This window comes from Kogia breviceps, chromosome 4, assembly GCF_026419965.1.
Source record: "Kogia breviceps isolate mKogBre1 chromosome 4, mKogBre1 haplotype 1, whole genome shotgun sequence".
Classification (NCBI taxonomy): domain Eukaryota; kingdom Metazoa; phylum Chordata; class Mammalia; order Artiodactyla; family Physeteridae; genus Kogia; species Kogia breviceps.
In genome coordinates, this window is record NC_081313.1 from 181645941 (window position 1) to 181760930 (window position 114990).

General features: G+C 60.3%; 7 protein-coding genes across 23 annotated transcripts; 3 read left to right on the top strand and 4 right to left on the bottom strand.

The window, feature by feature from the left end:
- Positions 1-226: 226 nt before the first annotated feature.
- On the bottom strand, positions 227-6267 carry DIRAS1 (DIRAS family GTPase 1). 2 transcript variants are annotated; one of them, XM_067033222.1, is made up of 2 exons: positions 6168-6267; positions 227-3432 (listed from the first exon to the last, which is right to left on the bottom strand). In XM_067033222.1, exon 2 carries the CDS (start codon positions 3363-3365, stop codon positions 2769-2771), a length of 597 nt encoding a protein of 198 aa, XP_066889323.1. In that variant the 5' UTR covers positions 3366-3432; positions 6168-6267; the 3' UTR covers positions 227-2768. The 2 variants fall into 2 exon arrangements, with proteins under 2 accessions (XP_066889323.1, XP_066889324.1); XM_067033223.1 differs by having other exon boundaries at positions 227-4092; positions 6168-6246.
- Positions 6268-10603: 4336 nt separating this feature from the next.
- On the bottom strand, positions 10604-19682 carry SLC39A3 (solute carrier family 39 member 3). The gene is made up of 4 exons (XM_067033221.1): positions 19560-19682; positions 18825-18940; positions 17524-17862; positions 10604-14591 (listed from the first exon to the last, which is right to left on the bottom strand). The coding sequence occupies exons 3-4, from the start codon at positions 17731-17733 to the stop codon at positions 13857-13859; spliced, it is 945 nt and encodes a 314-aa protein (XP_066889322.1). The 5' UTR covers positions 17734-17862; positions 18825-18940; positions 19560-19682; the 3' UTR covers positions 10604-13856.
- Positions 19683-34598: 14916 nt separating this feature from the next.
- On the bottom strand, positions 34599-49313 carry SGTA (small glutamine rich tetratricopeptide repeat co-chaperone alpha). The gene is made up of 12 exons (XM_059060373.2): positions 49173-49313; positions 41904-42042; positions 41124-41230; positions 40850-40934; positions 39703-39802; positions 39274-39378; positions 38699-38837; positions 37960-38022; positions 36749-36786; positions 36150-36239; positions 35848-35969; positions 34599-35713 (listed from the first exon to the last, which is right to left on the bottom strand). Exons 2-11 carry the CDS (start codon positions 42001-42003, stop codon positions 35855-35857), a joined length of 942 nt encoding a protein of 313 aa, XP_058916356.1. The 5' UTR covers positions 42004-42042; positions 49173-49313; the 3' UTR covers positions 34599-35713; positions 35848-35854.
- Positions 49314-50797: 1484 nt separating this feature from the next.
- Positions 50798-69054, top strand: THOP1 (thimet oligopeptidase 1). 4 transcript variants are annotated; one of them, XM_059060308.2, is made up of 13 exons: positions 50798-50985; positions 53389-53601; positions 55903-56051; positions 57292-57399; positions 60052-60154; positions 63280-63440; positions 64433-64568; positions 64771-65137; positions 65218-65419; positions 67235-67421; positions 67528-67656; positions 68266-68402; positions 68650-69054. In XM_059060308.2, exons 1-13 carry the CDS (start codon positions 50970-50972, stop codon positions 68803-68805), a joined length of 2064 nt encoding a protein of 687 aa, XP_058916291.1. In that variant the 5' UTR covers positions 50798-50969; the 3' UTR covers positions 68806-69054. The 4 variants fall into 4 exon arrangements, with proteins under 4 accessions (XP_058916291.1, XP_066889318.1, XP_058916290.1 ...); XM_067033217.1 differs by having other exon boundaries at positions 50820-50985; positions 68302-68402; XM_059060307.2 differs by having other exon boundaries at positions 50831-50985; positions 68266-69054.
- Positions 69055-75528: 6474 nt separating this feature from the next.
- Positions 75529-83580, top strand: MEX3D (mex-3 RNA binding family member D). Its single transcript, XM_059060325.2, has 2 exons — positions 75529-76169; positions 81958-83580. Exons 1-2 carry the CDS (start codon positions 75566-75568, stop codon positions 83334-83336), a joined length of 1983 nt encoding a protein of 660 aa, XP_058916308.1. The 5' UTR covers positions 75529-75565; the 3' UTR covers positions 83337-83580.
- Positions 83581-87601: 4021 nt separating this feature from the next.
- On the bottom strand, positions 87602-94022 carry PLK5 (polo like kinase 5 (inactive)). The gene is given in 13 exon segments (XM_067033210.1): positions 87602-87790; positions 88672-88782; positions 89891-89932; positions 89935-90047; positions 90583-90660; positions 90911-90995; positions 91134-91213; positions 91398-91524; positions 91637-91835; positions 92478-92573; positions 92939-93026; positions 93142-93271; positions 93954-94022. Coding segments are annotated over 13 exon segments (1356 nt in total). The 5' UTR covers positions 93981-94022; the 3' UTR covers positions 87602-87610.
- ADAMTSL5 (ADAMTS like 5) lies at positions 93294-113195 on the top strand. Of its 13 annotated transcripts, XM_059060320.2 has the most exons (14): positions 105440-105512; positions 106385-106503; positions 106611-106712; positions 107101-107173; positions 107283-107374; positions 107629-107689; positions 107842-107950; positions 109121-109248; positions 109560-109671; positions 110003-110089; positions 110215-110378; positions 110551-110749; positions 110824-110895; positions 111245-113195. In XM_059060320.2, the coding sequence occupies exons 2-14, from the start codon at positions 106427-106429 to the stop codon at positions 111544-111546; spliced, it is 1578 nt and encodes a 525-aa protein (XP_058916303.1). In that variant the 5' UTR covers positions 105440-105512; positions 106385-106426; the 3' UTR covers positions 111547-113195. The 13 variants fall into 13 exon arrangements, with proteins under 13 accessions (XP_066889303.1, XP_066889310.1, XP_058916303.1 ...); XM_067033202.1 differs by lacking the exon at positions 105440-105512 and adding an exon at positions 93294-93316 and having other exon boundaries at positions 106975-107173; positions 110551-110895; positions 111245-111813; XM_067033208.1 differs by lacking the exon at positions 106611-106712.
- The last annotated feature ends 1795 nt before the right edge of the window (positions 113196-114990 follow it).

Here is a 114990-nt window from a genome sequence, read left to right on the forward strand (position 1 = left end):
ACCTCAATGGCTGCAGGAAGTACAGGGTCCAGCAAGGCTGGTGTGATCTCTTGTGGGGGTCACAGTGGAGAAGCACTGAAACGTTCCCATGATGCCCCGGAGTCCTCATCACAAAAGTCCGAACTCTTCCCACAGACCCATCCCTCACCCCCATCTTTCTGGTCTCTCATCCTTTACAGGTGGCGAGCTGACCTCCCCATCCCAAAAAAGGCACTCTGTTGCGGAATGCGGAATCCACTTCTTTATTGCAGGAAGACTATTTGTAGAGCAAATGCTACACAGACCCCACAGCGGGGGGCGGGGGGCACCCACATGCGGGAGGTGAGGGGGCAGGGGCGGGGACAGCAAGCATGGCCTGGCACGGTCCCAGACCCAGCAGTGCCGAGGCAGGACGGGCCAGCAGCTGGGGCAGGCTCTGGCCCCCTCCTGCTGGAGAAACCCCAGGGTCGGGACAGGGCCTGGGGCAGGAGAATCCTGGAGGCAGGCAGAGCCCCGGGGAGATTGTGCTATCAGGGTGTGTCCCTGAGAAAGGGCCGCAGACCCCTGCGCAGCCCCACTTTCTCCGGCACCTTCAAGTGGGAGGGGTCAACACCAGCTGCTGGTGGGCCCTGGACCCGCCACAGGACAGGGGCGTTCCGCTGTGCTCAGACAGGATGCTGCCTTTTCCTCCATGGGCCTGTCCACGTGCCGGGCGGTGACACACACGTGCGCACACACACACACACACACACACACACACTCCCTCCTTCTCACGGCGGGCCCAGTAAATATTTGCGGAGTGAACAGCCATACAAACGCAGAAGGAAAAAAACACACTGCTACCAAGATGGACACAAACAGTCCCTCTTACCCGGGTACAGTCCACGTGGTCATATGACCTCTCTTTTATGGGTGCACACGCGCACGTACGCGCACGTTCACGCACGTGCCGCTTCCTTGCTCCTAATGCCACCGGCGCCGCGAGTGGCCCCAGGGAGAGGCCCGGGAGGCAGGGAGCCGAGGGCAGCTCCGGCCACGGCCAGCAGGCAGCTGAGCCCCTCAGTCCTGAGACCACAGGCAACCGGATGCTGCCCGGGAGCACATGAGCTGGATGTGGATCTGTCCCTGGTCATGTCTTTGGATGAGGCCACAGCCCAGCTGGACTCATGCTGAGGCCACAAATGTGTGCTGTTGCGAGTTGCTGAGTTTGCGTTCATGTGCAGATGCAGATGTTGGGCTGAGAGCCCCCTTAACCACAGAGTGCAGCAGGCGTGGTGCCCCTCGGACAGTCCGGACAAACAGGTCCCCAGATGCTCTCTGCTAAACCCCGTAACCCCCCCCCCAAAACGCAGCTGCACAGTCACACTCTTGCAGGTGCCAAGGCTCACACATCACAGGTGTCTGGTCCTCCCGGCAACCGCATGACCCACCCCTGCGCGCACCCTACGCTGGGATCACCCGACAGACCGTCTCACACACACAGGAGGCCCCCACGCACTCTTAGACGCAAGCCATCCGCCCAGCACACCAAGGGGCCCAATGCGTCATCCCACGGGTGCCCCCCACCCCACCCCAGGCCTACAGGTCACCTTCATACTGTCCGACATGGCCTAACTGGGTCCCGTGAGTGTGGGGTCATCGAGACACTCACGAAAACAGAATCGCACGGTGGTGGTGGGCGCACCCTGACTTCAGGACCCATGCCTTCCTGGGTGCGCCCCCCGCCCCGGGGGGCCCCGTAGGTGGGAGGAATCGGGCTGGGCAGAGCTTTGCGTCCAGCCCCTCAGATCCTGCCAGTGCTGGGTCCACATGCCCGCCTCTGGACAGGGGCCGGCAGCCCCTCACCAGCACCCCAGGTCCCCTGCCCTGGGCTCGGTGGCGACCAACTGTCTGGATCTCTTGTCCTCGATGGTGGGGGTGGAGGTGTCCCGGGACGTGCCCTTGACCAAGCGCGGCACTAGCGAGCTCTTGCCCTCCGTATTCATTCCAGATGGTCCCCTGGAGCTGTGCCACGGCCATCGGCATCGGCCGGTCCCGGGCCTCCCCCGCCTGCACCCCAAGCCCAGGCGGGGCGAGGAGTGAGATTCCGGGCTGGCGGGGCACTGCTGTGAGCCCTGTGGTTATTGCCTGGCAGCCTGAGACCCAGCCCGCAAGGCCCCCCACCGATCCGTAGGGACGGGGGCGAGAGGGGTGGTCTGGGACCTGGGGAGGGGGGCACAGGCCAGAGGTCATGAGGGATGGAAGGGGGAGGGGAGTGTATGTCAAACACCAAGTAGGAGAACAGAAAATCTGAGGTCCATGTGCATTTCAACTCCCTCCTCCCCGGCAAGGTCACAGTGATCTAATGTAGGGGCAGGGTGCAGGTCTGGCTGGGGGCACCCAGGGGGCAGTCAGAGGTGGGAGTCCTGGGAGACACGGAGATGGAGGAAAAACCGGCTTCCTCGGTCCCTATGGGGACAGGCAGGTTCCCCAGTTTTCCCACGTGCAGATCAAGGGGGCCACCTCCAGCGCTTGGCTTTGGCGGGGCCCTTACAGACAGGACGGGGGGGGCGGGGCAAAGAGGGAGGGGTGACGTGACAGAGCTGGGTTGGAGCCCCAGGTCTGCCACAGGCTCCCCCGCCGGAGACGTTGGAGGGAAAGAAGCGGAAGAGATGGTGGGGGGAGGGGAAAGAACGAAGAGGAGGAGAAGGAGAGAGAAGAGGAGGCGGAGAGGGGAGAGCCGGGGGCACAGGACGTGGGGAGAGGCCTGGGGCCAGGACAGTCGGGCGCCGGCGGTGGGCGCTCCGGGCTCACATGAGGACGCATTTGCCCTTGATGCGGTCTGTCCTCTTCTGTTTGCTGGAGCGCTTGCCATCGATGTTCAGGCTCATGTTCCGGCGTGTCTCCAGCGTGAGCAGCTCCTGGAAGAGCTCCTTGACGTTGTAGTTCATCTTGGCCGACGTCTCCATGAAGGCGCACTTCCACTCCCGGGCCACGGCCTGGGCCTCGCGGGTGTCCACCTCCCGCTGGGTCTCGTCGCACTTGTTGCCCACCAGCATGACGGGGATGTCCTCCACGCTGCCCTTGATCTGCACGATGAGCTTGTAGATGGGGCCCAGCTCCTCCAGCGACTGCTTGCTGGTGACCGAGAAGACCAGGATGAAGGCGTGGCCCTTGGAGATGGACAGCCGCTGCATGGCCGGGAACTGGTGGCTGCCCGTGGTGTCGGTGATCTGCAGCGTGCACACGCTCTTGTCGCAGCTGATGACCTGCCGGTAGGTGTCCTCGATGGTGGGGATGTAGGTGTCCCGGAACGTGCCCTTGACGAAGCGCAGCACTAGCGAGCTCTTGCCCACGCCGCCCGCCCCAAACACCACCACCCGGTAGTCATTGCTCTGTTCAGGCATCTTCCACGCGGGGGTGGGGGGCGGGGCCGGGAGGGCTCGCTTCGGCTGCTAGAACCCCAGACCAACCCTGCACAGAGAGGAGTGTCAGACAAGAGCGACCACCCGCTTGGGAGGGGGTGGGAAGGTCGGCTTCTCAGAGGAGCGGCATGTCTCCCGCGTGCCGGTTGATTTGGTTGAATCGGCCACTCTGTCCTGCACACAGGCTCAGAGCCAGACCCTCTGCCTGTCTGCTTCCCCTCAACGAAATCTGGGGCCTAAACTCCTTCCCCGGGGGTGGGGGGTGGCCTCTGGGCTGGAAGAGGCATGGAGATGCCAGCGTGGGCTGCACACCAACTGCTTTCTCCACCTGCGTGCTCCCCCAGCCCCCAGGTGGCACTGGCTTTTCCCCAGCTTTGTGACCTGGGCAAGCTGCCTTGCCACCCTGAGCCTCGGGTTTCTCCTCTGCAAAATAAGTAGAGGGGTGCCTCTCTGCGGCTATCACAGGCTCCCTGCTCTCACCCCAGTGCAGAGGCTCCTCAGCCTCGTGGGAGCTGTGTGGTAGGGCATCTTTAAAATGCAGATTGCAGGGCCTCGGCCCTGGAAACGGTGAATCCTTTGGTTCAGGGCCACAGCCCTGGGAACTTGCATTTTAAAGCTCTCCTCCTCCCCTCATCCCATAACTGTGATCCTGGTGCTGGAGGTCCAAGAATTTGCAAATCATGAAGCGGGTTTCCCACAGCAGCCCAGGCTGTAGATGAGAAAAGTAAAACTTCGCCTAAAGAGAGAAAGCCTCGCTCCCTGAACTCCAAACCCAGACTATGGTCTGGCCTAACCTGGCCTCCCGCTCAGGTCTGATGTGTCCGTAGGAACAGAACTCCCTGCGAGGGGGTCCCCTTCTCCCCTCTCCCCTACCCTGTGCTCACAGAGGTCCAGTGACCTCAGGAGGTCACACTGCAGCGCAATTCCTGAAATGATGGAGGTGGGAGAAGAACCGTGATCTGGGGGTGGGAAGGCAGGAAGCCTGTCTCCAAGCATCTGTGTCCTTAACTTAGAGAAACAGCAGAGACCCCTCCCCTGCCTCCTTCTCAGCCATCTCTGAGGGTCCCTCAACATGGGGCGGGGTCTACAAGGGGATAGAGAAGATATGGCAAGATTGCACCCAGGCCATGCTACTTCCCGCCGGTGTGTGTGTGGTGGGCGGGAGCGGGGGTGGGGGCGGGGAGCAAGACCCAATGGTGTGAAAGACCCTGGCGGTGAAAACCCGGGCAAGTGAATTGATGTGCCGGAGCCTCGAGGTTCTCCTCTGTGAAATGTGAGCAGTCTCGGTGCCCACTCCACGGAGCTGCTGGGAGAAGCAGTGCCATGAGCCGGATAAGGCCCTCGGCCAGGGGCCTGGCACCCAGGGCCCTCGGTAAAGATGGACGGGCATGGTTGTCAATCACAAAGGCCCAGGGTGCAAAGCACTCGGCTGCTCGTGGGCTGGGAAGGCACATTCTCAATGATCGAAAGTACCAGGTTTGTCAGAAAAAGACATACGGAGAAGGTAACAGCCGACACGTACCTCACAAATTACGTGCCAGGCAAACTTGTTGGAGCTTTAGCGGTTCTAACTCGTGGGGGACTGTTTTTAGACATCTTGGTGACATGCATAGCGCTGGAGGGGGGGGTGCTGGCAGGGCTGCCAGCCTGCTCTGCAGTCACTACCCTTTCCTGGGTGGGCACCCCAAGAAGTGAGCTCATCAGCATGCAGCCAGGCACCGCCACAACTGGCCAAGGGACCTGGGGTGGCCGGTGACCGTCCTTTCTGCCACCCCGGACCCAGCCCTTGCCTCGCTCTGGGCGCAGACCCCCTGGCAGTGCTCCAGGCCTGTCAGCAGGGGTGTCCTCCGGGAGGGGCCCACCGGGGCCCGGGATCCCTGACTCAGAGCCCCATTCAATAACCCGCAAACCCAGGCCAGGAACCCACCTGGTGTCATTTGAAAACCACCCGCACCTCCCATGGGCTGGGGTTGGGGGGAGGGGGCTGTGGGCACCAAGGCGCAAAAGGGGGTGGCACGGGCTCAAGGTCACAGCAGAGAGGTGGCAGAGCAGAGCAGGATTTGAACCCGGCCCCGGCTGGCTACACGGCCTGGGGTCCTTCCCCCGTGCAAGGCAGCCCACCCTGAGGCTCCCGGGCCAGGGGAAGCTGCCCGGTCCTGGGTCCCCGGAGCCCACTGCTACTGGGAGGTTGGAGCGACCTCAGGTGCAAGAAAGCAGGCCCCAACCCAGGGGAGGGCCTGGGGGCTCGGGCTGCCTGCCCCGAGGGGGTCTGACATAGGGACTACCTGGCCAGTGAGGGCTTTGAGGAGAGGGCGCTCCCCTGGGCCCGAGGAGGATCTAAGTGGTGGGGGAGGGCCGTCCACCAGAGGAGGGGCTCCTGGATGAGGGCCTCGACTGGGAGAGGGAGCAGGAGGGCTGAACGGGGCGGCGGTGCGGGGAGACGGGCTCGGGGCCCACTCGATCCCTCCAGGAGGGGCCCTGACAGCGGGACCCAGGGGGGCTCCTGTGGGCCGGAGGAGGGGCTGCTGGCTCGGCCGAAAGGCTGCCCGTTCAGTACCGCGGGGGAGGGGCGATGCCGGGAGGGAGCTGTCCAAGGTGGGCGGGGGAGGGCGGCCCGGCCGGGGCCCAGCCGGACCGGGGAGGGGGGTCCGGTGGAGGGCCCGGCCCCGCGGCCGGGAAGGGTGGGGCTCGGACAAAGGAGCGCGCGCGGGGAGAGAACGTGCGGGCCTCGCGGGGGGAACGCAGCGGGCCCCGGCTCCCCGGTTCCCCGCCCCGGCCGCCTACCTGGGCGCTCGTCCCTGCGGCGCCGCCGCGGCTGCTGCTGGTCGTCTCCGTGTCCGCTCGGGCGCCGCCGCCCCCCGCACGCCCGAGCTGCCGCCGCCGCGCCCGCGCCCGTCCCCGCCCGTCCCCGCCCGCCGCCGGGCGCCGCGCTCCGCCCCTCCCCCCGGCCCCGCGCCCCCGGACAAGGTCACCGCCGCGCGCGCAGCCCCGCGCGGGACCCCCATCTGGACCCCCGCCCCGCGACCCCGCCCGACGAACACCGGCTCCTGCCAGGGACGCGGTAGGGGTGGGCTCTGCTTCCCCGGGGAGGAAGCTGGCGGGCGCACCCCACGGCCACCCAGCAGCCGGCCGCTGGGCAAGATGGGGGCAGAGCCGAGGTCACCCAGGAGCAAAGAGAAGGGGCCAGTTGGCAGAACTGCAGACAAGGGGCCTGGGGGAACAGGACGGGACACCCTTGGGCTGGTGGGGGTGAGGGTCCGGGGGTGGGGGCGCATTGATGGAATGTATAATCAATCAATCAATCAATAGATGTATGAGAAGGCAGAGGTGGCCCAAGGGGGCTCGGGGCAATGGGGATGTACCTGGAGACTAGTCTCCATCCTGGGGGACCTGTCCTGGCAGGGTGGGACTTGGTTTGGGTTGGTGCCCCTAAGGGCAGGCCACCAAGGCAGAGATGGCAATTGGGCCCTTGAGCTGGGGGCGGGGGTGGGCTTTTGAAGCTGGGGGTGAACAAAGGGAGCAAAGGAGAATGGACTTGCAGTTTTCTGGTAGGAAAATGTTATCCTCATCAAATAGTTGTCTCTGAGAATAAACGTTTGCCTTTGGGAAGCGTCTGTGCAGTTGACATCTGTGTGTCCACGTGTAAACCAACAGGGTACCATCACCCCTCCCTCCTGAAGACTGGGAGGGTGGAGGCTCATCTCAGAGAAGACTGGGCTTTGGGAAACAGCAACTGAACCAGCCAGGGGTGGCTGTGAGAACGCCCCAGGGCCCAAGCCTGTTAGAAGCAGGCACCCCTCGATGGGTAGGCTGACGCTAAGGGTACCACGAGGAGGGACTTTCTGGGGTCAGAGCAGTCGGAGGGTGAAAGAGGCTCTTTCTAGGGTGGTGAGCTCCCCATCATGAGGTGTGTGAGCAGATGGTCGGCTGGAGCCCAAGGGCTCCTCCGGCTCTCGGCTCCTTGATTTTTGCTGACCCAACTTGTCTGTGGCTCTGGCTGAGCCAGACCCCTTCCTGCTCCCTTGGAGAGGTGGGCATTGCCCCCAAGACCATCTGGTTCCCCCAGAGGCTGGGTCTCTGAGGTTCGTCCTGCTCTGGGGGCTCGAAGGGCCCCATTTCTCCCTGATTCAGCCCCTCCACTGCACCTTCTGGCCTCTAGCACCTGGACCATCCCACCCGCCTCCTTCCTGGCCTCCCAGGACAGCCCTCTCCAGCCCTCCTTCCACCCTGGCCTTCACCGCACAGACTCCCCTGCTCTCATGCCACCGGGCGGCTTCCTTCACTTCCGGGTCAAGGTCCAGTTCTCAGCCTGGCGTTCAAGCTCCTCCCAACCTGACCCAAGCTCCTCTCCAGTTCCCCATCCAACCTCGGCTGCCTGGAACTGTTCCCCGGACACACTCCACTCCTGCCCTGTCCTAGGCCATGTGGGGCACCACAGAAGGTGGCCTGGCCCCAGCCCCACATCTTCACGTGCTCTCAGCGAGCGACAGAGACAGCCCTGCGGATCTCCACGTCCTGGCCAAGTGCTCCTCTGAGCCCCAGTCTCCCCATCTGCGAATGAGGATCACCATTGTCTTTTGCCTCCCAGCGTTGCTGGGAGCGATCGGTGGGACATGACGTCCACCCACCTGGGGCTGCTGGGCACACAGGCGCTCAGAGATGACAGTCCCGCTCCCTCCCGCTCCGACTGCCTGCCTGCTTCCGTCTCTGAGTGACCAGGGGCACTGGGCCGGCCCTCTGCTCCTCCAGGCTGACTCACGCCTAGGAGCATGGGCACGCTCCACTCTGCGGCTGCTATTTATAGCTCCCAGGCCAGGCTCCCGGCCGGATGAGCCAGGAGAGGACAGGCCCCAGAGTCTCCCCCTCGCTCTCCCAGGCACGGGGCTCCACGCCCACCCAAGCACCCCAAACTAGGACGGCAGTCCCCCCTTTCCCGCGGCCGGCCGGGAGAGCCCTGGCCTTCGTGCACCAGTGCAGGAGAGGGTTGTGTTTTACCAGCTCAGAGAACGGGATCGGCTCCCCTGGGGTGGCCCAGCTGGGAAAAGACCAGGCCGGGGCTGGAGCTCAGGTCCATCAGGCTCTGAAGCCACAAGCCAGCCTTTCTGTTGGCCCAGGCTGTCAGGGGGGCCTAGCCCAGGGACGCACATCTGGCCTCTGGCTGTCCTTGATCGGCAGAGGTCCTCTCAAATGTAAAGGGACAGCCACTCACCTGAGAGGTCCCTGCTCCTCGCCTGGCCTTGCAGCCTATGGGCCTCCTGCCAGCTGCTCCAGGTGGGGGCCGCTCTCCAGACCCACAGTGCAGGGAGGAAGGTGGCTGGGTCTCATGCTCTGCTCTTTCTGTGCTCCCGGGATTAATGCAATTATGTGGGCGAAGCTGGGGCTGGGTGCCACGGCCTCTCACCGATGCTGTTTGGCACACAGAGGCTTTTTATTTGTTTTTAACTTTGGTGTCAACATTTAAAAATAAGAAAGTCATTTGTCAAAACACAGTTTGCCTTAAAAAATGAATGGGCTGGTGTCTCGAGCCCAAATTCTACCCACCAGCCCCTGTGGGAGCTGGACCCCAGCCCCTGGTAGAAGGTGCTGGTCCTTCACTGAAGCCACCTGCCTAGCCCCTGGGAGTGGCCTGAGGGGCTCTTCCACATACAGGGCTGTGTTGTCATCAACGCCTCCAAGGAGCTGGGTCACTGGAGCCTAAGCCATCAGCAGGATGAACCCCTGCCACACTTGCATCCTTTAAAAGAGAGCCGGACAGCTTTGATCAGTCAGAGAAAAGGACCACGACATGCAGGGAGACCTCAGGGCCTTTGCACAGGCCACTTCCTCTGCCAGAAAAGCTCTTCACCCATCTTCTGACTCCAGTGAGGCCCTCAGAGATTCCCCCCTGACCACACTGCTAAAATAGTCTTTCTTAAAAAAATAAAATAAAAAAAAATTAAAAAAATAAAATAGTCTTTCTCTCCCTTCGTGGCTCTCCATCCAACTTGCTTATCTTCAGGGCACTTATCACATCTTGTGTCCATCTATCATCTGTCTCCCTTGCTAGAATGTGCGCTGCCTTAGGTTCTAGGACAGTGGGTCTCCCCTGGGGGTGATTCTGCCCCCAGGGGGCCCTGGGCAATGTCTGGGGACATTTGTGGTTGTCATGACGAGGGTGGGCTCTTGACATTGAGTGGGTGGGGGCAGGGAGGCTGCTCCACACCCCAGGGCATCCAGGACGGCCCCCAGAGGATGACCCAGCCCCACATCAGCAGTGCTGGGGGGACCCTGGGGTAGGACAATGGACCTCAAACGTGTCTCCAGACCAGCATCCCCTGGGAGCTTGGTAGAAATGCAAAAGTTGGGAATTCCCTGGCGGCCCAGTGGTTAGGACGCTGGCTTTCACTGCTATGGACCCAGGTTCGATCCCTGGTCGAGGAACTAAGATCCCACAAGCCGTGCAGTGCAGCCAAAAAAAAAAAAAGATAAGAGAAAGAAATGAAAAATCTCTGGCCCTGACCCAGCCAAGACTAGCTCAGCAGGAGGCCCAGCCGGTCCCTCAAAGGAGAGGGCATGTGAACCGTGGCAGCCTTTTCCTTTGCTTTAAACGCAGCACCTCAGCTGTGCCTCCCAGGCATTGAGTGGGGGGGGCTTTAAAGAGCCCACCTGCCCAGCCCGGCTCTCTCCTGCCAGGCTGAGCACACAGCAATCACTTGGACCTTTGGCCAGAACACTGCGGCCTGCCAAGTCAGCTGTTCTTGCCTCAGGAGCTGCAGAGGCCTGGAGGGTGTCAGGGGCGGGGAGGGACGGGGTCTCCCTTCTGCAGCCCAATCTGGCCTCAGCTAACTGACAGCCAGGAGAAGAGTTCTAGGGTCTTCCCAGAACCCCCCCCCCAAGCCCTGCAGCAGCCCCCTTCAGCCCTCAGGAGTCCCAGCCCAGTCCCAGCTTGCAGGAGGCTCTCAAAAGGTCAGGTGGGTCAGTCACTGGCTCGGTATCAAAGCTGACAGACAGCTCAGGGTGGACACGGGCTGGGCCGGGTGGGCCGCATGACCCTCTCTTCCTGGCAAGGCTGAGGGTCCAGAGCTGGTGGTCAGGGCAGGCCTGGAGGCGCCACGTGCAGGGACACAGCATCCCGTCCGATGCCTGTGTTTCGGGACCCAGAAGATGCAGACTGGCTGGGAACCGGCGCGCCCCTCCCCAGCTCCACACTGATAACTTCTCCACCAGAAACGCAAAGGGCAGACAACAGAAGCCGCGACACGCTGTTATTACGCTTGATTCAATCCGCGAGGCCTGGGTGCCGCCTCCTAACTTCCTACTCTTTTGTCTCCAGATCGAGGAGGGGGACCTGGCTGACCACACCCAGCTGTCACGGGCACCGGGAACCCCGGCTCCACTCGGCTCGGGGGCGGCGGGGCCGGTGAGGGTGACGCTGTACCAAGGACCAGAGCTGAGTCCTGGCTCAAGCCTGCTGCTTGCTGAGCCCCCGCGTTGGGTCCCCATAATCGTGCCTGGTCGCAGCCGAGCGGCTAGGGGTGGTCTTGACCCAGCCAGGCACATCCGGATAAAGGTGGTGCCTGGTGTTTTGCGCTGGGAGTTTTGTTTCTTTAAACGGAAAGGCGTCTGTGCTACTTGGGAACGCTCGTGTCCAAGTGAAGGTGGCTGTGCCTGGTTGTCACCAAGCGATACACAGGTCGCCAGCAGGAGTGCGCCCCCCTCTCCTCCATGAGACACGCCCACAGATCTCAAAGCGACACGTCCTCGATGGCGCAAAGTTGCACAGAGATGAGTGAAGGCTTTCGTGGCCGACGTCCAGTTCCATGTCGGGGCTGGTCCAGGGCCCCAGGTGGTGGGTGACCAACCCACAGGCTTCTTCGGCCAAAGCTGTCACCACGCGGCACCTGTCGTGTCAGAGCGGGTGTGGGGGAGATGGAGCCGCTGAGCTGGCCTAGACGAGGAGACCCTGGTCTAGGCTGGACATGGCCGCCATGAGCCGAGGGACCTCAGGAGTGAGGTCGGCCTCTCCGGGGCCCCCATCAGATGGGACGACCATTTTTCTTCTTACCTCGGCTTTCAACTTTGATCCTTGGCCAAAGCAGGGAAAGCTGACCGGAACTGACCAAGTGTCACCATCATCCCTGTGGCCCTGGGAAGCAGACCCCGGGGCTGACCCTGGCCCCTCCAACCACAGCAGACCGGAGGGGTGGCGTTGCGGGTGCTGGCGGGGCAGCTTGTGTCCTCTCCTACGACACACAGCACCCCCCAAACTTCTTGGGGTCCCAGCATCCCTGGGGGGCCTGGAAGCAGTTTTGCTGGGTCTGGCAGGATCCTAGAGAGAGGCCAGAGCCTGGCAGACAGAGGCCGGGCAGGCTGGGGACCCGAGGACGCCGGGGACCGGGGCGGCGGTGTCTGAGGGGCGGGCGGGGTGCCCCGGGGCTTCCCCTCTCACTGGGGTGGCAGAGCCCTTCGTGGTCTGGAAGCTGGCTTAGAGTGAGGGGGGATGATGTGATCCTGAAGGCTCCAGTGCAGGGAAGGTAAGGGGAAATGGAACTGAGGGGTGGAGGGGCGCTTGGTGTCCCCAGGCATCCCTGGAAGCTGACGGCTGGCGGGAGGGCGGGGACCCTGTAGGTAATGGAGGGGAAGGAGTACGGAGCGGGGGAAGCCTGGAGCAGGCTGTTCTGCACCCACGGGGTGGTTTCCTACTGGACTCAGGGGGTCGGGGCCCCCGGGGGCCCCTGCCCAGCCCCGTCCCATGGGCCACAACCTTCGGAAGGCAGGCTCTGGAATCTGGCAACTCCATGACATCCCGCCCACCCGGGGCAAAGGTGGAGTGAAGTAGGGGCAGGGGTCGCCAGCAAGGGTGGGTTTAGGACAAGGTGGAGGTGATGGTCCCACGCCCACAGGGGTCACTTTCCCAGCATGGGGACAGGGTCAGGCCATGCGGGGTTCAGACGTGGGTCCTGGCAAAAGCCAGACAGAAGTTCCTAGAAACGGGCCCAATACTTCCAGCAGCGGTGGGGTGGGCGCCCAATAGAGTGGAAGTGAGGGGCCTTGGACACATGGCCCTGTCCCGAGACCCATATCGACACCGAATGAGGCTGGGGCCGTGGCGGAGGTTGTGTGCTCTCCTGCCCGCGGAGCCGGGCAGGTGGCAGCAGGCCAGCGTCCGGGACGCCCCCTGGACAAGCAAGTAGCTGCTCCTAGAACCCCACCAGGCCGGAGTGGCAGGCTGGAGGCCCCGCCGTGCCCAGGGCCATTGGGCAGAGGGGCCCGTCCTCGCCGGGAAGCTTTGACGGCCCCACTGCCACAGCCCGTCTCCCCAGTGTGGGTCTGGGCAGTGACCGCGAGTGAGAGGAAGGAAATCAGAGGTTCTAGGAAGGAGCCTGGGCCCCATGCCAAGTGGACGAGTGAGAAGACAGGAAGGGTATAAGTAATGGGATGGAGCTGTAGAAGCCGAGGCTGCGCCTCCAGGCTTGGGGGCAGACACAGTTAAGTCCCCCCAGAAGGGCCCTCAGCCCTGGCTCAGCCTGGGAGCAGGAGCCGGTTGCCATGACTACACTAACAGAGCTTGTTGCCACAGAGGGGAGGGTTCGCGCCAGCCCCACGGGGCTGTTAGGCTCCTGCGCTCCCCGAGGGGTGTTCTAGCTTCGTTTGTGTCTGGCCAGGGCGAGCTGAGTCATATGGCCCCTGACCCTGGCCTGAGGGAGTCGTCTGGCTCTGGAGACCCTGTGGCCAAGCCGCCCCAGGCCTGCCCGCACTCTCTGCAGCCCTGGGGCTCTGTTGCCTCAGGGAGCCAAGCAGCTCAGCCTGGCCCGGAACCCCAGCCCCTGGAGAGCAACCTCTCTGGGCAGGGTGGCCGCACAGAAAGCAGGGAAGAACAGGGCAGCTCTGAGATCCCCGGAACCTCTGTCTCCCCAGAAGCACAGCCTCAGGCGGCAGGAATCACAGCCCCATCACCCCCACTAGCCTCGAACGAACAGAGGCTCCTGGCTCGCGGACTCCCTTCAGAAACCCTTCAGGGCATCACGTGACAGCGCCAGGACCCTCTGCTCACCCTGGGGACACGCCGGCCACGTGCTGCAGGGCTCCAGGGAAGGCGTGGGGGGTGGCTCCAGCGTTGGCACTGTAGCCAGGGGTGCGGAGGACAGAGGCTGGCCTCTCCCTCACTCGTCCACAGCCGGCGGTGTTTAGGGGTGGGGAGGGTCTGGGTCTGACCCTACCTGGACGCCCGGGGCCAGCTCCCCTGCGCGTCACCAGACCCCCAGGCCGGCAGATGACAGGGCCACGCAGCTTTGGTGAATACTTTTAAGAGCAGAACCTGTAACAGTAGCAGAGGTGCACCAAGGCTCGGGCTGTAGGGTCTGGGGCTCAGGGCAGTCCCGGGCGGCCCCTCTGTGCGCAGGCGCAGCCCGGGGGGCTGGGCGCGGACCCTCGGGGGAGGCGAGGCGAGGCTCCGGCTGGGTAGGGGCGGGGCAGGCACCCGGCGCGGGAGGGTCACCACTTCAGGAAGACCATGCCCGCCAGGACGGCATAGCCCAGCACCAGGAAGAGGACCTTGAGCAGCCGGTCGCTCTTCTCCTCCAGCTCCTTGGCCAGGATCTCAAAGAAGGTGACGAAGAGGAACGTACCGCCCGCCAGGCCCTGCAGCACCACGGAGGCCACGCTGCTGGGCACGCCCTGGGCACTCTCGATGCCCAGGCCGAGGCTGATGCCCAGAGGGATCATGGCGCTCACGGTGACGGCCAGCTTGGCGGCGTCCGTCAGGGCCATGGCGCTCCTGGCCATGCTGATGCCCAGGGCCACGGCCACCAGCGTCTCGTGAATGGCCACCCCCACGAACAGGCTCAGCACCTTCTCCCCCTCCTCCTGCAGGCCCAGGGCCAGGCCCTCGAAGACCGAGTGGGCCGACAGGGCGAAGACCAGGCTGAGGAGCCGCAACGGGCTGGAGCGCGACAGCTCCTGGACGCTCAGCCCGTGGCTGTGCGTGTGGGGCTCCCCGTAGAGCGCGTGGCCCCGCGAGCCACCCAGGAAGGGGCTCTCGTACTCGGAGTCGCTGCCCACGTCCGAGCTGGCGTTGAACGTCTCCAGGTCGATAAAGGCCGGCCTCTCCTTGCGGAAGGTCAGGACGAGCTGCTCCAGGAAGACGGTCAGGAAGAAGCCCAGCAGCACGGTGGTCTCGGCCAGCGGGTAGTCGGTGCTGATGTGCCCAAGACTCAGGACTTTCTGGAGCTGGAGCAGAGGGCGCGAGAGGGGCAAAGGCGGGGAGGGGTTCGGAGGCGCGAGCGCCGAGACCCCCGCCGCCCCCCACGCAACAGGCTCATCAGACGCCACCTTGCAAGTAGCAGGAATACCCAAATCATACAGGTCTTAAAGAGGGGTGGTGGCTCAGCCTTGATGGATTTGAAAATGAAGGGGCTTCCCTGGTGGCCCAGTGGGTAAGACCGCGCTCCCAATGCAGGGGGCCCGGGTTCAATCCCTGGTCGGGGAACTAGATCCCACATGCGTGCCGCAACTAAGACCCGGCACAGTCAGTAAATAAATAAATATTTAAAAATAAAAACTCTGTTAGAAAGGGACTAGGCCTCACACCATGTCCCCTATGTCAACCAATTTTAAAAGAGTATAGTGGGCTGCATCATGACCCCTAAAAGATATGTCCACCAGGAATCTCAGAATGTGGCCTTATTTGGAAGAAGGGTCTTTGCAGATGTAACTGAGGTGTGACGGGCTGAACTGCGTCTCCCCAACGAAAGGAAATTTCTATGTAAAAGTCTCCCAACCCCTAGTGCCTCAAAACTAACCATATTTGGAGACAGGGTTTTTAAACAGGTGATTCAGTTAAAAGGAGGCTGTGAGGGTGGACTTAATCCACTAGGACTGCTGTCCTTACAGGAAGAGGAAGAGCCATCATGTGAAGAGACAGCAAGAGGTGGCCATCTACAAAGCAAGGAGAGAGGCCTCAGGAGGACCAAACCCTGCCAGCACCTTGGTCTCAGACTTGCGGCCTCCAGCCCTGGGAGAGAATAAGTGTCTGCTGTTTAAGCCCCCCATCTCTGGTCTTCTGTTATGGCCACCCCAGGAAACTCAGTCATAAGATAAGGATCTTGAGATGACATCATCCTGGATAAGGATGATGTCCTTAATCCAATGACAGGTGTCCTTCCGAGACAGAAGAGAGACACACAGGGAGAGGCCATGTGACAACGGAGGCACAGCTGGGGTGATGGAGCCACAAGGTAAGGGACCAAGGACCGCAGACGATCCCCACAAGCTGGGAGGGACACGGGATAGACCCTCTCTCACGGTCGGAGGACCCAGCCCACTGACACCTTGGTCTTGGACTTCTGGCCTCCAGACTGGGATATGAGCCAGGGCTTCTGGCCCTGAGGCCTGTACGGGGCTGGCTTCCACACAACCCAGAGGCTGTTCCCAGAGCTCCCACCATTGCAGCCCCCTGGTGAATGTGCTGAGAAGGAGCATGAGGCTCGCTGGCCCCCCCAGCCATCCTCGTCAGATCCTCGAGTCAGCAATGTCCCATAGAACGTTCCGGATGCTGGAAACGTCCTCTACCTGTGCTGTGTGATGTGGACGCCGCTAGCCTCGCGTGGCCCACGAGGACTTGAAATGTGGCTGGTGCGGCTGAGGACTGGCACGCGGAAGTATGTTTGACTTCAACTGACTGAAACCTGCCCAGCCGGAACGGTGAGCGGCAGCCACACCAGACTGTGAGGCAGACGCTGGCTGAGGCTGGCAGGCGGCCAGGAGAGGCCTGGCTCACTGCGGCGTGGGGAGCCTGGGGCAGGGGCACGGCCCACGAGTGGTTTGGGGAGGACCGTGAGAGGGCCCCGAGCACTGAAGGGGGATGGGGAGGGGCAAGGTCATTGCAGCAGTCCAGGCCGGAGGGGTGGCACTGCGTGGCACTGCGGGAACGTGGGAAACGGCAGGGGGGAGGGGGGAGGTGCAGAGGGTGCCAGAGAGGACTCTGAGCTCCTCCTCACTGACGCCAAGTGCACAAGTTTCCCACGCTGTGTAACAGAGGAACGCAAGCTTAGCAGCATAAAACACCTCCCAGCCCTCAACATCAGGAGTCCAGGCACAGGATGGGGCTCGTGGATAAAGCAAATGGCACAGTGTGGCCAGGGACTGAGGATGGCTCCCAACCAATAGCCAGGGAGACACTGGGTCCTCAGTCTGACAGCCAGGAAGGAACTGAACCTGCCTTACAACCACACTGGCTCAGAGGCCACTCCATCCCCAGCCAAACCTCGAGATGAGACCACAGCCCACCGGATACCTTCATTGCAGCCTCATGAGAGCCAGCAGCAGAGGACCCAGCCAAGTGGTGCCCAGACTGCTGACCCAAAGACACTGTGTAGGAATAAACACGTGTTGTTTTAAGATGCTAAGTTTGTTATACTTTGTTACGCAGCAGTAGCTAACTGATACAGGAGTTGAAGAGAGGCCACAATTGCCAGCCTGAGGACAAAGTGCATGTGTCCGGGGCAGGTGGTCTGGTCAAGTAATGGCTGATGAGCTCACCAGCTGGGAACCCTAGGTCTAGTTCAAACCCCTTGTTTACCAGATAAGACCCAGAGAAGAGACGCAACCAACTCATGGTCACACAGCAAATTCATTTTCTACTTCCCATCACCCTTATAGTGTCAAGGCCTTGACCTTGGTTTCAAGGTTGAAAAGCACCAGAGATGGGGAGGGGCAAGATAAGGGTAGGGGATTAAGAAGTACAAACTATTATGTGCAAAATAAATAAGCTACGATGATATACTGTACAGCACAGGGAATATGGCCAATAGTTTATAATAACTATAAATGGAGTATGACCTTTAAAAATTGTGAATCACTATGTTGCACACCTGTAACTTATACAATATTGTACATCAACTATATCTCAATTAGGGAACTCCTTGGCTGTCCAGTGGTTAGGACTCTGTGCTTTCACTGCTGAGGGCCCGGGTTCAGTCTGCAGTCAGAGAACTAAGATCCTGCAAGTCATGCAGCACAGCCAAAAAAGAAAAAGAAAAAAAACACAACAACTATATCTCAATTACAAAAACAAAATAAAAGGAAAGAAAAAACAAAAGGCACCAGAGACGATTGGCCATAAGGTGCCAAGGGCTGCTGCTACCACCCCAGGGAGCCTTACCTTTTCCCTCACGGCCGGCAGTAAAGCATTGAAGCATGTGGCCAAAAAGACCCCGCCTCCAAAGGTGTTGCAGAGTGAGAGGATCTTTTTCGAACGATGGGCCTTCTCAAAATCTGTCTCGATGATCTTCACGGGGAGCAGGGAGCCCAGCAGCATGAAGAAGAACACGCCCACCATGCAAAGGATTTTGGCTACCAACAACTTCACCATGGCGGCGGCCCGGGCTGCTCCGGTCACCGGTCACTGCAGGGCCAAATCATGTGTGGGCGCACACTCCCCTCCCACGACGCACTACGGGGCCCAGCCACGCAGCCAGGGGCTCATGCCTCAGTCCAGCCGCTGTGAATGTCAGAGGCAACCGCGTCAGCCGTTGGATTGGTTATCTGACCAGCTAGAGCAACCAAGCCCATCACCCCCAGTACTTCACCCCATTCCAGGCCTAGCACACGTCCCTGTCTCCTGCAGAAAATTCTCCACGGCTGCACTGTCCCACACGGCAGTCGCCAGCCGGGTGTGTCTGTGTAAGTTAATTAAAATTAAATAAAATGTAGGCAATTCCCTGGCGGTCCAGTGGTTAGGACTCCGCGCTTCCACTGCGGGGGGGGGGCACGGGTTCGATCCCTGCTTGGGGAACTAAGATCCTGTATGTGGCGCGGCCAAAGAAATTTATTTTAATTTAAAAAAAAATTATAGAAAATGTAGAATTCAGCTCCTCAGTTGCGCTACCCACATTTCAAGTGTTCCATAGCCACTTGAGTCTAGCAGCTGCCGTACTGGACAGCACAGACAGAGAACATTTCCATTGTTGCAGAATGTTCTGGGTCCCACTGTCCTTACATAAAATCCTAAAGGCTTGGGCTTCCCTGGTGGCGCAGTGGTTGAGAGTCCGCCTGCCGATGCAGGGGACACGGGTTCGTGCCCTGGTCCGGGAGGATCCCGCATGCCGCGGAGCGGCTGGGCCCGTGAGCCATGGCCGCTGCGCCTGCGCGTCCGGAGCCTGTGCTCCGCAGCGGGAGAGGCCGCGACAGTGAGAGGCCCGCATACCGCAAAAAAAAAAAAAAAAAAAAAAATCCAAAGGCTTTACCCTAAAGCAAAGGCTCTGCACCATCAGCTCGGGCTCCATCTCCCCTCACTGGCCTCTGTGGTCCCTGACGGTGGCAAGCCCGTTCCCATCTCAGGGCCTTTGCACCGGTTGTTCTCTTGGCCTGGACCACTTCTCTCCCCTGACCTTCCAATGATGCTTGTCTTTCAGGCCCTCAGAAGGGCCTCCCCCTGCCCTCAATGGCATCCCTTGTACCCACCGCAAGGCCTGGTGCAGAACAGATGCTCAGTAACCGCTGGCTGAACAAACGGATGAGCTGAAGCATGTGGATCTCTTTACGGGGACTCAATGAGCCAAAGTAAAGCAGATCTCGCCCTAGATAGACCCGAAAATGTTACCATTAGAATGAGGGACCGCGGCTGCTCCCCCGTCCTTGGGCTTTCTCCCCAACCTCCCAGTTCTCACTGCCCGCGTCCCCATGTCAGCTCAGATGCCACCAGTGGAGAGGGGTTTCCTACCCCGTCCCCTGGCATCATTGGTGCTACAGGGAACTACATAATTTAAAGTCCCTGAACGTCATCACTCGCCCTGGGCTGAGACTTCCACGGGAGCAGGGAGTGTGTCTTTCTCAGCCCAGAGCCAGGTACAGTAGGCGCCCAATAAATACCTGCCGAGTGTAGGGATGCCCCAGTCTGTGGCGTGGGGGTGAGGGTGTCCCGGACGCCCTCAAACCGGGGGCTGATGGGGCTGGGCAGCGGGGACGGGTTCATTCATTCATCCTTTCACTCAGCACTTATTGAGCGCCTTCTGTGTGTCCCGAGCTGCACTGGGCACCCCGCTCGAGAGGGGACAAGTCGCGCTCCGCTGGGGGAGCCAGACTCAAATCACACAGATCGCCAGTAAAGGCGGGGCCTCGGCTAACGGGCAGCAGAGCCCGCCAGGCCCCGGGCCGCCCCGGCCCCCAGCCCCCAGCCCCGCCCCGGCCCACACGTACCTCCGCCAGGTCCTCGCCTGCCGCCGGAGCCGCCCGCCGTTCAACCGCCGCGCCGTGTCGGCCCCACTGCAGCACTCCCGGTCTAGCCCCGGCTCGGCGCGCAACTGCCCACGCCCCGCCCACGCCCCTGTCCATTGGCCGCCCCAAGCGCAGCGGGTCAAGTTCTCCACGCTATTGGCTGTTATGGCTGCCACTCACCCCGCGACTCCACCTTTCCTACCGTCAAGGGAAAGTAGTTTCCTCCCACTGAGCGGCGGGTACAGCCACCGGGCGGCTCCGGCGGGAAACTCGGACCCTAGGGGAAAGGTTCCGTCAGCGTCCGGCTTCCAGAGCTGTCCAGGGGTTCCTGGTGCTGAATCCCGTTCGGATCGAGGTTTGGCCATTGTCAGAAAACGATTTGCTATGGGTGACTGTCTCTCTCGGAGCGTCCTAGCTGCTGATGCCCTTCCCGTCGGTTTAAGATGCAGATTTATCCGTTCAACATCTATGCCTCCTATGTACCAGGACCTTTTCTGGGAGAACATCTGTCAACAAAACAAGGACCTCTCCCCTTTTGGAGCTTACGTTCTAGGAGAAGACAGAAAATAATCAACAAACATAAGTAAGAAGGTGACAAGCGCTCTGGAATAATAGAGCTCAGTAAGGGTTATCAGAGTGCTGGGAGCTGGCTTGGGATGAACACACACACACTACTATACATAAGATAGATAACCAATAAGGACCTACTGTAGAGCACAGGGAACTCTACTCAATATTCTGTGATAACCTATATGAGAAAAGAATCTTAAAAAGGATGAATATATGTATATGTATAACTGAATCACTTCTCTGTACACCTGAAATTAACACAACATTGTAAATCAACTATACTCCAATAAAATTAAAATATATATATATATTTTTAAAACTGCTGAGTGGTGGATTGCTATCTTAGGGTGTTTTTTTTTTTAAGGATGTGTACCTGGGTCAAATGGATTTTTTTTTTTCTGTACGCGGGCCTCTCACTGCTGTGGCCTCTCCCGTTGCGGAGCACAGACTCCGGATGCGCAGGCTCAGCGGCCATGGCTCACGGGCCCAGCCGCTCCGAGTCATGTGGGATCTTCCCGGACCGGGGCACGAATCCGTATCCCCTGCATCGGCAGGCAGACTCTCAACCACTGCGCCAACAGGGAAGTCCCAAGGAGACTTTTTTTTTTTTTTAAATGGCTTGGGGCTTCCCTGGTGGCGCAGTAGTTGAGAATCCTCCTGCCGATGCAGGGGACACGGGTTGGTGCCCCGGTCCGGGAAGATCCCACGTGCCGCGGAGCGGCTGGGCCCGTGAGCCATGGCCGCTGAGCCTGCGCGTCCGGAGCCTGTGCTCCGCAATGGGAGAGGCCACATCGGTGAGAGGCCCGCGTACCGCAAAAAAAAAAAAAAAAAAAAGGTTTAATCCACTGCCCCATAAAAGCAACCAGACTTATGAAAGAGAGGACTGTATTCATTTGTTAACCAAAATCTTATTGTCAGCCTACCATGAGCCAGGCATGGGGAAAGTTGCTAAGAATAAAGTGGTGAATGATACAATGTGGATGAACCTGGAAGACATCAGGCTAAGTGAAATAAGACAGTCACAGAAGGATAAATACTGTGTAATCCCACTTATAGGAGGTCCTAGATTAGTCACATCCATAGAGACAGGACGTAGATGGTGGGGGCCGGGGGCTGGGGGAGGGGCTGGGGAGTCAGTGTTTCCTGGGAACAGAGTTTCGGTTTGGGAAGATGAGAAAGTTCTGGAGATGGATGATGGGGATGGTTGCACAACAATGTGAATATACTTAATGCCACTGAACTGTACACTTAAAAATGGTTCAAATGGTAAATTTAATGTTATGTATATCTCATCACAATTTTTGCAAATTTTAATTAAATGGAGTGAAAAAGCCCATGCCCTCACAGTTCACAGTCTAGTGGGAGAGACAAGTATTAATGAAATAATAGCATATTATTAGGCAGACTTCTCAGATGGTTCCAAATGATCCCAACATCCTAGGATTCATGTCCTCGTATAATCCTCTCTGCTTGAGCCTGGGCTGCACCCAGCGACTTGATTCCAACAAATAGGATATTGTCAAGTGATAGGATGTCATTTCCATGATTAGGTTTCAGAAGACTGACTGCTGTCTTCCCAGACAACTCTCTCTATTATTGCCTTTTTGCTTTCGTGCTTTGGTAAAGCAAGCTGAGAATGCTGAAGATGTCCACATTGCAAGAAAGTGAGGGTGACCTCCAACCAACAGCTGAGACCTTTGGCACAAGAGCCTACAAGGAAGTAAATGCTGCCAGTGACCACGAGTGATCTTGGAGGGGGATCCTGCTCCCATTGGGCATTCAGAGGACGGGTGCCCAGTGGACACTTTGATTGCAGCCTCTGAGGGATCCTGAAGCTGAGGACTCAGCTCAGTGAACCTGGATTCCTGACCCACAGACACTATGAGATAATAAGCATTGTTATCATAAGCCACTAAGTTTGGGGGGAATTTGTTATGCAGCACAAGATAACCAATACAGGGACTTCCTTGCTGGTCCAAGGGTTAAGACTTTGTCTTCCAGTGCATGGGGTACAGGTTCAATCCCTGGTTGGGGAGCTAAGATCCCACATGCCAGAAGCAATATTGTAACAAATTCAATAAAGACTTTAAAAATGGTCCACATTTTTTAAAAGATAACCAATACATATATATAAAGGGAAAACTGTAGGTTGTACTAAATGTCATGAAGAAAAAAAAAGAGAGAGAGAGAGAGAGAGAGACAGTTCTGTGTTAGTCAAATAAAGAGCAGTGAGAAGTAAGGGGTGAAGAGAGGATGTTTGATGCCAAAGTAGAAAGGAGCTTGTGATACTGGAGGAACTGGAAAGCCAGGCTGCCTGAATATTGGTGAGTGACAAGGACAGTCCCAGAGACCATTTTAAGGCATCTGAATTGCCCCATCGATGCCATGGGAGTCAATGATGAAAACTCATTGAAGAGTTTTAAGAAGGTGCAGGTTGTGATTCAACCGATGTTTTAAGGGTTATTCTGAGTCCTGTGTAAAGAAAGGATTGTAAGGGAGAGAGAATGAAGGCAGGAAGTCCAGTTGGGTCATTTGAGCAAGACCTGATGCTAGTTTAGGTGTAGGTGGGAGGTGGAAGGGAGTGGATGAATTTGAAAAATATCTTGGGTGAATTGACAGGACTTGGTCCTGGTTTGTCTGTGGGCCGTAGGAGTAGGAGGTGTCGGGAATGACTTCTAGTTTTCTAGTTTGAGCAACTAGATGGATCCTGGTGTTATTCACTAAAATAGGAAAGACTGGAGGAGGCACAGACATTAGAGGAGTCAAGAGGCTAAGTCTGGCTTTGCAGAGGTTAAGTATGAGATGCCTGTGTGTTCTTAATGTTTAATGTCACTTTCTGCCTGCACAGAGCTTGCTTCATTATAAGCATGCAATATATGGTAGCTATTTTTTAAACTGAAGTATAGTTGATTTACAATGTTGTGTTAGTTTCTGCTGTACAACAAAGTGACTCAGTTATACGTACACATATAACCACTCTTTTTTAGATTCTACTCCCATATAGGTCATTACAGAGTACTGAGTCGAGTTCCCTGTGCTATACAGTAGGTTCTTATTAGTTACAGTGTTGTGTTAATTTCTGCTGTACAGCAAAGTGACGCAGTTATACATATATATACATTCTTCTTCATGTTCTTTTCCATTATGATTTATCACAGGATACTGGATATAGTTCCCTGTGCTATACGGTAGGACATTGTTGTTTATCCACCCTATCTATAATAGTTTGTATCTGCTAATCCCAAACTCCCAGTCCAACACTCCCCTGCCCCTCCCCGTCTTGGCAACCGCAAATCTGTTTTCTACGTCTGTAAGTCTGTTTCTGTTTTGTAGATAAGCTCAATGGAGTCACATGTTAGATTCCACATATAAGTGATATCATATGGTATCTGTCTTTCTCTGTCTGACTTACTTCACTTAGTATGATCATCTCTAGGTCCATCCATGTTGCTGCAAATGGCATTATTTCGTTCCTTTTCACGACTGAGTAATATTCCATTGTATTTTGTGTGGTAGCTGTTTTCATTATTAGACACAAAGTGACTTGACTCTTTCTGTTTTCCGTAATTCACAACAATAACAAAAAAGATCGTTCATAATAACAGCACACCAGGTAAGTGGCCACAGGATGACTCCCTCCTATAGGAGAATTTGTAATGTGCAATATTTATTCATAATTCTTTAGAGCATGAGACTACTCAGAGAAGAAGCTGCAAAGCTTCGGGCTTTTAATCATTCAGACATATTTTTGAAAGCTTCCTAGACACCAGGACCTACATAAGAGCAGTTACTGTCAGAGTACAACTTAAAAAAAAAATACTGACAAATCTGACTACAGATTTGAATACTTCAAAACTCTCCCGTAGTGAAAGACTCTATGAATGGGATTAAAAGACAAGTGATAGGCCAGGAGGAAATGTTGATAATAGATGAGACTGAGCTTTTGATAGCAAGCAAACATCTTAAAATGAAAATAGGAAGGGAGGGACTTCCCTAGTGGCGTGGTGGTTAAGAATCCGCCTGCCAATGCAGGGGACACAGGTTCGATCCCTGGTCCAGGAAGATCCCACATGCTGCAGAGCAACTAAGCCCGTGTGTCACAACTACTGACCCCATGTGCCACAACTACTGAAGCCCGCACGTCTAGAGCCTGTGCTCTGCAACAAGAGAAGCCACCGCAATGAGAAGACCGCGCACCGCGAAGAAGAGAAGCCCCTGCTCGCCGAAACTAGAGGGAGCCCGCGCGCAGCAACGAGGACAGAACGCAGCCAAAAATAAATAAATATATATTTTTTAAATAAATAAAAAATAAAAATGGGAAAGGAAGGGAAGGAACAGACAGTTCTCAGGGGAACAAACACAAGAGGTGAATACATATAGGAAAATATGCTCAAACCATACAGATAATCACAGAAATAGGAAATAAAATCATCTGAACAGGGAGTTCCCTGGCAGTCCAGTGGTTAAGACTCCGCACTTCCACTGCAGGGGGAACGGGTTCCATCCCTAGTCAGGGAACTAAGATCTCGCATGCCGCGTGACTCGGCCAAAACAAAACAAAACACCATCAAAACAGCTTTATTGAGGTGTAACTGACGTACAATAAACTATAGATAGGGCTTCCCTGGTGGCGCAGTGGCTAAGAATCCGCCTGCCAATACAGGGGACACGGGTTCCAGTCCTGGTCCAGCCCTGTTCTGGGAAGATTCCACATGCCGCGGAGCAACTAAGCCCGTGCGCCACAGCTACTGAACCTGCGCTTGAGCCCGCGAGCCACAACTACTGAGCCCACGTGCCACAACTACTGAAGGCTGCGTGCCTAGAGCCTGTGCTCTGCAACAAGAGAAGCCACTGCATTGAAAAGCTCTTGCACCGCAACGAAGAGTAGCGCCCGCTCGCTGCAACTAGAGAAAGCCCGCGCGCAGCAACGGAAGACCCAACGCGGCCAATTAAATAAATAAATAAATAAAATATATTTTTTTAAGTACTAAAAAAAATTTAATGAAAAATAAATAAATAAATAAACTAAAGGTATTCTAAGTATACAACTTGATAAGTGTTGATATATGTACACACCTGTGAAACCATCCTCACAATCAAGACAGTGAACATAAACTACACGCCCTGAAAACAATGTCCTCCTGCCCCTCCCCACCCCCGTCTCCCAAGCAACCGCCATTCTGCTACGATTGCTCAACAGGGTAATTTCCAGTGTCGGCTTTCTGATGGCGCTGCTCCCAACTTTCCTCTGCCTGCTGCCGGGTGGCCATTCATACACGTTCTGTTGGGCACACAACCGCGGGGCGGGGCATCGTACATCCAGGGATTCTAGGGTATCCAAACGCTCAGCTTTAGAACTTCATATACAGCTGGCTTGTCCATTTGGGCGCAGAAAAGAGTTAACATAGCAGGTTTAAGATTTTTGTCTTTGCAAAGACCCTCAGCAGCGTCTGGAACTGGACTCTGGGGGCACCTGCCACCCTCAGACATCGGGGAGGGGGATCCCTGTCCCTATACTGTCTGTGCAAACACGTGGTTTACGCTGAACACCTGCTGTCCTCCTAGAGTCTGGGGCCTCGGCTGTACTGGGCAGAGGTGCCTGAGTGCACAGACCCCCCCCAGAGAGAACCCCGGGCACCAGGTCTCCGTGAACCTCCTTAGGAACCACACCCCACTCATGCTGTCACGTCTCGTTTTGCAGGAATTAAGTGCATCCTGTGGGACTCCATTGGGAAAACGCTCTGAAGGCTTGTGCCTGGTCCCGCAGACCCCACCCCAAGCCTTTTCCCTCTGCTGATTTTGCTTCATATCCTCTCGTAAACCATAGCCACGAGGACAATCATTGCTGAGTCTTGGAGCCCCCAATGCACTTTTGTGATGAATAACACTTGCTTTTGTCTTTTCATTTTAGCTATTCTGGTGCAATCATCTCACATTATGGTTGTGTTTTTTTTGTTTTGTTTTTGGTTTTTTGTGTTACGTGGGACTCTCACTGTTGTGGCCTCTCCCGTTGCGGAGCACAGGTTCCCGACGCGCAGACTCAGCGGCCACGGCTCACGAGCCCAGCCCCTCCGGACGCGCAGGCGCAGCGGCCACGGCTCACGGGCCCAGCCGCTCCGGACGCGCAGACTCAGCGGCCACGGCTCACGGGCCCAGCCGCTCCGGACGCGCAGGCGCAGCGGCCACGGCTCACGGGCCCAGCCGCTCCGGACGCGCAGACTCAGCGGCCACGGCTCACGGGCCCAGCCGCTCCGGACGCGCAGGCGCAGCGGCCACGGCTCACGGGCCCAGCCGCTCCGGACGCGCAGACTCAGCGGCCACGGCTCACGGGCCCAGCCGCTCCGGACGCGCAGGCGCAGCGGCCACGGCTCACGGGCCCAGCCGCTCCGGACGCGCAGGCGCAGCGGCCACGGCTCACGGGCCCAGCCGCTCCGGACGCGCAGGCGCAGCGGCCACGGCTCACGGGCCCAGCCGCTCCGGACGCGCAGACTCAGCGGCCACGGCTCACGGGCCCAGCCGCTCCGGACGCGCAGGCGCAGCGGCCACGGCTCACGGGCCCAGCCGCTCCGGACGCGCAGACTCAGCGGCCACGGCTCACGGGCCCAGCCGCTCCGGACGCGCAGGCGCAGCGGCCACGGCTCACGGGCCCAGCCGCTCCGGACGCGCAGGCGCAGCGGCCACGGCTCACGGGCCCAGCCGCTCCGCAGCACGTGGGATCTTCCCGGACCGGGGCACGAACCCGCGTCCCCTGCATTAGCAGGCGGACTCCCAACCACTGCGCCACCAGGGAAGCCCTGTTTTGTTTTTTAATTTTGGCTGCGCTGGGTCTCTGTGGCGGTACACAGGCTCTTCTTTGTGGTGCTCGGTCTTCTCTGGTTGCGGCCGTGCAGGCTTAGTTGCAGCGTGTGAGATCTTAGTTCCCGGGCCAAGGATCGAACCCGGGCCCCCTGCATTGGGAGCGCGGAGTCTTAACCACTGGACTGCCAGGGAAGTCCCTCACATTATGGTTTTAATTAGTGCTCCCTCATGGCTAATTGAGTCCCTTTTCATGTGTTTATTGGTCAACTGCATACCTTGGTTTTTGAAATGGCTTTCTGTTTTGCCCATCTAAAAAATTGGGTTCTTTCTCTTTTTCTTATTGATTCGTAGGAGTACGTTATATTTTTGTCAAGTATATATTGCAAATGCCTTCACCCATTCAACGGCTCACCTTTCCTCTCTCTTTTAAGCCAGTCCAATTTGTTGATTTTTTTAAATGTATGGTTAGAGCTTAATGTATGGTTAGAACTTGTATTAGTCAGGTTCTCCAAAGAAACAGAACCAATATAGGATGCCTATCTATCTATCTATTTATCTACATATGGAGAGAGAGACAGAGACAGACAGAGAGAGAGGGGGGGGGAATTTACTTTATGGAATTGGGTCATGCAATCATGTGGGCTGGCATGTCTGAGATCTGCAGGGCAGGCTGACAGGCTGGAGACGCAGGGAAGAGTTGACATTGCAGCTTGAGTCCCAAGTGTGTCTGAAGGCAGAATTCCCTCTTCTCTGGGGAGATCTCAGTCTTTTCTCGTAAGACCTTCAACTGATTAGAGGTGGCCCACCCGCATTCTAGAAGGTTATCTCTCTACCCAAAGTTTTTTTCCTTTACGTCTTTATTGAGGCATAACTGTTTTACAATGTTATGTTAATTTCTGCTGTACAACAAAATGAATCAGCTATATGTATACATACATCCCCATATCCCCTCCCTCCTGAGCCTCCCTCTCACCCTCCCTATCCCACCCCTCTAGGTGGTCACAAAGCACAGAGCTGATCTCTCTGCTATGCAGCAGCTTCCCACTAGCCATCCATCCTATATTTTCTACCCAAAGTTGACCGATTTAAATGTTAATCTCATCTAAAAATACCTCCCCAGCAACATGTAGGCTGGTATTTGACCAAATGTCTGGATGCTGTGGTTTAGCCAAGTGCACACATAAAATTAACTACCACAGTTCTTTTTTGTGTTCTCTTCAAGAAAATTTTGCCTGCCTCAAATCATATGTATATATATATATGTGTGTGTGTGTGTGTGTGTGTGTATATATATATACATATATGTATAGGTCTTGCCATACAGCATGTGGGATATTAGTTCCCTGACCAGGGATCGAACCCATGCCCCCTACAGTGGAAGCGTGGAGTCAACCACTGGACCACCAGGGAAGTCCACATTCTATATTTTCTCCTGCCATCTTTCTGGTTTTACCTTTCATAGATTCCATCTGTTTACGTTTCAAAACCAGGCAAAACTAATCCCTGGCATAGACACTGGGGCAGTGTTATCCTTTGGGGTTCATGGGGTCTGTTCTTGGTCTGGATGCCAATGACAAGGGGTGGGGGATTGGGGGGTGCTCCCAATGACAAGGGGTGGGGGGTTGGGGGGTGCTCCCTTTGTGAAAATTCACTGAGCTCTTTGCTTATAATGCGTGCACTTTCGTGCCTGTAATGTTACGCTTTTTAAAAATATATATATTTATTTATGGCTGCTTTGGGTCTTTGCCGCTGGGCATGGGCTTTCTCTAGTTGTGGTGAGCGGGGGCTACTCCCCGTTGCTGTGCGCGGGCCTCTCATGCGGTGGCCTCTCCTGTTGCAAAGCATGGCTCCAGGCACGTGGGCTTCAGTAGTTGTGTCACGCAGGCCCAGCAGTTGTGGCTCACGGGTTCCAGAGCGCAGGTTCAGCAGCTATGGTGCACGGGCCCAGCCGCTCCGCGGCATGTGGGATCCTCCCGGACCAGGGCTCGAACCCGCGTCCCCTGCATTGGCAGGCAGACTCCCAACCACTGCGCCACCAGGGAAGTCCCTGTATGTTACACTTTGATTAAACATTTAGGAAGCACAGTCATGAGAACGAGAGAGAAGGATGGACACCTTAAGTCCGCAGGAGCTTACAAAGACCTGGGAACAGCCGTGAGCTGAGCAGAATTTGTGGTTGTTACCCTCAACCTCACCCCCGAAGGGATTCACATTCTCTGAGCCCATCTCTGACCCCATATCCCATCATGCAATGCAGGATGGCAGCCCTACCACAGCACAAAGCCGCACAAAACATCCCTGGTGAGGAGGACTTAAAATTCTGAAAGGGGAATCAGCTCTAAACGCGCAACCTCAGTCTCTAGGACGCGGGCCGTTTCTAGGCTCAAGCCCGGGTGGTTTCAGGGTTAGACTCAGCCTTTTTCTTTCTGGTCCTGATGCCGCGCGCGGCCCGCAGGGAGGGAGGCGGCACCTTCGTGGCGGCAGCGGCGCCGGCGCGCCCCCTGGTGGCCTCAGCTCCTCATCTACGGGGGCCACGTCCGGAGGGCTCGGTGTGTGTTCTGACTTTGAAATAACTGATTGTGCAGGGCTGGGGTCGATTTGGGGGAGGGGTCGGGTCCGGTGGGGAAGCCAAGTTTGGGGTTTCCGAGTTACCTAGGTTGGGATGAAATCTTTGCTGAAAAGATACAGGGGCACTCTGGAGCCAGTGAACAAATCATTATAATTATAATTATTATTAGCCTCTCTGCCCAGCTTGCAGGATCTTGGTTCCCCAACCGGGGATTGAACCCGGGTCCTCCTCAGTGTAAGCAGGTAGTCCTAACAATTGGACCGCCAGGGTGTTCCCCTGAATAAATTATATATTTTTGCTGGTGGCAAAATTGTTTGGGATATTTGTTTCTTTGACACATTTTTCTAGGGCCTACTGTGTGTTGGTAATACTGCAGGATAGGGCTTCTCAGCCTTGGCACTGCTGATTTTCAAGGCCCGGTCATTCTCTGGGGCGGGGGTGCCGTCCTGGACACTGTGGAGTGTGGAGCAGTACCCCTGGTCCCCACTGGGACAGCCACAGAGGTACCCCCAGACATCACCTGGTGTCTTTTTATTTATTTATTTATTTATTCTTGGCTGCGTTAAGTCTTAGTTGCGGCCCTCGGGATCTTTCACTGCAGCACATGGGCTCCAGAGTGCATGGGCTCTCTAGCTGTGGCTCCAGCACTCAGTAGTTGCAGTGCGTGGGTTTAGTTGCCCCGCAGCATATGGGATCTTAGTTCCCTGACCAGGGATTGAACCCATGTCCCCTGCATTGGAAGGCGGATTCTTAACCACTGGACCACCAGGAGAGTCCCTCACCTGGTGTCTTTAGAGGGCTGAATTGCCCTCCGGGTGATACCCCCTGCTTCTGTGAGAGAGAGAGACAAACCTTACTTCCACCTTGTTGCTTCACGGCACTCAATCTGGGTGAGATCTGCAGTCTTGCTCTTAGGAATTATGCACCAAGGGTGTGGAAATGCAGGGAACGGAGCCTTTCTAACCCCATCAACAGTAGCAGCCGCTGCCTTACATCTCAAGGCTCAACCTATTCCTGGAAGCTTTCTCCCAGGCACGACTTATGCTAAATCTATGTTTAATTGCCCCCCTTTTTTTTTTACTCAATGCACTTCTGACAGCAATATTCAAAAATACCCTATTTCTAACTCGTGTGGGATAAAGCAGTGATTCTCCGTGATACACAACTCATCAAGTTACATAGAGAAGCTGCTGGCTTCTGGGCTTCTGGGATGAATTGTTGACAATTACTCCTTTTTTTTTTTTTCTTTTCTTTCCCTCTTCCCCACACTTCCAGCGGTTCTGAAACAGGAAATTTCTGGATCTTTCCTGAACACTTAGACTGGGTGTGGGGTCAGTTCGGAAGAGGCTCTGTAGGGCCTCCCAGCGATGGACACACAGGTTGAGGGAGAAGCAACGGAGATCGTTTGGGAAGACCTAAGGGGCATAGGTAGATGCTCCTGGAAGATACAGCTCCTATTCCTGTGCCCACCAATGCTTCTCAACGTGGGCTTCTCCAAACAGGTGTGTCCCAGTCCCCTGAGATGCTTGTTTAAAATGCAGAAGTAGTAGGGGGCTGGCTTAATGAATTCAGCAGACTACAGAGACTGGACCAGTAGCTCTCCAACCCTGTGGGGTGTTGAGCGGTATCCCTGGTCCCTACCCACTTGATGCCAGGAGCATCCCTCAGTCCTGACATCCAAAAATATCTCCAGATGTCACCCAGTTTCCCCTGGGAAGGCAGGGTTACCCCTGCGGACAATCACCACCCTAGGTGAATTGTCAAGGGTTTATGGAGGTGGGATGCAGGTACCAGTGATAAGGATTCTCAGATGATTTTGGCCCAGGTGGGGACCACTTAATCCTCCCCTCTGAGCTGGGGGTCACCAGCCAATCCTTGCTAGTCACAGACAAGGAGGAAACAGGCTTAACTGGCGCCACGAAGCTTTAAGATTTTGCCGAAAACACATTCCAGAAGGTTTGTAAAGCCTTAGAAGGATGCTGGGATTTTTCTGTCTTCTTTCTGAAGAATTCTTGCTCAGACGGATTTGATGTAAATTGGGACCCACGTGGAGGCGAGCCAGGCTGGGGGTGGGGGAGGGTCCGTGAAGACCCAAGACGCCAGACTCCTGCCAGACCTGGGACCTGCTGATTCACTTTTGAATGTGACAGCCCTTTATGGAGGCTGCAATGTCGAGGCAGGTCCCTCTGGTTGGCTGGAAGACTTGGCCAAGCTCAAGCCTGTGGTGGAAGGCTGTAAGGCACCCCAATAACCCCCACCTCCTGGTGGTCATGCCCTGCGTAATCCCCTCCCGTCAGGTGTGGACAAGACCTGTGACACACTTCTAACCAAGAGTCTAGGTGATGACTACCATTCCCAAGATTCCATCATGGTACCTAAGATGCCGTCCTGCTAGCTGACTCTCTCTAGATTCTCTCTCCCCTGCTGGCTTTGAGGAAGCAAGCGGCCATGGCGGGGAGGGGGGTGGTCGTGGAAGACTAACTATCGATCCCCAGAGACGTCCATGTCTTAATCTCTGGAACCTGTGAGTATGGCATCTTATATGGCAAAAGGGACCTTGCAGGTGGGCTTAAATTAAGGACCTTGAGATGCGGATGCTCCTGTCTCCCCCGAGGGGGGGGGGGTCCAGTGTCATCACAAGGGCTGTTGTAAGAAGGAGGAAGAGGGAGATTCAACACAGACAAAAGGGGAGAGGCCACGTGAAGACAGAGGCAGAGACGGGGGTGATGCGGCCACAAGCCCAGGGCACCGCGGCCCCCAGAAGCCGGAGCCTCTGGTGGGAGCTCTGCCCTGTGACACTCTGCTTTAGGACTGGACAAACTGATTTCATGCTTCTGGCTTCTAGAACTGCAAGAGAGTCAATGTGTGTTCGTTTAAGCCACCGAGTCTGTAGTAATTTGTTAACGGCAGCCCCAGGAAATGAACACAGGAGGCCCTGGTGGTGCAGAGCTGAGGAAGGCCAGGCCTCGACCCACAACATGAGGACTGAACTCTGCCAGCGACCTGTGAGCAGAGGAGAACGTGGCCTTCGCCGAGACCCTGAGCAGAGGCCCTGCTGCTTTCTGACCCATAGAAAAGAAACTAGGAAGTAACCAGTGTGTAGTTCTAAGCCTCTGGGGTTTGGCAGGAAGAAGGCACAATGTGTTATCAAAAAGCAAACAGGCTTTCTGGAGCCAGGCAGGTGACACGCTCTGCACCTGGGCCTGTGGGTTCAGGATAAAAACCCCTCCTCTGAAGAATGGGAGAAGAGGTGCTACACACCTGACACCCAGCAGGGGCTCGATGACTGGTGACTCCTGGGAGGGAGACGTGGCCTGTCAATGTCCTCCCCGCCAGGTGCAACATTATGTAAACACTTAACTTTTTTTTTTTTTTTTTTTTTTTTTAAAGTTGATGCTTTATTTTTTTCTCCAAGGGTCAGGTTTTTTTTTTGTGGGGGGGGGGGGGTTGCGGTATGCGGGACTCTCACTGTTGTGGCCTCTCCCGCCGCGGAGCACAGGCTCCGGACGCGCAGGCGCAGCGGCCGTGGCTCACGGGCCCAGCCGCCCCGCAGCACGCGGGATCCTCCCAGACCGGGGCACGAACCCGCGTCCCCCGCATCGGCAGGCGGACCCTCAACCACTGTGCCACCAGGGAAGCCCCCCAACACTTAACTTTTATGGGTACTTTTTCTAAAGCTCCATCAGTGATTAAAATGTTGCGTCAGGATTAAGAACCAGTTCCTATGTTATTAGGCCATGAAAAGGAATGAAGTTTTGATACATGACGCAATGTGGACGGACCCTGAGAACACGATGCTCAAGTGAGAGAAGCCAGACACAGAAGGACACACAGGGTGTGATTCCACTGGTGGGAAACGCCCAGAACAGGCAGATCCGCAGACACAGAGAGTGGGTTCCTGGTTATTAGGGGCTGGGGTGGGGATGGGGGGGACTGCTGATGGGGACGGGGCTTCTTTGGGGGGTTTAAACAGTGGTGATGGTGGCAGAACATGGTGAATGTACTAAAAACTACTGAATTGTACAATTTTATCTATTTATTTAAATATTTATTTGGCTGCACTGGGTCTTAGTTGTAGCACGTGGGATCTTCACTGCCACGTGCAGGATCTTTTCGTTGCGGCGTGCAAACTCTTAGTTGCCACGTGTGGGATCTAGTTCCCCAACCAGGGATCGAACCCAGGGCCCCTGCATTAGGAGCACGGAGTCTTAACCAATGGACCACCAGGGAAGTCCCTGTACGTTTTTAAATGGCAAATGTTATGTCATGTGAATTATATCTCAACTTTTTTAAAAGGAACCATTTCCCCAAACAGGTAGCCGGAGCCACATAAATGGCAGTTGAGTGCATTAACTTCTGTGGAAACGCAGATCGGGAACACGGGGGGGCTAGGACCCCGCCTTCCTCGCCGGCTCCGCTGGTGTCCAGGCTGCCCGGTCGCACTGGGTAGCTGGAGCAGCAAGAGGGCTGGACGGCAGGGAGCTTCCACACCCCGCCAGCGGCACCCACCAGGGACGGACCCCTCCTCCTCCTTGAACTTCCTTTGTCCCCTACTCGCCACCGTCCGAGAGGCGGGGGACACGGGGAAGTCATCTCTGCAGGACAAGGCAGCTGAAGGTCACCGGAGGCTGCAAGTACAATCCCCCAGAAGCCACAGAGGGCACGGCTGAAGGAGGCGAGTGTGGCCCAAAGGTGCTTCCACAGCCCAGTGGCCAGTGGGGAGCCGAGTGCAGGCGCTGATGCCCCCCCTTTGCCTACACCGTCTGCGGCGGGTCTAGACGCTGGGAAATGCAGGGGGCACTTCTCCCCTTGAGCCCTGGCAGGGAGGCAGACCCGCCCACACCTGGATTTAGCCCCGGGGGGGGCGGGGCGGGGGCCATGTCCGAGTTCTGACCTCCAGGACCGAGATGATCTGTGTGGTTAAAAGCCACTGAATCTGTGGGACTGTCTCATCAGCGACAGGAGATGCACACACAACCCAGTTCAGTGGTTCCAAGGAGACCCACACAGGGTCCAGGCTGGGGGTTCCTGGAAGCTAGGGGCAGGGAGGGACGGCGGCACTGAGAGGTCAACACAGAGATGGGCAGAGGTCACGATGTCTATTTATTCCCCACACGTTACGTTACGCTTGTCACCATGGCTAGCACGTAAGAGGACACATCTCGCCAGACATGTGCCACATGGCTGGCGGCTGACGGCCGTCTCCCTACTAGTTACCTACACACACGGTGCTGGATCACCTCGCACGTGGCCCGACAGCACCAGGGAGCCTCCAACGATCCAGCTGCCAACGCTGCTGCTGGAGCGGCGGTGCCAGCCGACCCCTCCTCCCCACGCCGCCCCGCTTCGCCTGGGGCTGCCAGGCATCCACGCTGGCTGCCTAGCAATCTCAGGCCAAGGCGGGCGGCACCAGGACCCCCTGCAGCCCCCCCTCCCAAAGGGAGGAGGCGCCGGGCCAGCGGGACCACCTGTGGGCAGAAGGGCAGCTGCTGGGCCACGTGGCCAGGCTGAAGGTGGTGAGAGGGCCCCTCACCGTCTGTCGGTCGTGAGTACTGGGGTCAGACCCGCGTCCATCCAAACGCTCGACTGGAATAAAAGTCCCAGAAATGGGCCCTGCACGCCCAGGCCGTCCGCTCCGGCCCGCCCCCAGGCCCAGGGCAACAGGACCGGCTCCTGGGAACCTGCAGCAGGAGTTGCTCATGTGAGAACCCAGGTGCGAGGGCCAGGCTGGCTGGCAGGGAGCCCGTCCGAGCAGGGGCGGCTGGGGTGGCCACGGTCGACGCAGAGAGCAGCTTCTCGTGGGCTGCGAGGCCCCTGAAGACAGGCTGAGGGGGCGGGGCTGCGGAAGGGGCTTCGGGCCACGGCTTCCCCACGGGCCGCTTCTTGAGAGCGGCGAAAGGGCCCCCCCACAGATTATTCTAGAAAATACTTTAGAGACTGGGTTTGGGGGGGTGCTGGGAGTGAGATTGGTGCTGGTCTGTGCTCACAGCTTGCTGGCTCTGTTTTGAGAAGGGTCTGGGGGCCGTGAGAGAGTACAAAAAGGGAGGGAAGGGCAGAGGCTAAAAAATAAAAATAATAAAAATCCGTCTTAACATGCAGGTCCAATTCCTTTTCCTCTCATGGGCGGCCCAATGGGAAGAGACGGAAAAGTGAGAGAAGGCTTCCGGTCAGCCGGGAAGGACCTGATGGCGCTGGGGGGCTGGAAAGAGAAACAGCCCAACTGAGCGGGAATGGGAAGCGTGGGGGGTCCGGGCGGGAAGCCCCGGCGAGGGGCCTGATGACCAGAGACGCCCCCACGTGGCCTCGGCGGTGCGGGCCCGGCCCCGGACTCACCGGGCAGTCATTCCCGCGGGTCGTCGCTGCTGGCACTGGGGGTCCGACTCCGGATCTGACTGCGCAGCTGTTCTATCAACTCTGGGTTCTGCTGCTGCATCTGCTGAGCGAACTGCTGGCCCCTGCGGGGAGGGGAGGTGCGCCCAGGCTCAGCCTGGCCCGGGGTGCCCGCCCCACGTGCCCCTCGAAGGCAGGGCGACCGCTCCCCGGAGGATGCAGGCCCTACAGAGCAGGTCTCTCTTCCCGGGCGGGTAGGGACACACCCCGCCTGCCCAGGGGCCCCGCCTGGCAGGTCCACTCACGCCTGGATGAGGCTGGCCAGGTCGTTCTGCGAGGGGTTGGTGCCGGGAGTCCCCAGGGGGTTGTGGCCGCCCGAGATCATGCCGGACATGCTGCAAGGAGAGCGCCGGACTCGCAGGCGGCTCTGCCCTCCTCCCTCCGAGCCCCGCCTGGCCCCTCCCCCCGGCGGGCAATGGACGCCTCCTGGGGCCCGAGGCTGCCCTCGGCCCACCCTTCTCTCTGACTGCAGCCTGTCAAGCCCATCGGCGCTCCCAGCAACACCCTTCTCTGGCTTAAAGACAGTGACCCTCAACGGGGCAACGCCGTCCCTCGCGGACACCGGCGGCCACACGGTGTGGGGAACGTCCAGCACAGGCACATCCAGGGACACAGAGAGTGGGTTCCTGGTGGTCAGGGGCTGGGGGCGGTGCTAACGGGACGGGGTTTCTTTTTCGGGTGGTGAACGTCTGGAACCAGACGGCGGCCACAGCTACAGGACGTCGTAAACGTACTGAATGCCACGGAATCATAAACCTTAAAATGGCTAAAATGGTACATCTTATGCATCTCGCACCGCAGTAATTTTAACCACAAGACCTAAAAGAGAACGGTAGTCACTTACAGCTGTTGAACTTGGGGATTGTTCATGAGATTAGAGGCCTGAAGAAGAAAACAGACTTCTCAGAAAGAGCAAGCTCCCCAACGCGTTTCGTCACTGACAAGGTTTCCCCGTAGGCACCGTGGGCCTCCAGCCCAGAACCCAGAGGGCCAGGCCCGCCTCTTCCCCGGGCCCCAACCCAGCCCCACACGCTGTGACCCTGCCCTTTCCCCACTTAGACCCCATCTGGACTCTCATCTTCTCATCCCAAGAACCTCGTCATCCTTGCCCGACCAGGGACACCTGGGACTCAGTTCCAGCCCTGCTCTGTGGATGAACACCGTCCTGGAACCTGTCCCACACCGACACCCCCAGCCACGCCGGGATCGCCTCCTCAGGGCCCATTTTAAGACATGCGCGTGAACGGAAGCCGGGGAAGCACCTTCCGGGCTGTGGCTCTTTCCGTAAAGGGCTGGACAGCGCTACCAGCCGGCCTCGGCCCGTCTACTGCCCTGCGTGGCTGGGTGTCCAGGCCACGGTCACGCAAGTGCCGGGCACGGCCGGGTGCCGACGGCGCAGGACGAAGCTGAGGGGGCCGGGACCGCCGACCCCGACAGACAAGGCCAAAGGAGCGGCCCCTGTCGGGCTGCTCCCCCCCCCGGGAGTCCTCTGGCAGCCTCGTGCCTGCCCCACCCTGGACGAGAGCGGCAACCCAGGCTCCGAGACATGGGAGGCCAGACGCTTCCCGCTCAGGTGGGGACGTTGCTCCGACGGGGGGTGGGGCTCCAGGCTCCTCTCTCCCTGGCGACCTGAGACCCCCACCCTGAGGCCCCTTGAGCCAGCGGTGTGGCCTGAGGACCGGTGAGAGCACCCGGGGGCTGACAGGCACGTGGCGGACACGCCGGGTGCCTGTTCCAGGGGGCGGCCCCGCGCAGAACACGCACATCTGGGCCAAAAGGTGGTCGGCCCTTCCTCCGCGGGGCCCCCGCGCCCCGCGGGATCTCGTCTGCACCTCGGGGAGCAGGTGCAGCGACTCTGCTGTCACCGTGGCCACACCGCGAGGGGGCCCGGGCTGGGCGGGGGAAAGGGGGTGGAGATTCCCCCGGTTATTCAGCTGGGAGAGGCGGGTTCAGCCTGTCCGGCTCCACACCCCACGGCGCCCAGTGACCATGGTGTCTGCAGTGGGGCCGCCCCGGCCCAGGGGCCGTGGTGACACGGCAGGCGGGGGCCGTTACCATGCTCATAAAGCTCGGGTTGTTCAGCAGGCCCGCGATGTCGAAGCTGCCAACACCTCCCGTCTGTGGGGTGAGAAAAGCCCTGGTCAGTGGTGCCTCGACACAGAACCTCGACAGCTGGCCGCCCGGGAACTGAGGGGTAAGGTCCCGCCTGGGGCCTGTTGGAATCCTGGGCCTCCCAGCAACACGGGCGGCCGTGCCCTGTGGCCGGGGGTGCTTCGTAAAAGACGCGCACCACGGTATGGGCTCCCCGGAAGAGCAGGGAATATTAACCGTGTCTTTCACTTTGCGATGCTGACAGTGGCGGGATGGCCCCTCCCAGGGGTGGCCGATCCCTAGAAAGGGTAAACAAATGGCCCGCGAGTGCACCTTTCACGGGCAGACCAGCCTCTAGGGGGCTCGGGGCCACCGTCCCCCTGCCCTGCTCACCCCCGGCAGCCCCCCTGCCCGGGGGCCGTTCAAACTAGCCGACCCCACGCCTGCTCACCCCGCCTGCCAGCTCCTTCCCAAGGCCCACACGGCCCCCAGCCCTCCGCCTCCTGAAGAGACGGGGCTTCCCCGTGTGACTCACGCCCTCCCGTTTCCGGGGTCTCTGCGAGGATAAGCCTCTTCCCTCACGACAGGACCCGGTTAAACAGATGCCGGACCCCCGGCACCAGAGACGTTCCTCCCACACGGGTCAGGCCCAGCCCTCGACCCCGAGCCGCCCTGCCCCCGCGGCCGGTCCCCGGGGACTCACGGGACTGGGCGCCTCTCTCAGCCTCAGCTCCGCCACCTTGAGGTTGGACTTGTAGGTCTCGTTGTCGGGGTCCAGCTCCAGGGCCTTCCTGTAGTAGGCCACGGCCTCCGTGTGCTTGTTCAGGCTGGACAGAGCCAGGCTGCGGGAGGACAGTGCGCGTGGAGGGCCTGGGAGGCCGCCCAGCTGCCCGCCCGGCCCCGAACTGCTGGGGTCGCCGTCCCTCGTCCATCCCTCGTCCGGGGGCTGGGAGGAGGCGGGGCAGGCGTGCTCAGGCCGAGCTGAATCCCAGGGGTGTCCTTGGACCACACTGGAGTTTATGCTAAGGAGGGGGGCTTCTGGGAAGCCTCCGGATGCGCTGCCGGCCACAGAGACCAAATGCGCCCCCGACTCCCGAGGAGGGAGGTGTTCGAGACGGGCTATAAAACCCACCCCCACCGGTGACCACCCCGCGTGCTGGGTGGAGGTGCGCGCCCCGAACCCCGCAGGACGACAGGAGCTCTGCCTCGGGGCCTTCCCCGACCTCGCCCTTGGCGCCCCTCACGTGCGGGCCCGCGCCGACCCCGGCAGGCACTCACCCCATCCTGCCGTAGGCCTTGCTGTAGGACGGGTCGATGCATATGGCCCGCTCGCAGTCCTGCACCGCCCCCGCGTAGTTCCCCAGTTTGCTGTGGGCCGCAGCTCTGGGGGAAGGCAAACCGGGGCAGTCGGGGAGCCGCTTCCAGCTTCCCTGTCTGTCAGGTGGGGCAGAGGCAGGGCTGCCAGGGATGGGAGGCCCGGGGGGGCTGGACGCCCGGGCTGGCGCCGGAGGATACAGCAATCTGGGTGCCGCCCCGTCCGCCAGGGAAACCGAGGCTGAGGGGGCAGACGAGTGCGCCACACCTGGCCGGCCACCCGGCATGGGCTCGTTATTTGGGACAGCGGCTGAGCCGTCACTAACCCACAGACCGACCGCCCCTCCCGTTCCCCTGGGGACCCCGCTCAGCCCGCCCAGGCCCCCGCCGAACCTGTTACAGAAGTAGACGGCGTTGGCGGGGTTCAGCTCGATGGCTTTCCCATAGAAGTGCACGGCAGCCTCAAAGTTTTCTACTTTCATCTGTTCGTTCCCTGAAGGGAAAGGGAAGGAAACATACCCTCGGCTGTTCCCCTCGGACCCCGAAGTTCTGAGACGGCGTTCTCGGCTCGCCCGGCTTCCATGTGACAGTTCAAGACTTTGGGGGCCCAGGATGCAACGCTTGGACACAGGTTAGGGCGGTGGCGTGAGGCGGAGGGTGGGTCTGCGTCCAGCGCACGGCCTGGCCTGAGCCAGCCCTCGGTGCAGCGGCCGTCACCGTCCTGGTTGTGGTATTTCGGAACCTAAGCCTCAGATACCATCACTTTTGCTCGTTCCTTCAGAAACAGCGCGGTTTTAATGAGATGGAATCCACATACCATGAAACTCACCCTTTAAAAGTGTATAACTCAGCGGTTTTTAGTATATGCAAAGCGGTCCAACCATTAGCACTAATTCCAGAACATTCCATTAGCGAAAATAAGCACCATCCCCATTAGCTGTCACCTCCCCCCAGCCCCCGACAACCACACATCCACTCTCTGTCTGGCTCTGCCTGTCCTGGACGTTTCCCATCAGTGGAATCAGACACCGTGTGTCCTTCCGTGTCTGGCTTCTCTCACTGAGCATCGTGTTCTCAGGGTCCGTCCACGTGGTAGCGAGCGTCAGGGCTTCTCTCCTTTGCACAGCTGAGGGACGTTCCCGTGTGTGGAGGGACATGTGTGTGTGCCCGCCTGTCAGCTGATGGGCGCCTGGGTGGTTTCCACGCCTTGGCTGCCGTGCACCACGCCGCTATGAACACGCACGCACAAGCATCTTTGTGGATGTGCGTTTGCATCCCTCCTGGGCACACCCTGGGGAGGAACTGCTGGCTCACACGGTCACTCTGTCGAACCACTCGGGAAGCTGTCGGGCCACCCTCCGCAGTGGCCTCACCCTTTAATTCCTCCTGGTCAAGGGTCTGATTTCTCTGCATCTTTGCAGCTGTGTAAAAGCCCCCCGGCCCCATCTCCAAAGGCTGGTTTGCCATCCGCTCCACAGCCCGGGACCAGCCGGCCTCCGCCGGTAGCACCCAGAGGCCAGCTGTGCGGGGCGTTCCTTACCTTCAGTTTTGAGGCGTTCTGCCTCGGCTGAGTCCTCCTCCGAAGGTGGGGTTCGCTGGGGGCTCCTCAGATCAGGTGGTATCTCCTGGCCCCAAAGCCAGGATGAGCTCTTTGAGGGGCAGCAGGAAACCGCCGACCTCCTCCCCCAAGCCCAGCACCCTCCCCCCTCCCCCACCCAGCCAGGGGATGCCCAAGGACAGCTGAGCTCTGGGGGAGGATAGCTCGGGGCCTCCAACTAAGACAGAACCGCAGCCCCGCAGTGCCCGAGGCTCACCCTGCCCGCCGCAGCCGCTTCAAATATCTCGGGAAGAGTCTGGGGGAGCGCGAGGTCACTATCCTCCACCGTCACCCCGAAAGCGGTCTCCAGGCATTGGATGGCAACTGTCAGGGGGACAAAGGTGTGCTCTGCTGAACCCAACCCCGAGCTGACGATTCCGGGGGGCAGCGCTCACGCTTCCTTTCTCGGCCGTGCTTGCGGAGGCCTCGGATGCACCAGGCGCTGCGTGCGCCCTGCAGGGCCCTGTGGGTGCCTGTTCTGATTCCTCGGGCAGCACAGGACGGACCTGCCCCTCGAGCCCTGAGGCCGGGAGGAGGAAGCCACCGTCCCTGCCCCACGGGGCTCAGGTGGTGACGCCAGGCCTCTCTGTGGGGTCACAATGCTGGGGCTGCCCGGGTGGGGGGCCTCGGGGGTTCAGCGCGGCCCGGTGGGCACGGAACGGCCACCTCCTGCCAGGCAGGCTAGCAGCCGGGTCTGGGCTGGGCTCCCCACCCCGGCCCCTGTCCCTCCTTTGACCAGCAGGGACACACGCACAACGGGGGAGACGGAGAACCTTCGGGAGCTGCGTCCAAAAGAGAACAGCTGCGGGAGGCCCAGCCTAAAGTGAGCGAGGCGGGGGACAGCCCTGCACCCGTCTGGGGCTCAGCGTCCCTACCTGTGAAGTGAGGACAGGGACCAGCCTATCACTCCCACCCCACGGAGCTTCTAGGTGCTGATACGGGGGGGGGTTGGGCAGGCGACCCGAGGCCCTGGGGGGGGAGCGTGGCCCGCACGTACCTTCCAAGCTCTCCTGGGCATCAGAGGAGAGCTCCCCGTGCCGGAGCTGGTCATGCAGGAACCGGATGATGGCGTAGGCCAGACGCTTCTTGTTATCCATCTTGAGACGGGAGGGGACAAGGCCTGGCGGTTTCAGGATCTGCGGACAGCGGTCCACGGTGTGAGGGCAGGACGGCGGGCACAGCCGAGCCTTTCCCCCTCTGCCCGCCCCCCGCATCCCGCACCTCCTGCTCCAGGCCCTCCAGGCTCCCCCTCACGCACCGCCCTGCCCTGCGGGAGCCACTTTAACTCACTGGCTAATTGTGTCTGCCCGGCAACAGTGAGGCAGAAATGTTAATTCTCCGCATTTCCCAGAGGAGACACTGAGGCTGGAGGTCCAGAGCCCCCTGCCGTCCCGCCTGACTCTAACCCCAGGGTGACGTGGTCCCGGGCCTGGTGGCCATCTCTCCCCACCAGCTGGGCGGGGGGCGGGGGGCTCCCCAGGGACACAGAGGGCAGGCTGCAGCCCCACCTGCTGCCCCCGCATGCTCTGGACAAGAAAACGGTCCAACGGTTTCCGATCCCTGAACACCTGGGGGACACGCACCGGCCACGAGGGCCAGACGGGAGCACTGGGTGGGCCCGAGCGAACCGAAGGCCCAGAGGGCACCGACACCCCCTCCCAGGCCGCCTCAGGAACTCCTCTGGGTTCCTCTACAACCTGCTGTATTCCTAGGCCAGGTGTGACTCTCCCAAGGGCCCGCTGGTGACAGCTGTGGTCGTCACAAATTGGGGGACGGGCCCCCACAGTGCTGAGGCGAGACCCCTGGAGAACGAGCGTGGGAAGGGCCTGTTCCCCGCGGGCCGTGACGCGCCAGGCACTTCACACACGGCCTCGCCCCCTGCACAGGCCCGTCTCCCACGCAGAGAGGAAACAGGCTCAGAGGGGGCCCCCCACGCTTGCCCGAGGCCGTGCAGGGCTCACCCGGGAGGGTGGGATCCATGGTGTGAAGCATCTTGGTCCCCCAAACATGCCCCCACGGGCCAGACAGCCTGTGTGGCTTGGAAATCGAGGGGCGGCCACCTGGCCGAGTTATCATTAACTCATCACCGGCCAGCGGCGGGGAAATCAAACCCGGCAGAGCAAGTCGTAACCCCCAGGCTTCGCACACTGGCTGAGAGCAGGCCGGGCGCTGCCAGCCCGGAGCCGCCCGGCGAGTGCAGTCAAGACACGCGATGCTGGCCGCGCTCAGAGCTGTTTCTGGTTCACAGAAAACTACGTCCGTCGACAACTTAAAAAAAGGGAGAGAAGTCAGACACAGAAGGCCACACAGGGTGTGATTCCACTGACGGGAAACGTCCAGAACAGGCCGATCCACAGACACAGAGAGCGGGTTCGTGGTTGCCAGGGGCTGAGGAGGGGGTGGGGCTTCTTTGGGGGTCACGGAATGTTCTGGAATTAGTGGCGATGGTTGCACAGCACTAGGAGTATACTAAAATCTACTAAATTTTACGGTATGTGAATTATATCTCAAATTTTAAAAAGGGAAGAACTTAAAGCAGCTGTTTCGTACAGCCGGACAGGGCACTCTGGCCACCCCCGGAAAGCTCTATGGGGATGGTAATGAGCTTTCCTCCCCCGTTTCTGGATACGATGAGCCTTTACCAAGCAAGTGCCTTTGGCCCAAGAGTGTCCCAGGAACTGGGAGGTCTGGGATCAGGATGTGCTAGAGCCCAGAGGACAGAGGGCCAAGCCCCAGACCCACAGGATCTCAGGGGCAACACAGAGGGCCCCAGGGAGACCAGCCAGCACAACCCACTCATTTTGAAGACAGTGAAACCCCCAAAGGTGAGTCACCTTCCCCAGCTGAACCAGTGAGCCGCTGCCCCAAACGCCAACAAGGTTCTGGCTCTACAGGTACCTGGCCAGCAGAGGCATCACACACCACAGCCGGAAGGCGAACGGACCCGATGTCCACGCACGGAAGATGCATCAACAAATGCCAGCCGTCCACACAGCGGGGTGTTGCTCAGCCTTAAAAACGAGGGGCGTTCTGACACCTGCTACCACCCGGAGGAACCTTAAGGGCGTGATTGCTCAGCGAGAGAAACCAGACACAGGACGAACACTGTCTGATTCCATTCACAGGAGGCCCCTAGGGGACTCACATCCACAGAGACAGGAAGTAGATGGTGGGGGCCGGGGAGGGGGCAGGGGCTGGGGAGTCAGGGTTTCCAGGGGACAGAGCTTCAGTTCGGGAAGATGAGAAAGTTCTGGAGATGATGGTGGGGATGGTTGTACGACAGTGTGAACGTGCTAGTGCCGCTGAGCTGTGCGCTTAAAGGCGGTTAAGATGGTAAACTTTACGGTGTATCTATTTTACTGTAATTAGAAGAAAATCTGTTTTCAAAGCCCAAAGTGGTCCTCTTAGGATGTGAACCTCTGAGACCCCAGGACCCTGATCCTTTTGTACATTCTGTTCTCAATCAGGGGTCAAGGGTCACACCCGGCAGCCGCCCGTTTAGCTGAGGATGTCTTGCATCCCTACGTTATAGAAGTGTCTGCATAGCACACTTGGTCTTCCTCAAGGGCCCCAAAGCCCACAGAATTTACCACCTGGGCCTTCATGTTTGCCAACCCCTCCCAGCCGACTTCTCGATCACTGAACGGGATGGAGGGGCGCCAGGGTCTCTCAGACGGGGTCACAGGTTAACAGGTCACAAGGTAAGGTCACAGGCTGGGCGGCTGGGGCTCCCCCGACGTGTTCCGGGCAGCACGACCCCCCTGCCAGACCCACGGGAGCTGGTACTGGGTGACTGAGCTTCACACTGGGCTCGAGGGTGTGTGCGTCGGGGGACCTGTTTTCCTCACGGGGAACTAACGTAGGCCCCGTGGTGACAAGCGTTTGCTTAAGAGTAGGATAAGGAGGCAATCTGATCTTTACGTGACTGAGCCGTGAGGACGGAGGGGGTGACTCCGAGGGGACCGTCAGGGTGCAGAGAACTGAGACACGAAGTCACACCCATTCCTGGCACACCTTCAGTTCTTCCGAGGGCCCTGGCCCTTGGTACCTCAGGGCCTTTGTACACGCTACTACCAGCCCTCCCACCCCGACTGAACGGCTCGTGAGAGGCAACCGCTCCCTGCTTTCCTGGTTCCTGGCTTCTCCTGGTCTACTGACATGACCTGCTCCCGAGGGTCGCCCCCTCAAGTTGACACAGTGAGCACCGAGACCGGGGCTCCCGGAGGCGCCCTGGGGGTAACAACGGGCTCCGCAGTCTTAGCACCTGAGGTCCAGCCGTCTCCACCCGAGGCCAGCTCCACGTCACCTCCCCACCCCTGAGCTGGGATGCTTGTGTCACGTCTGAAGGAGCCCCCACGATGCCCTCTTTCCTCTTCTACAAAACGGGGTGACAGAGATTGTGAGAACCCAGCGCCCCGTGCGGGGCCTCTCCCCCAGGCTCTATCCGCGTGGGGCGGGGGGGGTCGCTCCTTTTGTGGGCAGTGGGCACTGTAGGGTGTTTAACAGCATCCCTGGCGTCCGTCCAACAGTGTCCCCGGCAGGCAGAACCACTCAGGGTAAGACCCCCGGGGTTAGGGGTTCCACTGACCCCCGGAGGCTATGTTCCACGACCCTGTGGCCTCTGAGGTGCCGGGATGCCGCACACACTGAAGTCCACACCTGAGTGGGAGGGAGGCGAGCTGGCCCACACATGCTGGGGGTGACCCTGATTTACACCGGCTGAGCATCAGGGGCTTATTCTGGGGTCCAGTGTGAACAGGGGTCAGACTCGATTTTTCCCCAAATAATGAATGCAGGGCTCCTATCCCTTAGCACAGCTGACATGGGAGCTGGGTCACTCTCTGTGGGGGGCGTCCTGGGCGCTGTGGGGTGTGGAGCAGCCTCCCTGGCCCCCACCCCCTCGAGGCCCGGAGCCCCCCTCCCCCACAGTGGTAACAATCACAAAAGTCTCTAGACGCCACCAAACCACCACCAGCTGAAAATCACTGATAAACACTAAGTGGGAAAAATAAAAGCCAGCGCGGGTCAGAGTTTCTGGCCAAGCAACTTGGCTGCAAAGTCTCAGCAAACCCTGTGCTTGCAGGGTACTGGGGTTTCCGGACCGCAGAAAAGCGGATGTGGGTCCACAGCGGGGACCCAGCACACGCTGGACGCAGGCTGGCCACGAGGACTGCCGCTCTCCTGCCTCTCGGGCGCGGAACAGCCGTCGGCCCTTCCTCGCCTTCCTGCTCCCTGCAAGGCCGGCCCAGGAACGCCAGGACGCTCTTTTCCTCGATGGCCCCTGGGGTCTCGGGAACAATCCCGACTTGTTGGGCTCTGGCTGCTGGACAGAATTCCCGGGGCAGCCGCTCTCTCTGCGAACAGCGAGGGCTTTGTGAGGCTCCAAAGGCACCGGGGCGCTGGCTGCAGGTGCAGAGTTCAGGCGCAGGCCCGGCCAGGGGATGGACGCTGGCCCCGGGGTGCGGCTGCAGCGGGGGTCCCGGTGCCAATTCCTCCCTGTGCCTTCAGAACCTTTCCATTTTATCATTAAAAACACCACAGCCTCGGGACTCCCCTGGTGGTCCAGTGGTAAGGTCTCTGCGCTTCCAGTACAAGGGGCGTGGGTCTAATCCGCAGTCCAGGAACTAAGATCCCACATGCTGTGCAGCTCGGCCAAAAAAATCCCAAACACCCCAGCCCCTACTCCTTTTATTTCCCCACTCAGAACTGATCATTCGAAGAGGCAAAAGGGTACACTCAGGAAAATGAGTGACCCAGCCCCGGACCCCAGGAAAGAGAAGCACCCTCTTTCTGAGGCTGCCCACCCCTTCTGGGGGTGCCCTGCCCCGCCTCCACCCCGAATCCAGCTCTTCTCACCAACACCAGTGTGTGCAAGCTGGTCCTCTGCTCCTCCCTCCCCTCCCAGGGCACCCAGGGGTCCCAGGAAAGGGCCATCCCAAGAGCTGGAACTCGGGCTCCAGCCCGAGCCCCACATCACAGCCCTGTTTTCCTCTGAGAGGCTGCCACGATGTCCTGCACACTAAAAACCCTCCAGAGCCCCCCGAAACCTCCTGAGCAGGCACATGTGGCCCCTCACCAAAGCCCCTGTGCTCTGCTGAAACGCAACGCTCACCTTTCCTCCTGCCATCCGGGAACCACTCACTCCCCCTTCAACACCAAGCCAGAAAGAAGGTCACCTCCTCAGACAGAGCTGGACACCCTCGTCTTCCAGCAAAGCCCAGTACTTGTCCTGCCTCTGGTCCAGCATCTCCTACGAGGCCTTCCGACTCTTTCCTGGCCTGCCCACCCTGCACCCGACTGTGAGCCACTGGACAGATCACCTTCCCCCGGGGACGCCAGCACTCAGAGGCGTTTGGTCCACATGCACTCAAGGAAACCTTGGATCCTTGTCGTGGTCAGAGACACGTGACCAGGTTCCTTTGGGAAGTCGTTTCTCTTGGGTCTTGGTTTCCTCATCAGCAGAGGGTATGACGAGCCTACCTATCAACCGTCCCCTTTACTCTTTCACCCTCACTGTGCATTGGCCACCAGGGCCAGCACTGGGTCTTGGCCAAAAAAAAAAAAAAAAGTAGGAACAAGCAAGACTATAGCTCTCAATCCAGGGCAGAGCTTAACCCTATTTAGAACCACTCACCCATTCAGGAAGACTGATTTATAAACCCCTGAATGAAATCCTTGGAGTGCCCAGGACTTTCCAGGCCGTGAGCTGAGTACACATAATGGCCTATTTCAGGGGTCAGCAAACATTTTCTGAAAAGGAGGGTCTGAATGAGGACGTCCAGCTGCCCAGGCCATGGATGACATGTATGCAATCGGGTGGGCTGTGTTCCCACAAAACCTCATTCACAAACACAGGCTGCAGGGGGATTTTGGCCCCCCTGGTTAGTTTGTTCAATCTAACTCCCATTGTACAGAACAAAAAACTGAGGCTTAGAGAGATGGGGGCAACTCCCCGCAAGGGCACCCAGCCAAGATGCAAATCAGCAGTTTTGAACCTGGGTGGGCTGATTCCAGAGCCTAAACTCCAAAATACCCTTTCCTCACCCCACAGAAGTGGGCATGCACACAAAACCTTGCACGTGATTTCTTGGGGGTTCACGCTCTCTGCTCCCTCTGAAGCCCACGGGTGAAGAATCCCTAGTCTAGGATAGGATTTAACTTTGGCACTGTGGACCTCTGGGGCCAGATTATTTTGTGGGGGCCGTCCTGTGCACTGAGGGGTGTGGAGCAACATCCCTGGTCCCCACCCACTTGATGCCAGGAGTGCCCCTGGTCGTGAAAGCCACAGATGTCCCCAGACACGGCCCCGGGTCCCCTGACAGGACAAAATCCCTGGTCTAGGGAGAGGAAAAGCAGACAAAAATAACCAGAGAGGCAGAAACAAAAGAAAATGAGAACATCACTCAGCGGGGATGCAGAGTGCACACGCATTTCCGGGCACCTAATAACAAAACTAGCTGTCCTCTACAAAGCTCTTGACAAGAAGCGGGAACCTGAATAAAAAATGTTCCACGTGTATTTAACCTCAAAATGCCTGTAAGAAGCATGTACTTCTAGAGCCCCTATTAGTAGAAGAAAAGGGCTGGTGGAGAGTGGAAACGATCTCCCTAAGCTTACACAGCCAGCGAGAGGTGGACGACCTGGTCCTCAACCCGATTTCTCCCACCTCCAGCACAGTAGGCAGAGGCTCTCCGTGTGAAATCAGACTAACCACTGCTGATCTCTTTGAGCTCTCACTTCGCGCTGGGGGCCCTGCGACTTTAACCCTCCCGGAAGCCTCCCACCCCACGCAGGGCTGGAGACGACGCCCATTTTACAGAAGGGGAAACTGAGGCTCCGAGAAGCCAAGAGGCTGGCCAAGGTCACCCAGGTAGAGTGGCGGCGCCGAGACAGGAGCCCCGGACTTGAACCCCACGCGCGGGGGCCCCGATTCAAAAGGACCGTGTTTCCGGGAAGCAGCGGACACCCAGCAAGTGCTCACTACGTGCAGAGCGCTTTGCCCCCCGCTGTCCACCCGCCGGCCTGCGAACCCGCATTTCCCGGGCCTGGGGTCTGGGGGAGGGAGACCCGGGCCGGCGAGTGCCTGCCCGACGCCGTCCGGCCTCAGTTTCCCCTCCGCGCCGCCCACTCATAGTACTCCGCGGATAGCGGCGACCCCGGCCCCACACCGACGTCCTCTTACGGGGCCCGGAGCCCTGGGAGCCCCAAGAGCCCCGAACCGCGGGCCTCAGGCCCGCAGGGCTCAGCGCCGTGCCCCCCGACTCACCTCTCAGGCAGCAGAACCCCGACCCACCGACGGCTGCGCCTGCGTACCGCGGCCCCGCCCGGTCCCGCCCCCCAGCTGCGACGCCTGCGCAAAAAGAGCCAGCACCCTCGGGCTTCCATTCTGCGCAGGCGCACCAATTATCTAGGCGGACGTGAGGAGGGAAGTGACGCAATTTAGAGACTGGGACAAGCTGGTCGTTAGGGCAACTGACCTCTGCGACCGAACGGAGGGCGGAAATCAGAACTGACTAGTCCTCTGCAGCCGGAATGGAGCGGTGCATCGTGGGACGGTGGCGGACTCTTGTGGGTTGGCGGAGTCGTCATGTGGTGCAGCGTCGGCCACGTGGTGCAGCGTCGGCCACGTGGTGCAGCTGTGTTTGGGTATCTGACGACCGAAGAATTACAGGCGTTCTTTGGACATTATTTGTTCATTTATTCACCCACGCATCCACCTACAAGTGCGTTCTTTCATTTATTCAATACATAAGAGTAAAGTAATAGAGATATTTGTTTACAGCAGATGTCTAATAGTCGAAAAATATTTATTGCACACCAACTATAATGGCCAGCAAAATGTTTGCTGTCATTACCTTGTATTGGGGTAGACGGACTATAAACTAGTAAACTAGTACATAAATGAACAAGTTTTACTTAATGGCAAGTGCTATGAAGAAAAAGTGGGGTGCTGTGATTGTGATGGGCGGGGGTAAGTTGGCTGGGATGGTTAGGGAAGGCCTCCCTTTCACACGTGGATTCGGAGAACGGAAGGAAAGCACTCCAGGTACAGGAAACAGCGAACATGAAGAGTAACAGAATTTAACTTGATGTCCTCAAGAGAGAAAAAACCGAGGGTGGGTAAAGAGAAATTCCCTAGTAAATTAGCGTTAAAGTTGCCAGAAGCGTTCTCCTAATTCATTTTTATCCTACTTAAAACGCATGCACACTTAACACCCTGGGTTATTTTCATTTCTTTTCTTTTGCAGAAATAAAGGAGGTGGGTTTTGGGGCCGGTTTAATTCTCGTAACTCTTTCTTTCTGGGTGCTTTAGTCGGTTCAAGGTTTTTTTTAACCGACAACCCTAGATATAGGTCAGGTAACTGCACTGTTTCAAAACACCTGTTGTTTGAAGTCCTGGATCCGTTCACTGAAGATTTCTCAATGATACTTGTTTACATTTCTGTTTTTTAAATAAATGTGTGTTTAATTTAATTGACCAACTGGATTCAGCTAACATATGTGGCGCACCATCTCTGTTCATTAGATGCTAGAAGCTGGCCAGGATGCTGGGAATGGGATAAGAGCCTGAGATATGGGAAGCGACCACGGAGGACCTTAAGTGAGGGAGAAAACTTGTAAAACTAGCCAAATACCCAACAAAGGTAGAAAGGAGGCAAGTACAAATTAATACAGGAGCTAGAAGCCCAAGCGAGCTACTGGCAGAGAGAACCTAGCGAAAGCTCGGAGGCGCCAGCTGTGTGGGTTTCCATGGAAACGCCTCTCCCCCGCCTCCCCGAAGTCTCTGCCCTCTCATCACTGAGAGCCAATGACGGGCGGGGGTGGTTGTAGCGCATGCCCAGGAGGAGTCAGCGCCCGGGCGCACAGCTTCGGGTTGTGGGCGGAGCTGGGGTGCGCGTGCGCCCTACCGTGCGGCGCACGCGCCTCCCAGCATTCAGTTGGTGCGCGGGCGGCGGGCACCTTAGTCCCGTAGGCTGCGGCGGCTGAGTGGACGGAGACTGTCGGCCGCTACGCGGACGGAGGCCAGGTAGAGGGAGAGGTCGCCGGTGCACACCTGCCAGCCATGAAGCCCCCCGCAGGTACTGGCCTCCGATTGGTGTGGCCCCGCTCGCCGGACCCAGGAGCCGCGCGCCACCTCCCTCGGGGTGGCCCCTGGGGCCTAAGAGCGGAGCCCAGTGACTCTCGAGTGACCCGGATCCAGGCAGGGGAGGGGGTCAGTGAGCCCGGAACCCCGACCCCTCGGTTGCCGAATGAATGAACAACTTTTCCAGCGCTTCACTCATTCGGCAAACTCCGTGTCACTTCTCCTGAGGATGGGTCTGGCCCTGGGGTGGACTCTGAGGGAGTTCTAGACGCAGTTCCAGAGCCGGAGACAGACGTTCAACAGGCAAAAATTAAGCGAGGGCTTTAGACAGTGGTCGGTGCCGGGGCTGGTGGTGCTTCTTTAGGGAGGGCGGTCCTGGAGGGCTTCTCGGAGGAGGTGGCATTTCATTCAGCCTGGACCACGTGGGGAGAAGCAGCTGTCCTGCGGGAGGAGTGTCCCAGGTGGTGGGAATCGCGAAGGCAAAGGCGGGGAGGCAAGCGCACCAGTAGGGCGTTTGGAGAGCAACAAGTCATTTTAGCTGGATCACAGCTGGGAGTCCCTTTTATGGGAAGCACAAAGAGGCGCTATGGAAGGGTTTTCATTTACGTGAGCCATGCCACCCGCATACTCTATTTTAGAAAATCGCCCAGGATGTTGAGTGGTGCCTCCTGGAATTTTCCCTTGCCCACCTATCCTTCCCCTGTTCTTTCTGCAGCCCATTGTGATGATAGTGATAATTGTAGTAATGATGATAATCATAATTATGGTTATTCAGGCCTCAGGGAGGCAGGGATGTTGTCTGCCTTGTTTGCTGCAGGATTGTTAGCTCAGAGACCGGACACGTAGGTGACAATCAGTAAATATTTATGAAAAGAATGTTCCTGCTCCAAGTGTTCAAATCCTAGTTCCTCCAAAAGGTTTTCCCGACAGTTCCACCTCACTCGGACCTCCCGCCTTTGCTGAGCTCCTGGAGCCCTTCTTTACCACCAGATTTAATGCAGACTCACAGTCCCTCCTGTGCAGTTCTTGAAATCCAAAGTATTCTGCAGAGATATTCTCTAATTTGAAGCAGTTATTTGGCCAGAAAAATCGAACCTCTATTGAGGTGAAGAGGCTCCCCCTGCCACTTAGTGTGTATCAGTGGAAGTAAGCTGCCCGGCTGTGAATCCCACCTCTGTCGCTTGCTGGCTGTGGCATCATGGCGAACTCAGGATTCCCATCTGTAAAGTGGAGCTACATAGGGTGCAGAGTACAGAACTGCCTGAGAGTTCAGTGAGGTCAAAAGACCCTGGAACACACAAGAAGGTTTTCAAGTGACAGCTGTTGTTTTTCTTTTTTTTTTTTTCTTTTTTTTTTTTTTTTTTTGCGGTATGCGGGCCTCTCACTGTTGTGGCCTCTCCCGTTGCGGAGCACAGGCTCCGGACGCACAGGCTCAGCGGCCATGGCTCACGGGCTTAGTTGCTCCGCGGCATGTGGGATCTTCCCGGACCAGGGCACGAACCCGTGTCTCCTGCATCGGCAGGCGGATTCTCAACCACTGCGCCACCAGGGAAGCCCTGTTGTTTTTCTTTTAATTAATTAATTAATTAACTTATTTATTTATTTATTTATTTTTGGCTGCGTTGGGTCTTCGTTGCTGCGCGTAGGCTTTCTCTAGTTGTGGCGAGCGGAGGCTACTCTTCGTTGCGATGCGTGGGCTTCTTATTGTGGTGGCTCCTCTTGCTGCGGAGCACAGGCTCTAGGCACGCGGGCTTCTGTAGTTGTGGCACATGGGCTTAGTTGCTCCGCAGCATGTGGCATCTTCCTGGCCCAGGACTCAAACCCGTGTCCCCTGCATTGGCAGGTGGATTCTTAACCCCTGCGCCCCCAGGGAAGCCCAACAGCTGTTGTTATAGGACCACTGTCTTGTATCCAGAAACTCCTGGGGCTAGGGACGTCACAGTAATCAGGATTTCCCCCTCTTTTAGAGGAGTAATACAGTACAGATGTTCCAGGTTCCATTCAGGGAGGTTGGGGGTACCACCCTTCAGTGCAGTTTTTCTTTCAGTGAAACGCAGGTATATGCCGGATGTCCCGCTCAGCACCGCTGACTTCGGGGGCGGGGCCTCTCCTGGGGGCGGTCCTGGCTGCTGTGGGGGTTATTGAGCAGCACGCCTGACCCCGCTGAGGCAGGAGCATCACTCCCTAGTGGTGACAACCCCAGACATGCCCCAGTGTCCCCTGGGGGCAGGATCACCTTGTGCTCTGGAGGACCAATCGCCCTGTGCGTCCCCAGAATGCCCTGGGGCCTCGCCATCTGCTCCGGGAAACGGTGGACTCTCCCCGGCCTGTTACTCTGACCCTGATTCCGAACCTGAAGCAGACACGCCGGGTGTCGGGTTCTGTTTTCTGGGTCCAGCCTGTGCAGGAGACGCCCTGGACGTGGCGGCACCGTGCTCGGCCGTGAACTACCTCCGGTGGGACCTGAGTGCCCAGCAAATTGGGGAGCTCACCACCGAGCTCATCGAGGAGACCAAGCGCGTGTACGACCGCGTGGGCTCCCAGGAGCTCCAAGACGTGTCCTACGAGAACACGCTCAAGGCGCTGGCCGATGTGGAGGTGTCCTACACAGGTGAGCCCTGCCCAGACCGGGCGACACCACCTCCTCCCCCTGGGCCCGGTGGAGAAAGGCAGCCCGGGCCGGCCGGCTTGCTCTGTCCCCGAGGGCCCAGAACAGCAGCGTCAGACAGTGTTTGCCAGCTCTCCTCTCGGGGAGCCAGCTCATGTGCCAGCCTTGAAACTGGAGCCCCTTCTCACCCCTGCCTGTGTGCCTGCCCGGGGATCTGTTTGTTTTCTCTGAGCCGCTGAACTTGGACCCCTTTGGTTTTCTCTTCCCACGGCGCCCTGGGTCCCCTGATACCCTGAGGCATCCTCATCGCCACCCAGTGAGTCCTTCCCTCTTCTCCTCCACGGTCTGTCTGCTGCCTTTGTATGTCAGATACACAGCTTGCCTCCCAGAGCCCCCTCTGCAGAGGTCGATGAGGCAGAGAACTCTGAGCCAAGGAGACCTCCTGTGCCCAAATCTCTAGAACAGCTGTTTTTCTGGGAACCGTCTAGAATTCGTGAATTCCAGCTGCGGGATTCTCACATGTCCCTGACACCTCGCTGTGCAGGGTCTGCTTGCCCCTGGCCTGCAGGCTTAGACTCCAGAGGGTCCGCCCTGGGGGGGCCCAGCGTGCCTCGGGCCCAAGGGTGAGGGCTTCGGCTCAGGCAGCTGATGGAGAGCCTGCAGGCCGGCTCTGCCCGTCAGTCCCCTGCTCGGGCGGGGGCAGGGGAGGGGTGGCGGGCTCAGTCTCCCCCCTCGTCTGTGGCGGGAGGCTCTGGAGCGTGGATGATGCAAATTCCCCCCTCGGGAGGGACCCCGCCTGACGTGATTTGGTCTCTCCTCCTCCACTTCTGTGGCCGTTTCTTTCCATCTCCACTCAGTAACCTGAATGATTTTGAAGGAAACTAGAATTGGACCATGGCATTGCCCTCGACCAACTCCGGTGCCTTCCCACTGCCCTGAGGGTCAGGTGGGAGCCCTCGACGTGGCCTCTGGGGCCCGGCCACGCACCGCCTTGCCCCTCATCCCGCACCCCGTCTGGGGGCTTCGCGCCAGCCGGGGAGCCCCTCCCCTCTGCTTGGCTGGGCATCGGGCTCTTTGAGCACAGACTGAGCTCCGCCCAGCGCCCCCTCCTGTGCCCCCTCTCCCCACACCAGCCACCGGGACTGATCCCACGCTCTGCTGTTTCGTTGTCATACCCGGTGCAGTCACAGCCTGCAAATCCCAAACGGACAGAAAAGGCTGTTTCTGTCCTTTTCACAGCTTGCTCTCGGGCCACCGGCGTCAGACCCGCCCAGAGCCCCACTGTGTTTGGCCTAGGCAGCTGAGCCGGTGACTGCCCTGCAGAGGTTTCCACGCTGCAGCTGACCCACCAGACCTGGGCCATCTCGGTGGCCTGGAACCATGGAAGTCACCAAACTGTGATGTTAATTCAGGTCTCCCCCATGCAAAGTACATGCTTTTTTAAACACTGCTGTGTTGAGGTAGAATTCACATACCGTGTAATCTGCCCACTTAAAGCATACATGTCGTTGGTTTTTAATGTATTTAGCATATCCAACCTTCGCCACTATCCAATTCCAGAACCTTCCATCACCCCAAAAAGAAGCCCCGTCCCCATCAGCAGTCACCCCCTGACAACACTAACCCACTGTCTGTCTGTGGATCTGCCTGTTCCGGACGTTTCCCATCAATGGAATCGCACCCTGTGTGTCCTTCTGTGTCTGGCTTCTCTCACTGAGCGTCGTGTTCTCAGGGTCCGTCCATGTGGCAGCGAGTGTCGGGGCTTCACCCCTTTTCATGGCTCAGTGATGCTCCCGTGTGTGGAGGGACACATGTCCGGTCATCTGCTGATGGTGTCTGGGTCGTGTCCACTGTTTGGTTCCTACGGATCATGCTGCTGTGATGGTGTGTGTAGAAGTTTTGGGTGGAGGATGTTCCGTTACTCTCGGGTGTGCACCTGGAGGTGGGTCTGCGGGTCACGTGGTGACTCAGCTGAAGTGTGTGCTTTCACAGGCACCACACGTCCCATCTCACGAAGTGTACACGTGTGCCACGGTGCCGTGAAGTATAAAATCTTTGGTGAGCTGCAGCGTAGCCATGGGCAGCCACGGCTCCTTTCTGGCACCGAGTCCCTTTGGCCTCTTCCGGTCTCATCTCTGTTCCGGTCCCTCTTGGCTTGGGGTGTCCTCAGCTAAGTTCCTTCCCTTTTGGAATGTGAGTCCCCGAGGACAAGGGTAACTGCACTCATCTCTAACCTGGGGCTGGCACCCACCCGTTTCCACCCGGGGCTGTTTTCACACCTGTCCTGTCGTCTCCCTGTTTCAGTTCAGAGGAACATCCTTGACTTCCCCCAGCACGTCTCCCCATCCAAGGACATCCGGACAGCCAGCACGGAGGCGGATAAGAAACTGTCCGAGTTCGACGTGGAGATGAGCATGAGGCGGGACGTGTACCAGAGGATCGTCTGGCTGCAGGTGAGCCCGCGGCAGGACCCCTTCAGACTGGGTCGTTCTGCTCCCCGGGCTTTACGAGGTGTCAGGCTGGAGGGAGCCCCGCAGGTGGGCACTGGGTACCACGGGCTGTGCTCCGGGCCTGGGGAAGCTGGTGACTTTCGCGGTGGGGCCATTGGACCACGGCAGACGACGTTAGAAACGTGACAGAGACGAGCGGGAGGGAGGAGAAGAAGCATAAAATGCCTTCCCGGGTCCACACATCACCTCACTTTCCTGACCTTGCTGGGGACACCTAGAGGGGACGTCGAGTCTCCAGCGTGAGGTGGGGGGCGAGTAACAGCTGTGTGCACTGCCTGCCTTCCTGTGGATGCCCTGTGCAGCCGGCCGAGCGCTGCTGCCCGTGTCAGGGGCACCACAAGTGCTTCTCGCGTGGCTGGTGGGCGGTTCGGAGAACCCGCTGTTGTGTATCCCTCGGGACCAGGGGCGGCCCCTGGGCGCTTTGTGCAGACACGAGGGCGGGGCCTGTGAAAGCGCAGGCAGTGCTTGCTTTAACGGAAGTTTTCACTGACAGAATTAATCGTAGGTTCACGTGCAGCTGTAAGAAATGATTCAGGGCTGTCCCGGCTACTTTGCCCTGTTTTCCCCAATGTCATCTTTTTTTTTTTTTTTTTTTTTTGCGGTATGCGGGCCTCTCACTGCTGTGGCCTCTCCCGTTGCGGAGCACAGGCTCCGGACGCACAGGCGCAGCGGCCACGGCTCACGGGCCCAGCCGCTCCGCGGCATGTGGGATCTTCCCGGACCGGGGCACGAACCCGTGTCTCCTGCATCGGCAGGCGGACTCCCAACCACTGCGCCACCAGGGAAGCCCCCCAATGTCATCTTTTGTGAAAGTAAAGTCAGCGTCCCAGCAGGATCCTGACGTTGGCACAACCGCCCCTGTCATCCGCTGCCCTGGGAGGGTCCCCGGCGGCTTTCGGTATGGGGCTCTTCCCAGTCACGCGGGCATTTGCGCACAGCTTCCGCGGGGGCTTCAGTCTCCGTTTCCCTGCGGTAAGCGCCCGCGACTGTGGTTGCCGGGTCCTGCGATGGCTGCTTGGTGAGGAAGTTTTGCTTTCCAGGAAACCGGCCAACTCCTTTCCAGAGTGGCTGCGCTGTCTTCCGCTGCCGCCAGCGATGACTCGCCTGTTCTCCGCTGCCTCGCCAGCACCGGGCAGCGTCTCGATGTTCTGCTGCGAGCAGAGCTTTGCTTATCTTGTTCTAGGAGAAGGTCCAGAGCGACTCGCTGAGGCCAGAGGCGTCGCGGTACCTGGAGCGGCTGATTAGGCTGGGCAGGAGGAACGGGCTCCACCTGCCCGAGGAGACGCGGGAGGTGAGCGCCCGGCCCGCACCCCGCGGGCCCGCCCCTGTGCATCTCTTCGCTGCCTCCGCCCCAGGGGGGAGGTCCACGTGGACCAGCGCTCCCTCTGCCCCTGCTCTGCCCCCGGTCCTCAGGGCCACAGGGCTTTCCCGGAGCACGGGCGGCGGGGGCCCTTCTCTGCACAGCCCCCCAGCCCCGCCCCATCCGGGCCTCCCGCCGCCCGTGGCTTTGCTGGGAGGGTCTCAAGAAAGGACCCTCTCCTCCGAGCCCACTCCACCCTCAGCCCCCACTCCCACAGAGCTTCCGTCCCGATGCCAGGCCCTTGGGGCTCCTGACTGCCGGGTTTCTACAGTTCAGTTCGGACTCCATCTACCCGGCGTCGGAGCCCGCAGGTCAGGGCTCGGCCCACGCCAGCCACAGGTCCACATCGTCCTCTGCACTTGTGGCCGACGGGCTGTGTCAGGAGTTCCCACGCGCCCACCCCGAGTTCCGTTCGTTGGCTAGCGCGGCCCCCAGGACGCAGGCACCCGGTCCACGGACTAGACCACTGGGTTATTATAAAGGAACAGGCAGGGGGAAGGAGGAGGTGGGGAGGCGTGGGGCGGAGCCGGGGCTTCCAGGCCCCCTGCAGGCACCCACCCGGCAGCTCTCTGAGCCCCAGGTTTACCGAGATTCTGTTCCATGAGCACGATTACATCGTTGGCCGTGGGCCACTGATTCACGCTGCAACCCCTGTCCCTCTCCCCTCCCAGGAGGTGGGCAGGCAGTGGGGCTGTGAGATGCAACCGATCCTGTGGCTTTAGGTTTAGGAGCCGTGTGCCGGGACTGGGGGCCAAGATCCAATGCGTTTCTCCCGTAATTCACGGCGCGGATCCCGCTGGGCACGGAGGCTGGGGCGACGGGAGGCTGACGAGCGTGGCATCCGCCTTCACCCCCTCCTTCCTCTCTGGGCCGAGCCCTGCGGCCCCGCGGGTTCCCAGTGGGCCCAGCCCCCCGGGGCCCATCCCTTCAGGTCCTCCCAGCTGCCTGACACCCCTCTTTCCCCAACGTGGACCCCAGAGCCCTCAGCTCTTCCCACTCCTGGTCCAGCCGGACGGGGTCCCTGCGGCACCCTGGACAGGCGGGCGTTGGGCAGCCCGGCCCCTCCCGGGAGGCAGCCTCTCGGGGTGGGGAGGGGGGCGGGCACGGCGAGCCACCCACGGTCGGGCGCGTCACCTCGGTGGGGGGCGTGTGGCGTCTTGATGGCCGGGATCAGACCCAGCTCTGCCACCAACCGGCTGGGTCCCCGGAGGCCGGTCACTGGACCCCCTTGTCCCTGTTCACCCTCTGCAACGTGCGTGACCCGAGGATCCCCTCACAGGTGGTCGGGAGGCCTGACCGAGTCGGTTTGTGTGGAGGACAGAGAAGAGTGAGGCCAGCAGATCAGGAAAGAGCTTGTCGCTGGTGGTTCTGGGCAGGGGCCTGCCTCGTCCCCTAGGGCCTCCCGGGAGCGCGAGGGTTGGGCAGGAAGGGGGGAGGGGTGGCTGGGGACTGGAGCCTGAGGTGTGGGCCCCGGGAGGGAGCAGGCTCAGGATCGGCTAGAATGACCGGGGCTCCGGGCCTACCCGGGGTGATGAGCGCAGGGGGACGGTGGCCCCGAGTGTGGGAGCCCCGTACAGAAGGGGCTGGGGCGCAGCCCTGCGCTGGCTGGTTTGCGTCAGAAAGTGACAGACGCGGTTAGCGCGGGTACCAGGCCCGACCCGGGGCTCAGCGACAGTTCTTGTTACTCAACACAAACGCTGTCCCGCTTCGGCCGGCGCTGTGCCTTGTGGTGGAGGAAACGGGACTCGGAGGACTGCGGGACTGCGGCCTCCAGGGTGGGGCCGGGCGCGTGGGCCCCGAAGTCCGGCAGAGAGGCAGGCACGTGGAGCTTCGAGGCGGGGGGAGGTGAGGGTGTGGACAGTGGGGCTGCGCAGACTGCCTTGACGCCTGAGAACCACTGGCCCGAGAGACCACAGGGACGCCCGGGGAGGGGGGGCCCGGGAGAGGCGGCCTGCTGGCGCGGGCCAGGGTCCTGAGTGCCGCCCCGCCCTCCCGGGGCGCCCTGTGCTCCTGCCGAGTTGTGGCCGCTGGGGCCGTGAGGCTGCAGTGCCCGGCCCGGCGCCTGCTGCCCGCAGAGGCCCGGCATCCTTCGGGCTGCTTCTGAGCCAGGCGTGCCCGACGAGCCCCTCCCCCTGGCAGAGCCAGCGGGCGCCATCCCCCAGCGCCCCTCCTGTCCTCCGACAGGCACATCTGCTCAGCCCGGGGGCGGGGCCGGGCGCGCTGAGTCCTGGGCTGGGCAGGGGGCGCAGCCTGGGCAGGTCCTCGAGGCGCCCTGCCTGCTGCTGGCCCGGCAGGGGCCCCGGGGAGCCGGCGCCTTCCTCTGCGCCCCACGTCGCTCCCTCCCCCAGGCTGGTCCATTTCCCCCTGTTTCTGAAAACCAGATAGACCCTGAAGGGACACAAACTTAGCTCCGTTGAAATGGCTGAAGCTTAGACTGTCACCTTGGGGTAACGCCTGAGGAGGGTCCTAACCCTCCTAGGACCCGAGGCCCTTTCTCTCTCATCTCCCTCTCATCTGCCTCTTCTCCCTTAACCCCCCTCCGTGCCCCCGCCCCCCGATCTCACGGCCGTCTTCTTCTTTCAGAAAATCAAGAGCATCAAGAAGAAGCTGAGTCTCCTGTGCATCGACTTCAACAAGAACCTGAACGAGGACACGACCTTCCTGCCATTCACGCGCGAGGAGTTGGGTGTGTGCGGGCCCCGCGGGGTGGTGGAGAGGCGTCTCTGGGCCCCTGACCCCCGGGAGGGCCTTCTTCCCCTGGGGCGCTCAGAGTGCTTGGGTCCCCAGGTTCTGGATCCTTCCTTGGGGGCGGGGGCGGTCTGTCTGCCGAGATTCCGCCCCGAGACCCCGCCCCCACCCTGCTCTCTGTGATGTTTCTTTAAGCTCACAGGGTCCTCCCCAGCCTGGCCTGGCGTGGGATCTTGAAGGGCTGGGGCCTGGGCGGCTCTTTCAGCTTCTGCCCTCTTCCCTGAACGCTTTATTTTGAAACCTGCACACCGGTAGGGAAGCGGCAAGAACAGCAGCAGGGAGACCCCGTGTGCTCCCCGGGCCGGGCCTCCCTGCGTGACGCCGTGCGTGCTGTTCCTGCGCCGGGGCCTCCGACACATCGCCAGGAGCAAGGGCGCCTCCTGAGTCCCCGGATGCAGGCAGCCCTCGGGAAGCAGAGCGTGGAGCGGTCTCCCCAGCCGTCCCCATGGCGGTCTTGACGTTTCTGGCCCCATCCGGCTTGAGCCAGGCCTCAGGCATCGCATTTAGTTCCTGTCTCTCCAGGCTCCTCCCCTGCTGATCGGTTCCTCAGCCTTATACAAACTTGCTTCCGTCTTGCCCACGCTGATAGCTTTGCGAACTGCAGGCCGGGTGGGCAGCGGCCTGTCAGCTCTGCCTGGGGTTCACACGGGGCTGAGCATCCTCACCGGTTCTGTGAAACAGGCTGTTGCGTAAGACGTGACACCTCGTTTGCCTCTGGGCGGGTGGGTTTTGGGGACACCCACGGATGCACGCTGACCCAGGCAGGTTTTTCAGGTCCATCACGCCAACCTCTGTGGCCCTAACTTCTGGGCCCCAACCCCCTGTCCTGGGCAGTGAGACCCACGTGGCTCCTGGGGTTCATGGGCCAAAGGGTGACCCCAGGCCTCTGGAAACTGGCAGCTGAATCTGCTGGCACAGCTGTCCTGTGGGGCTGCTTTCCACCCCATCTGTCCAGCCCAGGGGCCCTGCTGTCATGGCCCGGCCTCCCGGGTGAAAGGGTGAACCCCAGCTCCATGGAGCAGACATTCAGAGCCCCGGTGACCTATCTCATGGGGCCGGGGTGGTGGCTGGACATGTGGCCAGCCTGATGGGGTTTGACCCCGTCTGCAGTTTCAGTTCCAGCTGAGCAAGAGCCTTGCTGGGTTATTTTCTCCGGTTGTGGAAGGATCCCTGGTGTCATTTTACAGAAACATAGATGGTGTGTTCTTTCTCTGTTTTCTCCCTGCTTCCTGTCCTCCCTCTCTCCCTCTCCCCCCATCTCCTTCCCTCTCCCTCCATTCCCCTCCCTCCCTGCCTCCCCCATCCTTCCCTCTCCCTCCTTCCCTCTCTCCCCTTCTCCCTCCATTCCCCTCCCTCCCTCTCCCCCTCTCCCTGCCTCCCCCTCTTGAGAGAGAGTCATATACACACATAACACTTTGGTTTCTTTCCCTAAATCTCAGTCGTAAGGCAGTTAAGGCAATTTCCTCTATAGGCGTCTTCTCTGTTCTCTGTTCTCTGTTCTCTGTTCATAGTCAATCATTTTCCCAGAGAGCCTTAGACGTTGGTTCCTCTCACTTGTTTTCACCCACTAGTTCTGTGTAATCTCTTAGTTTGTATCTTCTCGTGAGTCAGAACTTACCCCCCCCCCACCCCGCCCTGCCGCGCTACCCAGTACTTGCTGACCAATGTCTTTGCATCTGTGGGCTTCCAGGTCCTGGTCTTTCTGGTGGGGTACGGCCCCCGCTGTCATCACTTACTTAGAGGCTCACTGTCCCAGCGTGGCCTCGAGGAGCCCCTTCCAGTGCACGTGTCCCTGTGATTCTTCAGGCACCTGCGATTTGACGCGGGGTGGGCCAGGCTCGCTCTGTCCTCTCCCTGGCCCGGCCCGGCCCTGGCAGGATAGCCAGAACTAAGGCCTGGCTGCTGGGTGTGCTCCCAGATGCTGGGAGCTGTTGCTTCCAGGCGCCCCGGCTGACGAGAGCAGTGTGCACACACGCGTGCAGACGCACGTTCGTGAGTGCCCACCAGTGCCTTCAGCTCGGGTCGAGCACCTGGGGGTTCGCCTCGTGGCGCTCCTTGCGTGCTTTCACCACCTTGTCCCACAGTGAGGACCGCCTCCTGGATAAGTGTGAGGCTGAGAGAGAGTCACGGGGTCTTCCGGTCCCAGTCGGGAGGAAGAGCCGGTTCGGGGCGAGGGCAGCTCTCCCTAAGCTGTTTCTTGTTGGGTTAGGTGTAGAGTCACGGGCACACCTGTCAGGGCCTGCCGAGACAGCCCACCTGAGGGGGGTCCTCGGGGGTTCCTCCACCCCTCCCTCAGCTCCCAGGCCCCAGGGCTGAGCTGGGTGGCGAGGGTTCCGAGTGAACTGGCCTCTGAGGTCGGAGCCGGGGCGTGAGGGGTGGTGGCCTTGCATCGCCCAGGCTGTGAGGCACAGGTCCCTGGAGGTTTTAGTCTGAGGGCGATGCACCCAGGTCTCCATGCTAGGAGGACAGGCCAGGTTGGAGGCCAGCCATCGCAGCAGTGCTGACAGCTGGGATGGGGCGGGGGCACCACCCAGTCAGGGCTGCCTGGCGGGTTCTGCCTTCCCCTGGTGCCATGCACCCAGAAAGGACACAGAGGAGACAGCAGCCCATGCCATCCCAGGGTGGACGCCATCCCGGGCTGGAGCCTGTCCCGGGATGGACGCTCTCCCAGCCTGGAGCCTGTCCTGGGGTAGACGCCGTCCCGGGGTGGACGCTGTCCTGGGCTGGAGCCTGTCGCAGGGTGGACGCCGTCCTGGGGTGGAGCCTGTCCCAGGGTGGATGCCGTCTTTGGGTGCAGACTGGCCTGGGTGGAGCTGAACATAGCTTTTCCTCCCTGAGGGCGTCCTGATGAGGAGAGCAGCAGCTGTCTGAGGCTGGAGAGCCCTCGACTTGGCTCCTTTGGGTGCAGAGTTGGGAAGTGGGCATGTGGGTAGGCCGCACCGGGCACTGTGCTTCCTGCTGGCTCCCGTTGCTCACTTCCCATGCGGGAGGGGCGCACTCCCTTCCCGCCTCGGTCAGGCACCCCGCGGGTCCTTTCAGAGCCCCCCGATTTGGCTCCCACAGGAGGGCTCCCTGAGGATTTCCTGAACTCGCTGGAGAAGACCGAGGACGAGAAGTTGAAGGTCACCCTCAAGTACCCGCACTACTTCCCCCTCCTGAAGAAATGCCACGTGCCCGAGACCAGGAGGAAGGTGGAGGAGGCCTTCAACTGTCGGTGCAAGGAGGTGAGGAGCCCACCTCTGCCGGCTCAGGGCCCGGAGGGGCGCCACGGGCTCACTCTGCCCCTAGCAGGCGTCCAGGGCTCTGGCTGCACCCCCAGGACCCCGGGGCGGGGCTCTGAGCCTCTTCCTGAGCTTGCCCTTCTGCGCCCTCGCTCTCGAGCCTTAGCCTCGGGTCCTCTCCCTCTGCGGTGTTGCCGGATGCCCATCCCCTCTCTGTGCCTAGCATGTGGGCTAGGCCTTCTCGCTGTGGCCCGGGCACGGCCTGGACATTCAGACATCGGGTCCCGCGTGGACGCTTGTGTTTGGTCCATACTGCGTGTGGCTGCAGTCTGTGCTTCTGCCGTTTAGCGTCTCCAGTAGATGGGGGCTGTGCATGAGCCTTTCATCTTCCCCGCAGACACCACTGGTGCTTGCTTGGCCTCGCGGGGGATGCGGGGGGCACGGGGGACAATCCTGTGTCCCCTCCTTCTCGGGCTGCAGACAGGCCACGTTGGTCCTGTGGTGACTGGGGGCTCCCAGGAGAACCCCACCGCAGAACCGGAGAGGTGGCCCCAGAGAAGGTGGCGTACGCCTGGGGCCAGGCCTCAGCAGCGAGCCACGGCCACCTGCAGCAACAGGTGTCTCACCGTTCAGGGGCTGGGTGTTCGGGCGCCGTGAGGATGAGCTGCTGTCTGCACGGCAGCCGGGTTTGTATTGTTGAGCCCGGGAGGCCCCTTGGTGGCTCCTGGAGAGCCTGGCTGCATCGCTTCCCACCCTCGACCTTTGAGCCCGTCACGGTTCACACCCTTTCTGGTTCCAAAGGACCTGTGTTTATAAAGATCACATGGTAGGACAGCACCAAAGTGTCTAGAAATCCAGGCCAGGAGGAGGAGGGAGGGGGATTGGCTGTGCCCCCAGCGGCCTGAGAGCCCTGCCCGCCCACGGAGACCTGGCCCAGGGCCCTGCGGGGAGGGCGTGGCCCGCGGTCCCCAGTGCCGGCCATCTCTGGGTTCCAGGAGAACTGCGCGATCCTCGGGGAGCTGGTGAGCTTGCGGGCCCAGAAGTCCCGCCTGCTGGGGTTCAGCACGCATGCCGACTACGTGCTGGAGATGAACATGGCCAAGACCAGCCAGGTGGTGGCCGCTTTCCTAGGTAACCCCGCCTCCCCCTGGGGCCCAGTGGGGAGCGGGGTCAGACGGACCTTGACTGGACGCGGTGCTGCCTGAGACCCCACTGTGTCAGCCCTTGGGGGTCGCCTTCCCGGACCCTTCATCCTGCCTCGAGGGGCACGGGGTGGGGGGCAGCTGGGGGGCCGCCCCAGGGATGTAGCCGAGCCTCTCCCCTCCGCCCGCAGATGAGCTGGCCCAGAAGCTGAAGCCCCTCGGGGAGCAGGAGCGGGCCGTGATCCTGGAGCTAAAGAAGGCCGAGTGCCAGAGGCGGGGCCTGCACTTCGATGGGCGCATCAACGCCTGGGACATGCGCTACTACATGAACCAGGTGGAGGAGACGCGCTACCGCGTGGACCAGAACCTGCTCAAGGAGTACTTCCCCATGCAGGTGGTCACGCGCGGGCTGCTGGGCATCTACCAGGAGCTGCTGGGGCTGACCTTCGACCTGGAGGAGGGCGCCACCGTGTGGCACGAAGACGTGACGCTCTACACGGTCCGGGACACGGCTTCGGGCAAGGTCATCGGCAAGTTCTACCTGGACCTCTACCCTCGGTGTGTGCTTAGGGGAACATGTCGGCCGTGGGCCGGGGGTCCTCTGCGGAAGCTGGGCCTCACCCCGCGTCCCTCCCCAGGGAAGGGAAGTACGGGCACGCGGCCTGCTTCGGCCTGCAGCCGGGCTGCCTGCGGCAGGACGGGAGCCGCCAGATCGCCATTGCAGCCATGGTGGCCAACTTCACCAAGCCCACGCCCGACGCACCCTCCCTGCTGCAGCACGATGAGGTGGAGACCTACTTCCACGAGTTTGGGCACGTGATGCACCAGCTCTGCTCCCAGGTGGGTGCGGGCGCTGGGCTGCGGGCAGGAGGTGGGGGGGGCCCGGGTGCGCGCGCGGTCCTCAGGCGTGTCCTCGCCGCGGGATTCTTCAGCTGACGTCACCCCGGACGTGGCGACGCCCTCGCTGTCAGCTTCCATCATCAAACTCCACGCACTGGGCATGTAAACAACGGAAATGGATGTCCTGGAGGCTCTGGAGGCTGGAAGCCACTGATCAAGGTGTCAGGGCTGGTTCCCTACATGTTAAGTACATGTACTCAAGAGTTGCCTTTAAAAAAAAAAAAAGAAAGGAACGTTGCCTGCAAGTCTGGTGACAGCCTTTGATGAGAACCAGAGGGAAGGCTCTGGGGCTGGAGCGCCGCACCGTGAGGCCCTGGGGCTGCTGCCGGTCTCCGTGGAGGCTCAGCAAGTCCCAGTGACTTCCCCACGTGGGGCCCCCAGCTGAGCGGCCGGGCCCAGGACCCACTGCTCGCTCAGTCTTCCTGCGGTCAGCCCTCCGTCCTGAGAGCGATGCTCTCACAGGCTGCACCGGAGCGCGTGGGGACAGCTCACTGAGCTGTGCAGCCGCCACTACTGCCATGTTTTGGAACATTTCCATCACCTGAAAAGTGTCCCTGACGCCCTTAGCTATCACTCCCCTCCCCTGCCCCTGACAACCAGGAACCCACTCTCTGTCCCTGTGGATCTACCTGTTCTGGACGTTTCTCCTCAGTGGAGTCACACCCTGTGTGTCCTTCTGTGTTTGGCTTCTCTCACTGAGCGTCGTGTCCTCGGGGTCCGTCCACGTGGTAGCGAGTGTCAGGGCTTCACCCCTTTGCGGGGCTGAGTGATGTTCCCGTGTGGGGACGGACCTCTTATTACTAGTATGTTTATGAGCAGAAGGTTTTGACTTTGAAGTTCAGTCTTTTAACTTTTCCTCCACGTTTTGTGTCCATGGAAAAAACCCTTCTGTAACCCGAGGCACTGATTTTTTCCTTCCTAGTTTCTTCTGCCTTTTCTGCCTAGAAGTTTTGTAATCAAGCCTTTTATTTTCTTGTCCACTATGGTGGAGTGTTGTCTGTGGTGTGAGGCTGGGGGTCACCCTCTGTCACTACGGTTTTCGCCACCGATCCCCACGCAGCCACATGTGATGTGTGTTTCTGTTTAAAGACACCTGGTCTGATAGCAATTGTTGATTCGCTCACAGCGGGGTTGTAACCCTCGCCTGAAGGAAGCTCATCTAACGCATGCACTGTCCCCGTGAGCACGTCACCGTCCTCCTGCACTTGGGACACCGGCCAACACTTCAGCTCTATGCTCAGAGCCATGTTGAGCAGAGAAATCACCCCAAAAACACAAAAATGCACACATTGGGGCATTCAGCAGACCGTGAGAAGGACGCTTGTTTGCAGTTGGGGCTGGAACCGGAAGTTGGGGCTGGAACCGGAAGTTGGGGGTCGAGTGACCCAGGAGTGAGGAGGCAGCTTCTGCCCTGCTCCCTGGGGCCTGGGAAGGACATGCCCGGGTCACTGGGCTCGTGTGGACCCACACCTGCTGGGCCTGGGTTCCATACGCACTGCGTCAGGCGCTGTGTATTCAGGAAGAATTTCAGGCACGAAAGAGGAGCAAAGAGTGCCTGCCAACGGCCGCCATCCGGATGCGCCGTGTCCGCGCCTTTGCCTCCTGGGTGCGGGGCTTTGGCTGGAGAGTGTTGGCTCCATGGGTGGGGAAGGGGCGCAGTGATCCACGGGATGGCGGGCTCTCCGCACCCCTGTGTCCCGGGCAGGTCTGGGGTCCGGGGTGGGCCCTCCTGCAGCTCCACAGCCCGCCTTGCAGGCCGAGTTCGCCATGTTCAGCGGGACACACGTGGAGCGGGACTTCGTGGAGGCACCTTCGCAGATGCTGGAGAACTGGGTGTGGGAGGTGGAGCCACTGCTCAGGATGTCCCAGCACTACCGCACGGGCAGCGCCGTCCCCCAGGAGCTGTTGGACAAACTCATCAAGTCCAGGCAGGCCAACACAGGTGCGGCCGGGCCGAGGGAAGGGAAGGGGGCTCCCGGACCGCCCGGCTACAGAGGGCGGCCTGGACACAGAGCCAGTTCCATGTCAACTTCCTCCCGCCCCCCCAGGCCTCTTCAACCTGCGCCAGATCGTCCTGGCCAAGGTGGACCAGGCCCTGCACACGCAGACGGCCGCAGACCCGGCCGAGGAGTATGCCCGCCTCTCCCAGGAGATCCTCGGGGTCCCAGCCACGCCAGGTAGCCACGTGCGAGCTGGGCCCACCTTAGGGGTCGGGGTGGCGGCCACTGCCCGGGTCAGAGGGATCATCTGGTGGCGCGTGAAGAGGAACCAGCTGACACCCTCCGGCCAAGGCCCGCAGACCTCTGGCCTCTTCCCACCTCAGTTCTTGGGCTGGTCCCTCCCGCTGTGGCCCGTGGAGGCCAAGGGTGGGGTGGGCGGCCCTGCACGTGCTTTCTGGAGAGCCTGGAAGGGGCAGGAGAGGGCTTCATACCCCAGATGGAACGCGTCGACGAGGTTTGCATGTGCGTGTTGGTGCAGACACAGCTCCCTCGTGAGCGCTTTAACCCGTGCTCTCCCCGTGGCAGAGGGCGAGCCCTGACTCATCCCTCGGCACTGACCTTGTAAGAGGCTTAGGGGTGAACCCTCGCGAGCTTCAGCAGAAAGCGGGCAAAGGTTTGTGTCCCTCTGCTGAGTTGCTTGCAAGGTCCCTGTTTTCTAGAGGCATTGGGCCAATTCTCCCTCTAGTGGCAGGGGTCTCAGACAGGGCTGCTTTGAGGCCCCCGCTCTCGGGAAGGGGCACTGAGGGGCCAGGGGGCCGGGCAGGAGCCTCTCCGCGTGTGTCCCAGGGACCAACATGCCTGCGACCTTCGGCCACCTGGCAGGCGGCTATGACGCCCAGTACTATGGCTACCTGTGGAGTGAGGTGTACTCGGCGGACATGTTCCACACACGCTTCAAGCAGGAGGGCGTCCTGAGTGGCAAGGTGAGAGGCCGGTCTGCCGCGCAGACCAACATGGCGGCCCTCGGCCTGGGCCTAGGTGCCTGTGCCACCCGCCTGGGTGTGCCCAGCCCTGAGGGCCCTGCCCTGGATCTGCTCCCCTGCCCTTTGTTCAGCCGCGGCAGAGGTGGCCACACCCACATCCCCAGGTCCCCTCCCTTGGATGCTGACGGGCCCTGGAGCCAGGGGAGGGGGTACTCCACCCTCCTGCAGCCCCGCCCCCTCTCGGCAGGTGGGCATGGACTACAGAAGCTGCATCCTGAGGCCCGGCGGCTCCGAGGACGCCAGCGTCATGTTAAGGCTCTTCCTGGGCCGGGACCCCAAGCAGGACGCCTTCCTCCTGAGCAAAGGGCTGCAGGTTGAGGGCTGCGAGCCGCCGGCCTGCTGACGGCACAGGGTTCTGCCCACCCCAGCGGCCCGGGTGCCTTAGTGCCCCGCCGGGGGGGGGGGGGCGCGTGTCCCCCAAGCCCGAGTCCCCGGCGGCCGGCCTGGGCCCCAAGTCTCCACCTGGACGTGTCTGGAGAGCCTGGCGTCAAGGCTCCCACTTGTTGCACTGATGCGGCCCCTTCCTGGGGAGCTTTTCTGGTTAAAACACGGCTCTTTGAAATGCAGCCATTAAAAAAGACTCCAGTCCTGGTCTCTGACTGCCGTGCCTTCCACCACAGGAGTGGCGTGGGGGCCGTCGCTCTGGGGGGAGTTCTGACCTTGCTCGGGGATCAGCCCTGGGGCCGTTGCAGGCTGCTCTCTGCTGGTGACGCGTCTGGGCCACTGGGAGACAGCCGAGCGGTGGGGTGAGTTCAGACGGGGACGCCCCCCCCCCCACTCGCCGGGCCGGCTCTCCAGTGACGCGGTGTCCGTCTCCTGCCGGCCTCCTGCCTGTCACTCTGGCATCTCGGGGGCTGCAGCTGGCGGGAGCTGGTTCTGGCGGTGGGCACGGTTGCGGGAAGCCCGGCCGGGGCTGTCCCTGTCCCCGTGCCCTGTCCTCCTGCTCACGGCCGCTGGCTGGCCCCCTCTGGTCGCGGGCAGCTCGTGAAGTCTGGACCCCAGCACGGGACCGCCTCCCTGCGGTCCTGGCCGTTCTCCAAAAGGCCTTAGCGATGTGTTTCGGCGCAGTAGGAGGCGCTGCACCACTGGTGCCGTAGGGCGGGTCTGGGCCATCCCGGGTGTCCCTCGCTGGCCTTCGAGCTCCTCGGGAGCCCTGCCTCCGGCCCTTCGTCCCCACAAAGGACGCCAGGCAGCGGAGCGAGGGCGCGGGCAGCGCCCTGACCTTCTCCCCGGAGCCCAGGCGGGCAGGCTGTGTCACACCCTGTCCTCCCCTCAGCCTGCCCGCCCGTCCTCACCCGTCCTGGGCCAGTCGGCTGTGGACCAGGCTGTGCTGTCTGCCCTTCTGCTGCGCCGGCTCAGCTCCCTGCACCTACTTCTGTGTGCCTTCTCTGTTCTGGGCTGGTCGCTGGCACAGAGCCAGTGGGTGGGCGCCCCGTGGCCGGGAGGGCTGTTTGTATGAATTACCTGGGGCTCAAAAAGGAGCACAGCCGGCCTTCCGTCCGGGCACCTCTCGATGGATATAGAAGTGGCGTGTTGGGGCCTGGGGGCTGCTCGTCTTCCCCTGCACCGAGCCCCCAGATGGTCCCCATCAAAATCCAGGTGTGGTGTCGGCACCCCAGCTGTGTGCCGGGCAGTCCATTGCAGGAGCCACAGGCCTTGGTCTGGTGGGCCACAGGGTTCCCAAGCGGGCAGGTCAGGACTGAGAGGGTGAGGCCTTTCCCCGGGCCCAGGGCCCAGGCTGAATGCCGGCTGGAGGCCCATCTGCTCACCGCCTACCCCCCAGCCCCTGCCCTCCCATCAGCCCCCAGGGCTGGGCTCAGGTGTTTGATGCCCAGGCTCCCCGGCAGCCCAACCTCTTCCCAATCCTCCGTGGTCACTGAAGGACTTGGAAGCAGGTTGCCCCACAGAGACTGTTGTTCTCAGAGCCCTGGGCGGGGGGCAGGGAGGACGGGCACAGGGCCTTGCTGGGGTGTGGTCGCCAGGGCAGCCGGAGCAGCCTCCACACCGTAAGTGAGAGCATCTCGCCAAAAATGGTACGTTTCTCCAGCCGCCCTGGGACCTGAGCTCAGGTCCTGGCGCAGGAAGGGGCAGCAGTGCAGCTGTTACCTGTCACTAGGGGTCGACTGTGGCCCGGTGCCACCTCTTAGATCCTCCCCCATCCCCTTCCAGGGTTGCGACAGGACCCCTGCCAATTGGGTTCTCACTCCTCCCCAACATCCCCTACTCCTCCATGAAGGTGGAAGGAACACATTTTTTAAAAGGATGGAGCTTGGGCTTCCCCAGTGACGCAGTGGTTAAGAATCTGCCTGCTGGGCTTCCCTGGTGGCGCAGTGGTTGAGAGTCCGCCTGCCGATGCAGGGGACGCGGGTTCGCGCCCCGGTCCGGGAAGATCCCACATGCTGCGGAGCGGCTGGGCCCGTGAGCCATGGCCGCTGAGCCTGCGCGTCCGGAACCTGTGCTCCGCAATGGGAGAGGCCACAACAGTGAGAGGCCCGTGTACCACAAAAAAGAAAAAAAATGAAAGAATCCTTCTGCCAATTCAGAGGACACGGGTTCAAGCCCTGGTCTGGGAAGTTCCCACATGCCGCGGAGCAACGAAGCCCATGCGCCACAACTACTGAGCCTGAGCTCCAGAGCCCATGAGCCACAACTACTGAGCCTGCTTACCACAACTACTGAAGCCTGCGCACCTAGAGCCCGTGCTCTGCAACAAGAGAAGCCACTGCAGTGGGAAGCCCGCGCACCGCAATGAAGAGTAGCCCCTGCTCACCACAACTAGAGAAAGCCTGCGCACAGCAACGAACACCCATCACAGCCAAAAATACATTTTTGTGTTTATTTATTTATAAAAAAAATTGAAACAAGCGTCTATCCAGGGATGAATCGATACAAAAAATCCAGTCCCTCCACACGCGGAAGCATCACTCCGCCATGAAAAGGAGAGAAGCACTGACACTCGTTTACAACGTGGATGTACCTTGAGAACACGATGCTCAGTGAGAGAAGCCAGACACAGAAGCAAGCTGTGATGTTAATTGTAGGTGTCAACTTGACAGGGCTGAGGAACGTCTGGATAGCTGGTAAAACATTTCTGGGTGTGTCTGTGCAGATGTTTCTGGAAGAGATTAGCATTTGATTCAGTAGACTGAGAGATCTATCCTCACCCATTTGGGTGTCATCCGACCCATCAGGGGCCCAAGTGGAACAAAAAGGCAGCAGAAGGGCAAGTTCCTTCTCTCTTCTTGAGCTGGGACATCCCTCTCTTCCTTCCCTGGAGCTCCTGGTTCCCGAGCCCTTGGCCTCAGACTGAATCACACACAGCCCTCCATAACTGTGTGGCCAATTCCTATGATAAACCTCTGCTATGCTTTGTTTCTCTGGAGAGCCCTGACTGCTGTGGCCACAGTATCTGATTCCGTGCATGTGAAATGTCAGGAGAAGGTAAATCTGTAGATGAGTGGTTGCCAGGGCTGGGGCTGTAGGGGGCTTGGGGGTAATGGCGCAAGTGTAGGGGGTTTCATTTTCTGGCCGATGATCATTTTTTTTGTTTTGGCCATGCCGCCCGCCTTGCAGAATCTATCTTACTTCCCCAGCCAGGGATTGAACCCAGGCCCTCAGCAGTGAAAGTGCCAAGTCCTAATCACAGGACCACCAGGGAATTCCTGATAATGTTCTAGAATTGATGGTGGTGATGACTGCACAACTCTTGAATTTACTTAAAAAAAACCCCAATGAATTGTGTACTTTTAAACGGTGCACCTTAATATGTGTGCATTATATCTCAAGTTTTAAAAATAAAACAGTATCGGGGGCTTCCCTGGTGGCGCAGTGGTTAAGAATCTGCCTGCCAGTGCAGGGGACACAGGTTCAAGCCCTGGTCCGGGAAGATCCCACATGCCGCGGGGTGACTGGGCCTGTGAGCCACAACTACTGAGCCTGCGCTACAGCCCACGTGCCACAACTACTGAAGCCCATGCACCTAGAGCCCGTGGTTCACAACAAGAGAAGCCACTGCAATGAGAAGCCCGCGCACCACAACAAAGAGTAGCCCCCGCTCACCGCAACTAGAGAAACCCCACGCACAGCAACAAAGACCCAACTCAGCCAAAATTAAATAAATTTATCAAAAATATATATATATATCGGGGTTCAGGGAACCTGACGTCTGTGCACAGATCCTGGCCTGAGGTGTGGGGAGCCAGCTTGGCGGGAGACAGAGGGTCCCTGGCAGCCTTGGGGAGAGCAGGCAGCCCACATGGGCCCATGAAGGAGCCTGGATGCACAGCTGCCTGGCCGGGAGTCTTTAAAAAATGACAAAAATCAACTTAGGCCGAGTGCAAGAAACTCGCCCCACAAGGGAGTACAAAGTGATTCCGTGGACTTCCCTGGTGGTCCAGTGGTTAGGACTCCGAGCTTCTACTGTAGGGGGCACAGGTTCGGTCCCAGGTCAGGGACATTCCATGTGCCGCGGTACAGCCAAAAAGGGGGGGGGGGTAGATTCTGTTTACATGAAGCCCCAGAGGAGGCAAAACTGGTCCAGGTGACTGACAGAGAGGGAAGAGCCAACTGGGTCCTGCAGCCGCTCATCTGGGCAGGAAGAGCTTACGCACAGGGCAGTGAAAGCAGGTGCCTTTCATTGCCTGTAAATTTTATTTCAAACCCAACCCAGTTCACAAAAGTAACCATGAGCCACTCCAAAATCGACTGCCACAAGCACATTTTAATAACTGGAGAGGGAAGACTGAAAGTGGAAATGGTGCAGGGAAGGCAGTTTTGTGGTTTCATATTCTTTGGCAACAAAGTTCTTCTCCTTGACTATTATTCTCTCAAAACATGACCTTGGGACTTCCCTGGTGGCGCAGTGGTTGAGAATCTGCCTGCTAATGCAGGGGACAGGGGTTCGAGCCCCGGTCTGGGAGGATCCCACATGCCGCGGAGCAACTGGGCCCGTGAGCCACAACTACTGAGCCTGCGCGTCTGGAGCCTGTGCTCCGCAACAAAAGAGGCAGCGATGGTGAGAGGCCCACGCACCGCGATGAAGAATTACCCCCGCTTGCCACAACTAGAGAAAGCCCTAGCAGAGAAACAAAGACCCAACACAGCAAAAATTTAAAAATCAATTAAACTCCTACCCCCAACATCTTAAAAAAAAAAAAAAAGTGACCCTGGATGAGGCACCACTGCCACCCCGCCTTGGGCAGTGCCGGAGGGGTGCCCAGCAGCCGAGCTCAGACCCAGGCCCCCACCAAGCCTCAATGGCCATGGTGTTTTCATCACAGTGTTGCCTCACACGTTTAAAAACTAATATATGTGTAGCTTAAAAAAAAAATCACTAAAATCCCCATCGCGGAAAATAGCCGTGCCCAGCCCCATGCTCCCCAGACCAGACCCCCTTTCAGCAGTTTTGGTGGCTTCTGGCATTTTCCTCCATGTCTCTAAAGTTATTTATGATGCTTCTCCCCTTCCTCCTCCTTTTTTTTTTTCTTTTAGAAATTTATTTATTTTTGGCTGCCTTGGGTCTTCATTGCTGCGCGCGGGCTTTCTCTAGTTGCGGCGAGTGGGGGCTACTCTTCGTTGCAGTGTGCGGGCTTCTCATTGCAGTGGCTTCTCTTGTTGCGGAGCACAGGCTCTAGGCGCAGAGGCTCAGTAGTTGTGGCTCGCAGGCTCTAGAGCACAGGCTCAGTAGTTGTGGCGCATGGGCTTAGTTGCTCCGCGGCATGTGGGATCTTTCCCCACCAGGGCTGGAATCGGTGTCCCCTGCATTGGCAGGCGGATTCTTAACCACTGCACCACCAGGGAAGTCCCTGAACATAAGTTTTGATGAAGTAATTAATACTTCCGAGCGAGCATTCAAGCACACAAAAGAGAAGTCCAAGACCCTAAGAGAGGAACTGGGGTCCCTTAAGAGAGGGGGAGGGGCACCTGCCAGGGAAGACAGAGTTCGTGAAGAGAGGTGACGAACTCTGGGCCATCCAGTCGTGGACAGCTGTGGCCGAAGGACTCCATGGGGTGGGGGGCAGGTACCCAGGTCGGGTGAGGATGGCAGTGGACCAGGTGAGAGGCCAGTGCTGTACAAAAGGGGCGGGCCGCCCCCTCTCCAACCCAAAGAGCCCATGCAATTGGCCTGAGGTCCCGCAGCCAAGCAGGGACTAGGGTCCGGGTCCCCTCGGAGACCCGGTAGGACGACCTGGGTGGGGTCTATCCCAGCCCATCCATTCACCAAAAGAAATCCCACAGGGGGAAACCGGACGGCTCCTTCGCCCCAAAGGAAAAAAGAAGGCCCTGAAAGGCCGCTGGAGGAAGGGCCACCGGGACAGGCTGGATTTAAGCGTGGGCACGCCAGGCTGCTCTCTGAGCATTAGAGGGCGGTGCTCACGTCCGAGGGCTCTGGCGGGTAGAAACCAGCCCAAGCCGGGAAGCACCACCACGTGGCGCGACCTCGGCTCGGGGCACACTCCCGGGATGGAGGATGTGGGTGCCCGTGACCTCCCGGGGCGGGGCCCTAGGGGCCAGGTGCGTGCGGGGATCGCGCGGGGGAAGGGGGGCAGAGTCTGGAGGCCAGCCCCGGCGCTAGGGGCCTCGGGGGAGGGATGCCGGCCCAGAGGCGAGGACTGGGGCGAGGCGCCTTCGCGCCCCCAGGGCCCGGGCCGCCTCGGGAACCTACCTGCGGCCGCGCCCGCACGTGCCACAGCGCCCGGCCCGCCCCAAAACCCGTGGCGGGGGTGGCCGCGCCACGTGACCGCCCCGCCCGCGCCGCGCGTGCGCCCTGCCCGGCGCCCCATTGTTGGCGGCAGCCGCGTCACGGGGGCGGGGCCGGGGCGGGGCGGCCGGCGGCCGGAGGGAGGCGGCGGGAGGGCGGAGGGAAGGAGCGTCCGCGCCGCCGCCGCCGAGGAGCCGCCACCGCCGCCGCCTAGAAGCAAGCAGAGCCGCGCCGCGCCGCCGCCGCCCGCGCCCGAGCAGCCCCGCCGCCGCCCCGCCCCGCCGCTGGATGCCGGCGGCCGGCGGCCGAGCTCCCAAAGGCGGAGGGCGGCGGCGCGGGCGGCGGCGGCGGGGGCGGCCGGCGGCCGAGAGGCGGGAGCGCGGCCCCGAGCGCTAGCGCCGCCATGCCCAGCTCCACCGGACAGCCCGACGGCGGCGGGGGCAAGCGCAGCGGCGGACCCGGGGCGGCGGTCGGGGGGGATCCCAGCCCTGGCCCCCCGCCGCTGCCGCCGCCGCCCCCGCCCGAGGGCGCCGAGGAGGCCGCGCCCGCGCCCCGGCCGCCGCCCGAGCCCGACGACGCGGCCGCCGCGCTGCGCTTGGCCCTGGACCAGCTCTCGGGGCTCGGTCTGGGGGGCGCGGGCGACCAGGACGAGGAGAGGGCGGCCGCGGACGGCGGGGACGGAGCGGTGGCGGCGGCGGGAGGCGCAGAATGCGGGGCCGCGGCGGAGCCCGCGCCCCCCGACGGGCCCGAGGCGGGCGCGCCCGGGGTGGCCGTGGCCACCGGCCCGCTGCCGCTGCTGGAGCCCGACGTGAGCCCCCCGCCGCCGCCTCGGCCGTCGCCGCCCGACGTGTTCGCGGGCTTCGCGCCCCACCCCGCGGCCCTGGGTCCCCCGACGCTGCTGGCCGAGCAGATGAGCGTGATAGGCAGCCGCAAGAAGAGCGTGAACATGACCGAGTGCGTGCCCGTGCCCAGCTCCGAGCACGTCGCCGAGATCGTGGGTCGCCAGGGTGAGTGGCCGCCGTCGGGGGCGCCTCCCCGTGGGTCCCCGCACGGCTCGCCCCGGGAGGGCCCACCCAGCCCAGCCCAGCCCGCGGCTGGACACCAGACCCCGGCCACGCCCCGCGTGGGCTCGGGCCTCGGTGGCCGCCTGTGTGCCTTTGTCCTGCCGCTGGCCGCGGGAGAAAGTTGGGCGCAGCCCGCGCTCCTCCCCTCGGCGCTCCGGCCCCGCTGCCGCCTTTGTCTGGGCGCCTGCAGCCGGGAAAGGCCCCTGCGTGCAGCTCACTGCCCGGGCCCTGGGCCGCCGGCGGTGGCATCCTGGGGATAAGGGGGCCGGGCTGGGCAGTGCCTGCTCCACACCCAAAGCTGGCACGGGGCGGGTTCGCTCGGGTTTGGGGGGTCGCTGGGGCTGGGGGCGGGGGCGCTCCGGCAGTGTCAAGAGATAAGTTTGGCGGCACAAAGAGGGTGCATCGAGACTTGCCAGCCTGGGCACCCTGCTGGGGATGGGGAGCAGGACAGGATGAGAAAGGATCCCTACCGGGCTCTCAGCCCCCAGTCAGGGATTTGAGGGATGCACAAGCACCCCCCTGTAAAAGCCGCTTTGGGGGTCCGGCCCCACAGCCCTCCCCTGGCCAGGTGGCCAGCAGCAGACCCAGGGTGTGCGGGTCCCGGAGCGGCATTGTCGGAGTGTCCCTGTGGCTGCCCCATTGTTCTCTTTGTTAGAGAGCCAGGCTGAGATTTGCAGGGTGACATCAGGCCGGCGGCCGCTCATTGGCCCTGGAGCTGCGGGGCGGGCGGGCTGGAGGGTGGTGGGCAGTGCCCGGCACAGCACACACCCACCCACCCTGTTAGCTGCCTGCCCACCAGCCTCAACTTTCCTGCCTTCCTGCCCGCACCTCCGGGCTCCCTGCTGCTCAGCCAGGTTCTAGAACTTGGGGTGGGGCCTGGGCGGGGCTTGAGGTGGGGCTAGGGGTCCCTGCCTCTGGACCCTCGGTAACAGGAGCTAGAGAAGGGTGTGGGGGCCTTGAGTCTCAAGGTGACCTGTCGCCCTAACTGCCACGAGCAGAGAGGACCACAGGGATGCCCTGGACACCGCTCTCTACTAGTTCCGGGTGGGTAGGGCCATGGGGTGGCAAGCCCTCTGGCTTCGGACGCAGGTACATTCAGTCATTCATTTGTCCTCCCCATGTGTGGACACAAGGAGGACCAGGCGTGGTGCTGGGCCCGGGGACCCGCTGTTAGGAACGGGAGCCGGGGGGAGGGGGACCCGTAAACCGTTCTCTGGGCCCTGCGGCTACCGGCAGGCACCACGAGACCACGACCGGACGTTTCCCCTCTGCCACCCAGTTGCCTCCTTCCTATTCAGGACATCACCCCCTGCCGCCCCTGTCCCCAGTAACCTCACTGGGATCTGTAACAAGACAGCTGCTTCCCTGCTGAGTGTCCAGGATCCTGTGGAGACTGAGGCTGGGGGCTGTCAGCCGAGGTCATGAGACTCATCCACCCAGTGGTGGAGCCTGAGAACAAGTCCCACGTGAATGCGCGTGTCAGCCCCCCAGAGGCGCGGGCCCCAAGCAGGGGGCGCCGATCCCTGGCCTACATGCTGAGCAGTCTGGTGGCTGGGTCGCCAGGCTCCACGCTGACCTCTGGTACCGCCTGTCTCTCTGGTACCCGCTGGTACCCAGGGTATCAGCCTGGGTTCCTGCGGATGGCAGACAGCAAGGCAGGCTCTGGGGGCCCCTGGGCCCTGACAGCTCTCCCTGCAGACCAGGGTGGCCCTGTGATTCAGCACAAGAGCCCCTCTCTGCGACGGGGGTAGAGCACCCCCCTTGTCGTGAGGATTCGCTTATCCCGGCACCGGGCCAGCACACCGTAGCCACCCCGTGAGTGGGGTGCGGGACACCAGGGAGGGGAATACGAATGCCAGGACAGCTTGGCAGCTGCAGCGGCCCTTGTGTCTCCCCACTCTAGAAGCATCTGTGGCTCCTAGCTTCTGCCACCAGTTCTCAAGCACAGCCTGGAAGACTCTGTGCCCTTCCTCTGGTTACCCACCCCCCTGTCCACCCTGTGGGTCCCTGGACATGGAACCTGTCCCTTCCTACTGCTCTGCTGTCCCTAGGGCAGGGGGCATGGCCCACCCTGAACTTTTTCTTTTCTGTCTGACCCCAGGCCCACAGCCACCCCCTTCTCCAGAGTGCAGGGTCAGGGGGTTCACCTGCCCAGCCTCCTGTGCTGACGAGAGCCACAGACCCGGGCTCACCGTTTCGTGGACACCCCTTCGCTGCTCTGTGAGCCTCGGTTTTCTCAGCCCTGAAATGGGTCCATGCACCTTCTGGGCACAGGCAGGAGATTATAGCCCCTGCGTGGCTCTCTCCTCCCGGAGGCTGAGGGGCCCAGGAGGTGCCCCGGACCCACTGAGAGGCAGCCTCAACCTGCCCCAGAGGGGATCCTGCAGCCACGGGTCACAGACAGGGAGGGAGAGGCTGCAGGAGCAGAGGTGCTGCCAGAGCCAGTCAGCAGGGCCCGGATACGAACCCTAGTCTCCTGGCTCTTCCTGCCCTGCAGGGAACAGGGGCGAGTCAGGAGAGAACCTTCCACCTTCCAAAGCTCCAGGCTTGGGGGTGGTGGGGAGGTGACCCCCTTCCACAAACAGGAAAAGTGGAAACTCAGAAGGGCCAGTGGAGAGCCGGTCACCCCAGCTGGTCATCAAACGTCAGGGGGCTGGTGCCCAGTTCCTTCTGATACCCTCCCCTGCGCCCCCCGCCTTGCTGCCTTTGCCCCGGTTGGCAGAATGGCGGTGGGGTGGCCGGGCTTGGGTCTTCCGAGCCAGGCCTGGGTCTGCAGCTCACTCAGCTCACAGCCGAGGGCGAGTGGCCTGCCAGCCAGCCAGGGTCCCTTCCGTCATCCCTCGCTCGAAGTTCTCTCCCTCGTGCGGGGCCCCACCCCTGCGGGACACCGCAGGCCTGTCAGGGGCCCCTGCCTTGATGTTCTTACCTACCCACTGCGGGGTGTAGGAAGAACGGGGCCCCCAGGTGGCGGGTCACACCCTGCCGTGCCTGCACGGGGCTTTCCCTGGCCCTGTCTCACAGGTGAGCCAGCTTTGCCCCCAGACGCAGCACCCCGCTGGGTTGGGAGCGGCGGTATATCGGGCTGACTTGTCCCAGCCCTGGCCCGCTGGGACTCTGTCCCTGCTGCCCCCTTAGCCAGCGGTGCTCCGCCGGCACGCAGCCTCCTGCCCAGGGTGGCCCCTTAGCTCCCCCAACACGGCCTTGAGGTTCCCTTGATAAGTGTGGCCTGTGGTCACCCGTGTGGGCTCCTTTGGGGCAGAGCCCATGTGGCCTGGTTCCGAGTGCCCAGTGCAGGGGTGCCTGGACCCCAGTACAGGGTCACAAGCAGTGGGAAGCAGGGCTGCCTGCATGTAGGCTCCCCGTGGGGACCCTTGGCCCTGCCCCTCTGGGGGAGGGTCTGGCTGCCACAGGGTGGGGCCTGCTGGGGCCTGGGGCAGTCAGCCACCTTCCCCGGTTCTCTGAGTTGGAATCCTGGGGCAGGGCCCGGGAAGCTGCATTTCTGCTGCACCCACCAGTTGGCGGTAGCCCCCAGGGTCACTCCTGGAGACCCAGTTTCCTGGCTTGTGCTGTTGCACCACCACCCCCAAGCTCTGCCACCTCTCAGGGTCTTAGCGTGGGTGGGGTTTGGGGGATAGTGGATGTCACAGCTGAAGTCTGGATGGTTAATTGGGCTCTACTTGGCCACTGAGGCCTCCATCCAAGGCTGCTCTTTGGGTCAGGCCAGGATGGGGCCCGGCAAGCAGGAAGCTGCAGGGTCCTTCCCCAGCCCTGACCTGCCCAGGGGTCCCTTCCCCACCGAGGCCCCCCCATGAGGACAGGCACCGGTCTGGGGCCACTCTCCAGTCTGTGGCTGGTCGGGTCCTTCCCCAAAACTGTGAGGCTGGGTGTGTTTCTGCCCTCCTTTGGCAGGTGAGGAAACTGAGGCATGGGACGGTCCCTTGAGTGCCCAGGGCAATTCCCAGTCCGCCGGCCCTTACAGCACAGTCCCCCAGCCTCAGGGAGTCCAGAAAGTCAGACTTAGGGTGTGAGGAGAAACTGAGAAGTGTGTGCTGGGGCCTGGCCCAGCACAGTCAGGGCAGGTTTCCCGGAAGAGGGGGTGCCGGGCTGCGATGTGATACAGAGAAGGGAGAGGACGGTGGGGTGCAGCAGTGAGGATGACGTGACAGATGGGAAAGGTCAGGCTCAGGGGAACTGCAGGAGGGGCCTCCGCAGCCGAGTGGGGAGGAGACCATCCAGGCAGGAGTGGAGGCAGCGCAGGTCAGGGTGCCTTTGGACTTGCCAGTGAGGCCATGCAGCCGCCAGCGGGGACGATGCCGGGTGCAGAGGGGATGGCTGGGGGCCAGGAGGCGAGGCCGGGAGATGGGAGGAAAGACGTGTTTCCCTGGGAGATTTCAGACCCCCACTCAGCTGGCCCCCTTTTATTCAGCCATGGGTGGGGGTCTGCTGCCCTCTTTGCGCTGGCGGTGAGGCTGCCCCCCGCCCAGGCCCCATGTCTCTGACTTCCTTGGCTGCAGGCAGACAGCTCGTCCCGCTAACTTTGTATTTTCTCTCGCTGAGTTAGCCACGCTGTTACTCCGCTCAATGCCGCCCTCATTTTGCACTGAAACAATATCCCTGTGTCCCTCTGGCCTCCCCAGAACTTGGGGGTGGGGGGGTCCTCCCAGACTCCTGGACCCGGATTCAAGATGTGTCAGAAGGCCCCTGGGCGGGGGTGTGGGTGTCAGGGCCCCGGGCCGGCCATGCCTGGTGTTTGGATGTCTCAGGGGCAGCTTCCAGTCGACCTCGGGAGGGCCGCCTAGGTGGTGGGAGAGACACCCAGTCAAAGAACCTGCTCGACTGACCCTCTCCCCCACGGACACCCTGGCCCCCTTCCACACGTTCAGCCCCCCAGCCCAGCCCAGCCCAGGCAGCAAAGATGAAGCCACAAGGCCGTGTCCCCAAGCTTCCCCTCAGAGGCGGGGACCACTGGGGGCCTTTGGAGGCATCCTGATACGGGGTCCAGGAACTGCTCTTGGGGGAGGGTCACATGGTCAGGAAGAAGTCGTAGGCCATTTCCACAATCTGAGCCTCAGCACCAGAGGGTCTGCATTAGTGTCCTAGGTCTGGTACGATGAACTGGATGGCTTGACACAATAGAAACGAACCCTCAGTTCTGCAGGGTGGAAATGAGGGGGTCGGCAGGACCATGCTCCCTCCAGGGGAGAGTCTGTTCCGGCCTCTCCCCACGCTCCCGGTAGTGCTGACAGGCCTCGGCGTTCCTGGGCTCGTGTCCGCCTCACTCCAACCCTGTGCTCCGTCTTCACAGGGCCATCTTCTCTTGTGTCTCTACATGTCCCTCCTCTGTAGTGACACTGGTCATTGGATTCAGGGCCGCCCTAATCCAGCATGACCTCACCCTAACTAATTACATCTGCAAAGACCTTATCTCCAAATAAGGTCACATTCTGACGTTCCAGGTGGATATGGATTTGGCGGGGACACCTTTCAACCTAAAACAGGGTCCCTCCTTGCCTTTGGGACAATCCTCCTGTTACAGAGCAGGGGGTTGCAGGACCAGAGTGGACACGGAGGCCCAGGGTTGGAGGGAGGGACGCCGAGTGCCTGAGATCACAGCGCGAAGGTGGGGCCTCCTAACCCAACGCACCGGCTGGCCCCTGCAGCTGCCGCCCAGGAGGGGCTGTCCTGGGGAGGGGTCCCTGCCCTCACCGCGTCTCCCCCTCCCCCACCGCAGGGTGCAAGATCAAGGCTCTGCGCGCCAAGACGAACACATACATCAAGACGCCGGTGCGCGGGGAGGAGCCGGTCTTTATCGTGACTGGCCGCAAGGAGGACGTGGAGGTGGCCAAGCGTGAGATCCTGTCGGCCGCCGAGCACTTCTCCGTGATCCGCGCCACGCGCAGCAAGGCGGGCGGCCTGCCCGGTACCGCGCAGGGCCCGCCCAACCTGCCGGGACAGACCACCATCCAGGTGCGCGTGCCCTACCGTGTGGTGGGGCTGGTGGTGGGCCCCAAGGGCGCCACCATCAAGCGCATCCAGCAACGGACGCACACATACATCGTGACGCCCGGGCGTGACAAGGAGCCGGTGTTCGCTGTGACGGGCATGCCCGAGAACGTGGACCGGGCGCGCGAGGAGATCGAGGCCCACATCACGCTGCGCACGGGCGCCTTCACTGACACCGGCCCCGACAGCGACTTCCACTCCAACGGCACCGACGTCTGCCTGGACCTGCTCGGGGCGGCCGCGGGCCTCTGGGCCAAGGCCCCCAACCCGGGCCGCCGGCCCCCCGCCCCCACGGCCGGCCTCCGGGGGGACGCTGCTCTGGGCACCCCGGGGGGCCCCGAGGCCTTCTACGCGGGCAGCCGAGGGGGGCCGACCATGCCGGTGCCGGACGCAGACCCCACCAGTCCCTACGGCGCCTCGGGCAACGGAGGCTTCACCTTTGGTGGGGACGGTCCGGGGGCCCCCGCGGGGCCACCCGCCCCCGAGGACTGCGACTTCGGCTTCGACTTCCTGGCTCTGGACCTGACCGTGCCCACCGCGGCCACCATCTGGGCGCCCTTTGAGCGGGCCCCGCCCCTGCCTGCCTTCAGCGGCTGCGCGGCCGTCAACGGGGCCCCCGCACCGCCCGCCCCAGGCGCCCGGCGCAGCAGCGGGGCCGGCACACCGCGACACTCGCCCACGCTTCCCGAGCCTGGCGGCCTGAGCCTGGAGCTCCCGCTGGCCCGCCGCGCAGCTCCCGACCCGGTGGGCGCCCTGCCCTGGCGGCCCCCGCAGGGCTCCCTGGCATCCTTCTCGAGCAGCGCCAACTTCTCCACGGCCACCTCGCTGCCCAGCAGCTCCTCGGCGTCCTCGTGCTCCGCGCTGGACTCGAGTGCCTCGGAGAGCGGCCGCAAGGCCCAGGCGGCCCCGGCCCCCAACGCCTCCGCCTCTGTGGCCCTGGCGCGGGAGTGCGTTGTGTGTGCCGAGGGCGAGGTGATGGCCGCGCTGGTGCCCTGCGGCCACAACCTCTTCTGCATGGACTGCGCCGTCCGCATCTGCGGCAAGAGCGAGCCCGAGTGCCCCGCCTGCCGCACGCCTGCCACCCAGGCTATTCATATCTTTTCCTAGCCGGTCACCTCGCCGCGCCCGCGGCCCCCAGAGCCGTCCAGGGACGCGGGGTGGGTGCGCAGGGCCGGGTGGGGAGGAAGGGGAGGGGGCGGGCGGGGGGAGCGGCGGGCTGGCCAGTGTTTACAGACGAGCTTTAACTCCGGCCCCAAGCGTGGAGACGGCGACCCGGCGGCCCAGTGACACCTCAGTTCTTAACAAATGACAGTATTGAGTCGACAGGTTAAAATAAACCAGAGAGAAAAGGCCTGCTTGCACTTTTTATTTAAGACACCCCCCCCTCCCCAGGGTGATCTTTTTAAGGAAAAAAACCACGATTTTTACAACTCTCCTGGTTGTCCTTTTGTACGTAGCTGATATCGATTTGACAGTGTTTGTTTTCCCACGGCCTCAACCTCTGCAGAAACTTCCAGGAGGACGGCTCCCTTTTTGGGGCCAACTGGTTACACTTTAGTATGTAAGCCGCGCGCGCAGGCTGGAGGGGGGCGGGGGGAGGGGGCGTCCAGAACTTACTTTTTTTTTTTTTTTTTTTTTTTAATTATTAATCCCTTTCTGCTGTGGTTTCTGTTGACCGTTTTTTAAGTTTTTTGTTTTTTTAAACTTTTACTTTTTACCTCTTGTGTATATGTAGGGAATTTATAGGGAAATATGTACTTTATGGAATAAATTTTAAGAAAACTAAAATATATTTTATTTTAAATAAAGTAACGGACCTTTAATCTTACACAGCTAAATTACTGATTATATATTTGCTGAGCTGAGCTAAGGGTTCAGAAAATTGTATCAAGAGTTTTATTTTTTGACTTCAAAGCCTTCTTAATAAAGTCTTTTTACTACACGTGAGCCCTTGGCCTGGTGTGGGGTTGGTGGGCATGGGGGAGGGGTGGGGGTGGAGGGCTCAGATCCAGCCCCTCCCCCCCTAGTCTTCCAGATACAAGAGTTAGGGCTCAGGATACCCCAGTTCCAGGCGTTTCCACAAGCCAGGTGCTGTCTGCATCGGGGCTACACCTAAAGGTGGTCCAGCCAGGTCCCCTTTTCCTGAGGCTCAGGACCTGACATCCCAGGGGACAAGCAGCCCTGGGGACGGCTGTGACCCATGTGGAGGGGATGGTGCCAGGTGGTCGCTTCCTAGGGCATCGGCCCGCCTCCGTGGTGTGTGGGGGACCCCCATCCCCAGTAGGATGGAGTCCCCCTGACATTGTACAGACAGGGAAACTGAGATCTGCAAACCTTCCAGGATGACTCCTAACACCTCCCAGTCCCCGAAGGACATCTGAGTGATGAGCCGCAGGTGTTGCCCCCCTGTCACCTAGTTGGGAGCAGAGGACCATGGCCCATGGGGCTGCTGGACACATTTCTTCAGGATTGGGATCGGCCTGGAGTCGAGGACTGGGGGACCATGGGTTGGACCGTGGTCAGCTGGCAGTTGCCACAAAAGTTCCAAAGGCGGGGGAAGGAAGTGCTGGAGTGTGTGGAGGATGGGGTGTGGTGACAGGGAGGGGCCCAGGACTGCTCCAGGGACAAACCCAGGGGCCAGCTGACCACAGGCTGCTGGCTTGAGGAATGGGCAATGAGGGGTCTGGGGGATACAGCCCGCCAGGAAAGCTAGGAAGACATAGCAGAGCAGCCTGGAGGGCTTCCAGGAGGAGGCCAGGGGCTTGGGATGACAGGAGCATCTGATGGGGCAACAGGGATGGAGAGGAAGTAGCCAGAGATGGACAGGGCACCCCCACGAGCGAATGATGCCCACACCAGATCCACCAACTGAGAGCAGTAGCCCCAGGCTGCAGGGCCACAGGTGGGTCTCAGGAAGGGCCACATACATGCAGGGTTCCACCCAGCCCTGCTGGAATTTCCCCGTCTGTAAAATGGGCATACACCTGGGACTTCACTGGCGGCCCAGTGGTTGAGACTCCATGCTTCCACTACAGGGGGACAGGTTTGATCCCTGGTCGGGGAGCTAAGATCCCACATGCTGCACGGTGTGGCTCAAAAAAAAAAAAAAAAAAAAAATAGGGATACACCTAGGTACAAGCAACGAGCTCTGATGAGAGCTTACAAAAGGGTATTTGCAGGGACTTCCCTGGTGGTGCAGTGGTTAAGAATCCACCTGCCAATGCAGGGGACGCGGGTTCGAGCCCTGGTCCGGGAAGACCCCACGTGCCTCGGAGCAACTGAGCCCGTGCGCCACAACGACTGAGCCCGCGTGCCACAGCTACTGAAGCCCACGTGCCTAGAGCCCGTGCTCTGCGACAAGAGAAGCCACCGCAACAGGAAGTCCGCGCACCACAATGAAGAGCAGCTCCCACTCGCCGCAACTAGAGAAAGCCCGCGCGCAGCAACAAAGACCCAACGCAGCCAAAAATAAATAAATAAAAAAATTTTTAAAAGGGTCTTTGCAGATATAATTAAGAATCTTGAGATGAGATCATCCTGAATTAGGGTGGTCCTAAATCTAATGTCCTTATAAGAGACGGAGGAGACTCAGACACACAGGGTGAAGCTGTGTGAAGACGGAGGCAGAGGCTGGGGTGATGCAGCCACAAGCCCAGGGATGCCTGGGGCCCCCACAAGCTGGAAGAGGCGGGGAGAATCCCCCCCACCCCACCTGCCCTGCAGCCTTCAGAGGGATCGCAACCCTGCCACACCTTGGTCTCCAACTTCTGGTCTCCAGAACGTGGAGAACAAATACCTATTACTTTGCGGTAATTTGTTACAGCGCTTCCGGAAACCAGTATGGGTGGGTGGGAGGGCAATGCTTAACCCGGGGCCGGCCCACACCTCAGCGGTGGGATAGTTGTGGCGCCATTGGCCCCAGCTGACCTGGAGCGAAGTCAGGCCATAGAGGGTTACGGAGGCAGCAGGGACTTGGGGCATGGAGACCACCCCCCTGCACTTGGGCCCCAAGAGCAAGACGAAGAGCTGTGGCCGCGCCCCCCCCACACCTCGGCCAAGGGGTCTATGGTGGTGGGCGTGCGTCCTCGGGAAGGAGGTGGGACCTGGAGCCTGAGCGAGGGTGCCGACAGGGGTGGGCAAAAGGGGTGTTGGCCTGGTGTCTGTAAGGAGTTGGGGGCCCTCTGGGGAGCTGCAGGGAGTGGGCTTGTCAGTGTGCTCCTGAAATAAGAGGAGAGAAGGGCCCCAAAGGGCCCAGGTGCCCAGGAGCTTGGCAGGGGATCGTGGAGATTGGGTAGCTGAAGGACCCACGAGGGGAGGGTGAGGCCCAGGGCAGAAACCCAAATCCAGACCAGCCAAAGCCAGCCCCCTGGAGGGGTTTCTGAAGACGCAATGGTTAACGGGGTGGTCCCCCAACCATGGGAGGGCTGTCACCCATGCTGGTCTGAGGAAGTGCTGTCCCAGGACTTTCCAGAAACACCCGAGGAGTCTGCTTGTTGCTGAGTACAGGGTTGCGAATACTGTAAGTGTGAGGCCAGAGACACCGCAACCCTCGCCGAGAGAGATGGCCAGGCCAGGGTGGATTCCTTACCTTGCCGTTTGAGGCCCTGGATGCAGTCCTGCCTGAAGGTCATGTGTCCCAACCTCTCAGTTATAGGCACCAATAAGCTCTTCTTCTTTGTTTCGGCCACTGTGAGTTGGAATAACTGAAACTCACAACCACCCACAGGGACCAGATTTTCAGTCGGGGAGCTGGAAAGCATTTCCCCGGGGGGAGGGGGGGGGAGGGGGGGAAGCAAGTGAAGTGTCCTGGGCGCCCGGCTCCCTCACGCCGAGGCCTGGCCAGTGTCCTAAGTGCACGCTCACGTCCCCCTTGGCAATTGGCTTTCTTGGTTCACGGGTCCAGCACACCAGGGTGACCCTGGTCCAGTGTCTTGTCCCGGCATGACATGGGTCACCATTCTTCCCAGACTCCAACATCTGTGTCCTCACTGCCCAGGAGTTCCATATTTCAGATTTTTGATCATGGCAGAACCCCACTCTAGTAAGAATTTCTGTGTTGGTGAAAATCTGGCCCGTCTGTGCCACAAAGAACAGCGGGCTCAGATCATGGCGCCCCCTTGCCAAAGCTCCTCAAATTCCCCCAAAGAGAGGCTGACGGCAGGCTGCAGAGCCAAGTTTACTTTAATGAAGAAAGAACAAATCCAAACACAAGTGTGGGTTGAACGGTCATGCCACGAGGCAAGGACCCCCACCTCCTATACCCCCCACGTGCTCCCCGAGCTGTCCCCAAGGACACCCCCTCTGGGGTAGCAAGGGGGACAGAAATGGAGCCTGGGTCCTGGGCGTCAACATGCAGAGGTCCACCTCGACCCTCAGGGAAGCTAGATGCTCTGAAGCATGCGGATCGCGTGCTGAAGATGCTGGTGGGCAGCAGAGCCGGGGCTCCGCAGGACGCCCAGCGGGTAGGAGGTGCCAGGCTGGCCCTGTTCCCAGACCGTGAGCCTCAGCTCCTCACACCCGCCACTCAGCACGAGTTGAGCCTGGTCTCCGCTGCAGCTGACCTACCAAGGCGGGAGGAGCTGGGTCCGAGGGGAGAAGGGGCCCTGGCCCTCGGAGGACAAGTGGATGGGAGACTGAGGTCCCCCTGATCTGAGTCTCAGTGGCTGCCCTACCCGTAGGAACTCAGGGTCAGGAGCCCAGGGCTCTACCACACAGGCAGGGAAACTGAGGCTCAGATGGGACTCCCCCGCCCAGAGCCACCCAGTGAGACCTCCTACTCTTAAGCCTGTGCCCTGGGGAACAGCAGCTCCTCATGGGTGCCAGCTTCCACAGCTGCCGGGCAGGGCCATTTGAAGACAATCCTCTCTAAGACCCGGCCCAGGCCAGCGTACTCTGGTCTGAACAGAGAGGGAGTCTTTACTATAAAATAAAATCATACGAATTTTTAAAAATAAGTATTGCATACTGGTGCGTTTGAAATCTGTTTTACGAGTGGCTACGATGTCCCAGGGGTTGCTAGGACTGCGCAGGAAAACCTAAAAATGATTCTGCAACAAAATGACATTTCGGGGCTTCCCTGGTGGCGCAGTGGTTGAGAGTCCGCCTGCCGATGCAGGGGAAGCGGGTTCGTGCACCGGTCTGGGAGGATCCCACGTGCTGCGGAGCGGCCGGGCCCGTGAGCCGTGGCCGCTGAGCCTGCGCGTCCGGAGCCTGTGCTCCGCAACGGGAGAGGCCACAACAGTGAGAGGCCCGCGTACCGCAAAAAAAAAAAAAAAGAAAAAAGAATTGACATTTCGACAGCTGCTGCAGGTAACCACACAGGACTCTGACCCTAAGGGACATTTTGCTGTCATTCAGACACATTTTATTTCCTATTTTCCTGGGGCTGCCCCCAGAAGCGTGCAATGTAACAGCCCTGTGGGGGGGGGGGACCCTCACTCACCTGCACCGTCCCATCACTGAAGAGCAGGAGCGCGGCCCGCTCAGACACCAGGAAGCGCAGCAGGCAGAGGCTTGGGGCTGCCGGCCAGGTGGCTGTGGACAGGCCCCCCTCCTGCGGACAGACCCAGCCACGGGGCCTCAGGGCCAAGGGCTGCCACCTCCTGGCACACCCCCCCAGCCCCACCCAGCCCTCACCTCTCGCAGCCGCCGCTGCATGTATCGGGCAAAGAGCCGAAGGACGGCCAGCTTGGCGCCCAGCAGGCTGGGCACATCCCTCAGGGCGAACGTTTCCAGCTTTCCCCGGTCGGGCATGTAGATGACTTGGCTGATGGGGGTGGGGGGGGTGCACAGGACGGTGCCAGCTGTCAGGACCTCCATCCTGGGCACCTCACACCCGAGGACACCTTCTCACACAGCTGTCTCTTGGACCATGATGTGAAACCAGCTCTGCACGGACCAGCCCTCTCTGTCCATCCAGCACCGGCCCCTCCCCTGAACTCCAGACCCATGGAGCCACGGACTCGGCCTGTCCACGCTGAGATCCTGATGGGCCGCCACACCTACTGAGCCTGTGCGCCACAACTACTGAAGCCCACCTGCCCAGAGCCCATGCTCCACAACAAGAGAAGCCACCACCATGAGAAGCCCATGCACCGCAACGAAGAGTAGCCCCCGCTCGCCGCAACTAGAGAAAGCCCGTGCGCAGCAACGGAGACCCAATGCAGCCAAAAATTAATTAATTAAACAAAAACAAAAAAAAGAAGTATGAGTCTGACCCCTCCTTCCCACCCCAACCCCAACAGTGGCCTGTGAGGCTCTGTGACTTCATGTCGTCCCCCTCTCCCTGCCATTCCTCAAACCCACCAGGGGCTTTGCACATGCTGTTCCCTATGCCTCAGATGCTGTTCCTGACGGACTCTCTCTCATCATTCCTGTCTCGCCTGAGCATCACTTCTTCAGAAAGCCCCTCCTTCCACAACCACTCTGTTGAGAGTCGTCTCCAGTTCCCCAATCTGTCACCTCACCCTCTTCATTTCCTTCAGAAAACTGCCACCTGAAATCAACTTAGTAATTCATTTGTTAAGCATTGTTCCCCCCCACCAGGCAGTAAGCGCCTGTAGATGTGCACAGTAGATGTTTAATAAATCTATGAGGAGTGAATGAAGAAAGGCAGGGAGGAGGGCCTGGCCTCCCGGGGGGATAGGAACTCCACAACTTACCCCCCTGTGGGGTGCAGGGCCATGTGGGTGCCATCCCGAAGCAGGACACCACTGCCTCCGTCTGACAATTGGTAGCCGAAGCCGTACTTGCTGGAATAATCCACCCACTTGGGGGCCCAGAGGATGGGCCGCTGCTCTCCTGGGGGGTCCTGCATGGCTGGCACAGGATGAAATGAAGTGAGCAGGGGTCCCGGAACGGGCGGGCGGAAGGACGGCAGAGGCACAGGACATGGAGAGTAAAGTCCAAGGAATAGAAAACCAACTCTTGGGGCTTCCCTGGCGGTCCAGTGGGTAAGACTCCGTGCTTCCACTGCAGGGAGCACGGGTTTGATCCGTGGTTGGGGAACTAAGATCTCACTTGCGGCCAAAAAAAAAAAAGAAAAAAATAAATGACTCTTGCCTTGAGCGGGGAGGACTGGGGGGACCCTGGGATCACAGCTGCCTCTGGAAATGAGTAAATCTGAAATGCCTGTAAGGTCCAAACCACTGTAGGGCTTCGCTTTATTTCATTAAACATTTTTTGTATTCAAAAATAAAAATCTCTCAAGGCCATGTGGGATCCTAGATTGGATTGCAGAAGAGAAAAAGGGCAATAATGGAAACCCTGGGAAAATCCAGTGGCCCAGGAAGCTGGGCCACAGGAGAAGCTGGAACTCCGTAATACAACCTTCAGCTATTCGTGCTACTCCTACCTGGGGCGCCAGAGTCCAGGCAAAGCTGCAGGTTCCTGATGGCTGCCTCTACCTCCTGCCTCGGGCTCCCCTGGGGCCCTGGGGGAGACAGATCTCTGTGGGGGACAGACAGGCCAGAGCCCCTCCAACCAGCCCCGCCCCAAACTCCCACATCCGGGAAAGTCCTATTTTCACCCGAGAAGGATTCCAGACATCATTGTCGTTTTACAGGTGGGAAAATTGAGGCCGGGACAGGGGAAGTGATCCTGGCAAGGCAGGGTCTTTGCCCCCCACTTCTCGATGCTCACTCCTGCCCACAGCTCCCACCTAGGATGGAGAGTCTGCTCGCCTGCTGGGTCGCTGCCGAGGGTCCCGTGGCTGAGCAGGTGGACAGGGCGCCCGGGGCACGGAGCCCCTCCCTCTGACAGGGAGGCCTGGGGAGGGGGCAGCAGGGCTTGGGGGCTCTGGCCTCCCCGCCTCGAAGACACCCCCCCCCGCTTCTCCCTCTACCCGGCCTCCCTGTGAGGATGCCTTCCACATTCCCCACCACGCCCCCCTCCCCACGCCCTCACCTCACTACCGCACTCCGTGGAGTCGGGGTCAGGGCCGGCTTCTCCTGGACCTGACGCCTCCTTCTTAGGAGTGAAGGGGCCTGCAGGGAGCAGGAGGATTGGAGGGGGCGGGGGCGGAGCCTGACCCCATGCAGGGCGGGGCCTCTGCCACCGACATCCGCCTCTGCCCGTGGCGGCGACATTTCAGAGCAGGTAGGGAGGAGGACAGGTGTGTGAGATGCGGGGCACAGGTAGCAGCAGGTGAGGGGGCGGGGCGGTACTCACGAGGCCTCCGGCACTGGGGCAGCAGCAGCCGGCCCACCTTCCGGAAGAGCCTGCCCAGAGGCTGGGGAATGGAGAAGATGGGCAGGCTGTGGCAGGAGTGGGGCGGCAGCCGGTCCGGGGTGAAGCCCTTTGGAGTGGAGAGCTGGGCGTCAGCACGCCGCTCCTGAGCACCTGGGCTAGCTGGGGGTCTGCTGAGACGCCCCAGAGAAGGGCAGCCCCGACCCGCTGACACCCCACACCTGCGTGAAAAAGTCATCCTGCAGCAGGTGGTCCAGGCTGGGTCGCTCGGCCGGGTTGGGTGCCAGCAGGCGGGCGATGAGGCGGCGTGCATTGGGGGACAGATGTGCAGGCTCGGGGTAGCGGCCGTCTCGGATGTTCTGGTACATCTCCGACAAGGGTGCCGCCACGAAGGGAGGGGCGCCAGTCAGCACCGTGTACCTGGGCCGGGTCGGGGGCAGGAACCCGGGTGCCTGCTTGCATCTGTCCTGGGCATCCAGGGTTGGCTCACACCTACCTGTGCACACCTGGCCACACCTTCCCACACTTCCTGACTCCCTACCCACGTCACATCCACTTTCTCATAGCTGCCCTACATCTGCTCCCACCTGGCCATTCCTGTCTGCTCAGGAGACACCAGCACCTGTCTGTACACCTGCCTGCTCCTGGGTTATACCTGGACACACCTGCATATACCTTTCCAGTTTTAGTTTGTGCATGCTCACACCTGTTCAACGTCTGTTCAACGCCTCATACTCGTACATATGCCCTCGTCTGCCTGTGTATCTGCCACCTGCACACACCCGTCCATACCTCTGTGAACACTCAAAATTGTCACCCCGCCATATGCCCTATTCATACCTGCACGCTCAGATGATGGCAGGTGTGGGCTCCCGCCTGCTCCCCAGCTGCACGCACTGGTCCTGTGTTCGCTCAAACCTGCCTGTGCCCCCACTCAACCTCCCCTGTACATGCCTACACCTGTCCTTACCTGCCGGTGCCCGCTCCCACCTGCCCACACCTGGCCCCAGCTGGGCAGTCCTGCCCCCCTTCCCCAGGCCCGGGGCTTCTGGGGCCACTCACATGACGCAGCCCAGAGCCCAGATGTCCGACTGGCAGGAGTGCCCGTTTCTGGACACGACCTCCGGGGCCAGGAAGTTTGGGGTCCCACAGAGCACTCTGGGGGGCATAAAGGGGCCTCAGGAAGGCTGGGGCCCAGAGCCCGCCCACCCTCACCCGCCCAGAGAGCCCGCTCAGAGCCCCGCCCACCCTCACCCGCCCAGAGAGCCCGCTCAGAGCCCCGCCCACCCTCACCCGCCCAGAGAGCCCGCTCAGAGCCCCGCCCACCCTCACCCGCCCAGAGAGCCCGCTCAGAGCCCCGCCCACCCTCACCCGCCCAGAGAGCCCGCTCAGAGCCCCGCCCACCCTCACCCGCCCAGAGAGCCCGCTCAGAGCCCCGCCCACCCTCACCCGCCCAGAGAGCCCGCTCAGAGCCCCGCCCACCCTCACCCGCCCAGAGAGCCCGCTCAGAGCCTCTCGGTCACCTGTGGCAGCGGCCTCCAGGACCCACCCTGGTGGCCAGCCCCAGGTCTCCGATCTTCACCTCCATGTTCTTGTTCAGGAAGAAGTTACCTGCCAGGGCGGGGTGCGGGGGGGATGGGAGGGGGAGGAACACGGCGTGAGGGTGGAATCCCCGCCCCCCCGTCCCGCCCCCGTCCCGCCCCCGAGGCCCCTTCCCCGCCCTCACTGAGCTTCAGGTCCCGGTGGACGATGCGCCTCTGGTGCAGGTAGCGCAGGCCGCTGACTAGGCCCCGCAGGTAGTAACGCACCTCAGGCTCTGTCAGCGTCTGCCGCGCCTCCAGCACGTGGGCCAGTGACTGCAGCGGACCGGTTGGTGCAGCGCCAGTGCCGAGGAGACACAGGTGAGCACAGGTTAGGCGGCACAGTGGGTTCCAGGGGCCCAGGAAGGCAAAGGTAAATTCAGCTGGGCCCAGGTGGATGTGGCTGAGTGTGGGACAGGCAGAGGTGAGCTCTGAGCCCCAGGAGGAGCACAGGAGCTCAGATGGGCCGAGGGGGCCACAGTGAGCTTTTCGGCAAGAGATGAACCCAAGGTGCGTACATTCTGGGCAAAGGAGAGCTCAGGTGTATGCAAGTGGGCTCGGGGAGTTCAAGGGGTCTACGACGGTACAGCTGAGTCCAAGTGGGTTCAGGAACACGCACTCCTGTCTGTCGGACGTCTGGGCTCTAGGCTGCACCATATGAGTGGCCCCAAGGGCCCCAGGCCTGGGGAAGGGGGGCAGGACTGCCCAGGTGAGGCCAGATGTGGGCAGGTGGGGCCTGGCTGAGCGCAGGAGGCGCACAGGTGGGCCGAGGTGAGTCAAGAGAGCCTCTGGGTGGGCAAGTGGGCACAAGAGCATTAAGGGTGAGCACAGGTGGGCCTAGTGTGGTCACAGGTAGAAACAGGTAAGGAGAGACAGACATGGGGGGGACACAGACGAGCAGAGCAGACTGGGGGCGGGGGCGGGGCACGGCTCCCTCTTGGCCCCGCCCCCTGGGCACCTGGCGGCTGCAGTATTCCAACACCATGTACACGTGGTCACGGTCAGCAAAGTGTCCGTGGAAGGCCACGATGTTGCGATGTCGCAGGCAGCTGTGCAGGGCGATCTCGCGCTCCACCTGCGGGCGGGGTCCCACGTGTACACACCCAGCAGGTGCCCACACCCGAGGTACCCATGCCCCCACGGGCGTGCTCCCCACTCCCAGGGCAGGGACGTCTCTGCGGACCCGATTTGGTCACAGGGCCCCTGGGCACTGATGCTCAGGGCTTACCTTGTCTCCGGGGCACAGCCGTCCAGCCCCGCCACCACCATGAGGCACCACTTTGAGCGCAAACACGGAGCTGGTGGACATGTCGGTCAGCTTGTAGCAGCGGCTGAAGGCGCCCTGCGAGGCAGGCGACTCACGAGCTCAGGGCACACAGGTGTGGGGACAGATGGCCAGGCCCATTGACACACAGACACACACACACACAGACAGACAGACACACACACACACACACACACACACACACACACACACACACACACACACCCCGAGACGCATGGATGCATAGCTCACATCCTCATACCTGGATACCCAAGGCAATACAACACACAGAAGTACACGAAGACACACGGACACAGACACACAGACACATCCACACCTGGATATACAGAGCCCACGGACCCTAATACAGTACGCGGACACACGGTACAACGCCCGAACACAGAAAACAGAGACCTATGACACGTTGAGACACGCACGCACGGGGACAACACAACAGAGTCCGGGTCCGCACCAAGGCTCCACGTCGCAGAACGCCCGGGCGCACACCCACTCCCTAGACACACAATCCACAGCACAGCACAACGTGCCCGACGCCGGTTCCCGCCACGCGATGCGCGCAGAGCAGCGGGCACATCGCAGACCCGGGCCAGTCCACCCACGCCATCCCCAAACTCGCGTGGACAAGCGACACACGCAGAGACAAAAGCCGGGGCGCACGCTGGCTCGTTTGCGGTCGCGATCGCGCGAACGCGCCCCGCCCCGCCGGGACCCCTGCCCGGCCCGACCCCTCGCCAGCGGACTGCGGGTGCCGGGGTCCCCACCTTGCCGATCAGCTTCCCGCGCCTGTACACGCGCCCCGAGCTCGGGTCGCGCAGGAAGACGGAGACCAGCGGGCGGCAACTGCGCCGCCGCCGCCGCCGCGGCTCGGGCTCCATCCCTCCCGGGAGCCTGGCGGGCGGGCGCACTGGCACAGCCTCGGCCGGGACCACGGCGCGCGGCGCTGCTCTGGGGGCCGCGCGCTGCCTGGACGCGTCTTATTGGCCGAAGGGGGAGGGGTGGAGTCCAGACGCTCGGGGCGGCCAGCGCGGGAGGGGGCGGGCGCGTGGGGGCGCTTGGGCGTGTGGGGACGCGGGGCTGGCGGGAGTTCCAGGGACCAGAGCGGCGCTGGCACCCTGCACGCCAGCCCAGCGCCAGTCCCGCGCGCCATCAGCTCGCTTGCTTCCTGCAATCCTGCGCCTCCCGCCAAACAGAACTGTCAACACACCCATCTCTCTGAGCAGGAGACTGAGGTCAGAGGGATAGTCTCATTGTCTCGAGGCCTCGAGGGGAAGGGTGGGTGGGAGGAAGGGCTTGGCAGGGCTCTCCCCGGAGTGCGGAGTGCGCTTGAGGTCTGAGTCTAGTCGTCCTGAATACGTGTGACTGTGGGTCCTCCTGGCAGGTGGGTCCCCGGGCCCCATATGATAACGCACGAGGCTTGATCATCTTGGCACTAGGGAGCCACAGCAGGATTCAGGGAGGTGGGGAGGGGAGTGAAGCCCAGAGGGGCACTGCTGGGTTTGGGAGGCTGGCGTACATGATGGACACTCAGTGGTGAGAAGGAGCAGGATTTGGGTACTGATGCACAGACACTGGGGGTTGTGACTCCCGGCTTGGGCAGCCAGAGAGAGGCAGGGGATGGAGAACAAGTGGGCAGGCTTGAGCCCCCCGGGAACCATGGGAGCATCTCTGAGCTGTTCCCCAGACTCGGTTCCCAGCTCTTTCTTTGTATCGTCTCAAGTCACCCTCTCACCGATTCTGAGATGCAGGAACTGGCCTTGTCCCCATTTTACAGATGAACACACTGAGGCCCAGGGAGGTTAAGTCGCTTACCCAGCCAGGAAGGGACAGTGCTGGATGTGAATCCAGGCAGCTGCCTCTGGATGCCTCGGTATTAATCCCCAAAAGTTACATAACACAATGAATGGGGAGGGGTTAGCAGGGCTCCGTGGGGCCGGAGTCAGGCCTCGGAATTTTCCAGAGACCAGATTTCGGAGTTCGGCCCAGCCAAGCCACCAGGGATAGGAAACACCTTCTGCGTTGTCACATGTCTGCCTGGCACGTCAAATGGGGGCAGCCAGGGCATGGGGGACTCTGAGGGGGCCTCAGTGCATTGGATGGAGCCAACCTCTGGTACCTTTGTGGGGGGCCGGCCTCAGCGCCAGGGCCAAGGATTCCAGGCCAGTGCAGGGGGCCAGCTGGCTGCGGCCGGGGGGAGCCCGAGTCCTGCTAATGAGAACCAGGTGCGGTGTGACAGAAGGAAAGCAGCTGGGGGGCCCGGGGGTCTGAGCTGTCACATCATTGTCGCCCTGGAATCCACCCTGGCAGGCAGGAATCCAGGTCCTTCTCAGTGGCACGCCTCTGCTGCCCGCTAATTCAGGTATTTGTTCAGCACTAGTGCCCAAGACAGACCCACCTGGCCCTCAGGAAACGGTGGAGAGGAGATCACCCGGAATTAACCAAAGCCGGAGGTCTGGGCGGGTTCTGGAGGCCAGCGTCAGAAAGCCAGACCCCTTCCAGGCAGTGGCTTATCCCAGAGGTCGGTGCTCTTCTTAGCCCCATGTTATAGATGAGGAAACTGAGGCTCAGGAAGGGACATGCAAGCCAGAGTCACCAGACTGTGGCCGAACTTGACCTAGAGTGCAGGTTGGTGCGTGTGGAGCCCCGGCCCACCCAGTACTGCCCCCCATGCCTCTCCTCCGGGGGGGCTACGGGAGCATAGGAAGAGCCCTCACGCTGCAGTAGGCAGCTGAGCCCACTGGACCCCCAGAAGCCTCCTGGGGGAAAGAAATCCAAAGCTCCTGGCCCAGTGCCTCACAGCAGGGCTGTCAGCTGACACCCTCTGCAGACACCAGCTCTGCCCCCATCTCCCGGCAGCCCGCTGTTTTCCTGGCTGAACCTCCTCCACGGGGATGGGGAGCCATCCTATTCCCAGCCTGCGCCCCCTGGAGCAGGGATGCCCTCCCCAGCACTCTCGAATGGAAAAACTTTATAGTAAAAGGAAAACCTTAGATGTTCATAGCAGCTTTATTCACAGCAGCCGAAATGTGGAAACAGTCCTGGTGTCCATCGACTGATGAGGGATAAACAAAACGTGCTCCACCCATACAGTGGAATATTATTCAGCCTTAAAAAGGAAGGAGGTTCTGACACTTGATACAATGTGGATGGACCTTGAGGACATGATGCTCAGTGAGAGAATCCAGACACAGAAGGACAAATACTCTCTGATTCCACTCACAGAAGGTCCTAGAGGAGTGACATCCAGAGAGACAGGGAGTAGATGGTGGGGGCCAGGGGCTGGGGGAGGGGTGGGGAGTCCGTTTTTCCTGGGGACAGAGCTTCAGTCTGGGAAGATGGAAGGCTCCAGGAGATGGATGGTGGGGACAGTCACACGACAATGTGAATGTGCTTAATGCCACCGACCTGTGCACTTACAAATGGTGAAGATGGTGCATTGCGTGTGATTGTACATTTTGCCATAATCAGAAAGTGAAAACCATTTTAGCTTCCCTACCCCCAAAAAACCCACAGGCTCAGGGAGCTAATACCCCCATTTTACAGATGAGCAAGCTGAAGCCTAGTATGTGTAGCAAGCACCGGATCGCAGTTTTGCAAAGGGGCAGGCGTTGAGGGGGTACTCAGTGGGGCTGCCTGACCCTCCCGTGCCGACCCCTGCCCAGGGCTCAGGAGCCCGGGGTGGGCTGGAGCCCCAGCCTGGCCACGCAGTCCCCTGGGCCCCCGTGCTCCAGGCCAGAGGCTTGATGTGTCTCCAGTCTGTTCTTTCCCTGACCTGAGATAACTCCCCAGACTCAGCAGATTTCCCAGGAGAAGCACTGCGGGGCCTCGCTCAAAATACCTGCCGCAGGTGGAGGGGGCGGCTGCTGAGACAGCGCTCGGGCGGGACCCTGGGAGGCCTCCCTCGGGAGGCTGGCGGGCGGGACGGGTGCCGGGTCCGCGGTGGCGTGACTCAGCCCAGCTCCTGGGTCCCTCTCTTGCCTCCTGGACTTTGAAACACAGTGGACTCCCTGCTGCCTGTCTGTACTCGGCAGCCCTCGGCCAGACCTCGCAGGTCCCCAGGGACGGGGCCCCGTGAGCAGAGCGGGAAAGGAGGCCACCTCATGACTGCAGTGCCCACTGCCTCAAGACCGGCCCAGCTGGGGCTGCGGGGACCTGGGTGCCACGTTCCCTGAGCTTCCATCCTCCGGGAACAAACCTTGCCCTTGCCTCTCCCGCCTCTCAGCACCCACTGTCACTGGCTCCTTCTAGAAGCTCTGTCCCCTCGTGTCCTCTGGGACGCCTCTCTGTAGGCTATTCTCCCACCTTTCTTGTTACATCTTTTTGGTTCTCCTTTGAGGCTCCTCCTCCTCTCGGTGCCGAGGACTCAGTTCAGAGCCCCCCCCCCGCACCCCCTTTGTCCACTCCCTCTCGCTGATGCGGTCCAGGCCAGCAGGAGACCGACGCCGGCAGCTTGTGTCTCCTCCCCTGCCTTAGCCCGGCCTCTGCCAAAAGCAGACCCTGAAGCAAGGGTTTAGTGCCGTGAGTTGATCTGAAGAGCAGGACTGAGGGGCCGGGGAGGATGGGGGCAGGGGAGGACTAGGGGCGCATGGACCCCTGGCATCCGGCCCCCGTTGGCCGGGGCCTCCACCCTGGACATTAATTGTCTTGTACACCCAGCTTGGAATGGCTCCCATACATGGTCCAACTGCAGCTTGGAGAGCGACAGACAGAGTGAAATGTGGGACAGGAAGGTATGTGGGTGGGGAGCTCTGAGGGGCTTGATGCCCTCCCAGAGCGGAGCAGAGCCTGGGCTCGACCACTCCAACTTCTCCCCTTTGACCCGTGACCCTAGGACACACGTCCACAGCCAGGGTGTGGGGGGGCGTCCAGGGTCAGGGAGGGGAGGGCCAGAGTGCAGTTTTGGAGACATCGCCTTCAAGATGCCTGGCAGGGGAGCCCAGGGATGACCCAGAGGAGGAGATGGAACTGAAGACACCACGTAGGGCCTCCCTGGCACAATGTCCAGGACCAGCCAGGGCCCTGGGTCAGGAGCTTTAAGCACAGCTATGGCCAGGTCGGGGGCCACGATGTGTCTGGGCCCTCAGAGGCTCACAGAACCAGGGGCTGGCTGAGAGCTGGACTCAGGGGATGCTGTGGGGCTCAGGGACAGTCCAGCCTCTTCCTGACAGCAAGAAGCCTTCCAGAACCAAATCAGATCACATCCAAAGCCTGCTAGTGGGCCCCCATGGCCTTCCCACACACCCACTCGCTCACCCTGGCCCAGCCACCCTGGCCTCTCTGTTGGTCTGAGAACCCATACCAAGCTCATCCCAACCTCAGGGCCTTTGCACATGCCATTCTCGCTGCCCAAAGGGCTCCCCACCCCCCCAGTCTTTGTCCAGGAGCTCCTTCTCATCTTCTGGGGCCCAGGCAAGGGCCCCCCACACCCTATGAGTCCCTCTGCGGTACCCTCACAACCTGCAATCATGTCATTTCCTTGCTAGTTCGCTGACTTCTCTCCTACAGGGCTGGGGGCTCCGTGGAAGAGACAGTTGTGCATTTCCTTGCTATGTCCCGTGTAGGTGCTGACCCACTCGCTGGGGGGCCTTGGGAAAGTCCGAACCCTCCCACAGCTGCCTCGGACCCCGCCTGCTGGGTGGGCATCCTCAGGGTCCTGAGTGGGTGCTGCCCCTCCGAGTGGACACTCTTCCCCCAGTGTCCTCAGCTGGATGCCTTCTCAACCTCTGAGGACATTGATTTGACTCCGCTGCATGCAAAGTACTGGGTGCCATCAGAACCAGCCAGATTTCCACAGGAATGATCTGTATTTCATCTGTGCTTGGGTCTTTTGACCAATTATGAGAGAAGCAGCTCAATATCATGTGGGCTCCTGGATGAGATCCTGGAGCAGAAAAAGGAAATTAGTTGGGGTGAAAAGAAAAACCAAAACAGCAACTTGTGGAATCCAAATAACGTTTGGAATTTGGTCAATAGTGATGGTAATTACTAATATTATCAATTAGTAATCATAATATACCAACGTGAGTTCCTTAGATGTGACAAATAGTCATTGTTTCCTATGACTGTTGTAACAAATTAACACAAACTGGGTGGCTTAGGAAAGCATTCAGGAAGTCAGAAGTCCTAAAATCCAGGCGTGGGCAGGGCTGGTCCTTCCGGAGGCTCCAGGGCAGCATCGGTTCTGCCTTTTCCAGCTTCTAGAGGCGCCACATCCCTGGCTCGCGGCACCCCTTGCATCCTCACAGCCGGCAGCGCAGCCTCTCCCGTCTCTCTCTGCCTCTGACCCTCCCGCCTCCCTCTTATAAGGACCGTGTGATGATGCTGGGGCCCCCGGGGAATCCAGGGACCTCCCCATCCCAGGGGCCTTAATCCCACCTGCAAAGTCCCCTCTGCCCCGTGAAGTGACACGTCACAGGTCCCAGGACCAGGACATGGACATCCTGTGTGTGTGTGTGTTGGGGGGGGGGGGGACATTATACTACTGATGACAAAGGATAGACAGAAACTTACTGTCATATCTTTGCAACTTTCTGTAAATCTAAAATTATTCCAAAATAAAAATTCTCTTTAAAAAAGAGAATGAAAAGACTACAATAAATTAAAACCTTAAAGGCAGTAACTCAAACTCACCCCAACCCCCGCCCCCCCGCCGAGATCATCGTGCTTACCCGTGAGGGTTTATTCCTGTCCACTTCCTGTCTGAGTTTATGCTAACATAGGTACTTTTCCTTTTATATAAGTGGCATCAGATCATGCATAACTCTTCCTTCTCACCTAACACTTCTTGCCGTTTCTGAATAACCTTCCCATGCTTCCGGTCCCCACACTATGCGAGGCCCCGGCCCCCTCTGGCCTCATGTTCACTGCAATTCCAGCTACCCAGGCCTCCTCACTGGGCTGGTCCTCACCCTGCTCCTCTGGCCCCCTGGCCTTTGCACGTGCTGTTCTGTCTGCCAGGAACCCTCTCCCTCACACCCTCTTCCGTCCGGTTCCCCTTCATTCTCCAGGTCCTGCCTCAAGCATCTCGCCACTCAGGCAAGTCCCCCCAACCCCCTGCCTCAAAAGGAGCTCAGGACACCCATTCGGATGTGACTGTGAAGCTATCCCAGGCCCTCCAAGTCTCACTGTGTGTGACTCTGCCCCGCTGCCCCCAAGCATCCCGACCCATGAGGTGGGGGTGAGGATCCCTCTCACGGAGGCAGCTGGGGGTGTCACATCAGATATGAAGGCCTCCAAGGTGGTGGTGATGTGTAGAGGTGAAATACTCCATCATAGGATCAGTGGCCTAAGAAACAGGACCTGTCCGGGGTGGGTGAGGGTGATGAAGAAGATGCTGTTCCCTGTGAGAGAGGACCTCCTGATAACAAGTCACAGAAACTCCAAATTGCTAGAGTGAAAAATAATGGATGGATGGCTTCAGGTGCAGCTTGATCCAGGGACTGAAACAACCGTCTCAGAAATCTCGCCCTTTCTGCTTCCTGCTTCTGTTGGCTTCTCCCTGGGGTGGAGAAAACTACCATCCCAGCTGACATGGGCGGCCCTGGCCATGGTGGGTCCCCGATCCTGCTCCATTCATGCTCATGACCAGGGACAGCTGGGCAGCTCCAGAGACCCGGGTTCTGGGTTTGCAGGACCCCTCCCACCCCATCTTCACAGGAGACTGGAGTATCCTGTGGACCACGTGCCCAGGCCTGAGGGATCGTGGGAGGCCATAGGGAGTTGGGGAGGGGGAGCAGGGGGAGGCTCAAGGCTGTGAGACCACAGAGGGAGCCTAGGCTGACCCACATCCATCAGGACTCATGTCCACTTGGGCTGATCCTGTCCAGGCCCAGCGTCAGGGATGCGGTCCAGGCCGGAGCTCAGCGTAGGGGGACCCTGCCGACCCCTGGGCCTAAGTTCAGACCAGGGCATGAGTTGGGGGGGTTGGGATGCCACCGCACCTGGAGCCTCCAAACCTCACAACCATGCCTCCACCTGCAGCAGGTATTTCGAGCTGAGCTCTCCGCCTCCTCTGGAGATCTGCTGAATCCAGCTGAGTTACCTCCTGCATGGGGGTGGGAGGCTGGAGACCTGCAGGGTGACAAAGACTGGGGAGGGGGGGCATGGGTGGGTACAGGACTTCACCCCAGCCCCATCTGGCCATCCCATAAGCGTTAGGGCCCCCATGTGGGCCACAGTGCCTACTGTATGCATTCCCTGCAGGACCCAGTGCCTGCTGTGTATTGTCCCTGCGGGGCACAGGGACTGCTGTATGCACTTTCTACAGGACTCAGTGCCTGCTGTATACACTCACTGCGGAGTACAATGCCTGCTGTAGACATTCTCTGTCTAGCATGGTGCCTGCTGTATGCACTCCTTGTGGGACATAGTGCCTTCTGTATACCCTCCCTGCAGGGTGCAGTGACTTCTGTATACACTTTCTGTAGGCTACATTGACTGTTGTATACACTCCTTGGGAGGTTCAGTGTCTACTAAATGCATTCCTTTCAGGGTGCACTACCTACTGTATACACTCCCTGCAGGGCCAAGTGTCTACTGTATGCATGTCTAGGATGCAGTGACTGCTGCATACATTCCCTGCAAAGCATAATGCCTGCTGTATATGCTCATGCAGGACACAGCGCCTGCTGTATGCATTCTTTGCAGAGCACAATGTCTGGTATATACACTCCTTGCAGGGTACAGTGCCTTCTGTATACCTTCCTGCAGGGCACACTGCCTGCTGTATGCACACCCTGCATAGCGCGGTGGACTGGGGCTTGGGGCATAAGGCACATGGGGCGGGGTGCGGGGGATGAGATTGTCCACTTGGTGGCGCTCCTGGCCAAGCCTGATTTCTTTCTGATGCCACCAGGCCCCAGGCCCCAGGCCCCAGCTCAGCACACGGTAGCTGCTCTACAGAGGGTGCCTACCCTCACCACCCACCTCCCTCTTGCCATCCTCTCTCGAGTCCTGTCCCCCCAGGCTGAACCTTGCCAAAGTCACTGCCTTCACTGATGCTGATCCGCTGGCCACTGGTCCATGCTCTATCCTCATCTTACCCACTCAGGCCGCCCCTCCTCCTCCCGGAAGCCCATCCTCTTGCGACCTTGGGGGACCCCATGCCCACCCCGGCCTCTGACACTCAGGCCCCAGTCTCCGTTCTGTCCATACTCTCACCCCATGGCCTCATCGATGACTCTAAACACCCCTGTGTGCAAAGGATGCCCACATGTCCATCCCCAGCCAGACGCAGCCCCTGGACTCCCAGCCTCTCCTTGCCTCACCCTAGACCCATCCTCAGGTGACCTCGGACTTGTGCTTCCCCCCCACCGCCGAAGGGAATGGGGCTCCTCCCCTCACTGGCTGCTCAGCCAAGCTCCCACCTGCCTCCTCCCAGTGCCTCCCCCATGGGATCTGTCCCTAGGCCTGCAGACTCCGCTCCCAAACAGCTGGGAGCCACCCAGTGCCCTCCCCACCCCCCACGCCCCCAGCCCAGCCCCTGACCCCAGCATGCCTGCCACTGCCTCCCCACTGCTTTCCAGGTCCCCTGTCCTGCCCCCATGACAGCCAGAGGCAGCTGTTCCCAAACCAGAGCACCCCCTCCCACCTCCCATGGCTGCCATCCCCCTGGCCCCTCTCCGACCACATTCCTACCCCCAGGCTGGCTACTGGCTCCACCCACCCCAACCTTCCCACTGTCCCTATTCCCTTTTCCAGCCTCAGGGCCTTTGCATGTGCCGTTCCAGGCAGACTGGGCTGCCCTTCCCCCACCTCCCTGCAGCAATGGCCTCCTGCGTGAGGGCCTTCCTGGCCCCCCACCCCATCTGCAGTGGGCTTGGGCTATTACTGCAGAACGTCCTGATGGGAAGGTAGCATGGTGCCCTCGTAGGGCACTGTCTCCCCTCACTAGGCGGATTCACAGGTGTAGCGGCACAAAGTAAATGCTCAGTAAGTGTTGGGTGAATGAATGGCTTGGATGGCCCTGCCTTGAGCTGCTCCAGGCTGGAGGACAGACAGAGCTGGGCCGGCAGTACCCCCTCCCTGTGGTCGGGGCTGGAACACCCCGCTGAGGGCTCCCAGGAGAAGCGGGCACTCAAGCTGAGCCTGGGCCGAGCCCAGGGAGCAGAAGAGCTGTCCATCCATCGCCCCCCTTGGTGCCCCCATCTCCTCAACCCGCTCGCCAGGCAGCATCCTGGGGCCACAGTGAGGAGCCAGGGGAGGGGCCGAGCGGTGGGCGCCTGCTGCGTGTCTGCTTGGGTGGGCGATGAGGGGTGGGCGATGAGGGGTGGGCGGGGGGGCGCGCAGATGCTAAACCGGGGAAAGGTCTGGTGGTGGGGAGCCCTGGGGTAACCCTGTCCTTGCCAGTTCACGCAAAGAGCTGAGATCCACCTGGAATTGTCGCTGTGGAGACCCCCGCCGGCCCCATTGCCCGGATGGGGAACTTGAGGTCAGGGAGGGTGGGCCACAGTCGCGTGGGAGGGGTCCTTCTGGACCCGGGTCTCGCTGCGAAGCCACGGCTTGCAGCCTGGGGCCGGGAAGGGAGGGCGGGAGGCGGGAGGCGGGGTGGGGCGCGTCCTCTGGTGACAGCAGCGCCCGGGAATGCGCCGGGCTGAGAGGGGGCTCCCCGCCCCTCACGCCAGGCCCCTGGGACTGAGCTTCTCCCCAGTGCTCTGGGGCCCTGCGCTGGGGGTGGTCGGGACCTGGGGCGGGAACCCTAGGACCTGAACCCAGGCGCGCGGGTTCCTGAGTAGGGTGACTTTGAGAGAGGGGTAGAGAGAGGGATTTGGGGAGGCGTCGTGGCCAGGAAAGGGAACCTTCGTGGGGACGCGATCTGGGCGTCGGTGGGGAGAGGGCAGCGCCCTCCTGGAGCCTCAACAGGGCGACCTAGGTTCGCTCACATTCCCGGGCCCTGAGCGCGGCGCCCGGAATAGCAGCCACGAGGTGGGGGTAAGGGCGGTCAGTCCCCGCGTGGCTCCCCCGCCCTGGGCTTCCCAAGGTCGCCGCGACGCGGACGGTCGGACACGGCTCGTGCGGAGCAGTCCCCTGCCGCAGATCGGCGCCCGGGCGCGCAACGGCCGCGCGGGGGCGCACGGCGCCGCCGCCCCTCTGGACCCCGGCCGGGGCGCGCCCTGGGAGGCCGGGTGGGAGGGGCCGCCCCGGGCTCCCCCCGCCCCTCCTCGCGGGCCCCGCCGCTTCCGCTCGCCCACGGGCCGCCCGGGAGCCTGGACGCGCCGCCGGGGCTCTACGTAGCCGGTGAGTCCCTCTCCCTACCCCCACCACTATCCCGGCCGGAGTCTTCTCCCCGTCCCTAAACTGGGGGGTGACGGGGCGGCAACCCCCAGGGTGGGAGAAAGCTCATCCCCACTTCCTCCTGGGGAAACTGAGGTCCAGAGGCGTGGCTTGCCCTGAGATCACCCCGAGGGTCAGGACTGCAGCCTAAACGCGGGGGGGTGTCCTGCTCCTCGGGCAGGGGGCTCTGGAGAGTGGGAATGGTGACCCCTCAAGCTCCTCATTTTGCATCACCTAGACCCCCGCCCAAGCCAGTGCTAAGAGGGGAGCGGGTGTCCCAGGGTCAAGCCCCCTCCCCTACCTCTGCTCTCCAACCCGGACTTCTTCCTGCTTCCTGGGCCAGCCAGGGCTCGGGTTCAGAGATGCAGCCAGCCTCACAGCTCTGGTCAGAGGGGGGGGGACACCCACCCCGTGGTCCCCCAGGTTCTCAGCATCTGGAGCCACCTTGGCCCCAGACCCTTGCTGCCCCAGGTTTGAATGTCAGAGCCAGGAGAGCCTGATAACCAGGGACACTGCTGCTCGAGAACATCCAGTGGGGCCCTGCCTTCCCCCATCCGCTGCCCGGGACCTCCAGGACTGGAGCCCTGCAGCATGGCCTTAGTGTCCTTTGGGCACTGCCGACCGCTGGGCTCCCTGGCCCTAGCCCGCTACTTTCTCCACCAGTGCCATGGTCATGGGGAGCGTGGGGATGGCAAGTGACTTCATTCTTCCCCTGACAGATGGGGAAACTGAGGCCCAGGGAGGCAAAGCCTCCCAGCCGCCCTCTCCCCCGCCCCCACACGGCCGCCTCCTTCTTCCCTGCGTCACCCTCATTGGCGGCCCCTTTCCCTCTGCAGGCGGCTCTGGGGCTCCATCCCACACCCTCTCCACATGAGGCCATGAGGCACCCATTGGACCAGGGCCAGGTCACCCTGCCCCGTCCCGCCCCCCATCCAGGAGCTCCTGGCTGCTGCAGGTCTGGGAGCTGAGGGGGCCCTGGAGGCTGGGGCCCGCCCGGGGGTGGGGTGGGGGGAGCTCTGCCAGGCACCAGACCCAGCCACCACCAGCCACACCCTCTGCAAGGTCCCATAGAATCCTGGACTGTGCCCAGCTGGTCCCCACTGCACAGATGGGGAAACTGAGGCGGGGGGAAGAGGAGCACCTGGCCCCTGGCCACACCGGAAGGTAGGAGCAAAGATGGTGGGAAGAGTGGGGAGGGCGTTAGGACCCTGGAGACACCTGTGCACGCTCCTGGAAAGATTCCTTCCATCATCAGACGCTGAATGAGCACCTACTACGTGCATCAAAGACAGTAAACAACTAATAATAATTATTTGAGTTTTCTCTCTCCAGACCTGGCTCTGTGGCCCCCGTTTTCCTCACCTAATTTGATGAACCCCTCAAAACTCTCCTATTAGGTGGGCTCTATTATGACTTTATTTTTCAGAGATGAGAAGGGAGGCTCAGAGAGGTTGAGTTACTGTCCAAAATCACACAGCCAGTCAGGGAAGAGCTGGGGTGCAACCACTGGCCTGCTGGCCCCCCCACTGCGGCGCCCCCTCCTTTCCCCCAGACCACGCCCCCTCCGGAACCTCCTGCTCCTGCTGTGGACCCTCCTGAACTGTGGTTTGGGGGGCAACGCTCAGGTAAAGGGGGACATGAGCCCAGGGGGCAGCGGGCATGGGAACCCGGCTAGCAGTGTGGGGGTCACCAGCCTCCCTTCCAAGCTGACTCTGCCTCTGTCTCCCCAAGTAGGGTCCGGGTGAGTGGACTCCATGGGGTTCCTGGAGCCGCTGTTCTAGCTCTTGCGGGCGAGGGCTCTCCGTGCGCAGCCGGCAATGCATCCGGTGAGGAGGCTCCTGGGACTCGGTTGGGTGGGATGGGAGGGGGTCCCTGCCCCTGCCCCTGCCCCTCCTCTCCTGTCAGGCTGGTCCAGCCCCTGGCCGCACCCTCAGCCTGCCCACACATGCTGTGCCTTTTAATCCCGCTAATCCAGCTGGAATGTGGGTGGGGTTAGCGGGGGTGGATGGGTGGGCAGGCTGGCTCTGGGGAAGGGTTTCTGGAGGTGCTGACCGCAGTCTGGCCACCCTGCTCCTCGAAGGTTTCCCAGGGAAGTGATGTGCTGGGGGGACACCCACGAGTACCGCCTCTGCCAGCTGCCCGTAAGTTCTATCCACCCACCCCCCAGACTGAGTTCTCCCTGAAGCCCTCCTGCTTCCCCACTCATGCCCCCAAATATCCTTGCCACCATGCCAGATTCTCTGGGCATCCCCGGGGCTGTCCCAGCCTCTGCTGCACCGATCTCTGTCCCCAGGAGTGTCCCCCAGGGGCCGTGCCCTTCCGAGACCTACAATGTGCCCTCTACAATGGCCACCCTGTTCTGGGCACCCAGAAGACCTACCAATGGGTGCCCTTCTACGGTGGTGAGTAGCCTATGCTCCTGTTAGTCCAGCTCTCTCAGAGCTGGCAGGGAAAAGTGGCTGTTAAGAAGGAAGGGGGACTTGGAGGGGTGCAAGAAAGGGGCATTGGCACTGGGGCTTTGAGGGATATGTAGGAGTTGGTGAAGTGAAGGGTGGAAAGCAAGTGTGAGTTGTGAAGAGGGGCAGAAGGAGGCAGGGTCTATTCTGCACAGGGTCGAACACCAAGCTGAGGATTTACTGGGAGCTGTATCCAGAGGCCAACATTTCTCAAACTTACACCAGTCGCAGGAAATATTGCTGCACTGAGCTGAAAATAGCGAGTTATATAATTGTGTGCCTGGGGCAGTGCGCCTCCAGATTTAAGGGAAACAGGCAGCTTCAGACGCCACGGTGGGGGTAGACACAGATAAGAAAATCCTAGAATGGAGAAAGTTCCGACCGTCAACCTCACAGATTTTTTTTTTTTCCTTCACCCTAAGAATTGGCGGAAACTTGCCATGATTTCACCCCCGCAGAGGCCCGCCAGGGTCAGCTCAGGCTCTATTCCAGGCTGGGTCTGCCAGCCAGACTCAGGGAGTCGGGAGCCAGAGGGATCCTGAGCAGGGGGAGCAGGGATCAGGTCTGTGGGCCTGGGGTGTGGTCAGACTGTCCATTATGCCCCACTGCCAGGCAGAGGGGTAAACTGAGTCCCGGGGAGGACCAGCAACACACCCAGGCTATGCAGGACTCAGTCAGAACTGGACAAATACTTTTTCGGGGGCACCTGCTGGGTGCAGAGCCCAAGTGCCGAGTGAGTTCTGCCCACCTCTGTACCCCAGAGTCTAGAACATTGTCTGGAAAATAGTAGGTGCTCAATGAGTGTTTGTGGAATGAACGTATGGAAGAATGAGTGAAGAATGGGTGATGATGTCAATAGTGGGCCCCTAATATTAGGACTTAACATGAATGAATGAATGAGTGCAGGCCCAGGATACTTGCCTGGGACAGTCCCAGCGAACGGGAAGCAGAATGCCTAAGTTCCAGTCCTGGCTCTGCCTCAGCCTCCACGTGTGGCTTTGGCTGAGGCTCTGGGCCTCATCTGCCCAAGAGGATGGCTGCCTGAGGGGTGACTGGCAGGAAGGGGGCTGGAACTCAGATATGTCCCCCACTCCCACCGACTCCTCCCATCCCCAGCACCCAATCAGTGCGACCTCAACTGCCTGGCGGAGGGGCACGACTTCTATCACAGCTTCGGCCGCGTGCTGGACGGTACCCCCTGCAGCCCGGGCACCCAGGGACTCTGCGTGGCTGGCCGCTGCCTGGTAAGAACTCCAGGCCCCGCCCCCATCCCCGTCCCTTTTAGGTTCCACCCGGCCTCTGCCCTCCAGGCCCCGCCCCCAGACCCCATTCGCTAAGTTCCTGGTCCCGCCCTCTTCCCTAGGCCCCGCCCCCTACCGAGTCACCGACCTTCCCTGCCCCACCTATCACTAGGCCTCATCCTCAGCCTCCTCCCACTAGGGCCCGCCCCCCAGGTTCCATCCTTTTAGTTCTTGGTCCTGCCTTCTTCCATGGGCCCCGGCCCCTCGACGGCAGGGGCCGTCTGACGGCGCGCGTGCCCTCCCCACCCCTTCAGAGGCCCGGCTGTGACGGTTTGCTGGGTTCGGATGCCCGCGAAGACCGCTGCGGCCGCTGCGGCGGCGCCAACGACTCGTGCCTCTTCGTGCAGCGCGTGTTCCGGGATGCCGGTGACCGCCCTCCCCGACCTCGAGCTCTCCCAGAGCAGGCCCTTTAAGACGTCCCGCACTGATTGGGCAGTCTGCGGCCCAGCCCCCCCCCCCCGCTCATCATTCTGATTGGCCACTGCCAGATTGTCCCGCCCTTCCCAGAACAGACGGGGTTTAACTCTTTTGCTGCCGCACTTAAGTGATAATCATCGTAACTCCAATCCTTTAGGAAGCGTTTTCGGAGTACCAGAGCCTTGGCTAACCTTCTTACCGCAGTATCCCACTTAATCCTCAAATCATCCTTCAAATACACAACACCTGCTCCCCAACGCCCTCCTTCCCTCCCGCCCAGGTGCCTTCGCTGGGTACTGGAACGTGACCCTGATCCCTGAGGGCGCCAGGCACATCCGCGCCGCCCACCGGAGCCGGAACCACCTGGGTATCGCAGGGTCCGAGGGAGGAGGTGCCCTGCTGGCCGCCCGAATCCAGCGGAGAGGAGGGCAACAGGGTCGGGAGGCGGGCGGGGCCGCTTCCGGGGAGCCCGGGCTGACCCTTCCCTTGCAGCGCTGATGGGGGGCGACGGGCGCTACGTGTTCAACGGGAACTGGGCGGTCAGCCCTCCCGGGACCTACGAGGCAGCGGGCACCAGCGTGGTCTACACCCGCGTCACAGGGTCAGAGGAGACGCTGCGCGCCGCAGGGCCCACCTCCGAAGACCTGCTCCTGCAGGTGGGAGCGGGCCTTTGAGAGGGCGTCTGGGCGTGTGGGGTTAAAGAATCCGTTGGGAAGCAGGGGTCGTGGCGGGGAACGGCTGGGTAGAGTGTGTGTTAGGGGACGCTGGGCCATCAGGTCCGAGGGCAGCTCTCTGGTGTGTGACACCCCCCCCACCCCCGCCGCCCAGGTCCTCCTGCAGGAGCCCAACCCCGGCGTTGAGTTCGAGTTCTGGCTCCCCAGGGAGCGCTATGGCCCCTTCCAGGCGCAGGCTCAGGCCCAGGGCTGGTCCCTGCGGCAGTCGCAGCCTCGGGAGGTAGATCCTCGGTCCCCTGACTCTCCCGCTGCCCCCACTGTTATCCCCCCACGGACCCCAGGCCCCACCCCAGGTGAGCTGGGGACAGCCTGGGCGGGGGCGAGCAGGGAGGCAAAGCCTGTGCCCCTGACTGCACTGCCCCCGCAGACCCCTGCCCACCCTGCCCTGACACCCGCGGTCGTGCCCACCGGCTGCTCCACTATTGCGGCAGCGACTTTGGTGAGAGGCCCTTGACCCCATCCCTCACCTGGCCCCTAATTGACCTGAACTTGACCCCTATCCAGCTGACCTCTGACCCTGGTCTGACTTTGCCTTTCACTCCTTGACCTGACTCCAGCTTGACCCCTCCTGACCCTCATTTGACTCCCTGATCTGATCCTTTGCCCTAATCTGACTCCTAACCCCTCACTGATCCCTGAGCTGACCCCTACCCCAGGCCTCAGCTGACCACAGTCCCCAAGGGCCCCCAATGCCCCACCTGACCCCCAGTTCCCTCGTCTAGAAAGGGGTGTGTGGATGGGCCCCAGGGTGGAGCGTCCAGCCGGGCTGAACACCACCCTGCCCGCAGTGTTCCGGGCCCGCGTGCTGGGCCGCGTCCAGCAGGCCCAGGAGACCCGATACGAGGTGCGCGTGCAGCTCATCTACAAGAACCGTTCGCCGCTGCGGGCCCTCGAGTATGTGTGGGCGCCGAGCCACTGCCCCTGCCCACCGCTGGCCCTCCATCGGGACTACCTGCTGGCGTCCCGGCGCCTCATCAGCGCCGATGGCACTCAGGACTGGCTGCTGCTCCCCCATGCCGGCTACGCCCGGCCCTGGAGCCCCGCCGAGGACAGCCGCGTGCGCCTGGTCGCCAGACACTGCCCCCTCTGAGCCCCTGGACCAGACCTCTCCACACACGGCTGGCCAGGCTCAAAGTCAGCATCTTTCCCCTCTTGCCATAGCTTCCAGGGAGCTCAGAACTATCTCCCACCTGCAGCTCTGTGACTCCCCACCACACACACTCAGACACCCCTGCACTCAGTCAGATCCACTGTCGGAAGCAGGCACACACTGGTGAGGATACACTAAATGGACTTTTTAGCTCTGATTTCCTCTCTCACCCTGGAGGCCAGGAAACTCATAGCTATTTTACTCTCAGAGACTCTGTGTCTGCTTTTATTCCCCTTGCCTCACACTCATTTGCTGGGAGACATTGTCACGCACAAGCATGACCCCGACAAAGACATGCCTAAGGAGACCTTGTAATGTATCCATTTCCCCTCTTGCCCTGGCTACCAGGAAGCTCACCACTGTTTAACCCCTTGACACTCTGTCTCTCCCTTCTCATTGCCACTTAACACACGCACCCTCACGTATTCAGACACACTGTTACAAACAGGCATGCCTACCCAGTCACTGTAACGTACCAATTTCCCCTTTTGCCCTGGCTACCAGGAAGTTCAGAGATAATCTTGACACCGCTTTTTTATTCTTATTCCTTTTTGTTTTTTTTTTTTTTTTTTGCGGTACGCGGCCCTCTCACCGTTGTGGCCTCTCCCGTCGCGGAGCACAGGCTCCGGACGCGCAGGCTCAGCGGCCACGGCTCACGGGCCCAGCCGCTCCGCGGCATGTGGGATCTTCCCGGACCGGGGCACGAACCCGCGTCCCCTGCATCGGCAGGCGGACTCTCAAGCACTGCGCCACCAGGGAAGCCCCTCCTATTTAATTTTTGCAATCACTTTTTTTTTTTAACAAAGGCACCCCATTTTCACATACTTGGCCGCAGACACTTCAGGATGCCCTGTCAGTCAGATCCACAGCCACGTTGTCAGCACCTGTACACACGCGATCACGTGCACCTCGTCCCCTCCTCCTCCCCTCCAGCCCCCACCTCCCCCCACCGTGTCTGACCCTGGGGCGACCGTGAGGATGGGGAATGTAAGAGGATGGGGGAAGGCGGGACTTTCTGAGGTTCCAAGCCTCCTCCCGATGCCCCTTGGGGCCACATATTCCTCTCAGGCCATTCAGGGGGCCCCCTCCCCACCCCCGAGCAGAGCGGCCAGGTCAGAGCCCCCACCCTCAGCGTGTGCCCTGTCCTCATGTGTCCTGGATGTAGTCTCCTTATAGACTCTAGAGCCAGGAGGCCAGGCCTAGATCATGTGTGGATTGGAAGTGTCGGTGGGGTGGCACAGTCACCCAGCAAACCTCCCCTTCTGCCTCCCCATCCTGAGTGGGGTGACTCACACCGTCACCTGGGACAACCTGCTCTTCTGTACCATCCGTGGTTGTATCTTCTTCTGGGGCGTGGGATGGTGGGAGCGTGCGAGGGGTGCTGGACATGTGGGTCTCAATGGACTTGGCCGCTGACCTTGGGGGTGACCTCAGGCCAAGCCCTGCCCCTCTCTGGGCCTCAGTTTCCCCATCTGTGTATACCCTTTCAGCCTCTCCCAGCCCTGACCTTGGGAACCTCGCTCTTCCAGACTCCTTCCCTAGCCCTTCTGTTCTTTTGTGCATTGCTCCAAAGAGTTTTTTTTGTTGTTGTTGTTTTTTTTTTTTTTTGCGGTACGCGGGCCTCTCACTGCTGTGGCCTCTCCCGTTGCGGAGCACAGACTCCGGACGCGCAGGCTCAGCGGCCATGGCTCACGGGCCCAGCCGCCCCGCGGCATGTGGGATCCTCCCGGACCGGGGCACGAACCCGTGTCCCCTGCATCGGCAGGCGGACTCTCAACCACTGCGCCACCAGGGAAGCCTCCAAAGAGTATTTATTGAGCACCTACTGTATGCCTGGGACCCAGCAGCGTCTGGGGCGGTCCCGGCCTGGCCCTGTCTTCTGTAACAAGTGCTGAAGCGGGAGGATCTCCCGAACGCCCCCTCCCGCGGGGCCGAGTGGGGCGCAGTTCTGGAGGGAGGCGTGGGGTATGGGCGCCCCCTGGTGGCAGGACGTGGGGGGAGAAGGAATTCAGCGTCTCGCGTGTTACTCGCAGCCCCCAAGGGCTTCAAGTCCCCGATGGCCCCAGATGGTCCCCTCTGCCTCACTGCAGTGTGGGAGTGTGTTCAGTGTCTGGAAATGGGAGCCTCCGGCCTCTTCCTCCCCAGAGCTCTGTGGGGCAACCCTGCCATCTACTCCCCAACCATCGGGACCGGTTTGCAGGGGTGAGGTTCCTGCCGGGGCAGAGGCCAATGCAGGGCCCACTCTAGCAGACAGGATGGCCTGTGGCCACAGGAGCCACGATTTCCCGCATGCTGTCCTCCGAGCGGCAACATTGTTTCCGGTAATGGTCATGTAACAAACAATCAATGGAACCATTTAAAGAGAGAAGAAAACATCGCAGTTTTAAAGATACTCAAAATCAGCAACCCAGTTGAAGGTGGAACTAGCATTTGCACTTACTCGCCCAGCAAAACTTCCACGCTGCTTTGATGCTTTACTTTTAAACACGAATAAAAACTCCAGGTGCAAAACAATGGAAACGGGGAGACTCAAGATCTGTATCTCTGTGTCTTTACGATCCCTGGCTCTCGGGTTTTATTATTTACTGTGTCCCTGTAGGAACACGCAGGGCCCATTTGGTTTAGAGACTGGATTGCTGCCTGAAGAGACCGCAGGTGATTACAGACGGAACTGCCTCTCGAGGGAACACTCACAGCTGAGTCCTCAAGGGTCCAGAACTGGGAATTCTCCAAATGGACTTCCCGCAGGAGGCGATGTTTATTAAAGGATAAAGAATGAAAACGGGCAAGCTTGAAACTTGCGTCTATGTTTATAAAATAGTAATCCCGACAGATCTTTCATCAACGTCACCCAATATTGTATTCAACAACCTTGTGGAGTACCGTTTCTGGGGGGTGCGATGCTTTTCTTACTGTTTTGAATTCTCTGCAGACAGCACCCCTCTGTTGTCTGTGCTTCTCTCTCACCGACCCTGTACCAGCTGGCTCACCCACAGGAGGACATGAGTCCGGTTGAAGGGCTGCTGAAAACGCCTGGACCGTCTCGCACCCTGAGGGTTAGTTGAGGGTTACAATGGCTTGATCACCTGGGAAAACAGTTTGGCTGTTTCTGCTACAGGTGAACGCACACTCGTGTACAAGTTTGAATAATCATGTCCACGCCCTAACCCCTGGAACCTGTGAACAGAACTTTATTTGGAAAACGGATTTTTGAGGATGTAATTAAGAGTCTCAAGAAGATCATTCTGGAGTATCCAGATGGATGCTAAATCCAGTGATAAGTGCCTTGTAAGAGACACACAGAGGAGAGACAGAGAGAAGACACCCGTGTGAAGCCAGAGGCAGAGATCGGAGGGATGCGGCCACAAGCCCAGGGATGCCTGG

Excerpts from the sequence above, each read along its gene's own strand:
- MEX3D (XM_059060325.2), top strand. The coding sequence starts at position 75,566 with ATGCCCAGCTCCACCGGACAGCCCGACGGCGGCGGGGGCAAGCGCAGC. Across the intron at positions 76,170-81,957 it reads CGAGATCGTGGGTCGCCAGG|GGTGCAAGATCAAGGCTCTG; the intron begins GTGAGTGGCCGC and ends CCCCCACCGCAG.
- ADAMTSL5 (XM_067033202.1), top strand. The coding sequence starts at position 106,427 with ATGAGGCACCCATTGGACCAGGGCCAGGTCACCCTGCCCCGTCCCGCC. Across the intron at positions 109,249-109,559 it reads GCGTGGCTGGCCGCTGCCTG|AGGCCCGGCTGTGACGGTTT; the intron begins GTAAGAACTCCA and ends CCACCCCTTCAG. Across the intron at positions 110,379-110,550 it reads CCGAAGACCTGCTCCTGCAG|GTCCTCCTGCAGGAGCCCAA; the intron begins GTGGGAGCGGGC and ends CCCGCCGCCCAG.
- SLC39A3 (XM_067033221.1), bottom strand. The coding sequence starts at position 17,733 with ATGGTGAAGTTGTTGGTAGCCAAAATCCTTTGCATGGTGGGCGTGTTC. Across the intron at positions 14,592-17,523 it reads TGCCGGCCGTGAGGGAAAAG|CTCCAGAAAGTCCTGAGTCT; the intron begins GTAAGGCTCCCT and ends CCTCTGCTCCAG.
- DIRAS1 (XM_067033222.1), bottom strand. The coding sequence starts at position 3,365 with ATGCCTGAACAGAGCAATGACTACCGGGTGGTGGTGTTTGGGGCGGGC.
- THOP1 (XM_059060307.2), top strand. Across the intron at positions 65,420-67,234 it reads TGCACCAGCTCTGCTCCCAG|GCCGAGTTCGCCATGTTCAG; the intron begins GTGGGTGCGGGC and ends CCCGCCTTGCAG. Across the intron at positions 67,422-67,527 it reads GTCCAGGCAGGCCAACACAG|GCCTCTTCAACCTGCGCCAG; the intron begins GTGCGGCCGGGC and ends CCGCCCCCCCAG.
- SGTA (XM_059060373.2), bottom strand. The coding sequence starts at position 42,003 with ATGGATAACAAGAAGCGTCTGGCCTACGCCATCATCCGGTTCCTGCAT. Across the intron at positions 38,838-39,273 it reads AAGGCCTACGGCAGGATGGG|CCTGGCTCTGTCCAGCCTGA; the intron begins GTGAGTGCCTGC and ends GTCCTCCCGCAG. Across the intron at positions 35,970-36,149 it reads CTGGCCAGCCTCATCCAGGC|GGGCCAGCAGTTCGCTCAGC; the intron begins GTGAGTGGACCT and ends CCCTCCCCGCAG.